This window comes from Siphateles boraxobius, unplaced genomic scaffold, assembly GCF_051911475.1.
Source record: "Siphateles boraxobius isolate OS27281-9 unplaced genomic scaffold, OSU_SipBor_1 13, whole genome shotgun sequence".
Classification (NCBI taxonomy): Eukaryota; Metazoa; Chordata; class Actinopteri; order Cypriniformes; family Leuciscidae; genus Siphateles; species Siphateles boraxobius.
The window spans coordinates 19,909,468-20,053,646 of NW_027508733.1; the positions used below are offsets into that span (position 1 = coordinate 19,909,468).

The following is a 144,179-nucleotide window of genomic DNA, read 5'->3' on the forward strand; positions in this document are numbered from 1 at the left end:
CTACATCTCCGAAATGATGACAATAATACTGTTAAAATTGCTGAACACCACAATATGGAACACATGCATGTATTCACAACGTAAATTCAAATGTAAAAAGTTAGGGGGGTTTGGGTGTTTTCCCCCGAGAACATTTGGATTTCTCTGACTTAGCCTATATGTGAAATTTAAGACTTTTGAAGACCAAAAAAAAAAAAGGATAAGAATTAGCTTTAAATCCATGTCAGTGGGCATTAGATTATTTGTCAATAGCCTACCTGCTCTCTCCTCCTCTCCATCTTTCTTTTTCTCTCAGTCTCCTTATCCTGCCATATTTCTTCCTCTCCTAAAGCTGATCTTTGACTGATAGTCTTTTCATTTTCATCTGTGTCAGTGAAGAAAGTAAACATAGGCTCAACTGACATTTATATGTTTTATGAATCATTTTCTAAGACAATTTAATTTACTCAAGGATATCAGGAAAGCTGTAGCCCAAGTCAGTAGCCTATTGCCAATAGTCATCCTACAAGTTTTTTTTCTTTTTTTAAATGTTAAAAGTAGGCTAATATTAGCCTAAATAATACAAATTACAGGCTAGGCCTACGTTTACCACAGTTGGTGGTATTGGCAGAGGTTGCCTATCATGCGCTGTGGGAATCTCAGGTAGGTCTACAAATATGCAGCATTAACGCACGTAGGTGATTTTGAATGAATATTTCATGTCGATATACAATGGTTAAATAATGTTGAAACTAATCCTGCTATTGATATCTTTGTAAGACTGCCGACCCTTATAGAACAGTATACTAGGGGTACAAATGTCCGGCGAATATCGAATCTAAACCTCAACCAGCTCAACCAGCGTGAGTCCGTTTCACACATTTCTAATCGCTGTCATTCAGCGGAGAGGAGAGGAAGGACTTCGTCTGCATGCGTGAACCGGCGTAGATGTCCTCTAATCAGACAGGAGAACTGACAGAGAACATAACGCCGGGAAGTGTGTTTGTGTGTGTGTTGTGTCTTTTTGTTGTTGTTTTTTTTTACAATACCCTACCTTCACGCTATTATTGATATTAATGAATCTATTTATTTATTTATTTATCTGAGGTACCGGCACATTTTAACCCCTGACCTTACTGTTATAAGATAGTATGATTCAATGGCTGCGTCCAACATGGCACTCTTTTTTTGAGTAGGCCTAGGCCTACTTATTTTGAGTAATTACTAAAATTAGTACAAAATACTAATGACTTAATGACCGCTAAAAAAGTAGGCCTATGCTGAGTGAGTAGTTTGAACGTAGGCTACTGTGAATTCGGACATACTTCTTGCGTCACATTCACATACTGTTTTTTTGCTTTTTAGTAGGGAAGTATGCGATTTCGGATGCAGCCAATGACAACATTTTACTTTAGAAGATAAACAATCCCAATTCAAAGGCTGCATCCTTTCAAGGCTGATTGCGTCACCTCGGCACAACAAAGGCTCCTTCAAATGCAGCCTCCAAATGTGTCCTTAAGTTTCCTGTGAAATGAAGCATACAACTGATGGATCCTTCACGGCCTTGCATTCCCCAGAATTCATTGCACGCTTGTGACGGATTTTTTTTAAAGAAATTGCCGAATTACACTTTTAAACGTAAGTATTGGGTTTCAACTTACTCAAACATCTGATACAAATTAAACAATAATAAAAAGAAACTTTAAAGCGGTTAAAATGTTGACATATCTTACTAAGACGCAATTATATGTAGTTAATACTCTTTATTATATACAGAAATGGACCAGGATGAACACAGACAGTTTGTGAACCCCATTTTCAGTCAATTTAATATAACCTTCAAAAAAGTCCACTACAAACGTTACTGCCACTCATTAACGGCAGCTGTCACAGTTGCTAGACAACAAGAACTTTCCTCTATAGGCTACGCTATACCATCCCATTTAACAAAGCTCAGTCCAACCTTTGCGGCCTTCGAAGGATGGAGACTTTGAATTGGGACACAGCCATGGTGAGAGTTGTTGTTGATTTTGCACTGCATTGTGGGATTCAAAAGAAAGGGCAACATTCCAGTACACTGGAAGAATTTTGCGATTGAGACAGCGCTTAAATTGTGTGACTTCCTGATCAGTGCCCTGACTACTGAACTAGGGAGCTGATTAAGACTCCCTAGGAGGGAACTCATAGTGATTTAGCCTTCTTGTTTTTCAACTATATAAATATAATTTGTAGGTTGATTTCACCCAAATCTGTAAAAAACACTTTCAAAACCTTGCAAAACTGTAACCACTTTTGAGCATCCCGGCCAACCTTGAATAGCAACATGATCTCAAACAATGTTGTGAGTGTTTGGGTAAGGGTTATTGGTTGCTCAGTGGAAATTGGGGGAATGTTCTAAGAACCTACTTTTAAAAAAAAGTTAGTATTGTTGCAGTTCCATTAGATTCATCTAGGGGAAATGTAGCACTTCACCTTTATACAGGTTGAGTAAGATTAACAGCAGAAAATTGTGGAGAAGACTTAGCAGAAGTACAGTAAGATCAATTTCAATACAATCTCCAACACTATTCATCCTTTGGGCTTAAATGGTTTGTTCCATTTATTTCAAAATACACAAATAAAATATAATATATAGCGAGTTACTAAAAAGGGTAAAACATACCCAAATGGTCTTTATTACAACTGGTAATATTTCTTTTGGAAATAATCCTGAGGAAGACCTCAGCACATCCGTTACAACAACAAAACCCACAAAAAGAAGCAATTCCGGTAACAAATCTTCAAAATAAATCCAAGACTAGTTATCTATAACAAGTCCATAAGAATTCCATCAATAAAAAAAACACACACACAAAAGTTTGGTTGTGTAAATGTACAGGTCCAGAATAAGACAAGAGTGGTCCATGTGCCTGTTTGTGATGTTAGTATAATCCATTTACATTACAGCTCTGTGGCAGGTCCCCATTCAATGTCATCAGCTTCATCAATAACAAAATCGTCATCATCTCTGGCGTTTTCATCGCTGTCACTGTCACTTCCTCGGATTTGTGTTCTCCGGATTTGCATGGCTTCGTGATGTGCCAATCTAAAAGAAAATATTTATTAATGCATTTAAAAATGAAAAATAAATTGATACAGAACTTTATCTTCCTCAAGGACAAGTTGACAGATCAAATAGAAATACTTACACTACAAATGAAGGGGAAGGTTTCCTTTCTGGTTCTGCCATACGGGCCTAAAACAAAAACACAAATTTATGAATAGCTCCATCGAGTATTTCTAGATACCTAATATTAAACGTAATCAAATACCTCAACATGACTTAATAAGGTAGGTCATGCTCCTGTATCAACATCTTTCAAGTTTAGGCTTACAACCAGGGTTAGGCTTCTACATAAGTAATGGGTAGAGATAGGTTTATGGGTAGGGATAGCGCTAAATATTCAGAGAGGAATGTTGTTCCAGGAACATGTCTTATTTGGCAAAATCTAATGACGTGCTACTCAAACTTAAGGTGGATTCATCAACTAATCAGGTTTTACAGTCAGAGTTACCTCTGGTATCAGTCGTATGAAGAACATTATCAACTTATTTCAGTCTGTTTTTAAAAGGTAGGTTATGGTAAGTTACCTACTAAGGATGCAGATATCCTATTTGACTAAAGTATGTTGTGCTACTCAAACTGTAATTCAGTGGATCAATCAACCAATCAGATTTTAGGTTCAAGGTTTGGGTCACCTCTTGAATCAGTGGCATGAAGAACATTAGAAAACCTATTATTTCCCTCTGCATTTAGAGGTAATGTATGGTTAGGCTAAGATTGGTCCTATCAAAGAACATGTCCAAAGTGAATAAATCATGTTGTCAATTGGTCAGTGGCATGAGTATCAGATATATATATGGTACCTGTTGTAGTTTCTCCTCTATGACTGACAGTGGTGGGGTCTCTGATTGGACTGCTTTGGGATCTGGTGCTCTGAAGTTGGGTGGCACATCGGAAGGTGCCGGTGGTGCGGCCATGTCACCCGTACTGAAGTCTGAATCCGTGAAGCTGCGCTGCGAGGGGACATCATCTTCTTGTTGGTGAAAGCCAGTGACAACGCGTGGAGAACGGGGCTCGGAAACGTGGAGGATAGGAGGTACTTCACCGGGAGGTAGGGTGTACTCGGACTCTTCCTCCAGGTATGGCTCTAGGTCGTAGGAAGGTTCAGGACTAGGATTCTGCCCAGTGGCGGGCTCTGAAGAGCGGGCTAGTGCACTGCTGCGGTGTCTGCCGATGCCTTGTGTTTGCTCTTCCAGGTCCTCATTGTCAGTGTAGGCTTCACCATCTGTGAAGGCCTCACCGTCAGTGTCCTCGTAGTCACTGGCACCACTAAGGTAGTCAGAGTTGTTTGCACGGCTCAATGCATCAAGCTCCTCGTCGGCGCCTCCCTCCAACTAGACATAGAACAAGTTCTCGTTAACTAATTCAAGTATGACATGTAGGTTCTCCACCAATACTGCATTTACATCTTGTCAGAATTATCGCAATTAAGAGATTTGTTTCAGAGCTGTTGGTTCATGATGTCCCAATGGTCAAGTTGGAGCTTTCATAAAGTTTTGAGTTTCCAAAGAGTTCAGCAAAGACAACTAAGGTTTTTAAAGTTGGAAAATCGTAATTACGTTAATTCGACAAAACCAGAGCGTATGATTATAAAACTCTAGGGCTCTTACCGCTACTTCAGAAACCCAGACGGGTTTAGACTGCTGCTGCCGAATCTTGTCTTTCAAAATGTCATACCACATATTTGTATTGGGCTCAAGATCAATGCGTGCTGTTAAGGAAACAGAAAAAACAGAGATTGCCTTTCAGAGTACATAAAAATCTACTGAAAGCATTTTCAGAAATGATTTAAGCAGAGAATTTAAACTTTGAAGACAGGGTTTGAAGGGTTTACCAGAAAAAAGATGGCTAAAGTGTTTCCTTAGCTTTAAGGCCTGAGCGTAGAGTCGACGAGAGCTCTTGTTGGAGTCTGGCATGTATTTTTGCCTCATGGCCTTCACGTCCTTCCGACTATGGGGATCCAAGAAGAGCACCATGGGATGGTACTGGATGTAATTCAATCTTTCTACTGCAGTTGGTGTAATATCTAGCAGGGGATGCTTTTCCTGCAAGTGAAAACAAGATACTTTGTTGGCTGAAAACTAGTTGGTGTTTGGTTGAGGTCCTGTTGGCTTATAATGACAGCATTAATTCTATATCATAAGAAAAGGTTACCAGCTCTGCTATCCGCCTAACTGTGTCCAGTTTTATGACACTGGATGAACTATCACTTCCACTCCTGGCAACCATTTCTACAAACCAATATAAGAAATATTCAATATTTGACCGTGAAGAAATATCAACTGAAAAATTCTCAAAACCTAAATCCAATTTTTCATACCTGCAACTTCAAATTCATCAGGCAACTCTCGGGCCAGCTTCTCATTTGCAATGTCGTTCAGAGGACCCAAAATGACAATTGGCCGTTTGAAATTGGCTGCATATGAGCAAACAAACGTATGTTACAACCATAAACTCCATTAGGAATAGTCCACTATCGCCGTTAAGGTACAAGACATTAAAAATCTCACAATTAAAAAAAAAACTAAACAAAACACTAACCCTCTCTCAGCAGGACCTTCTCATATGCTGGAAATTTGCCCTGAATCGTTAACTGTAGGAGGTCGTCCCTGGTTCTTCTGGTATTCTTTTTGGCCCCTCTTAAGCCCCGTAGCTTCCAGAATTCGGCTCTGGGGCCGGCGCCTTGGCGCTCGGCCGCACTTATTCTCTGTGCCTTTTCCAAATTGGCCAGAGTTTCAGCCCTAAAATAGAGAGAGCCAGTACATGTATGAACTATAATGTAACATACTTAACAAGCAAATAAACTAACCATATCCATGTATGGAAGACTTTAAAACTACCAATTTAACAAACCTGGTCTGGTTAGGAATGATGCCTTTGTCCAGTTCGTGTAGATCATTGCCCATGCGCACAGCTAGCCAGTTTCCCAGCTTCCCGTGATACATAGTGTCCACCACTCTGAACACCTCACCTCTGGTAAAGCTCAAGCCGAGACTGCTCTCAGCCACATGGTCAAAGTGTGTACGGATGTAGAAAGAGTCACCGAGGCTGGACTTTAAAATCTTCTTGTAGACTAAGAGGGCAAGAGCAGAAATTAATTTGGAAATGGCATTCGTAATCCATTTTACTTCCCTAATTTGACTTTTTTGTTAGGAATACTGCAAAGGATTGGTCACAATTGACATTCTAATGTCTGGACATGAAGGCACTCACTGTCCATTTTGTTCTGAGTTCGAATATCGATTTGCTTCCCAGCGTGGATGTTCATGAGGTACATAGCTGCCTCCTCTCTAGTGAAGTGGTTAAAGTCTACACCGTTTACCTACCAAAATACCAAAAAAGACTCTTGAAGAATGGATTATACATCTGAAAGGTTTGATCATTTATGTACACAGTTCTTTGGTCCTACCTCCAGTATCTGATCACCCTCTGTCATGCCTTGCTTCTGGGCTGGACTGTTGGGCTGGACACCACCAACAAAGATGCCAATATCATTTCCTCCCACCAGCCTCAACCCAACGTTGCCCTCCTTCACAAAGCTGATGTGGTTCCGGTCTGAGCTGTACCTGATATGAGAAAAAAACAAAACAAACAAACCACATTTTATTTAATTTAAATAAAAATAAAACATTATAAATTAAATTGAATGTATTTATACATTATGCTAATATTTTGTACTGTATTTAATTTATGCTTATTTAAATTAATTATGCATATTAAAAAGAAAATATAATAAATTAAATGTAATTTTTTATGTAATAAATACAAATAATTTTAAATGATTATTTTTTATAATTTATCATTAATGCTTATTCAAATTATATTAAAATATTATTAAAATAATAAAAGGAATGTAAATATGAATGTACATCATGTTTATCATTTTTTTATGTCTTTAAATTAATTATAAATATAAAACTGGTAAAATATTTTAAAGTATCTCTATACACCATGGTAATATTTATTGTAATTTTTAATTTATGCTTATTTTAAATTAATTATAAATAAAAAAAACAATGTAATAAAATATATAATACAATACATTTATATATAAAATATTTAATATAATACATATATTCAATTAAATATAAATAAAGTATTTATACACAATTGTAGTAATTGTTGTTTTGTCTTTCTGCTTATTTATGCTTTAACGTTGTTGTGAAGAAAAAAATCTGTTTGTAAAATATAAATAATTTTTTCCCAATTTAATTTTGGGGTGAAATATGACATGTCTTGTCTTTGATCTGCATAGAAAGAAACTACATTTCTCACCCCAGGTTTGGTGTTGGCACTGCATCTGGTGGAAGTGAATAAAGTGGCTCCTCTACAGGTTTCGCTGAGATAAAACAGTTACAATTTAGTAACCGACAGTCACTCAATTAGTTGTAATGCATTATGGGTGTGCTTTTGGACTAATGGTACTCACATTTCAACGTGGTGTGGTTGGGAATGGAAATGTTGGAACGGAGAGTTCCATTAGCATGTGGGAAACTAAAAGAAAGAGTCGAAATTGCATACAATGTCTTGAAGAATTGTTTGGTTGCTGACCTTCACTATGACATTATCTGCATAATCTTAAGTGTGGATTAGATAAATATAGATCATCTTCTATACGTTCTGAACCTTTGATCGCTGTTGTTGCTGGGACTGTCAGATCTCCTGAGCGGTGACGGGGCCCTTTCTGATTCAGAGGAATCTGGCAAATCAACCAAAACAACATTACAAAGGCCAAAGAAAGATGTACATTCATTCATATGGCAACATGAATGGCATCTTTCTCTAACGACCACTCAGACATGTAATAAGTGTATTATACATACATTCGGGTGGTGGTCTGGCAGGAGCGGATCTGAGTGGGGGATCTTGTCGGTTGTTAATGATTGGCACTTGCATTTCAGCCCTGAGACGAAACAATAATGAAAATAGTGGTCACCTTTATATGCAAAATAATAATCCAAAAAAATAAAACAGCATTAGTATATCTTACCCTTGTCTGATTCTCAAGTTTTTACTGACTGGAGACTGTGATCTCGGAGGAGTGTTGTAACTTGCATCCGACTCGGATTCTGAAGGAGCTGATTAAATATGCAAAGTAGAGACCATTATTGGTTGCTAATAACTCGAAGGGTGTGAATTGAAAGTGCAAAGGGTGTCATTTAAAATTGTAATAGCTAATGACATATTACTTCACAAAAATATTACTTCCCAAAAATACTTCATTTGACTTCTATGAAAAATTAATATGTGAATAGTTTGTAATGTGTATGAAAAATGATCAATGTCATTTCATTCACTGATATTGATTGGCCACTCAAAAATTCAAGATGACCACCATTGCTATTCAAAGCTTATTATTTCAATTATTCAAATAGTGATCGAGCATACAATTTGATACAAATACTCTAAAGAACATGTTAATGGAAAAAGATTAAAAAAATTCAAGATGGTCGCCATTTTTAAAGATGGCCAACTTTCCTGTCAAATATGAATTATTTCAATTGTTCAAATGGTGATGTAATCATAAAATTAGGCAGAAATACTCTTCAAGGAACACTCTTTTGGAAAAAGGTATGTGCCACTCAAAAATTCAGGATGGCGACCATTTTCAAGATGACCCCCATTTCTGTCAAATAGTCAATGTATGCTTCTTCTGCCTCCTCTCCTTTGACCTGTCAGGCTTAGTTAAACTTGCTAGGGATATAAAATCCCCGCCGGCATAGCTCTCAGGTTCATTGGAGTACACAAGCCTCTCCACCACGGTAAGGTGCAGTTCACAGAGAGGAAGGGCCACTGTTAGAAAAAGGAAGTGGCCAGTAAAAATTCAGGAAGGAAAACATTTTTGAAGATGGCTGCCCTCCTTTCCTATGTTCATTGCCACTGTTTCCAAAAATTAATGTAAGGATTGAAGAGAAATATCTTGAAAGAATGGCCGCCATGTTGAAATTTTGGGTGACCAACGCCTTTTTTCCAAAAAGTGACCCTTAGAGAGTATCTGTGCCAAATTTCATGCTTCTATACCAATTTGAACGATTCTCTTGAAATATGCCATTAATCTGCTGCACTACACATCAGTATTTAAATATTTACATTCATTTAAAAAATATCTTTCATACAAAAAAAGTCAAATTATTTTCATGCCATCAATATTTATTATTTATATTTTATGAAATGTATGCTTACATATTAATGTGAAATGTGTATAAACAATTACTGAATTTACACACTAATATTCAAACATAATTATGTACACATGGATATTTAAATATTTACGCATCAATATTTAAACTGAGGTACAAAAAAAAACTATTTTCATGCCATCAATTTCATACATTTAAGAACAATTATGTGCGAATATGTAATTAAAGAATTTACAGTAATTTTCACATTAATATTTAGATTTTTATATATATATATATATATAATATTTATTTAATTTACACTAAGTATTTAATTTAAATAATTTACTAAATATTTAAAAAAAAATTCACAGTTAAGACTGAGGTATGAAAATTATTTTCATGCTATCAATATTTATCATTTATATATCATATATCATGTAAAATGTACATACAATAATATTTAAATAATCATGTACACATGGATATTTACACATTTAAAATATACACATTAATATCTACAAATATTTTCATACTTAAGATTGAGGGACCAGGTAAAAAAACCTGACAGAAAAAATATTTTCATCTCATCACTATATAGTATTTATATATTACAGAAAATTAATTTGTAAATATGAATATGCAATTATAAAATTTACAGTAATTTACAGTTATATTTGGAAAATGTGTAATAGTGTACACTTCAAATGTTTAATTGAAATTCATATTTAAAAATATTTTTTGTAGTTAAAATATTTATGCCATCAATAATTATTTATATACTATGGAAAATGTATGTGTAAATAATTATGTGTAATTACAGAACTTGCAGCAATGTACACTTTAATATTTAGAAATGAATGTGTAATATTTAATTTAAATGACATTAATATTTTAAAATATTTTTCAAAGTATTAAGAAAAATTATTTTCATTGCATTCATTTTTAACATTTAACCTTGAATATTCCCTTCACGATTTGCTCGTACCTCTCTGTACAGGCGTTGAGGGTTTTGCCCATTTTGGGGGTTCCATTACAGGGACTGCCGTGACCTCTGGGGTCGCCCTGCAAGAGAAAGAGGGCAGATGGGAGGGTGAGAGAAAAAAAGGAGGATGAGGGGATACTAAATGATGCTTGTCCATGAAGAGAGTGGGAACTAATGTGAAATCATTGAGGGAGATATTCACCTCAGGCTTTCTGGGGGTCTCTCTCTCTCTCATTGAAAGGGGTGGCCTATCCGCTGCCATAACTGATTATAGGGTCAATTATAAGTCCCAAAAATAAATGATTCATATGGACAAGCAGAAAGTACTAAACTAAACGTATCAAAAATGATCATCAGATCCACATCTATGATACCTCTATCTCCATTACACCACTGGTTGTTGAGAATTAAATAATATTTAAAATCTTACATAATGTGTGTATAAATGCTGTTTATTGTATTATGTGGATAAAATTCAGATGTCGGATACAAGTTGCTATCTAGGTCTTAGGAGCAATATTTCCTTTTCAAGAGCCACAAATCAACATAGTACAGGAGAAAACTCAGGTTGATTCGGTGTCTTTTATTTTTAAAAGATCACACATATCACATTTTCAGATATCACAATGAAAGAAAAATACATGAATGCATACAAGCAACATAATGCAACAAAAAAGAAAAAAGAAAAAAAGAAGCAAATAAATGAAAAACAACAGAATAAACTTTTATCTCATGGTGTACAGGCAGATGACTGGCCCTACTGAAAGAGTCCGGTGCGAGTTGCGTTAAAAGTGGCAGTGAGGCGTCCCTCATGTGTACCTGTATCTATTGCGGGACTCCTGGCTGGCTGGAGTCCCCTGTCTGCGAGGTCCGTTACTATCGTCCGATTCGGACTCTGAAGCAGCTGTATGGAAAAGACATGCTCTTGAATGAGTCTGTTAAAATGGCATAAAGAACTGAAATTTAAGTGTCGTAGGGGGTGAAAAATCACCTCTGGGTGGAGGCCTGTAAGGGGAGGCCATGCGGCGGGGGTAATCCTGAGACATGCTAAGAGAGGAAGACTTCATTCCTGGAGGAGGGAGATCAGGAAGCACCCTGGGAGAAGAGAATAGGCAATGGATATCTCAATCACCCTTAATCCTAAATCCAATCTGTTCAACATATAAATTGATCATTTTTGAGTGAACTATCCCTTTAAGATGGTCTTTCAGACAATTCAACGACTTGTCCATACAGAAAATGTCCTCAAGATGTAACATTGTATTTGCATTTGGTGTTTGATGCTCATTATATGGACTCATACTTGTATCTGGAGTTATTGTCAGGTTTGGGACTCTCACGTCTGGGGGGCGGAGAGGCGCTCCGGTCTGAATCGGACTCAGAAACAGCTGGTAACACAAAACAAACAGTCGTTAAACTACAGAGATTCAATTGTCTACAAGGTTCGTACATATCATTTACTGAATCATTCAATGAAGTATTTGATTCCAGAGCTGGTTTATAAATAGTATGGTAAAATCGCATTTTGAGGCAGACCTCTGCGAGGTCGTGAGGCAGTGGAGGGGTTCCAGTTCTGGATGACGGGTGAGGCTCGAGGGTTTGGCAGTGTGGAGATCCCTGAGAGAACCCTGAAACAGACAAACATGTGACCCATGCATCTCACCCAAACAAACAGTAGCATGATAAAACAAGTGCAAAACAAAAACACACACTCACACAAAAAAAATTAACAATAACTAAATAAAATAAGCAAAACAGGGAAATAAATCCTGACAAAAACAACACAAAGATAAAATAAAATAAGTAACATGTAATCCATCCATGCATCCATATAACAAAAAACCCCAGCAAAACAGACAAAAAACTAACTAAAAAAAAAAAGACAGAGAAAAAACAAAGAATAAGATAAGCAAATTTCTGAAAAAAACAAGGTAGCACTTTATTTTACAGTCCTGTACCCCATGTACATACTATATACTTATATAGTAATTACAATAACTGGTTAATAACCATGTACTAACCCTGAACCTACACCTAATCTTAACCCATGTAGTTACCTTATATTACCCAGTAATCTTTTAGGCAAGTACACTGCGAGTACACAAAAGTGCACATGCTGTAAAATAAAGTGCAACCCAAAACAAATGAAACAAGACATTATATATAACTCTGGTTCTGCAGAGCTGAATACACATGAAGTCATGTTTACTTGTATCGGTCTCTGTTATCGAGAGTGTCGTGTCTTGACGGTGGAGGCGAGTTGCTGCGGTCCGATTCAGACTCAGAGGGAACTGCAAAAGGTCAAAGCATCAGTCAGCTGATTGCATAAACAACTATGGGCAAAGTATGGGTCAAAACCTCTTGGCCATGACAATGCCATATTGAATTCGTATCATAAATGAGACCCATTGAGTTTTTGCACTAAGGCTCACCTCTGCGAGGGGGTATCAACTGGGCGGGCGGTCTTGTGAGTGTAGAGCGCAGAGGGGGAGATTCGCGTGGTTTCGACACAGGATTGGCACGATTTCTGTGGATCAATGAGATCTGTTAGTACAAAGATCATTTAACTAAAAGAGTCAGAGAATCAGGTCAGAGTTGAGGTGTTCACCTGCGAGAACGTCGTTCTCTTGGACGGGATTTTCGATTTGTGGGGTTGTCAGAATCCAGGTCTGAGATTTCTTCAAGCAAAAATCGAAAAGTCAGTATCAACACTCCAAAAAACTGAGATCAGATGTAAAAACATCGACTCTCACCCTCCAGCTCGGAGCTACTGTCTTCCCTCTTCTCGTCCGCGCTGTTTTGAGGACTGTCCTCCACTTCAGGAATGCTGACCAGGAACTTTCTGTCGTCCCTCAACACCAGCATGGTCAGTTTACCTCTAGACTTCTCCACCAGGTGCTTGGTCTCCAGCAGGGACAAATTTTCTGTCGTCATGCCGTTAATCTATACAAGAAGTTTTAAATAGGTTACACAACATCAAACTGCGATGGAACAGTTCCTAAAGAACCTGCTCCTCACCTTTAAAACAAGATCTCCTTCCTGAAGGGTGCCCTCTTTGGCAGCCAGACCAGTGGGAGTCATGTGCTTGATGAAAATCTGGCTCCCCAGCTTCATTCCGTACTCTGCAGAGAGAAACATGTTGAAATCTTGGCAAGAACCACAAATGATTCCTCAATGCAAAGCAATGGGATTCTGACCATCTGTGGGTTTTTTCTTGATCAGGGTTGTTCTGATGGGTTTGTTCTGCACATCCTGATTGGGCAGCCTCTTGAACCCGGACATGATGGGGAGGTCATGACCGTTGCGGTCAGGTGTCACGCTTCGAGTTCGTCGGTTACGGCTGGTGTCAGTGCCACGCTGACCTCTGTCCCGAGGTCCGTCGTCATCTAGTATGTTGGATTGTGAGGAAGAACGAGTCGGCCTGTTGCTCGCAGGGATCTGAATTGTGCGTGGCCTCTTCACAGTCTACAAAATTAACAAAGCAATTGTTTTCAAACTGCAAAAATGTTACCTAGATATTTTTTCTGGCAATGTTTTTGGGAATGTTCTTACTTACAATGTTTGCCAATTTCCCACATTTCCTTAGATTTTGAATTGTGTAGAGTGAGGTGACATTGTCCATGGAAACACCATTCACCATGGCTATCTGATCTCGTGTACTGTGGACAATAAATCACGTGAGTCTCTATCACAAAGAATCATCTGCCAAATATGTTTTGAGTATGTTGGTTTTTCCATCTTGTACACAGCCTTGACAGGTCTGACAGGATTACACAGGATGTGTGGGAGGAAGTAGTGTGGATCTGAATGCAGGAGAAGTGGACGTGTACTCACTGAAGACGGCCCATGGCGGGGCCGCTGGGAAGCACATCAGAGACCACCACTGCTGTGTCCCCGTTTACTGGGTTGGGCTTGTCTAGCCCACCTGAGACCGCAAAACCGAAACCGACCTTGGGATCCTGAGAACGAAAGAATGAACAAACAAAAGACTCAACGATAGAGCAGAAAAGGGTCAAAGAACAAACAAAAATGACAGAACAAATAAGTGAAAAAAGAATGAAAAAAAAAGAATGAAAAATGTAAGAACAAAAGCCACTATAAAACCAAACCAATCTCTGTTACCTTAAATTATGTTTATCTCTGTAAAGCTGCTTTGAAACAATCTAAATTGTTAAAAGCGCTATATAAATCAGGATGACTTGACAAAAGAAAATAGGAAATGAACAAAAAAATAAGAAAAAGAAATAAGGAAGAAACAAAGAAGAAAAAACGGAACAGCAAAAGAAAAAAGAAGACAAAAAAGAAAGACAGAACGAAATAAAGAAAGAGCGAAGGAAAGAAAGAACAAAAGAGCAAAAGAAAGAAAGAGCGAAAGACAGAAAGAGCAAAAGAAAGAAAGAAAGAACGAAAGACAAAAAAACAACAGAAAAAAGGAGGAATAAATTATTGGAAAACAAATGAAAGAATGAACACAAAAATACCAACAAAAACACAAAATGAAAAAACATGAAAAAGAACAACCAAAATAACAAGAACAAAAAAATAGCAAAAGAACAAACAAAAACAAGGAAGAATGAACAAACGAAAAAAATATGATGAAAAATAAGAACAATCAAATGATAGAAACGCCACAAACAAAAAGATCAAATGAACAAAAAATTGACCAGCAAAAAACAAACAAAAAGAAAAAATAAATAAATAAATAACATGAAAAAAACATGAAAGTTTAACTTTAAAATCAATTAAATGAGACAAAAGAGCAAACGAAAAAAGAATGAAAAAATAAACAAAAAACCTTTAAAGAAGAGAGGCAATTTTATGTATACGATGAAATGCACCACATGACCCCAAACTTGACATTCCAAAATTCGGGTGGGTGCCAGTGACAGGTGGAAAAAACCCCTCATGGTTTCACAATTGCTTGCTTACAAAACTTTCAATCCGCCTCGACTTTCAATTGTTTGGAAAACTGTAAACCTGGTGTCAAGTTCTCAGACACACCTGTACACCGCAAGATAAGGTGTGGCTAAGGCTTTTCGAACTTACTTTCGATAACGTGACCGTGTGCTGCTCCCATATCGTCATCTCCTCCATGTCTGTTATCTGAAACGATAAAGAAGTTGTTACGTTTATTAGCGCAACATCAAGCAAACAACAAAAAGATATCAGAACGTTTACAAACCACCAAAGGAAAACGGTTGAGACGAAAAGCGCCAGTTTTTGATGGCCTCGCTAGGCTGTTGTTTGCCAGCTCTGACTCTAGCTGAACATGCTCGCACCTGCTGAATTCCTGCCATACAGGTACAAGGGGGCGGAGCCAGCGCGTGACAACACTGATACCCGACACTTCCTCACCAACGGCTCACCAATAAACAGTCTGACACAACCCGCGTCTCTCAGCACACATTTGTTGAGTGAAACCGAACATTGACTACTAGTCAAGCCATTACCAGTACAAGAGGGGTTTAAGGGGCACACCCGATTCCAGAGTTCATAATTAGCGCGGTTGATGCAAGTTAATATCTTTATTGTAAATAAAAAATAAAGGCTGAATCACTCACACTGAATTATTTTAACTTGATCACATTTGATTTGAAGCCAAACATCGCCTGCTGCAACAATCATCATGATGACATACTTTGAGAACAGTTTCTATTGGAGTAGAGAATTCCTGGAATGCTTCCCATGTTTTTATTGGCTGCATAGGTCAGAGAGAGTCTGTGTTCGCAAAGCTGATTGAGCTTAGCAAAACAGAACAAATGTATCACAGTTTCCACAAAATAGCTTAGTAATACTTTGAAATTGCGTAGATTTCTGATATGAAACATCATGAAACCATGACTGCTGTTGATGACAACAATGATGGTCAAAAAGGAAGTTGTTCATATACTGATGAAACCAGGGATGCAAATATCAGCACTACCCTTTTCTAGGGAACTCCCTTCATGGAATATGTTAGACTCTTACAGTCTGGCGTTCTTACACCTGTTCTAACATACTGCTGACTATGCTGTAGTTTATGATTATGAATACATCACTGCTCACCACCTCTCAAGCTCAAAAAAAGAAAAGCATAGGCTACAAGTTTGAAATGTAGGAGAGTAAATAAATGAAAAAAATGAAAATTATCGCATAATTTACCCTCCCTCATCCTGGATCTTCCAAGCTTTATAACTGGCCTTTATTACCCCCCCTGGAGCTGTATGGATTACTTTTATAATGGATGGATGTGCTTTTTTGGGCTTCAAAAAAACAAGGTACCATTCACTTCCATTATAAAGCTTGGAAGAGCCATGATGTTTTTTATTATAACTCTGATTGTGTTTGGGTGAAAGTAGAAAGTCATATAGACATACACTGTAAAAAAAAGAAAAAAAGTTGGTGACTTAACATCCAAGTTAATTGTGCTTAAATTTAAGTAATTTCCACTTAAACTGACAAATCAAAATAAGTTACTCAATTTTCTACTTTTTTCAACGAGTTAAAGCAATGTAAAAACATATGTTGCAGGGCCTGAATTTCATTTTTTAAACTGGGGGGGAATTCCCCCCTTACATGGGTCACATGGGGGGGGGGATCTAAAGATTATGAGGGGGAGAATAACTTTTGATGCATCGGTCTAATTAAATCATCTTCATTTGTTAATATCTACAGATTTGTATGCATGAATTGTGCATTTCCAGTTCTCAAAACAGTTAATAACAAAACAAACAAAAAAAACTTTACAAAATACACCATGATCTTCTTCAAATTGACATTAAGACCTCTGTTTAAACTAGGCCTAGTCTATATATTTATGTCTCTCTATTTCAGAGTCGTTCATGTGTTTCAGTTCAGTTCTTTGCCTTTTTTTATTATTATTTTTTTTTGCTTTTGGCTTCAGTTCAGCCATCGGTCCATATTTAAACTACACTAACCGAACAATTCGTTGTTTGTGGCCGTTTTTGTGCGCGCGGTAAATATGCTGCGCATAAAAATAGAAAACAAGGAGAAACGCACAGTCACATGCTCAAACAATCAACAACGTCGCTCTAGATGTGTAAAAACCATGGTAAACAAGTGGAAAGCGCGGGCGCGCCGCTGTCTCCTTTCCACACGCGCTTGCTCTCCCGTGGCGTCGGTCGTTGCTATGCAACCATGAACTGCGCTCTCCATGATGACAACGTAGTATCAGGAAAAGATTAATTGATTTATAGCCCTTACTTTAGCTTTACTACTAGATATATTTATGGAGATGAAAAATAATAAGGCGCCCTGTACAGCAATGATCAGCTGTTTGGCCGAGCATTGTTACGCTGTAAGCTGATCAGTTGGTTCGTTGCTGCCGCGCTCTATCACTCGCACGCGCACCATAAAGAGCAAAATGGTTTTTAATGTTTCAATTTCATGATTAAAATGACATAATTTGGAAGCGGATAATTTCTTCACAAACAGCTCATTATGACTCAAAACGTTAGAATGCTGCACCTACACTCGATAGTGTGAATAAGATCAGCGCAAGGCAGAGCACTGCATTGACAGCGTGAAACACATGATCTGTCTACAGCCAGGGCTCAGCGGAAGACAGAGATCCCGGTCCAGCGCTGATTGAGGAATTAAATTTGAAAATAAAAGACAGTTTCACATACTTTTTCTCTTATCTACGATTTTTTTTTAAACAATTTGCTCTGAGATGAAGAAAATATATTTGTGCGGGAATTTCTCGCACTATAAAAGCTAACCTTGCGGGAATGGTTTAAACTATGCGCAATCCCCGCATTCCCGCACCGAAATTCAAGCCCTGGTTGTACATAATAATAACTTATTGATCATATATTTTTTTACAGTGGCTTGAGGGTGAGTTATGGGATCATTTACATTTTTGTGCGATTAAAATAGCAGCAAGTAAAATAGCAGAAAATAAGCAACTAGAAAATGACTGAAATCACAACCATGCCCTTGAGCAAAGCACATGACATCTCCAATTATACACCATTTACCAAGTAAACCATTTACCAATTTATAGTACAAAATATGTATGTAATATAGGATATTTTACTTCACAGCAACAAAAGCAACACACTCAAGTCCAACAGGTGCAAGTCAGTATTTACAGTCCGTCTCTGTTGTCATTACAAGGCTCAGATGACACATTACGCTGTTTAGTAAACTTAAGACAGCTCATGTTAAGCACATTCAAAAACTACCATAAACAACTGGATACTTTATAGACTTACCGTCCCTTTAAATCTCACTTCCATTTTCAGGACAGAACTAAACACCTAGAATGGGAACGTAAACCAAGCAGGGTATCCAAAATATCTGTTTCAACATAATATCTCCATTTTTAAGGATGTACATGACGAACAGTTGTCCCCACAGGAATCAGCCTACTGAATGGTAATGAGGAAAAAAACAAAACTGTGTAGCCTACATTATAAATCCCCACCTGAGCCCATGGAAAGCTCCGCCCACTAGGTCTACAAATCCTTTGGTACTTACTGATATTCATTTTTCCTCAAGTTATTGAGGAGGAACTGGGATAGTCTCCATTCACTGAGGCGATGCCAACATGAAGACTAACGATGGATGGAAGATGTGTTTAACTTTAAATATACCATTCTTTGTCCAGGTTTTAAAAATGTCTTTCTCCCTAAGATGGACTCAATAATTATTGAGTCTGAGAAAACACAACAATAGCTTTTTTTTCTGAAGGATGTTGATTTGCACGGCACTTTGGTTAGACTGTTAATCATTACCTCAGTCTGTTAATGTTTAATATGCACACTGGCCTAGAGAATGTTTCTGCATATATTGGCCTTGAACATGAGACGAACGCTAAGTATTAAACTTCAGCATGTGGGTCAGTGACATACAGTATAGTATGTATACTACTATAGTATTTATTACTATTGAATTAGCTTTTATTTTTATATTTTCAATTTTCATTTTAGTTTTAGTAATTTTGTGATGTACTACTGTCATTTTATTAGGTTTTATTTAGCTTTGATATATTTTAACTTTAGTAATATTAGTCAAATAAAGTAGCCTAAGCTGGAGATGATAGTGCCTAACATATTGCTTAAAAGAGTCCCAAGCTTTAGTGAACCAATTTGAAGTGCCTCCTAAAGAATGTTTAACTTTTTTCAAACTTTAAAAAACTATTTGAATAGTTTTAGTATTAGTTAACAATAACAACACTGTTCACTATAAAGAAAAAACTATACAAACAAATTCTTTGAAATGTACTCTTTATATATTCATGTTGGTTTCGGAAAACTTTTATATCATTTTCAACAAGTGTCAATTTAAAAACTCTAAAAATATAATGTGGTACAACCATCAAGTACATTACATAATGAGGTACAAAGAACATATTTCTCTAAACCTTGAATACATGTGTAAATAAAAATTATTTAAATAAAAAAAAAAAAGGTAAAAAAGTATATATAAAAAAATCATATTAAATAATAATTACATTTTGAGATCACATCACATGTGATGTGACGTGGACTTTATAACTGGAGTGATCGGCAGACTATGTCATACCTGTATTGAACTTGACGTTACCGGAAGCTCGTGATTATTACAGTTTATAAAGTTGTAATTATGGATTTTAAGATGTTTTGAAATCACATCACATGATATTTTACAACCTAAACTAACTTTGCCTTAAAGTAAACATATTAAGATACTCCTTGACACACAGTTATGAGGGTCCTCTCTATGACATCATTTCCTGTTTTTGTTTTTTTGCATGTTAGTCACACCAGATTTTTGTTGATATGCCCCCCAAAATATTATATTTCATAATACATATACATGACTATTTCATAATACAAAAAAATACAAAAAAATAAAATAATAATAATAATAATATATATATATATATATATATAATATATATTATATATATATATATAAGTACTTTACTTTAGAAATTATAGACATCTATGCATTTAAAGGATTATTTGCGAATGGAATATATGTATTTTAGAATTATTAGATCCCGACCTAAAAACGAGCACTGACCCAAGTAATTTGCCCTGCAACACTTTCTTCCGTGCAACATAAAAGAAGATATTTTGAGAAATGTCTCAGGGTTTTTTCTTTCAATCTAATGGAAGTCAACGGAACGAAAACTGCTTGGTTCTTCAACATCTTCTTTTGTGTTACGCAGAAGGAAGAAAATCACACAGGTCTGGAACACCATGAGTGTCAGTAAAATGTTTAAGGTGTACCATCCCTTTAAGTCATTAAACATACTATTTATGGGCGAAAAATCACAGACTTGCATTGAAGGTGGGAGCTGAACCATATCTAGAGGCTACAGAACAAGATCACAAGAGAAACATCCCAGATCACCCTAGCAACCACATAGCAAAATGCTAAAACCAGTCTAACACCTTAGCAACAATAAAAACAAAGTTTAGAGGAATACAGCTGGAATTCCCACATAAAAGAGGTGGACTTCATCTCTGTGGTTACACCAAATATAAATTTAGGAAGTAACAAAATTACTGGAATCATTTCACACCCTCAGGCCAACACTCTTGACAGGAAATGTAGGAGGAATGCACAAATGTCAGATGATGTTGTGTTAAGGTGTGCCCCCTCAAACAGTAACGCCTTCACAATAGGAGAAAATGGGTTTCTGGTGGTCTAGCCCAGTTCTTCACAGCTGTTTACATTTGTTGTTCTGCTTCATAACAGAGAACATTACAAAACAAAGAACATGTCATTTGTTTCTACACATCCAGCTAACAGGGTGCACTCTTAGAACTATGGCTTTTATATTAATGACATTAATAGGACGTTCATTCAAAGTTATCTGATCTTTAATAACATTCCCGTAGCATTAGCAAAATGACAAATGTACTTAACGTTTTCTCTTATATTTGCATAACCAACTACAATTTGCTATCATTTTTAAAAAAATTAAGGAACTTAAAGTTTTGAACATCCATACTTAAAAGGAACATTAGCAAAACATGTTCAAAACATTTTTGTTAGCTTGGCAGTCTGGCCTAAACCTTAAGACATCAACACACCTCATAGTTTCGGAGCATAAAAACTCATAGGCTACAATGAAAAATAAATGATTGAATACAGTTTAAGGGAATTTATGGGCCTACTACAAACCACACAAAAACAGCCAAAAAGTGCTTTTCAAACCTAGTAGACTATCCTTGACTCACAGACTTGAGAATAACATCATTGAAGAGAAATGTGGATATATAGGAACGCTGTTTCTCGAAACCACAGCGAAACTACAAAGCACGTATTGACTGAGTGACAGAACCAGTTAAGCCAGATGAGGCTGAGAGTGCTGCAGCAATCTCACGAATCGGTTCTTTCGAACAGAAGAACCGCTTCATGTCAAACGCACTGGTATGATGTAAACTATAGCTATTCAACTTAGTTTTCGTCCATTAATTATATCCTTCGTTCACTTAAAAAAAATCTTACTCAGGTGAGGTCCCTCACTTATTCTTGGTTAATTAAGAGTCGAATAAAGACGGACGGTTCTCTTCTGTTTTGTTCAGTCAGCTGTTGACTCAAGAATCTTTATTGATTTAGTACGATTTTGCTACGCAATACGCATAAGAGTCGCTCCGAAATGTTTTGTGGCTCAATGGGTCAATTCATAAAAAGATCTGAAGATCCGATTCAAAAGAACGATTCGAACGAATCGGACATCACACATTTTCAGGATATAGAGATAAAGGTTCTCTAATGTTTATGAATAAACTTAATAACAATTAACAACGGTTCCCATATGAATGAGCAAATACAAGACAAAAGTGCATTCACACAATTCACATTCAGCTGTCAACAAGTTTGAATCTCCTTTTCTAAAAACAAAAAAGAAAATAGCAACAAATTGTAGAAACATGTTCAAAAGTGTCTGTTAGCAAAAACAATCAGGCAACACATTACGAAAACCAAATATATATTGGAGCACAACAGAAACATGAAGCCTCTAAAATATCAGTTATTATAAACTCAGAGTCGTGCATGATATGTCGCCAATTATTCACCGTTTCGACGTAACTTCCAGTTAAACAGCTTACATTTCAGCAAACCCTGAAACATGACTCAGGCCAACGCAAACAATCGATAAACACAACAAAGCAGAAAGAAAACGCTCGACTCACGTAGCCTACCTTATAATGTGTCCCCTTTAAAAACGAACACTAAAATTCTCAGTTAATTCCGTATTGGAGGCCTCACAAGGCCTGGCACCTGCAGTTTTTAAATAAGGTTTCGTTATATTCCCATGTATCTATACACCACCTGATCATGTACCTGTAGGCAGGGGGAGGAGCTTAATAGCTACATGTGGGCTGGGCAGTTTCGTCATGAAATACTACTGCTATTAGTAGGCTACTACACCCATAGATATCTATGACTACACCTACACCACACCACACACTGCATTGGCATATTGGTCTTATTTTCAATTTCCTCTCAATAATTGGTTGTCGAATGAATACAATAGAGTGCCCACAATATAATACATTGAGTCAAATTCCATGATGACGTTTTAAAATATGAGCTTCGATGGTATACTATAACACCTGATTTGCTAGGATTTTTTAATTTAGATTTTTTTCTTGCTTACATATGCTTCGCATGTATAGTGAGCTTAGAATTATGGTTCTATCTCCACTTTTGGTCGAAATTGAGTTTTTGACATAATCTTATCCATTAGGTGTTTATTAATGCCTGTGTGGTGTTATTTTTGTAAAAAAAAAAATATTTTGTTAGTAGTTATTAATAAAATAAACAGGTTCCATCTCACAAAACAGCAGGGATTTAAAAACTTTGATGCTCAATATCTCAGAACTACCCTAAACGGAGATAGAACTGTATAATTCTAAGCTCACGGTATGCCTATATGTCTGAGAAAATATTTGTTATGATTTAGTGAATTTTTTTTCTTCTATGCTATAGCGTCCCCGTTGGGGAACGCGCGGTATTAGAACGATCACACAACTGACTGAAATGCGTTAACTTCTTGTTATATTTTAAGTAAATTAACTCACAGGACTTTCCTTTGTAACTAAACACGATTGCAAAACCAAGAATAAGGTAAGATTCTTATTTTTTTAAAGGTGAGAAGGCTATATATATTAGGTAAAATAGCAGGCTACAATGAAATGCACTATTGTGACCACCGCATTTGCTTGCTGGCTTCTTCTTGACTTTCCAGAGTCTATGAGGAACTTTTTTTCTTATATTTTCTTTGGCAAGTTTCATTTGAAAATACTTTCTTTGGGCTGAATTGAACTTGGTCAGTGGTGGCAAGTGTGAGGGATGCCTATATTAATTTTAATTATGACATTCCATACACTTACAAATCATGTTAGGCTATAATGTGTATGGTGTTAACGTGTTTTTTGTTGGTGTTTTTTTACATTGGTACGATGGTAAAACCATGATACTGCAATATTAATACGATGGTATCCTTTGAAGTTTGAAATAGGCAACCTAGAATAATCTTAGAACATTTGTTCTTAACCAGTGGACAGGTGACCACTAGGGGGCCCCAGTAAACTTTCAAAGGGAAACAACTTTATATTAAAATAAATTACAATTAAAAAACTACAACCACTAAACGTCTAGATGTAATTCAACACGAATGTGGAAAAAAAATTTAATTAAAAAAATATGTAAATTGTTTTTTTCTTTAACAACTGTCAGCAGAACTAAAATGTTAATTTAGGCAAATATTTCAGTTCACAAAAATATAACAATAAAACCATTTTAAATAATTCACCAAAACACAAACTCAGGAATCTGAACATTTTATTTTTTTGCTTTGTTAATAAAGTTTGAACTGTAATATGTTCCTTTCTTTAGGTACATGTAGAAAACAATTTCTTTAAGAAACAGTCAAAAGGCACATTTTGTTTTTACAATATATACAATTGGATCTAAATTATAAATAGGCCTATAGAAAATGACAAAAGCATTACCAATAAGAACACATGAATAAAACGGTACAAGATACATACAGTCAGTAGCAAGTTTTTCTCATAGCAATAAATTACGTAAAAGTCATATTGATATAAAAGCGAAGCCAATAAATCGAGATGTTAACAGTATTGAACATTCCCATGAAAGACCGAGAGCAAAAAAAAATTGGCAGCACTGGATCACACACACAATACAGAAACTCATTTATGCTGTTTTAGTGCAAATCATACACAGAGAAAGTCAAATGGATTTCTAATTAGTAACAAAGGGTGAAATTTTACTTTGTCCCACTTTCATGGCCTCATCGTATAGTTATTTTGTTGCATGAGATGCTTTATTAGAATGCATAACAGACATTGAAGTCCCATGTTCATCTTTCTCATTGGCTGTTTTTGGGGAGGCACTGAGAAAACAGACTGTGGATTACTTGTAAGATTAACTATTAGATGCACTAAATATTATGCAACAATTAATCAAATGCTTGAATTTCATTAAATATAATGGGAATTACACGATGAGTGTTTAACAACTATTTGCATGAGAGAAACTACAAATAATTACACACAAAAAGTTTCAAGTGCAAATGTGGCTGAAAGAATTTCCCTTATTGAAAATAATAAAATAAGAAATTTGTGCAGAGCATAAGCAGTAAAGGATAAATAAATCATATTTGATCTGTGTCGCTGACAGTATTTTACATACAGGAATCTTTTCTTAACGCAGACATTTGAAAAATTTATAAAACATCTTTAACTAATTGGTTATGAATTTCATTCTGAGATAGGGAGTGGTTTTAACACCGTAGAGCTATGAAGTTAATATTTGGGTTTCAGTTCAATTTTGCAGTGAAAATATTTAAGAATGTATAATTTGTATAAAGAATGAAGATAAACTGAAAAATATTCAACCATCCAGTGCAGCAGTAAAGAACAGAGCAAAACTTTAACGAAACAGAATTTTGCTTTGAATTGTTTGCCATTTTGTTTGCCTGCCAGATTGTCTTTTGTCTGCACAGTTACAAATATCATAGTATCATTAAAACATAAAATAAAAACAATAATATAAAAAATGTCCCTTTAACGTTAAATACAAATAATCAAATAATTCTTATAGACGTTACAAAGATTTAAAACATTTTTTTTAAATTAATTAACTTATTTAAATAAAGGGCTTAAATTCAACTAGATCAAAGCTTTATTGCCCTTTCTTGAATTTACCCTGGATGCGTTTTACATCGGATTAAACTCTGAAGTCTGATCTTTTTGTTTCCACACTGGACTGTATATCTTAAGGTCACAGTGAAAAGATTGTACTATTACAGGGATTAAGTGTGACTAAAGCCCTTTTGGGATCAACCAATCAGTCAGCGAATAGATTGTTACCGTTTTGCGTTACATTGCGAGACGGGGGACAGCAGGACAGACTGTTCTATTTTAGAACAACAGAGAGACAGCTGCACAGGTAAGTGATCTGTAGGTAATCACACTCCTCCTACTAGCACACTGATTCAAGGCCTGATAAATAAAGGCAATAAATACATTACAAACATCTGCACATGACAGTACAGGAGTACGTGTTTACGTCTACATTCCACTGTATGTTCCAAAGGCACATTTCGACAGTAGCCTGTTCTCTTGCTCCTCAGGAAAAGTGTTTTGTCTAACAGAAATTCATCATGGAAATGTAAAGCTGATGATTGTCCAATGCAAAACAAAGCTTAAGCTCCTTGCCGAAGCAAACTTTGTGGTACGTCTTGCATATGTGAGGTTTGTACTTCAGCTTGGCCCACACGGAATCTTTGGCCACGAAAATGATACAAGAGAAGAAAAAAAAAGATACCAGTGGCACCAGTTCCTCACGTTGGAACATTGGCAGAACCCTTTGAAGAACCTCTAGGCACACTCTTAAATGAAGAGTCAAGAATGCTCCATGAGGAACATACAAACAGTTCCTTTAGTAACTCTGAAGACAGTTGACCCCTTTATAAAAGAACATCTTTGAGGCATTTAAAATATATATTGAAGATTTTTGAGGACATCTGAGGTTCTCCAGAGGGTTCATCCAGTGATGAACCAAAAGGGTACCTTAAATATCTTTTTATTCCCGCATAAGAAAAATCTTAAGGAACTTAAGCAAAATATCCCGTCTGATGTGGTACGATATAATTTATACAAACCTTAAGTAATTTTCTCACTTGAGCTTGAACAATTTTTGGTAAATCAATTCTCTTTAAAGTCCCAGGGTATAAAATTCAGGATGTTGAAACTGGGATGACCACCTCGATAACTATCCTGAAGTTCTGGCATGCAGTTTCAAGACAAACTGTGTAGGGATCATACTTGACTCAAGAACAGAGCAAACACTGAACTTCCCTCATCTTGTGAAGCAGAATCTCATGCTTGTGGTTTCGAGGCCAGTGGTGGAGCATGGCACCGACAGTGGTCAGACTACAGCCCTGAGTGTGTGCGTTTACAGGAGTCTTACTCCGTCTCACTCGGGTTGTTGGTACTGAATGACGGAATAGCGTGGTTCTGTTCCACGTTGCAGCATGCTGTTCAAAACTTCCCGTACGTTTATAATGGCTTCAGAGCTGCAGTGGCTGTTCGGTAACGGGAGCATTTGCTGGTCTGTAGGGGGGAGAGAGACTTGCGACAAAGAGGAAGAAGATGAGGACGGTGTGAGCGGCGTTGGAGTGAATTGGGACATTGAAGAAGAGAAGGAACTTGACAAGACCATGGGTACTGACAAAGGTGCATCTGAGGTGGAAGAGGCAGGGTCATTTTGGCTAGGGGTTGTCATAAATGAATTCAGTATCATGTCCAGCAGGTCAGTGTCCCGTGCTGTACTGCTTTCCTGTGTGGACTGGCTCTCCTGCCTTGGTTGTTGCTGCTGCTGCTCCTGAATAAATGCTTCAAGGTTAAAGTCTTCCACTAAAGGTGCGGGTGGCCCAGTGAGGTTGTCTACACTCAGTCCAGTTTGAGTGCTAACTTGGGAGGAGGGAGAGGTACTGTGAACTGTCAAGTCCAGGATTTCGTCCAATGGGGTTTTTAGGGAAGGAAAAGGGGTGAAGGAGATGTTAGGGGTGGGTGAGCTGGCCAGGCTGGGAGCTTCCAAAGACGGGGTGAAGTAATTTAACAAGAACTCTTGATGCTGACGCTGCACCATCAGTCTCTGCTGTTCCTCAGCCTGACGCTGCTCTTGCGCTTGCTGCTCCCTCTCTTGGCGTCGCTGCTTCACCTCGGCATCCATCCTCAGCAACTCCTGACGAACCTTTGACACGCAGGTCTCTGGGATTTTTATACCTAGGTGAAAGAAAGAACAATGATTACAAGATGCCAACTTCATTAGAACGATTGGAATGGTGTCCTAGCAGGGTCAGAACCTACAACCTTTTGGTTATCAATCCAGAGCATCACAATCTGCTAGTTAGGAAATCCTCAAGAAGAGGACAGGTTAACTCACCAACTTGTTTGTTGCTGTCTTTTGTCTTGAGGCGAACAATTTGTAGAATGCTGGTGCTGGTGACATCAGCGACCACATTAGACACACTCTTCCACACACGGAGTAGAGCACCGCACAACATGTGGTACTGACGCAACCGAGTGCCCATTAAGCACTCCTGACCCTCCTCTATCTTCTTGCATCTCCCGTTCCTGCATAAAACATGCATACACATTAGGTTCTCCGAGCTCAGTTTGGCTAGTACCAAGTTAGAAGCTGGGACAGTCTCTTTTCTCACCAGTTAGCATGGCTACATTTCCTGAAGGAGAAAGTGAACTGGTTTTCCCAGCTGTCCTGTGCCTCTTCTGGTGTGACCTGAAGCATGGGTAGAAAACATCACTCAGACAGTGTCGTAAACCCATAATGCTCGCTAGATGGCAGCAGAGAGGTTTTTCACAGCAGCTCTACAGGTGCCACGTTCAGGAAGGCCTCTTTTTCCTATCATTTTATTTAGAGAATATTACATGTATGGTGAAGAGGTTGAACACACCTTGCGGTATTTTTGTTGGAGTTTATCAAGGCTTTCCATTTGGGCCTGCTTGCCAATGTTTGGTTTGTAGATGATCATGTTGTGCTCCCGGCCCTGCACAGCTAGCAGCACGCATGGGTAGCTACCTCTTAACTGCAAAAGAGACAGGCACCAACATGTTCAATATCAGACAACTAAGGAAGAACTCTAATTACACACGAACCCTCATTCACCCTTAAACAGGAAGGTTCTTCTAAGCAACCATCTTTCCTGTGTTACTAAAAGGAAACTAAATGCAAATTTGGAAAGAAGAGGTTTTTTTTGCCTCAATGCCCAAATACTCACTTTATGGGATAAGTAGAAACCTTCATCCGGGTTGCTGAGATTTTGGACCTTCTGGAGAGCCTCCAACCATGGCATACCTCTATCTACACTTATCTGCGCAACAAAACAAACATTTCTGTCAGAGATAATGTTTGTTAAACTTGTTGTCCAACATGTTCTAGCTATGCTTGGATCTAAAATCTATGCAAAACAGAAAGTTCACAGAGTGTGGTTTATTCTCACTTAAGGAAGTACTTAACGGCTGGGAAACTAGTCCCCATTGCGTAAGCCGTCATAAATAAATGTTGCTCTTGGTGTGTCACGCATGAAACTCCTGTGCCTTAGGCATGTTTTTGGAGCTCTCAGCCGTTAAAGAGCTGGTTTGTATGAACCTCAACATTAAAGAATCAGTTCAACTTGGTGTGTCTTCAACTTTCATGCACACTTCTTTCAAAGACGGACCTTATACAGGATAACTTGACCATCTTGAGGATTTCCCGCAGTTAGAAACTTCTCCTGTGTCTCCTCATAGATCTGATCATTGCCTGGAGCCAGATCTGAGAGAAAGCAGATACTTTGTTGTCACCTAAGCATATCAATGCAACTTAAAGTACCACCCCACCAGAAGAAGTGCTGCTTACCCAGTATTCCCATATCATATTTGCCCTCTTTCTTGTCCTTTTCGATCAAGTAGTCGAAATTGTCAGTGAAATACTGAAAGAGGGAGTTCTGTTTGTGTACCTCCAGGCCCAGTATCCGGTTGAGGAACTTGGTGATATTGCAGTCTGAAACGAAGAGGAATCACATGGTCAGGACAAATACGTGGATGTGTGCCTGTTATGAAATGTACGATATAACTCTTGTGGAAACCTCACCTTTTTCAGTATTGATGCCCAACCGTGATTGACTGCAGAGCATGCCTACGTCCACCATACCATGCTTCATGTCTAAGATAAGGAGGCATTGGTGGCTTTTGTGAGATCAATGTTCTAGCTAATCCACATCTTAAGAGAGCAATGCAAAAATAGAGCCCATTTACCTCTGAAGAACATGGCGTCTCCACCAGGATAGTCCTTTGGAGGGGGTACTTTGCTTTCGATCTGACCAAGGATGGTTTTGGTAATCTTATCTAGAGCTTTGGTGCCATACTGTGAAGAAAAGACAAAATAGACCATGGGTTAGTACATGACTTTTTTGAGTATTTTCTTAACAGTGTTACTGTTCTATTTGAAACAGTTACTCACTTTATTTTCAAAGTTGTATTTGCTTAGGTCTCTAGACTCTGTGGCCCTCCTGTCACCATGAGTCAGAGCTCCCTGTGAAAAGCAAACACAAAGATTAGAAATGTCAGCACCAGAGGAGAGATTTGAATGTTTTAACATGTTACACAGAGAGTATGTGACCAGTACGGAATGGAAGTGTAACAAAAAACTTTTTTTTTTAAAGCCGGAACTAGGGATGTGCCCAAAGCCGATTACTATGTTTGTAAAAGAAATGACGCATTCTACAGAGCCCCTATAGACATAGTGATGGGAAAAAATACCAGATGGGTGGAACAGATATATTTCAATGCTTTTGAGTTCTCTCGAAATCAAATGGTGGGGTAATTATTTTTGTATATAATTTGCGGATGTCAGGGAGCTGCAATCAATATGTGTTGTACTGAAATCGTTTTTAAATTCATGCTCGCTCGAATTTGCAATCACACGTACTCTGTGTACAGGGAGTAGCAGTCATCTCTCCTTACTATCTTCACGTGATAAGTGAAATCTGATGTACTGTAATGTATGTTTGAATTTAAGCTTTGGGCACATCCCTAGTTGGAATATCTCTCATTCCATTATCACTCCATTATAACCATAAGACATGAATGGCCCATAATTCACCACATGTTAAACACAGTGTGTATGAACCATTTGCAGTCAGAAAAGAATAGGAGTTTGCATGTCAGGGACCCACCAGGCTTTCCAGCCTCTTTGCCACAATGGACGCAAATCGTCGCTCGCCCGCCAGTTCAGAGATAAGGAAGATATACTCTGGAGCTGTGACCTGGTTGGAACGATGAGTGCGACCTGAAGAACACAAAGGGTTGTCAGTGGTTGTGGTACGGTTGCATTCTTTATGTGAAGAGAGTTTTGATGACAAGGACAGAGGTAGACATGAGTTAATGCTACACACCAAACTGCTGGATAGCTCTGTCCGCACTCCAAGGCAGCTCCAGGGTCATGTGAACCCTTCGACGCTGGTTCTTCACCCTTCTGTCAGCCTGAAGAGAGATCCCTGAACTGGCCGCTTCTGATATTATGGCTACCACCTGAAGGGAGTAAGGTGAAACATTTTAATGAATGCACAAAAGAAATCAGAGTCTAAAAGGTAGCAGATTTCCTTGTTGAGACTTGCTCTCACCTTTTCTCCATTCATGAAGCGATCTTTCTCTTTGATGTTGATTTGGTCAATGGTGTGGCCCTGCTCAGCGCGGGACTCGTATTGGACAGTGCCGTCAGACAGACGCACCACTCGGCCTTTACGCCCCGTCATCTGAGCGTATACACAAAGCATGTTTAGGACTTTAACACAACCTAGTTTTTTTGTTTTTTAAGGTATAACAATACTTGGACCACTAGAACAAATAAATAAATAATAACCTCTGATACTTTTTCTGGACCTCCAAATTTATCGATAAGCTCATCCAGTGTGTTGAGTGGTAGTTCTTTTCCCAGCTCAGCGATCTTGTTGAGAAGCCCTTTTTTCATTTCCTCTAAACGTGCTAAGGAAGAAATAGATAAAAAAAAAACTATAGCATACACTTACATTAAAGGTGCATTAAAGAAGTGACTTCAGGATGGAAAAAAATCATCAGGATAAATGGAGATAAGTTGCACAATAAAATACCCATTCAACATACCCATTTGATAGCTAGTTTGATCGACAAAGATGACATCGTCACTGTTGTCTTGGACCGAGTCAGGTGAGGAGTTGGAGTCACTGTCCAAGGCGTCAGACTCGGTGCTGCTGTCATCGCTAATGTTGATAACTCCAACTACATCAGTGCCGTGTCGAGGTTGCTTTGGCTGTCGGCCCCGTGGCTTACCTGCAGGAGAGCGTTCAATCAAACCATGAGGCAGAAAGCAAAGACGGGACAACGTATGGACAACTTTACTAGTGTGCGACACAACTCACGTTTCCTCTTGTTCACCGCTCCTTTTTCTCTCCTCTGCTTCTCTGATGGAAAGTGTTTGTGGACTAGAGACTGAAACACACCCCTGAGAAACCACGTGTTAGGGCAGAAAAAGAGTTTTTGAGTAATTGCAATTGGCTTAAGGATGTGGTTCTTATCAAATAACACTTATACATAGGTTTCAGAATGATACATGGACTGCGAGATGACCACAGTAACACAAATATTGAGAAACCTTTCTATCATTATGAAACTGCAAGAGTCCTACTCTGGAAAGAAGTAGTCATAAGGTGGCTGTATATTTAAGAAAGGTTTCAATGATGCCCAAATTTCACTTACTCGGCAGCAGACACAAATCTGTCCAAGCGTCCGTCGTTTTCATCGAGGACTTCTCTGGTTCGAGCCTCACCTGTTGACTGCAGACCAATCACAATACACTAGAGAGAAGAAAGTAAGAGTGTAAAATGCCTATTGCAACAAATAATGTTTTATTAGGAAGAGTTCAGGCTCTCTAATGTGACTGACCTTTCCTGCTTTTAACTCCTTTTTGGCCAGTTCCACCAGGCACCGCACCTTGGCGGCAATGCAGAGGTATTTAAAGAAACGCTGGTGGGATGACCAAAACTGACCCCACAGAGACTTCCTGGAGCTCATGCAGAGCTCGTCAGCGGCCTGCATGAACACAACCAAAGCTTCCGCCCACTGCAGAGGAGATTGTGTCAGATATGTGTACACAGCATTATGTCCCATTTTACAGACCAGTTCAGGTACTTGATTTGCTGTACTACATTTAAAGGTAAGGGTTCACTCAAAAATGACAATTCAGTTATCATTTACTCTCACTCACCCATATATCCTGGCCAAGTGAATGGGGACGGGAGGTATCAAGCTCCAATATTGAAAAAAAATTACTTTTAAAATATGGTAAAAGTGGTTCATATTACAATTGCACTGTTTTCGATGTCATTTGATAGTTTTGTGTGATAAACAGACTGAAATTTAGCCATTGTTATTGAAAATCTTGCCCTCTGCTGTAGCTTGGTCATTTCAGGGGAAGATTATCAGCATTGGACACATTTTCAGTTTAATAATGGTTTTGTATGGCTTCAGAGGGTTTGGAATATATAACTTTTATGATAGCTTTATGGTAAAATCTTGTTGTTTTGGGGCTTAACAGCCCTAGTCCCTATTCACTTTCACTGTATGGAAAAGTGCAGCCAGGATAATTTTTATAACAAACCATTTCTATAGACATCAACTTTTTCAGTGGAGATTGTTATGTTGATCTAATGAATTAAAGAAGATGTTTTCAACCCATGCCCATAATCTAATAGTTATTTTCAACATGTACACTACCATTCACAAGTTTGGGTTCAGTATGTTTTTTAAAAATAAAAATTAATACTTTTATTTAGCAAGGATGCATTAAATTGATAAAAGTGAGTGTCAACACAATGTTACAAAAGATTTCCATTTCAAATAAATGCTATTCATTTAAACCAAAGAAATCTGTTCGCCAAAGATTCCTAAAAAAAAACTGCATAACGGATTCTCCTCTGAACTCACAAGTTTAGCAGCATTGTTGTACACAAGTTTGAAATCATCATCCAAGCTGATCTCTTCTATGTGGAATGCAACTCCTGAGAAGCTGAGTTGGCGTGCAATGTACATCCCGCTGACCTTCATATCCATTGCAACGATCTCCATGGCCCCCACGCCCCTATAAATGAAGAGTACGTTCAGATTTCATATTTAAAAAAAAAAGTTTTCATATTTGCCAGCAACAAGTTTGTGGTCCTATACAAACCTCTTCTCAATGGTGTGGAGGAAGTCGTCAAAGGTTCTGAAGGGGGTTCCCTCTCCCCAGATTCCCAGACGGCTCATGTAGATCATGTTCTTTGGCTCTGAGGCACCTGAGAAACACAATAGTCCTTCACTTTAAACCTCTGGCATAATATGGGTTGCTGCAAGTGTTCTGCAGTGCAGAGACTCACCTGTGGCACTGGCGTACACCACTCTGGCCAACGGCAACTGGTTCTGCAGATCCAGCACGGCCTTGCCCATCTTTGTGGATGATGCATTTTTGGCTTTGTGGCATTCATCAAATATAATCTATGGGTCACTTGTGGTCAAGGGTAAAGCCAACTTTATATTCACTTTAAAGGATTGTTCAAAGAAAATAAAAATAAAAATAAAAACTGGGGGTGAAAACAGACCGCCACAGAAGTCCACAGATAGCTTCTGAAGTTATAAGAAAAAACATTTATACAAAATGTATTTTAAGAGTAAGAAATAAAAATGGTTTAACACAATATATATATTATTGTAAACATATAAATAAACTATATGATAAATATACTATAAATAAACATAAAAACGATATATATTTGTTATAAATATATTTATTTTAAATAAATAAAATAATTAAATAAATAAAATCACAACTACTGCTGATTTAAAACAATATTACTGTAAAAAGTTATATACAAAGACAAATTTACTGAATTAAATTGATTGATATTGTATAAATTGTAAAATATGTATATTTTAATATTATATATATATATACACACACACACAGTACACACAATATATATACATATATATTTTCAGATAAAATTGTAATGAATATTTATATTTTAATAAGTATAATATTTTAGAGTGAAAATTTATAAAATTATTATTTAATTTTTAAAAATGCTTTAATTTTGCAAGGGGTAAAGGCAAAAAAAAGTTATAAAATCATTGCACACAAAATCTATGTTATGCACATATCTCTATAGAGGGTAAAGGATACAACTCCATCAAAACCCGGCTCACACCAGTCTAGGATCTGCTTTAGCCGTGTCCGGTGTTGGCCGCCTGCCTGACTCTCCCCAATCAGTGCAGAGTAGGTCGCAAATAGGACCCCTTCTGAGGTAGCTGTGTCTCCATACTTTATCTGTACGGAAAACAGTAACAGTTAGACACATCGAGCAGAGCTATGGGAAAATCTGTGAGAATGAGCTACACTGGAAACGTGATCTCCATCAACAGGGCTGCCATATTGAGCCGCGCAGTAATAGTGACCTTATTCAAGGCATGCACTTGTATATTGGGTGCATTGATGTCTTGGAGATCTCTCTCTGCGTCATATTTCAGGTCGTTGGAGACGCTGAACCTGGAGGAGAGATGAGAAGGATGAGGCAACAGATCCAGAGTCTGTGTTTGATGTGGGAGAGTCAATGGTGTGGGTTTTACAGGGCTTGATGATGCTGCAGATGGCTTACCATAGTGCTTTCTTTCTTCCCTTTAAGTAGTTTTCTAAAATGATGCCAGCCACTGTGCGGCCTTTGCCCACTCCGGCGCCGTCCCCGATGAGGAAGCCGGCCCGCTGGTTGTTCTGCAGAATCACTTCATGTTGCTGTAGTGTTAAAAAGAAGACTATATTAATGGCCTGTTTGTACCAAGTATTATGAGAAGGTAAAAAATATTTGCAGACAGAGTCTGAAGCTGATTTTACTATGGCTTTATGATGGAGAGTTTTGTGAGAAACAGAAAAGCCAATTCTAAACTGAATGATACTGTAGAACTTTTAAAGCATAGTATAAAATTCAAAGAATAAAAAGAAAATAATCAGTTTAATTAACTGTTTTAATTGAATTCATTCCAAATTATTAACATTTGATGATTATTAAATGCATTATATTTCACATTAAATCAAGTCTCAGGGGGTAGTTCATGGTAAATAATTTTTGTCATAAAATTTTTGAATGACAAATAAGGCTGGGAAATTGGGATTTGACTAGCTAAAAATTTGTTTGTCAATAGTTTCAAAATAAAACAAATGTAATTAAATAAAGCAAACAAACAAAAATAAATAATGCAGGATATAAACAATTTTACAATAGTTTGTAAATAGCCTCAAAATAAAACAATAAATTCAATTAAATGAAACAAACAATCAAATAGTGCAGGATCTAAACAATTTAAAATTGTTTGTAAATAGCCTCAAAATAATTAATGAATTTAGACATGAGATTTTTTGGACTCTATGTGAGAGTTCACATAGGAAGAGTTCAGTCCGTTATATTCTTTCATTTGTTGTTGTGCATGTTGTGGGCAAAGAAAGGCAAAGTTTGTTCAGGGTACCTGGCAGGCATAGATAATGGCCTCCAGCTGCAAAGCAGAGAGCAGACCGCCATTTATGGTGGTCTCTGGGATGGACAGGGTGTAGGTGATATCTGGAGGAGGTACGCTAGATAAAGTGTTGGTTTCGACCACTCGGTCTGGGTGGGATTTTCCTATCTTGGCTGTGGCAGCAAAACAGAGCAAAAACATTATGAATCTTCTAGCATGAAATTAATAGGCACGAAATGTGTGAAAAAAAAAGAAAAAAAACAGCGCTCACATTTTGAGGGCCTGTAGTCGGCATAGGTGTCAATATGACCCAGCTCTTCAGCCTCCTCCACCTCAACTTCCTCTTCCTCCTCTGGCTGTGTTGGGGGTCTCTGTGTAAACACATAATACGATTATAATAGAGAAGGAAAAACAGAAAGAGAAACAAAGACATAATTCGCTGTTTGACTGAACTGTTGAATTGAAGTGTTGATTGAGAGATACCTGATAACCTCCTATGGGTGGTGTATTGATGATAGCAGTGATGTCATCCAAAGAGTTTAAACCTTGAAACCTGTTAGAATTCACCTGCTAAGGAACAAAAGAAACAAAAGAAAGGAAGAAAAGTTAGTCAACAGAAAGATCACATGCTTTACTATAAGAGTGGGAACAAATGTTCAGTTTGTGGGTGTGTCCCTCACAGGTGTGGTTTCTGCTACTATGCTAATAATAGTAATTCAACAAAAATGCCAAAAAACACCGGTAAACCATCAGTTAAGTTTATCATCAGCATTTGCGTGTGTATTTAGCCTTACCTCTTGGACTGATGATGGTGTTTTGATGTCCCATATTGTGGGTACATTGGATGTCACATCAGTCCTGAGGATATCAGTATTGGTGTATACGGATAAGGAGTCGTTCGTAGGGGAGAAGATTGGTAGATCATCTAGACATGGGAGTTCCTGATAGAAAAGAAAACAAGAACAATTTACCAATGAGTTTAATTGCCAACATGGACCAAAGTAACACAAAAGATTTCATGAAAACTAAGGGTGTGGTCATATTAGTGAAATTTTGCACGCAAAAAAAGTCATAGAGTAAATAAATAGAGATGTATGAAGCACAACCAACTTGAGCGAAATCTGTGAATTTTTCGTCCTGATGTAAAACTCCAAAATTACATGGATTCCTATTGGAATGACTAGATTTCGCCTACAAAATCTCGCCGAGCAACGGTTAAATGTGAACACACCTTAGGAATGACTTCATAAAATATCTGTCTTTGAAACACGTTAATACTAGGTCTGAATGTGATGGAGATTGCGGAACATTCAAAACAAATGCTGGAGTTTAAAATGCACAAATTATCCGGATTCGACATAAAGAACCATATGCTTCAGATCAGGGTTAAAGATGGCTGGGAAATGTATTCACACTAAATAGACCTTAAACCACTGAACCCACAATCTAATTAACACAGTGTATTAAGCAGATGAAGTGCAGAGATGGTAGTCGGAGGCTACACTACAGCATTATAATCTGGATTTGGTTTAAAGGACAATGCACTCAGCTAATCAGAGGCTTTTGTAGTAAAATTGGTGTTGCAAGCTAGTGGAATGTGTGAGGGATCTGAAGGGGCCTGAGACGCTCTCCATACAGCCAAGATTTTCCAAGAACCCTTCACTGTTCGAGGAAAACCAGCGAATGGTAAACAACTAGGAACTGGAGGGTGGCCAGGAGCCGCGGAATTCAATCCATTTCAGTATTGGGAACATATTCTAAATGTCAAGAAGAAAAGTGAGTCAAACACCAAAATAAGCTGTTTATAATCTAAAATACGTTGAAATTCAGGATTGACCTGATGCAGTCTTACAGTATATCACAATGCTTTTTATTCACAATATTGTATTGATACTTTAGATACCCGTATTCTTTGTGTAAAATCACTGCTAGTGTGCATTTCAGAGATGCTGGGAAACGTGACTTTGGTGTAATATGGAAGGTGTGCATGTTGTATGTGATTTTAGTTGGGTCATGGCAGTTTCGTGAGAACATCTGAGCTTGATTGCATGCTCTTTCAGAAGTTCTGTCAGAAACCATGAATTCAAAGTCATTGTACTTCCTCTAAACTTGATTATGGAGATAATGAACCGATTAAAAGCATTGACATAAAACTGAGAATGGAAACCTCGACCATCACGCATTGCTTCTTTTTTTATCTATGATCTTATTTACTATTCATTCATTACTATTTAAAAAAAAAAATCAAAGAACAAAATTTACATTTACTGTAACAGTGTCAACCAGCTTTTAGTAAGTTCACATCATAAGTTGACTGTTTAAGCAACAGTGTTTCAGTCTCCAGGCAAAGTCGTCTTTCCGCATTCAAATGATGTTGCTCATTGATTTCATTGTGATGGGAAGGATGCTTGTGGAAGACAGAATGACTTGACAACGGACAAAAACACATTTATGCCCATATATAGAATTGCAACATTCCACCAGGGACCTGATCTAGACTATCTCTGCTCTACTTCCACTGAAAACCCAGGAAACGATCAATTCAGTAGTGACGGCACTTCAGAAAGCGCTAACAGAAACATCAGTGGGGGATTCTGAAACCTGAGGTCACAACCTACCCATTTAAACTGATCAAAAGGCTAGGGTCGTCATTTGCTATAAGAATCATGTTGTAACGTATTTTATGCTTCCTTTGATCTTTTGAGGACACGTTTTCATAGCACTGACAAATGGAACAAAGACATCCCAGAAGTGAACTTTTTTTCCCCAATGAGAGAACAAAAAAAACAAACAAATATAAAACTGTTCTCGTTTCTCTAAGCAAAATGACTTTTGATATTGCTAAGCAACTGGCAACAGCAGAATTTGACTTTGTACATTCTCGGGCAACCACAAGGAACAAGGCGAGACTTCCTGGAAGGACAGGCCACCTCCTCTCTCCACTCCCTTTCTCCACTGCTGAGCCAGCAAACAGGGATTCCCCTGCTTCAGGATGACAGAGTGGCATTGGATTGATGAATGCTGTGTTAATAGTTAAATTTGACTTCAAAAACAGTAACAGCTAAATTTAACAGCAAAAACTAAAATGCTGAAACTAATAAATGAGAAGGAAACCAAGAAATGAGAAACGTTTAACCGTTTAAAATACATATGACAAATGTAAAAGTAACGTTCACACAGAATATGTACTGTAGATGAAGGAATTCCTTCCACCCACCACTTACATCAGCTGAATAAGACTTTCTTTTGTTTCTGAGCGAGAGGATGGATCTTTGCCAGACTAAATCCAGTCCTTTCACATGATCACGAGGTAAAACAGCATGTACATAAACAGTAACAGTTCAACCCTTAAGGTTTGAAGGTCACTTTCATTGTCCCAGTGAAATCCATCATTGTTCTGTGGCTTCTTTGATCTTTCATTATACTTATGTAGAGCTGTAACAACTAATCGGTAGTTCAAATAATCAACAACAAATTTTAGCATGCTTAAGTCGAGTCTTTGTACATTAAACCTTGATCAGTGATGCCATGTAGTAAAACATTTCCATGAAGGAAAACACATACTGTTATATCCTTATGATGCCATTTGCATTATGCAAAACAGTGCGGTCTAACAGCCAGTGGCCAATTAAATGAGGCTTTTGTTGTTAAATACTTCATAGTCAATCAATCATAGGCTACGGTCACACAGCAATTTTTTGGGATTGACAACCGCATTTACTTACAGGTATGAAATGTTCCGTTCACACTGCAACTGTCTGAATGAATGTGCAACGGGAGTCAAGCCTGTATTCTCTTACCAGTAACCATATTAGCTACAGTGACCAAAGTAATATCAAAGATGTATTCACTTTTGACGAGTTCATCCGTCAAATCCACGCGTAGAAAACAAAACTGACGAGAGCCGCTCCGGTGGAGAACAGTGCCAAGATCTAAAACCTTCAGATAAGTTACCGAAACCACACATGGAAACTCGCAAAAGACGGTAGGCACGCGTAGAGCTGCTCTCTTGCACTATGTGACGTGATGGTTAACTAGTTGTCCAGTCCGGTTCCGTTCACACAGCAACGGTTTTCGTCCACAGGGCAGGCTAACCTGAACTCCGTAACTTGCAGTCAAGAAAAATCCTACAACGCTTCAACACTTTCCAGCCTTGTAAATGGATAATTTCAGTTCGGTTTGGTTTTTGGTTGTGGTGCTCTGTAAAACCATGGCTTCTTTGAAGCATGCTGAATTGTCTGTTTGGGTTGGGGCGAGCTGCGCAAAAATGGTAGAGTTTCCAAAAGCCTTTTTTCCATTCAGCAGGAACCACCATGCATTGTCAGCATAACATTTAACAACCAAAAGCTGGAAATGACACGAAAACGACAAAAAATAACCGGTCAGCCAGTGATTTACAGTAGAAGAGAAAAACATTTCTCTTCTGTTTGAAAAACATTACCAGGGGGGAAATGTAGACAAACCCGGTAGAGATGAGCTGGCAGTACTCGACTGTGGGGACCACCAGAAATGCATCATTTACTGTAAGCCTGCGCAAATGTTTCCTGTATGAAATATAAGGAAAAAGATGCACCTGCAAGACAAGCTGGTGGTCGCACTCGTGTGTAAGATGAGTAAAGCTGGTGTTTACAAGAGGGAGAAAATACACAGAAACATCTTCTGACACTCCCATACTGTAATAAAGCCTCATTATTACGACAATGTGTCAGGTTACACCACAGCATGACACTTACTGAACCTTTCCAACAAGCACTGACGGGAAAACTGCAAACGAGCCTAAAGCATCACTGCCAGATTATCACATCAAGCTTCCTGATGCGTTTTATGTCCTATTTATTTCATTTAGTTAGAAGGGAGATAAAGATCAAGGAAATAGATAAGAAAAAAAAGGACAGGAGAAAATTAAAGAAAGAAAGAAAGAAGACAAATGACCGCAAGAAAGAAAGCATGCAATTGGAAAGAAATACCAGGCAAACGGAAAGAAGAAAGGGCAAATGGCCTAAAAAAAGACAAGAGTGAACAAATAAAATGGCGAATTAAAGAATGAATTAACTACAAGAAAGAAGGAAAGGAAAGAGAAGGGGAGAGAGATAGAAAGAATGAAAGAAAGACAAACCAATAAATGAAAGAGCAGACAAACAACCAAAAGATTGGTCGAACAAACGAAAGAACTAACAAGCAATGGAAACGAACAAGAAAAGTAAGAAAGAACAGATGACCGAAAAAAAGAATGGACAAACAAAAGAACAAATGACCATATGCAAAACTAAAGAAAGCGAAAACAGACAAATTAAAAAAAGAACGTTCAAACAAAACAAACAAATAAAAGAACGGACAAGCTAAAGAACGGACAAAACAACTGAATGAAGTAAACCATAACAAAAAATAAGGTGCAAGAAAGAAGAGTGTACAAAAGGGAGATGTGGTTCATGTCATGCAGCGCTGCAGGTCGTCGGTTTGGGAAGCGAAGGCTCAATGTGCCTTAACAGCATTTTACATCACACTGTTCCCGTAAAACACGAGTGTCGCCCTGCCACAGGCCCAAAATAGAGCTCCAAACATCTTTGATAATCAGACGGTTCATGATGACCAGAATAAAGGGAAGTGCCCTCCAGTACAAATTCATGCAACACAGTACATTCTCATCTAAGATTCATTCCACAACTGAGGCATCCGTGTGCACTACAAAAAAAAGTGCAAAAATCATGTCAAATTTCAAAATCTTTTGCTGTGGTTCGTCCACTTCCTGAGATTGACGCAATCATTAATGCTTTTTAACAGCAATGAGATTTCAAAACTAGTGCAAAGACTAATGCAAACAAAAGAATAAGAAAAAAGAAAGAGCGATAATACAAATTTTAGCCAAATCCAAGAAATCACCTGCGTTCACCTCTTACTGGAAACCAGCAGTCGTGTTTGTCATGCGTAGTGTTACTATCATTGTAATCAGAATGATGATGCTCTAAACACAAAATTGAATGCAAAAGACCAATCTAGAAACTCTCATTATTATTTGTAAAATATATGAATTATACATAATTTAGATAAAAATACATAATATTATAAGGATAGAAAGTACATACTAAAATTAGTTAATGGTTATGTTTAAAATATATTTTATATTATTATTATTATTATTATGATGTAATATATATATATATATATAAAGATTAGGTTATACAAATGTAATTATACAATTAAAATAAAGAAAATCTCAAAATAAATCAATAAAAATATAATAATAAAAGTAAATAATAAAAGGTATGTTATTGAGAAAAATGCATTATATAGATAAATATATTGGCAAGGCTGGAAAACATAAATTGTTATTGTTTGTCATGCTGTCAAGATGACTGCAAACAAATGCAGGCAATAAGCACCCATCATTAAAAATGACAAAATGATGTTATAGTTTATAGTTTACAGCCCAGCGGCAGATCGATGTTCAGATGTTTACAAAAAAAAAGTGAGGAGGAAATAATTTTCTAATCCTTTCAAGGAAATAATCTGAAGGAAGAAAGTAGAGCACTAGCCAACGTCTTTCCTCAGGCAATAAAACCTGACTTTCTCACCCTGCAACATCATACATTTCTGATAAAAGTGATCAAAATGCTAACAAGGATCATACTGAACATATTTACGTGCTCTACCTTAGGCGGAGGACGTCCCAGCTGTGCGTAAAACTTAGTCCAAAACTGCATGAGTGACATGAGTCCAGTCACTATCATTCACCTCCTGGAAACAACAGATCCTTTCCATGTGCTGGAGAAAGAACCGGCACACTCACAGCTGCAACATTCCCAAAGTCAGATGGGCGGAAAGAATAACAACTCTCTTACTGGCACAACAGGTACGTTTCAAGGCTCTAGAGAGACCCCTGTGCCCTTCCTAGTAAAAGAGGAGTGACAGGTATGTGCATGGAGGTTTTACTCATATTGATTGTGGTTTAGTTCCTCAATGCTAAAGGTGGTTGAGAGGGGAGGGGAGCTGAGCGAGGGGGAGGGGAGGGGAGGAGCTTTCAGGAAATGATGCTTTTGTTGGTAAGTGACTAGAGTTACTGGCAGTCAGGCCCTCTTTACAGTACATGGTGTAACTCAACCGCATTCGTAGTGTAAACAGTGCAGCGCTACGGTTCTCCAGAGCGCTGTGGCGGCTGCACTGGATCTGTTTAACGCTGGCAGATCATTATTTAATGATTATTATGTTTAGTGGCTCCCAGCTGAGCGCATTTATTTCAGGCTGTGCCCTTTTGTGTTATGAATGGAAAACAATCAGGCCGATACGTTTCGCGTCGAAGCCGACCAGTTAACAAAGTCATATTTTTAGGACTGCTTTTAAATGCACCATAGATGCTAAATGAATTCATATCCAATTGGCTGGTTTACCAAAAAACGCATCAGACTGGAATAAACACCTGCTTTGGTTTCTTACGGGGAAAAAAACAAAACATCAGGCCATCTGAGCGGGCCTAATCAGTTTGGAGTCCCGCGATGGCTCGTAATAGAAATCGATGTCTTGTGGAAAGTAGCCAGTGATTGGTAGCCACGACGACAGAACGGCGCCTTGATGTGGTGTCATTATTGTGAATAGACACGGATGGGCTGTGAGTCCGTATTACGGAGATTTCAGTAAATATGACTCACTGATTATTAACTTTCAGTACAGTTAATATCCTTCCATTAAGGGGGAGGTATGAGAAAGATGTGCCATTATTTGACAGTATGAACTTATGTTAGAGCATTAGGTATTATGAACTTACAATTTATTGTGGTTAGAATGATGTTTCAAAAGCAAAATTTAACACAAAACTGTCACAAATAAGAAATATTTTGTTAAAATTAATAAAAAAAACGATTAAAATAACCCTCTGGTGCTGTCTGTCTGGTAGTCACAAATTACTTTTTTATTTCAATGAAATGAATGTATTTTATAGTATTTAATGTATTTAAAATATTTTAGTTTGATATTGTTTTTTATTTAATAATTTGTATTTTTAGGGGATTTTATGGTACTACATTATATTTATGCTGTAGTTATAATCCATTTATTCACTTTTTGAGCATAGACCTGACAATGAAATTTCCAACTTAAACTCTCATAAATCTTGAATGCTTTAGAGCACAGACTTTTGATCTCTTTTCAAAGACGATATGTGGCAAATTATTGCTGAAGTGAAAAAAGTTTAAAAAAGGGAACTTAAAAAAGTGAAAGAATTAACTTTTAATTCTATAAAGAAAACATTTAAGAAAATTAAAAATTGCATATGAAATATATATTTTCAAAAACATGTTTTACTCTAAAACGGTAAGAAAATAAAAGCCATAAATCTAAACAAGTTGTGTTCCAAATTTGACCTTGATATCTCAAAGAATGAGATTTCAGTAAGATTTTCGCGTACCAAACGTTTCCACTAAATTCAATTAATTTCCATTTTTGACCGCGAGGAGCACAAGTGTGAATATTTTTTTCATGACCATTTAACCTTTTCAAATCATGTTCAAGCTTTTTTTTTCTTGCCAAAAAACCTTTACCAAGTTTCATATCATTCCGATGAAGTTAAAAAAGAAAAGAAAAAAGTAATTTTTTTCTGTCAAAAATGACCGAACAGCACCAGAGGGTTAATGTATAAAATACATAAAAACTCTAGACAGAGTGTTAGCTGCTCAGTTGCTTACTCTCATGACACATGGCAACACAGCTAAAAGTTTCCTAATATATTTGACCATTTATTGAAAGTAGCCTACACTTACCTGTTGATGGCTTAACAAGCACTCGTAACACCTGTTGTGTTGTGTTGAGGGGCGTTTGCAAAATATGCTGTATTTTTGTAATTCCTCTAGTAAGGCACTAATGTGGCTGAAACTACATACTTCACTTTTAAACGCTACGGCGCATCAGCCGAGGACACACTAATCTAAATCAGAGACGGCAAATAAGAAACCATGGCACCATCAATTTAAATGTCTGCCAGAAGTGGTTTTTTTTAAGAATTAAAAATACATATAATATAATAAATATTAGTAGCTTATTATAAATAAAATATAAGTCAAAAATATCATTAGAATAAATATAAGTATAATAAAAATATAATTATTCTTTTAAAAAACAAGTTGAAATAATGCAAATTTATGACTTTAATAAATGCATAGACTATCGATTAACAACCTCAGATAGTTACAGGTCTGCTTTCAGTAGGTCTATCTTTAACAGTTTATAAGTTTTGGTAAAAAATAATATTCCTATGGAGAAAATAAAATACTATGAAAATAGTTTCAGTTATGACTTTTTTCCATTTTATTTAGTCTATCTGGTTTTGTATCAAATACAATGTGATTTTCGTTGATCGTGATCTGGCCGCACTAGCACTGCTTGGGCGAACGATCCGTGGGCAGCTTTACCAGCGCATGAAATCCCCCATATACCAGCAAACCAATGAGAACGTGAGACAGTGATGACGATACATAACAGAGAGAAGGCGCCAAAGCTGTTGTGGATCCGCTTACCCAGGACTATTAGTGAGTGACAGATATGAAGAAAATTACCGTCATTTGACTGAGAGTTACATACGTATTACTAACATTTTATCATGTAAGCTTTATGGTACACCTCAAATGGTACAGTGTTAATACTAATTAGCGAATCCACGAATGGCTTGGGTATGCAGAGCATTCGCAGCTCATATGGACCGCATGCTCATATATATTATTTATATGTTAAATATAAAACAAATTATTGAATTTAATTAAATGATAAAATTAAAAAAATATATAACATAGACACATATATTTAAAAAAAATACATAATGTATGTTAAAAAATATATTATTTGTATTTTGTAAAATGTATGCTTTTTTATACAGTGGCCAATGCAAGGCTGGGAAGTGTGTAAAATTGTGATTGACACTAAATGAAAGAGATGCAGTGAGGAAGATAACAAACAGATAAATCATCCTTCCTTGGAAGATGTATATAGGAAAAAGACTTACAGTTAAGTCTAAATGGTGTAGGCTAAATTAACGACTGTACATTTCCTCTAAAGTCCACTTATGGCAATAAGGTTTTGGCAACCTCCTCAAACATTTAAATGAATCTCTGTTCAAATGCTTTAAGTAGTTTGCGAGAAGAAAAGGCTTTCAAAAGACACTCCCAGAGATGACGACAAGGATGATGATGCATGCACTACAAAACGTGCCTGGGACAGGAGTACGCAAATGCATGTAGGTCTGTGAGCTTTGTGGTCGGCCTGTGGTTTCACATTCTCGTGTTCAGGTAAGATCTCTTTTCCATTAGCTTGTAAAACACTGTGACTTCTTACATGCCCATCAAAACTAAAAAAAAACAAAGAGGAATGCTTCCACTCAAGAAACAGGCACTTTAACCTTATTAGCCAGTTCGAAGCGAAATGCAGAGCTGTGCAAGAAAAAACAACAACTAACAGAAATAATAATCACTATTTTGCATTTGTAATGCACTTGGATTCATGACTAAATTTCTTATTATTTATAAATGCAGGTGCATGCATGAGCGTGCCATTTACAGAATCAGTGCACTTTGTAGTTTATCCACAGTCTCTTCATGATCTAGGCTGGGTTCAGGAGAACCCTGTGCTTTTGCACAGCTGCACACTTATCAACAAGCTCAGGGCAGGTGCATGACTACAGTACACGTGACAGGTGACGACCAACAGAAAGAAGAAGAAAAAAAGAAAGTGTTCATGGGAGATTGCTGCGTGATCATTCACATCCCCTACCTAATGTCAATGTGGTTTAAATATTAAAAATTACAAAGAAACATGGATAAGAGTAAATTAATGCCACCAAACCCATAACTTCAAATAGATAGACACATCCATTGTCCAGAATAACATGCAGCCTAAAATCTTTTTAGATTATAAATATCCAATATGTATAGCCTAAATATCATAATGTTGAAGAAAAAGACAACAAAACATGATGCAGCATATATGCAATTTATAAATTATAGAATTTATACATTGATAAATTAACAGACACACACACAGTATATATTATATATATATATATATATATATATATATAAAAGAGAAAGTGAGACAGAGAGAGAAAGTGAGAGAGAGAGAGAGAGAGAGAGAGAGAGAGAGAGAGAGAGAGAGAGAGAGAGAGAGAGAGAGAGAGAGAGAGAGAGAGAATTAAATAGATGGATAAACAAGTCAACCTCACTCCTCAGTTGTTGGAAAACTAGAACCCATCATCACCAAACCTGTGCATCTTAAATAGACCACAAATCTTCTAGCCTCCCACCCACAGCTGGTTGCTCTGACTTTATTTTGATTGTACGGTCGTACATCCTGTAAACAACAACTGGTATCTAAACAAAAAGAGGAAATCCTGAGAGAGCGTCACATGATGAGGAACTACATCCTGAACAAGCTTACAGCTTTTGAAAGTTTATTTACAGATGGAGCCTGCAGAACTAGATATGCACACACAATATGGGGATATTAGACAGCACTGTATTATCATGACCTCATGAGGTCTATTTTCCTAGTGTCAGTGTAATGGAGTCTTCCCTAGAAGACGTTGGGCACCATGACTGCGATCTCTTGAAGGATAGCATGGCACTAACCACAACAGAGGAGGTCTTACTCACCATACACCTTTCCTGAGTCTGAATCACTCAGACATGTTAAAAGGAACTGAACTAAACCGAAACCCTGACGTTAGCCAGAAGGTAGTTTTTGACACCAATAAAATGTGCTTTTTATTTTTATGACCTTAGCATCGCTGATTAAACTCACAAAATCATTAAATTCGGGTATTTGGATTTATTACTTGGATTTTTTTGTTTTAACTGTTTGTTACAATTTTCTTTTTATTTAAAGCCATTTACGCTATATATATATATATATATATATATATATATATATATATATATATATATATATATATATATGATTTAAAATTAATATTTAATATTGATATACTGTATGATATAAAAGTATATATATATATATATATATATATATATATATCAGGCATTCTCAACCCTGGTCTTTGAGGGCCACTGTCCTGCAGAGTTTAGGTCCAACCTTGATCAAACTCACCTGCCTGTAGCTTTCCAGTAATCCTGAAAGCCTTAATTAGCTGGCTCAGGTGTGTTTGATTTAGGGTTAGAGCTAAACTCTGCAGGTCAGTGGCCCTCGAGGACCAGGGTTAAGAATACCTGATATATATGATTAAAATATAGTCAAAATAATATAATAATAACTAATAAAAATGTACAATATATATTTTTTATTGATAAAATATTTCAAACAATATTTGTCAAGTTTAATATAATATTTAATAAATATAATTCAATGAATATTTTTGTTTTAGCTTTTTCATCAAGTCTGAATTCTTCACTTGAGTGTTTTTCTCTAAAACAGATGACGATATGCCTTAATATAGCTTTATTTTTGTCTCCACCCCCCATTGAACCCATTGAGCCTGAAATAGGTTCTATATTATTTAGTCGCTGAGGTAATGTTCCTGTTACAAACACTCAAGTAAACTTAGCTACGGCGAGGCGGGAACCTGAAACCCCTGCTTGAGCAATTCTGTTGCAGTGTCAAAGTGCGAGGCGATTACAGCGCTACAGTGCTGCCAGAACACTTGTCGAGGGGTGGATCCAGATTTAATTCCCATTATGTTCCACTCATAGGTGGCAGGACTCAGGTCCAAATGTCATGGGAATAAGGTGTCACAACATGAAATTAATCATGTGTTTTTTAACAGACTTATGGTCCTGTTTGGGAGGCACCTTTTTTATTTTAAAATTTTTTTGCTTCATAGAAATGAAAGTGAAAGAATGAAGCATGGCAATCGGGAAAAACCTGTTCAAAAACCTGTTTTATATTTAGAAAAATATTTACATGAAGAGCTCCTTTTTGCTGAAATGATTATTTGGGGTTAAAGTTTCTCATTCTACACTCTTACACTTTCAAAACATGGTTCTTTAGAGGTGATCCATTAAAAAAATATTGCAATCATTAAAAAACACAGGGATTTCATGCAACCTGTTCAAGAGACGGATGAATTTATGACAAAGTACCATAGAGTGCAACTCACTTATACGTTTATTTATTTTGTAAACTTGATAATATGGTTAGTTGCATTTTATATTGCATTTATCATATATTTTTCATCTGTCCAAATAACTATGCATTTCAAGGGGTCATGACATGAGAAATCAAATTTGCCTTGATCTTTTGACATATAATGGCTTGTTTCCACCGAGCTGTACGACACAGAACAGTACGCAATTATTTCCGTTTTGATAGTCAGAATTTGTGAATGGTACCAAAATACCAAACTGTACCGTACCACTTTTTTGGGAGCCTAGCACAGTAGTCCAGTACTAAAGGGTGGAGCTAGACTTAATGCAGAACGTTGATTGGTTGACAAAGAATCATCACTTGCGTGTGCTACAAGGGGAATGACAACACAAGAGGCGCCATTTTTAATATACAGTTGAAACACAATACCGTGAGAATGACGTCGATCACTTCTTTCCGGCACACACCACGCCTATCAAGTAAGGGTTCAGTTGGCAGTGGAAACGCAAGTCCCGCAAGTCCAAGTTTACTGTCCCGAATCGCACTGTACTGTACCGCTCGGTGGAAACGAGCCACAAGACTTCCTTGTATCATTAAAACATCCTGCCTGTTTCATTACTTAAAAAACTCACTATAAACAAAGCATTTAATGGCTCGTTTTGATATTGCGGAATCTGTGATGTCACATGGGCAAATACCAGGGGTGTGACGAGATTTCTTGTTGAGTGAAAAGTCGTTTTGCTGTTTTTATCAAAATAAAAACCATTGTAACCAACAAACTATTGTAAACATCTACTCTGCTCATCCAGCATGAGTTGCACACTGATCGTGTGACGATGGCAGAGGATTCGTTGCGCAAAAAAGTCTGATAAATGTCTTAGGGGCGGTTTACACAGAATGCGTTTTTCCATTCAAATGCGCTACTTTTCCATTGTCTTTCTATGTAAACACACGCTAGACGGATGGATATAACGTTGCACTCGCTTCTTACATCTTTTGCAGCGTCTCGCGCATGACAGCATTCTAAAAACGCGGTGCTCAAGTTAAAATCAGTTCAACTTGTCTCAAGACCTTGCGTTTTTTCCCCATTCAACTGGCAGCGTCTCGCGTTTTATAAAGCAAAAACGAGTTCTGTGTGAACGGCCCCTTATCTTGTAGAATACAGCCCCTCCACTATGGAGTAGGCGCAATCACAAATTTGAAAGTGAAAATAAAACTCGAGCTCCCTGATAAGCGCAAATTAGGCTGCAAACAATAGCATGTCTCCCAATATCATACCTATCTCTGGACTGTGTAGTTGTGGCTCTGGCCTATGTTTGCTCTCTGAATACTGAGAGAGTACTTTGATTATGGTTGCACGTGCACCATTGTTTGCACTTAATAAGACTAAGAAAATACTGTGTTATTTATTTATGTTATTAATACTTAATATTTTTAATTACATGTTCAATTTGTGGAAAAGAGTTAAATTAGGACCAGTCCAATAATCCAAAGAACTCTATTTCAAAAATAAGTAATATTTAAATATAAATATGATTTAATCATATAGAGCCTCAATCAGAAGTTCTGGAAGATCAAAATTCATGTACAGTAAGGTCTGAAAAGGTCAGTTGCTTAACGGCTGACATTTGCCTACACTGGATGTGAGCGTCGTATCAAAAGCAAATAGAACCCATTATAATAATAGACACTGTCTACACTTGATATAGTATACAGATGTGCGTTCAGTTTCTGACATACTCCACGCACTAGAATCTGTCGACAACAGGACAAATGGAAGAGTGAATGAATGTGGACTTCGTTGGGTCCTCAGCGGTTCGCCTGCCCCGCGAAATGGGATGTACAGGAGCAGGGTGTCGAAAAGCCATTAAAGAACTGGCAGGGGAGGCAGAGAGGGGCAGCTTTTGGCTGTGGCTAAGGAGGAAGCATAGGGGATGGGGGCCAAGTAACACCTAGGGCATCCGCAGGGGGTGGCAGGGAGTGATCCCTGCCATCGCTCCGCCACCAGGAGATGTACTGGGGTTAAAGGAGCGAAACATCCATGACTGGTGGTCCCCAGCTGATGACCCGTTTTATGCCCAAAGAGGTGGACCACACCTGCACAAAAGGCACGGGTGGAGGTGCATCAGGCAGCAATGCCCAGCAGGTCGACCATCAGCCTGTATTTCTATGTTTGTTTTGCGCAATTTTTTTGTAAACGAGGCAGAGTTCGCAAAGAAACATTTTGTTGAAAAATTAAGCAGGCAGCTGGATTGGATCTGACAGCAGCTGCATCACAACTGCAAGTAAACGATTTTATAATGCATTGTCTGTAAATGACGGTTTTATATGGATAACATTTTCAAAACATTTTCTCGCATGCAAAAGCGAGTGGGCGTTGATACTGTTTCCTATGCAATGATGTTGGATAATCATAACAGTGGCTGTTTCCTGACAAGCCTTAAAGGAGCCGCCAGAATGAGGATTGAAAATAATAGTTAGTTAATACATTAGTTTTTTTTGTGCAAAATATTTTATCAATGTTATAAATTAACCTCAAAGAACTTCTTAAAATAAAAAATTTCATTTCATGAAATCCATTTTCGCTTTAAAGGAAATCAACTGTTAAAAAGACAAGTTTTCTTTTTTATGTGAAATAATCGTGATCTCAATTTTGACCAAAATAGATATGCTTGCTTATGGTAATAATCATAATCATGATTGTTTTACAGAAGCTGAAAAACGTTATTTAGTAGCAAAAAATGTTTTTGCCAGTCTAATCCACTCAAACACAAAAAAGACAACAAAAAAGAAAAGATACTACAAATATTTAATTCTCAAATAGCCACGTAACAATATCCACTCATCAATAACGAGTCTTTGTGAGATGACAAACAGAGTCTTCATCCCGTCTAGACGCCATTTCATCAGTTGTGAACGCAACACAAGGAGGATCAAAGCCTTTGAGATACACCAACATCCCAACAACAGGGCCTTACCTGAGAGAGGTCTCCGTTCCGAGAGAGATCCAGGGTGGGGAAGTCGAAGTCGAAGTCGCTGATGCCGTTGGGAAACAAATCCGTGATCATGTCTGATGGGCCGTTGAAAAGGTGCTGCCTGAGAGAGACGAAATAAAGAGCAGCATTAGGACATAGTTTCGTGATGGATCACGAGCAGAGTAAACAAAAAAGGAAGAAGGAAATTCACAGTTTTTTGTGTCACGAAAACAAACAGTCACATCCTAGTGACAGCAATGTGACCAAAAATGTCAGGATGGGACATAAAAAAACATTTATACACATTATGAGTAATGACTAGTGCACATTATAAACAAGTCAAAAAATGACACATTAAAAGACCTATTTAAAGAGACTATAAATAAGTAGATGACGACTAATTTTCAATTTGGGTGAACAACGCATTTAAAGTTCACAAATGTGTATATTTGTATAGGCTTTAGATATCAGAGTGTTTAAGACCGTTAAAGCGTCTCCACTGATGGCCTCCCATCATGTGACATTCATTCATTAACTACCATATGAGTCATGTGTGTCATGTGACATTCACTTTCAGTTCTCTGTCTCTCACTTTTTCGGAAATCACCACATTACATTTCAGGAAGCATTAATGATATTAAATCATAAAAATATTAGCCCCCATTATATGAATAATATACATATACATTATCGTTCAAAGGTTTAGGGTCAGTTTTTTTTGTCAGTAAAGACTTTCATAATTTTACAAAAGATTTCTATAACAAATAAATGCTGTTTCATTTGAACTTTCTATAATTCAAAGAATCACGTTTTCACAAAAATATGAAGCAGCCCAACTGTTTTCAACATTGATAATAATAAGCATATTAGAATGATTTCTGAAGTATCATGTGACACTGATGCTGAAAATCATCTCAGGAATTAATTACATTAAAATAGAACATATTTTAAATAACAATGTTATGATTTTTACAGCATTTTTGATCAAATAAACACAGCCTTGGTGAGCATAAGAGACTTCTTTTGAAAACATTTAAAAAAATCTTACCAACCCCAAACTTTAAACTGTAGTGTATCATCATACTAAACCAAGAAAATCTGGCAAAATGTATCCAACTGAAATGGACGACAACTGATACTATTAGTGTAGTTTTGTTATGTCTTTTTGAATGAACACACAAAAGAATGTGGTTGGTGAATCTGAAATTAGTGTAATGGAATACTATGCAGTACCTAATGTGTGCAGGATTTGATTGCACATACTGACTGTGCTACATTAACAGATAAAAAGAAATAGTTTCAGGAGAAAGTTGTTGCATTTTGATAAAAGATTCTTAGGGTGTTCACACTTGGCATGTTTGGTTCGATTAAAATGAAACCTGGTGTGTTTGCTCTGTGCGGTTCATCTGAATAAGTGTGAACGCTGCCATCCGAACCGCTGAAAAGATGTGTCTCGGTTCGCTTACAAGCAAACTTTGGTGAGGTTTGACTGAAATACGAATGCTACAAGGACCAAAAGCATCTAAATGAACCAAAAACAGGACATGATGTAAGAAGATGAGACCCTAAAAAGGACAGAATGTTCAAGCATACCTGTTTTTTTCTCATCATATTCACAATTTTGCCCGTCACAGGAGTCAGAACCACGTCTCTTCACAGCATATCTTCATTAATGTGTGTGGCGGAGGGATTCCTTCCTGCTGCTGGTTTGACTCCTTTACACATCTTAAAAGCTCTTCACGAGTTCTCAGCTGGTCAAAATACCATCTTTTGTATGCTTTTTTTTTGGGTGAACGAACCAATTGAACCCGACTGCAAGTCTGAAGACACTCTTAAAAACTAATTTGGCACTACGTGACACTATAACACTATAAAGTAAATATTATAATTCATTTTAACAGAACCAGCGAATTTGCTGTTCAGCACATTTTTGTTCCTCAAATAAAATGGTCCATATTTAAATATCCTCAGTTATATGGAAATCCCCTTCTTCTGATATTGCACCGCAAACTTGGCACATCGATTCAGGCACATTCCATCAACACAATACAATTCACTCTACACTAACCTCTGGAACACTGAACCCATCCCATAATGCCCCGTCTCTGTCTTGTGTAATCATAACTGAGAAAAATCACTTGTATCTGCAGCAAATGGTGGAGGAAAATGGACTGTAAAATAAATGCTAATAAAGTATAGTCTTTTGGTCAGATTATTTTAATGCTTTCAGACAGAGTGTGGCGGTCAGGTAAACAACATTCAACATCCGAGTCTAGACACCTTCATAGACTGACTATTCACAACCACATACACATTATGATAAGTTGAACAGACTGTAAAACTATCCATCAATGCTTGTTATCATTGTGTTAAATTAAACATGGCACTGGCAGTATTATTTGAGACTGTAACAGATTCCTACTTGTCTGGGTGACCATCATCATTTTTAATTATTTATTTTTACCATTATTACTATTATTTGGTAGTTTTATTATTAATTAGTAATAATTAAAATGAATGTCAATAACAACATTGTTATTATTATTAATATTACCATCATCAGTATCATAAATAGTTTTTATATTCATAATTATCATTTTTTATTTGCCATTATTATTAATTATAATTATTATAAATAATACCACCAATGGAAAAATATTATTATTAGGCCTATTCATTATTTTTATAATAATAATAATGTAAAAAAAGTATTTACGAAACTATGATTCTAAATTACACCCCATATATATATATATATATATATATATATATATATATATATATATATATATATATATATATATATATATATATATATATGTGGAGTGTAACGGTTTACAAAATTCCCGGTTCGGTTCAAAATGACACAGTGGGGTCACGGTTTGGAACGTTTACAATACAGCAAAAAGAAAGAAATGCCAGAGAAATTTCCTTGATTTATAAATTATTATTTATTATTATTCTTAGCAGCATATACAGTATCTCACGAAAGTGAGTACACCCCTCAAATTTCAGCAAACATTTTAGTATATCTTCTCAAGGGACAATACTATAGAAATGAAACTTGGATCTATTTTAGAGTAGTCAATGAGAGAGAAACGCGCGAGTGAGTTCGGCTTGTGTGTTAGTGTACAGAGTGGTTCTTGCGTTCCGATTATAAGTTCAGAAACGGAGCCTCCCTTGTCATGTGCTTCAAGGGTTATAACAGTCCCTTGTCAGACGTTACAAAAGTATGAATGTTTGAAAAAAAAAATCCCTTCAAAACGTTTCAATCGTAAATTTCCAAGAAAAATTAGGAAGAAAATCTTATATTCACCAAAGGAAGCCTGGGGGCAAAAAAAGCATTATACTCACCAAAACTACTGATTATTTTATACACAAAATCCATCCTAATTTCTTTCCTCAAAAAGACTTAAAAGACTTAAACAGAGGTTGTACAGGTTATCTGTGCGTTTCAGTCCCTACGACCTTTTCTATCACCATCGAGGCTAATGCTGAAAGTCAAGTCTGTCCCGTCGTATTTCTGGCATAAGTTTTAATTGGCTTTAGGGCTGAGAGTGTCTGCTCGACAGAAGCAGTGGACACAGGGACAGTCACCAGAAAAAGCTGCCCCATGCCCCACCGGCAGTAAAATTGGTCCTACAAATCGTTTGGTTTGTAATGCGTACCGAACCGAAAGCCTCGTACTGAACGGTATCGTTACACCCCTATATATACATATATATATATATATATATATATATATATATATATATATATACAGGTCCTTCTCAAAAAATTAGCATATTGTGATAAAGTTCATTATTTTCCATAATGTAATGATAAAAATTAAACTTTCATATATTTTAGATTCATTTCACACCAACTGAAATATTTCAGGTGTTTTATTGTTTTAATACTGATGATTTTGGCATACAGCTCATGAAAACCCAAAATTCCTGTCTCAAAAAATTAGCATATTTCATCCGACCAATAAAAGAAGTGTTTTTAATACAAAAAAAAAGTCAACCTTCAAATAATTATGTTCAGTTATGCACTCAATAGTCAATACTTGGTCGGGAATCCTTTTGCAGAAATGACTGCTTCAATGCGGCGTGGCATGGAGGCAATCAGCCTGTGGCACTGCTGAGGTGTTATGGAGGCCCAGGATGCTTCGATAGCGGACTTAAGCTCATCCAGAGTGTCGGGTCTTGCGTCTCTCAACTTTCTCTTCACAATATCCCACAGATTCTCTATGGGGTTCAGGTCAGGAGAGTTGGCAGGCCAATTGAGCACAGTAATACCATGGTCCGTAAACCATTTACCAGTGGTTTTGGCACTTTGAGCAGGTGCCAGGTCGTGCTGAAAAATGAAATCTTCATCTCCATAAAGCTTTTCAGCAGATGGAAGCATGAAGTGCTCCAAAATCTCCTGATAGCTAGCGGCATTGACCCTGCCCTTGATAAAACACACTGGACCAACACCAGCAGTTGAAATGGCACCCCAGACCATCACTGACTGTGGGTACTTGACACTGGACTTCAGGCATTTTGGCATTTCCTTCTCCCCAGTCTTCCTCCAGACTCTGGCACCTTGATTTCCGAATGACATGCAAAACTGAGAAACAGTCCAGTGCTGCTTCTCTGTAGCCCAGGTCAGGCGCTTCTGCCGCTGTTTCTGGTTCAAAAGTGGCTTGACCTGGGGAATGCGTCACCTGTAGCCCATTTCCTGCACACGCCTGTGCACGGTGGCTCTGGATGTTTCTACTCCAGACTCAGTCCACTGCTTCCGCAGGTCCCCCAAGGTCTTGTTATCGGTCCTTCTCCACAAACTTCCTCAGGGTCCGGTCACCTCTTCTCGTTGTGCAGCGTTTTTTTGCCACACTTTTTCCTTCCCACAGACTTCCCACTGAGGTGCCTTGATACAGTACTCTGGGAACAGCCTATTTGTTCAGAAATTTCTTTCTGTCTTACCCTTTTGCTTGAGGGTGTCAATGATGGCCTTCTGGACAGCAGTCAGGTCGCCAGTCTTACCCATGATTGCAGTTTTGAGTAATGAAACAGGCTGGGAGTTTTTAAAAGCCTCAAGAATCTTTTGCAGGTGTTTAGAGTTAATTAGTTGATTCAGATGATTAGGTTAATAGCTTGTTTAGAGACCCTTTTCATGATATGCTAATTTTTTGAGACAGGAATTTTGGGTTTTCATGAGCTGTATGCCAAAATCATCAGTATTAAAACAATAAAAGACCTGAAATATTTCAGTTGGTGTGCAATGAATCTAAAATATATTAAAGTTGAATTTTTATCATTACATTATGGAAAATAATGAACTTTATCACAATATGCTAATTTTTGAGAAGGACCTGTATATATATATATATATATATATATATATATATATATATATATATATATTAGAGATGCGCAGATGGGCTATTATTTCATCCGCAACCGCATCACAAAACTCATCATCCGTCCACCATCCATCCGCACCAACGTTTTTGACCAATTTTCAAAACTGCACCCGCCCGCCATCCGCTGATACAAGGCGCTGCTGATGACAGCCGCGAGACTAGAAACTGCCCGCCACCTGCCCGAATTTAATTAAAATATTTTTTCCCGTCACGTCATCTGTCCAATCCGCGGTTTATCCGTGGCTATAACCGCCAACCGCGCATCTCTAATATATATATATATACACACACACACATATACACACACACACACACACACACACACACACACACACACACATATATACACTCACCTAAAAGATTATTAGGAACACCTGTTCAATTTCTCATTAATCCAATTAATGTATATATATATATATTAAACAAAGATAAACAATTAAACAAAGATGCACATTATATAGGCCTACACAGTGCTTTAATTTCAGGAAGGTCTACTAACAATACTGTTCAAGTATGGTCTAAAAAGAAATCTAATAAAGTAATCAAATGTAAAATAACACTGCATATTTTATCATAGATAATGCTTATTAAAGCTGAAGTTATTCATTCAAGAGCTGTGAATCCAAGCCGGTAATTTTTACATATTTTTTGTAATACATTTGATAGTTTAGACACACACATGAAACCCAAAGTATAAATTGCTTGTCTCGTTACGGTCTGTTTCGGAGTGCGCATCACATTGGGAACAGCATCTCTTGTGCAGACTTTTGTGCTTTTAATAGCTCTTTTTATTATTAAACGCGTCCCGCAATTTAGCAACAGTAGCTGGACTGCATTTTACAACAATCACTGACCTGAGTCTGTCGTTACGTTTGATTTTTAGGGAGAAATGACAGCGCACTGCTGCGAAGGGAAGGAAGCTGCGCAAGACCGAATGTGGCTGTAGTTTTTAATGGTTTTACCTCAATATTTTTTTTTATAATCTTTGGAAGCCGAAATCTAAAATAAAATCAGACTAATATCACAGACCTAAAGTATAATGTTGTGTTGTGCGCGCTGTGGATTTGCGTGAGAGATCACTCTATCTTTCTCTCTTGGACTGCGAATAGCAAAAATGGTGAAATATTATTATACAGAAAAGGCTCGCGAGATAAATTCTTTTTTTAAATAACGTCTTTATAGTAATAATATGTGTATTTTCTTAATTTCTCCAGTAAGTTACCTACATCAGAACCGATCACGTCCGAGCTGATGGATACAGCGGCCTTTCTGAAGTTTAATACCGGGTTTCGATACCCATCCCTATCGGGGAGAGTGTTGGGGGAACAGGCCTACTTTTCTTAAAGAAAAAACTCTATGGGTCTATTTCTTTTCATTGTTCGTCGTCTGTTTTCTTGGGTTTCTTTTGCTGATGCTGATTGCCGTAACTGATTCTCTAGTACCCAGGTCGCAATTTCAATCACACAGCACGGAGCAGTGTAGGCCTACCACAGCCAATCAGAGGCAAAGACCCGCCCTATCTCTGTCTCTGATTGGTTTAGACCACGATATGATCCAACCATGAGTGTGAGTTCCGACAAAGGAGAACAAGCGCTTCGTTCGCGGAGAGGCAGCGGACACGAGGAAAATTTTTAGTCGCACCCTTACAAATATATATATATATATGAACACACATACATAGACACACACACACACACACACACACAATATTAATATTATACAATACAATATTCAAATAAATTAAATGATTAAAATGCATCAAATTATTATTAGTATTAATAACAATAAAAGCAACAATAATTAATATGGCTGCAAGCTGCAATTGTAACGCAATGCAGAGCCAGAAGAGCAAAAAAAGCATAAATAGAATGTACATAAAGAACATATAGGTTCAGAAGTACAGATAGGATGAAATCAAAATGAACAGAAGTTCTGATGAGAACTAACACAGAATGTAGAAAAAACACACTTATTTCTAATCTCAGAGAAAGAAAGATTAGTACAGCTCTTATCCAGATAATAAAGGAATTGAAATGACAACTTTATACACAATTTTAAAGTTGTCCCACACAGGGCCCGAACCCACTATTTTTGGGTAAGATACCTGTCACTCATCCCATCGCACCACTGGAAAATTGTGCCAAGATGCCAAGATGCAGAAGGTCCATAGTTCAAGTGAGAAGCAACTCAAAATGAAGAATTTTATATAAATTTGCTGCATGTATTTATTGAGTTCATTCACATATATAGACACCATGTCTGGAACAGAAGCACCTTTTTCACCACTTAAGGCCACAATACCTCTTGCGGTCTGGGCATGTGCCAGACAGGATTCAAACCCACGACCGGAATGATTCAGGGCTCGTGGCATGAGTTTAGCAGCTTGCGCCACTCAGAGGACGCTGAGGCGGCTGCAGAGGAGAGGCTTCAGTGTAAGAATAAGCACACAAAAGCATGTTAACGAGATTAGCATGCTAAGCAAACTTAATGCTAATGTAGCTTATGGTTAGCCTGATAGCTGAAGAGCCACATTAGAAAAAATGGCATCTGGTTAGCATGCTAACCAATTAGCATGCTAAGCTAACTAGCATAAGGCTACAAATACAGGCAAGGTCGAATTTGAAGAAGAATATTTCGGGAACATTAGCGAATATCAAAACTCTGTTCAGTCAATTCTATGCGGCTTGATCCAAAGATCATCTGATCACATTTTGGGCTAAATTGAGCAAAATTTGAAGGAGGAGAAGCAAAAAAAAAAAAATTTTCATATGCTCCAATATGGTGGACAGTCACATTGTTGGAAAATGACAAATGTGATATCGTCGGAATCGTCATGAGCCAAGGACTATAATGACATAAAGAAATCAAAATTTGAACAATGTTTTCAAAAGTTAAAAGCGTTTTTGCAAAAAAACTTATATCTCTGGAACACTAGGTGGCTCTGTTCAACCTTCTCATGTACATTCAAGACATGTTGTTGATGATCCATACTAAACTTTGTGAAGATATGACAAATATTTTAAAAGTTATTGCAAATTATGACAAAATTCAAAATGGTAGACACGTGGTACATCCAATCCTGGCTATCGGTATCCACGGATTCGGCATGACACAAGGAATCCAAATATACCATGTTTATGCTTTTCTGACAAACTGTTCAAAAGTTATTGGCCAAAATAGCCATTTTTCATATCTCATGACCTGTTGGTGGCGCTGTTCCCAACTTTGGCATGGACCCTTAGATCATGCTTCTGATAAAGCGTACCAATTTCAGTTTCGATTGATCAAACTTTGGCTGAGATACAGCCTCTGAACCAATTTTGGGTCGACCTCGTTAAGTTTGCGACACCATAACTTTTGAACAAAGATTAATAAAAAAATTCTGTTCAGTCATTTCTGTGCGGGTCAGTCCAAAGATCATCTGAGCCAATTTTCATAAGAATTGGACCAAATTTGAAGGAGTAGCGAAAAAACGGAATACTGTACTTTTCAAAATGGCCACTACTGTAATGGGTGGAGTCTTAATGTCGTAATGATGAGAGGAATCAGGTGTACTAAGTTTCATTTTTCTAGATGAAAGGGTTCAAAAGTTATAACCATTTCAATGTTGAAACTTTGAACTGGTGGTGGCGCTATAGAGTTGATCCTAGAGACTCGAAAATTGGTCCAACTACTTTTCATGACCATCTCTACAAGTGTGCCAAATTTCATCATTTTCCTACTTACGGTTCATAGAGCTGCCATTGACTCCCATTCGGGAAAAATAATAACAAAACTAACAATTACAATAGGGGCTACGCCCTTTCAGGGCTTGGCCCCTAATAATAATAATAATAATAATAATAATGTATTTGCTTCAATTTGAAAATATAATATAATAACAATGTTGTCTGAACTACAAACACCAAGAGATTTGAAACATCTGATTGACTATGACTCATTAAATTGGGAAAACAGGTATCTGGTGTCTTGCTCTGGAAGAATGTAATATGAAGCATAAACTATTAATAACCATGAAGTTTGGTATTTTCCTATTCTGTCTACAAAAGCTGGAAAAAAGCCCCCAAAAAAAGAAAGCCAAAGCACCATTAAAGGTTCTCACATTGTTAGCGATCAAATTCTGTAAATGCATCAAGTTGTTTTTCCACCAAGGAGTGGGTGGACAGGATGTAGCACTGACGCTAGCATCAACCACAAACTTATTCTTTCTAAAACCGAGACCCTTATTTTGACGTTTTCAAACACACTGACCTTTGCACACATATATCTCGTCTGTCTCTTTTCCCTGTGCCATATTTCTTCAATAAATCGCTACTGTGTGCTATAAATACAGAGAGAGGACTTCCCACAACCTCTGTAAACAAAACACCCCTCCGTTCACGTGACCGCTGATGGCACTTGATCACATGAAATGATCAGCCATAGCAACAATTCCTGAATGATGACAAGTCATTAGAGAAGTATGTGTGGCAAATTGCATACATTCTTTAAGCTGTTTGTCAGACATTTAGATAGTAGCAAAAAAAAAAAATTTTCAGAATGTTTAAAGATTTTTTGTACATACAATTAAAGTCAACGGGGTCCAAAAACAACTCCATTGACTTTCATTGTAAAAAAAAAGAGAGAAAAAAGAAACATTTTTAAAAACAGCAGATTTTTAGGATAAGTCATTATGGAGTGCCAAGGGCTTCCCACCTCGACTAAAGTTACAGACCAAGCCAGGTGATAAAGTTCCTATCATGTGTCATGTCAAGTTCAGGGATGTTTTCGCTTGCGTCTTATCGGGTCATGTAGATGTGAATGGACATGTTGTGACATTTTGTATCAAGCTTACGAATACAATACAGTTCTTTATCAAAATAAGTCCAAAAAACCCTGTGTCAACTTGCAAAAGGTCTTCCCCTGTGGAAATGGCAGATATACAGTAATACAATGGCGACACGCTTTTCTTAAAGTCAACACCAAATGTCATTAGCAACACACTTTACTTTCATAATCAGATGCATGTCAGAGTGAAACAAAATACAAATGTAGGTTGGTATGATATGTGAGGGATTGATTGGATAGTAAAAATAATTGGCATTAAAAACCAAAAGTCATTTTATTCGATGGAAGATTGCGAAGACAAAAAAGTTTGTTTTTTTCTGGAATATTGTGAACAATAACACCAGGAGCACGTGTAAAGAAAGTCAAGTTTTGGTTTCATGTTCACTTTTAGGTTTCCTCCAGGTTTGGAAAACACTCCAAGTCAAACATCCTTATCAGGCATCATGATTAGACAGACTTCTGGGTACTTACTGGTTTTCAGATTGCACAGGACAGGGCAAGCTGTAGGTCTGATGGGGGAAGCTCCAAGGGTTGTTTGCAAACACGTGACTCTGAAATAGAGGAAGTGAAAGGTTTAGAGGCGAAAGTTTAGGTGTTAGGTAGGAATGCACTAGTATTAGTTCTAGCCTTTACGCTAACCTAAAAAAAAAAGTAGATACAACTATGATGTTATGGCTGATAAATAAATGGCTAATATGAAAATGTTATACTAAAATTCTAATAAAAAAATACGAAAATGATGGCACATGGATTTTTACATGTAAATACTAAAGCTATTTTTAAAGGAAATTTACTAGAAAAACTACACATAAAACTAAAACTAACAATCACCTAGTGAAAACTAAACTAAGGAACACACTGAAAATAAAACAGAAACTAAAATGAAAATGTAAAAAATCATAACCATTAAACCATTGAGAAGAGCCAAATGTAATTCTGTTTAAATCCACTTTTAGGATTCATTTTAAAATTCTGCTATTTGTATTTAAATCTCTACATGGGTTAGCCTTATCTTATATTGCTGATCTAATACAGGAACAAAAGTCAATGAGATCGCTACGATCACAATTTAAAAAACGTCTTGCTGTTCCTCGGTCAAAGATGAAGACTAGAGGGGATCGCGCATTTGCGGTCGCAGCCCCTAAACTATGGAACAGTTTACCTTTATATATTAGGGACCTTCCTACACTCAGTCAGTTTAAAATCCATCTGAAAACATATTTTTTTATGATAGCGTTCGATTAAGATAAGTGTGAAGGGTGCTAGTGTCATTTTTTTATAAATATATGTTGTTGAATGTTTTTATTAAGTTTATACTACCTATTTAGATATATGGATATATATATATCTTTTATTTGTCTTTTCTCTGCTCACTGTTTTACTGCTTGTACAGCACTATGGTCAACTGTGTTGTTTTATTCAGTGCTTTATAAATAAATTTGAATTTGAATTTGAATTTAAATCCAAAATGTGAGTCCACAGGAAACTCCCTTCGAATGCACAAATAATATTTACACTCGTGATGACATCACTGTACTCCAACACTGCCCAAATATTTATCTTACAGTTCCTTTTTCGACTTTAAAACCATCTATTTCTTCGATTTTTAATGAGTATTGTCACAATACAAGATTCATGATAACAGTATTCGAATGAAACAGCAAGAAAAAAAAATCACTTTATCAGAAATTGTGTCTACCAACTGTTAAAATGACTCTGCGACCACAAAGACGTCATTCTGAGTGTCACCCACATTCTTGTCACACAAATTCTTGAGGTTTTGCCAGATATCAGAATGAATGACCTGAGTTTTTGAAAAAGGAAACTAGTGATGAACATTATGATTATGAGTATTTTCTAGGTACAGTAGCTTAGCATTTTGTCTTACCACAAAAATGTGCTGATCCTATACCAAGAGGGTGGTGTAGTGTTGTGGTTAACGATCTAAGCTGGTAACCATAAGGTTGCAGGTTCGAACCTAGGTCATGTTTTTTATTGGTGCGACCACTTTCACACACTAAGACATGATGCTAAATGAAAGAAAGCTAATCTGAGTTACCATAGGGGGTGGCAGGACGAACCCCCCGGCATCCAGCTGAGGTCCATCCGAATGTGAGAAGCTGTGCCCGTCCATAGCAGGCGGAATTGAGAGCGATGGCATCAGACTGCAGTCTTGTACATGTCGGCCGAAGGCCACACTTTATAAACCTGAGTGATCCGTTCAATGCCTTCACTCCATGACCTGAGCACACAAACAAAGGAGACACGGCACGTCCATAATGGTGGAAAATCAAGTGGGAGAGCATAAGGATGAGCATTATGCTTTAAAAGCTCTGTGAGAAATAACCTCAAGCAGGAAGAAAGACTCAAATGACACAAATAGTCACCTGGAACAACACACACAATTGTTATTAATAGGTGAAATACACCTTAAAATAATCCATTCCTGCTCTCCAAACAGTGAATAGATCTATTATCATCAACTAAATGAGCATAAAAGTTCACACGAAAACCTTTGTGAAGGCTTTCATTGATGAAGGCTTTCATTGACTATGCGACCTGAGACTTGTGTGGCTGCTCTTATGTTCAAAAGGATAATATTTGAATAGAATTCATTGTGAAGATACAAAATTGAGACATAGACAGTTCAAATTAAGAAAACAAACATCTTGGTAACACATGAAGGGACAACAACTGAAATGCAAAGGAAATTCTCAGAAGCCTGAAGCACAAAACAACTTGTGTTTCTCGTAAGGAAGTAGATAATATGCCAGTGAACAGTTATTTGCATGTTATGGCTGATATATTATTACATATTATATATACTAATATTACAATTCTGTACTATTTTGTGTAAATAACCCAAACACTAAAAACTACAAGTGAATTAAGGCATCACAACATGCAGTCAAGAAAAAGGATATTCATTTTGAGTATCATTACTATTATTAATATTTAACAGTGTTAGAAAATTATTAATGTTTTTAAAGATTACGATTATGTCAGCTGAAAAGAAAAGTTGCAAAATGTCTAAGATTATGATATAATTTGTTTTTCTCTACAATAACGTGCACTTAATTCATGCACAATAAGACCAGGGACATCTATTAAGTAAACAAGATTATTTTGATTTCATGTTGTCTATAAAAACACTCCACAAACTCAGAGGTTGCATCCATATTTTATCCCCCCGTCAAATGCCTGGGCAGTCAATGCATCCCAGTAAGAGGAGGTGTCCATCTATCTACCCCCCTGCCACAAAGGACAATCAATACTGATTACTATTGAGTTGATGTCCTCTTCCAGTAAAACACCATTATCTTTACTGGAAGACAAGGGGAAAAAAAGATGAGAAAGCACCAAGGATAGTACACTGGTTTTATTTGATATAACATTCCAGAAAACAAATAAGAAACACATAAAAGGTCTATTGAAGGAAACAAACTGGGAAGTTCTATTGAAAGAGAAGGAAGCCTAAACTCCAATTGAAACCCGACATTATGTATCTTGATGCATGCTATGGGGCCACTATTTTCAAAAACGATAATTTGTAATTTGCTTCAAATGTATAAAACAAAGCGTTAAAGAAAGAAACGAGAAGTTAGTATTAAATGTAAGTTAGTGAAAAAGTAATCTTAAAGAACCTTTTTAAAAATAGGATAGGTTTAATGAAAAAGACATTATTGGAGAAGAATTGCTGCGTTGCGACTGATAATGTCGCACACCTGACATGTGGCATTCTAAATGCTTTGTATTTCAATAAAAAGATTCATTACTCAGGAGTAAACACTAAAAATAGGATGAAAATCAGCAATGGCGGTGACAAGGAGGGGGAATTCCTTCAAACAAGAAAGAAACCCTTCGGTTTGGCATTCAAAACCAACCGAGCTAAGAGAACTAAGGTTTCAGATCTGGACTAAAAGTGCACGTCTGATAATCACGGCTTGCAGATGGTGTGAATTGCGAAAGCTAAGGAGATTATTCCGTGACCTCAGCGCATGAGACTGTTGCCACAGAGGGTGCCTGCGGCGCCAGACCTGATGGATGCCTCACGCAGGTCCACTAATCTTCTCTGATCTCTCGCAATCGCATCTCTTCTCTTTCAGGGAATGGGAAGAAAAGGAAACAAACATGCATAATGTAATGGGAAAAAAAGTCCTCAAGCTTGCGGCATGGCATGGATCACCATCAGGGGTTTCCCATGTTTCCCTCAAAAGTAAGTTAAGGCCACCGCTCACATTCTGATGTGTCACGGTGAGCGGGAGCATGTGGAAGTCATCCAGGAACGTGTGACTCCGGTAATCTGCTCTGTCGCTCATCCTTGTGAGCTTTCACACTTTTATCAGGGTTCCCGATGTTCTTGGATCAATTGACCTCTTATGTTCTGATGAGTGAAATTATCTAAAAGGGAGGAACTCATTCTGTAACAGTTTATGCATAAAATCAAGTAAGGAGAGATTGCGATTTAACACTGATTTAGAGAAGGTCAGGCACAGTTTTCATCTTCTGTTTGCTTTATGTGGTCCGGTGCCAAAACCGAGTTGTATCGCTGTGTACTCGTTTGCTCTCTGTCTATCTCAGTCCTTTATCTCTGGGTAAAGGTCTTGTCAGGCGACTACGCTAGGAAGAGCCAAACGAGTGTGTTATCTGGCCACAGAGACTTCAACGGGTCTCGCATGACAGGCTGGGAAAGCCGAGCTTGCGAGGGCAGACGATCCCGGGAGATAGAGGGAAATCATGCTGACACTTGTTTGGAAACAGTCGAAGCTAATGCAATTAGAGAAACAAACTAAGCATGCTAAGTGCGTCCAAACGTGTTTGCAATGGCAAAGCCAGACACATTGATTAAGAGATTAAATATTCAAGAGGGGAAAAAGTTACTCTGCTAGTGTCGTCACACGCAAAACATAGCACTGACATACACTACCGTTTAAAAGTCTGGGGTCAACTTTAAAATTAATATTGTTTTTCAGGAAAGGATGCATTCATTTGTTCATAAGTCACAGTGGCTATAAGTTACAGATTGTTCCAGCTGGAGGCAAATGTCAACCATGGCAGACATAATACTCAAAATGACTCATTCAAAAGAAAACTACACTACTTAGGGTGTAACAAGCCTTCCAAGCTTATATCTTTGTATAATCACGATTACAGGCAATATTGTCTAGCTGGGTGGGACATTTAGTATCAAGCATCAGCAGGATGAATTTAATGAAGTCATTGTGAGTCATACCGGGCTTTCATTTCATTGAAGGAAAGAGCCATCTCAGAGGTTTACCGATGTCATTCAGAACCTACGATCAATGGAGGCTATTCAAAGCTAAACCGCGTTAAAAGGGATATGCGTAGCTGGTGGCTTTATGAAGTCTTTTTCCAAAAGACTCAATGATTCATTTTGTTCAGCATATAGGCAACATTAAGCTAAATAATATATGATTGAAAATAAGAAGAAATGTGGGGTTGAAAATGAGAGCAAATTGGAGCCACGGTCTAGTAGTAAATCTTCCAATATTCGTGAAGCTAAAACTAAAAAAGGTCCCTCTGTTTAGTTTAGAAGTTCTCAGGCTGTTAAATGTTTTTGGGGTGTTTAGATGTTTATGGCATCATGCGCCATTAAAAATGGTCATGGAAACTCGAGCCACAAACTGTTTTTATGATTTGAATTAATATAAACATGAAAACAAATCAAGATTCCTTGGGGAAGGTTTGAAGGATATCTGCATTAAAAAAAGTACTTAGAAAGTACTTGGCATAACCGAGAAAAACACTTTGATAAAACATAAAAAAACACGCAGCTTGTTCCTGGGGAACATTTGGCGAACATTTCCATAACAAAAGAAAACAACAAAAAAAACATTCTTAAAACATTAAAAGATGGCTGCACAATAGAATGGTGCGGCACAATTTAAAAGAGCTTCTAACTTGTTGAAGAAAAATCAACCAGCCATCAAAACTAAGTGTAATTTACAATATTAAATATTAGTTATATTTATTAGTGACCAAACCGACCAGTTATGAAAACCAAGACAAGGTAATACATATTCAGAAGCTGATCAACAACAATGGGACCTTAGCACCTCTCATGGATGTAACAAATGGCATGTTCAACAGATATGCATTTGGACATGCTTAAAATAAAACTATGGCGGGGACGGGGGGTACACACACAAACGTATGCTGCCTTAGTGCTTTTTCTTTCTCTCACTGGTCTACCCGCTGTCTTACTGGAACTTCAGTTGCCGCCCTCTTCCAGCACAACTCTGACCCAGATGCAGAGGGTGATGCCTTTTCAATTCCCTCCAAACCAGAGCAACTCCGGTCAACCGAAGGCCTTCATTTCTGCCCGGGGTCACGAAACCAACACTGAACCGCACTTCTGCTGATCCGACGAAATGACAGAGCGAAGGCTGCGCCCAGCAAAACAAGCCACACGCACGTTCCTGGGGTGCCGTCAAAACCAAGAACAGCCCTAATTTCCTAAAAAAGGAAAAAAGCTTTACATAACATTACATAAACTGTAAAAAGAGACCCAAGGAAACCTAATTAAGATGTTTAATTCAGGGACGGATAGTTAAAAATAACACTGACTTCATCCTTGTACTATTTGTTCAAGAAGAAAACGCAATTGCATTGGTAAAGTGTCAATGATCTATACAGGAAAACAAGGGTTTCTTAACAGAGAAACTGATTGAGTGGAGCTAGTTATGGGAAAACTGGGGGTGGACAAACCATTACAAGATTTTGAAGCTAGTCTTTCTGACCACAGAACAATTCTCAACCTCTCTCAATAAAAATCCCTTCCACTTACAAACAATAACATCAACCATATTATCTACGTTTAAATGTTATGGGCACTTTTTGTTTCAATCAGAATGAAATAATTCTTATTGATGAATCTTACATGTCCTGATTACATGGATTACAAAAGGTTTAAACCACCCCTTACAATTCGAATGAAATTTCAATCGAATTTGGCTAATTCCTTCTGATTGACGTGGTGGACTTATACCGACTGTGCTACTAATTCGATTTCAAATGGATTCAGATGTGTGGATCCGTGTAAACGCAGCTTCTTCTTTTTACTCTTGAAATGTCTTTAACATTCGCATTTGGACAGGTTTCCCCGTGACACAGCGCTCCTTCTGAAGATATTCTGCCAGGACTGACTACGCTGGAACTCGATGGATTGGTAATCAGCAGATGTTACGATTGAAGACCATGAAGACTTCACATCTAGTTCTGACGTGGTGAATGTGCTCTTTTCACTATCAGAGTGAAACATTCCTTGAATGCACATTCCATACGCACAATCAGCGTTCAGTAGAGGAACCGCCACCAGCGCTTCAATTGCAGATTTTGAAACCAACCAGGATGCAGTTTTCGTCTGGAAACAAACTTTTTTGCATTATTTTCCTGTTATCTATGTAAAGCTGCTTTGAAACAGTCTGCATTGTAAAAAGCGCTATATAAATAAATGTGACTTGACTATAGCATTTGTCCCGCTCATTTACCGGGTCAGCTTCATTGGAATTATCCGCACTCACACATTCGATTTGGCACAAGTTTTATAATGGATGCCCTTCCTGGCGCAACCCAGCACTCACACACACACTCCTACAGCCAATTATTTGGCATATCCAATCCACCTAACCTGCATGTCTTTGGACTGTGTGGGGGAAACCGGAGCACCTCTGGCTCTTTGAATTACATGGACAACTTTGAGCCAAAACTAACAAAGGAACAGATAATAAATGCCGGTATCATGAACTAAAGTGCATTAAACTGTCACATTTTGATGGATATGTTATTTATGGTTGAAAAAAATGATGTCTAATTATTTAATTATTAAACATTTATTTTTTGCCTTCATGTTTACATTTACATTCACTGTTTATATTTAGATGCGACTGTCAGGAAGAGAGAAACTTTTTTAAATAAAATTAAAAAATGTATTTATTGGGTAATAATTCATCGGTCATGCTGGATGACATGCATTTTCCTTTTTTTTTATAAATAAAATAATATTAATAATTTCAGTTTCATGTGACAATCATCTTATCTTGAAGAAACAATTTAGGTTAAAAAAATAACCAAGCAATAAAAACAAAGAACTAAAGTGAAAAATCTCAACAAATAGTTCCATATAAGTAAATTGAATGTTATTTTTAGTTGTTTTTTTTTAGTTTAGTTGGCAACATATTTTTAATTTAATACATTTTAATTTTTACTTACATTTGTACAACTTTACAAAAAGTTTAAACATATAGGCTACATAAGACACTGAAATGACAAAAAAAAAACAAATCTTTAGTATATTTAAATTCCTTATTTGTCACTGATCCAGGAGTTTAAACGACATTAAAATGCCCATAATATACAAAAACATCGAAATGATCCAAAAAGGCTTCAGTTTCAGTTTCCAGATATGTCTTATCTTTTATGATACTCTGTCTTCCCAAAACAAAACATGGCCATAAATGCTTTTGTTTTTCCTTCCTGTAACCGTCTAGACCAAGTGATGTCAGTTTGCGTCATTTGTTGGAGAACAAGAGACTTCTAATTGAGCTTCTCTACACTCTGCTGGCAAAGAAAGAGGAGGAAGGTTTGCGTGACTTCAGTTACACAATCCACTGTGTACACCATTGTCATATCCGACCAACAAGGCTAATATCACCAGAATAAAGAAAGACATAACTACCATAACTCACTTCTCCAAAAGGTTTTACTGAGAACGGATGACAGGCACCGTGGTCCACCAAAACTAAAACTGTTCCATGGAAAGGTTAGTTTGCATCAGAGCAATTCTGTGGAAATATTATAAATAGCCAGTAATGACTGGCTAATAATCAGGGAAGTAAAAGAGTTACAATAACTGGGACAATTATGAAACACTACAATATACCAATGATTTATTAGTGGCCTGGGAAAAATCACTTGGATACCAAACTAAACAACAGGTTGATATATTTACAGTATAATAGTTCAGACAAGCCCAGCTCTAGCCCGAGGGGTTTACAACTCTTAGTTTCAATATCACTCATCCCTTATTAATAAACCCATTTCATCCATTAACTTAGAACTGTCACATCTATTATGTAGTGAATTAAGAGACCCATTCAACATACTGACAACATTCAACTTTAAGCAAAGACAGAGAAGTAACTTACTGACATGAAAACAGAAAGTTCCAACTCCTCTAACAGAAACTTGACCGTTAAGAGTCGAAACTAGCAGTCAACAATCAACATAAAACAAACTAATAACAGTTTGTTATTAGTTATTATTAACAGTTCACTCGTTCAAAACCTGTCTATTAGAGGTATTTACCCTTTTTTACACTAACGTTACGCAACAACTAAAACTCAGAAAACTTTTCTCGACCCAGTGACTCATTATAACTGCACTTCCGACATTTAAACTAAACAACTATTCGAACTAATACCATTATTTAACCACAAATACACAAAATAGCACAACACAGAAAAGTTATAACGTTAGTCATTAAACATGAAATAATTTGACGTTTTCTTAACTGACAATCTGACTGCGTTCCCCACACACACTGCGCGTGCGCCAGACAATTTGGTCACCGGCACAAAAACAACTCTGTAACTCTGACAGGAACAGGACTTAAGACTTGCTTACTTGAATAAAAGCAGCTCTTGAATATATTTCCCAGGTCTTTTCCCTCGTTTGACGCCTTGGGAGTGGTGTAAAAGAGAATAGCCCTGATTTTGTGATGGTTTTTTTCTCAGCTCGTCACACATGAAGCCATGTTGAACTGAAAGCCGATACTTCCGCGGCTGCTGATCTTTCTGACACGTCTGACTGGACGCAAGTCAACCCAACTAGTGTATGGAACGCGACGCGTCTGAAGCGAACGTTAACGCCCAACCCAATGACCAATCAAAGACGACGTGCTCGTTGACGCGTAAAATGATTTTGTGGAATATGAAGCGAGCATTCTACTGTACCGTTTGCGTCGCGTCTTTCGCAGAGGTATCATTAACAAATTATGTAAAAAATAACAAAATAACCGTGTTTTGTAGGTAGAAGAAACATTCTATATAATTCCATGTTGTTTAAAAAATGTTTGAGAGTGTGTTTTACTTTGTTAGGTCTCATCCTTTTACAGTAGTCTGGTCTCATCTCTTCATTTGTTGCGTACCCTGGTGGATACATAGCTATATTATATTTTTGTGTTATATAGGCCTACATATTTTTTGGTCTCATATTATCATATTATATTATATCCACTTTAAGACAGACTCAGGGTCAAAATAGAAAAAGAAAAAATCAAGACAATCATAAAATTAACAACATACAAAAAACAAAAACAACAAAAAGTAGACTGGCGAAGAATATTACATGATAGATATAACGATACGACAGTGTCTCCAAAAGCACATTTGTTTGACAATGTGTAAACTGTCATAAAAACAGCAGTTTATTTTTTGCCTATAACACGGAGGACCAGGAAATAAAAAGATCAAGGATCATCTTACTCTTATTAATGCTGCTATTTGGATTCAAGTACGAGCAAAAATAAGCTGGCAGCAGTTCACTTAACGGCCACCGGGCAAACAGCAAAGGCAAAGCCCTTGAAGTGGGGACTTTGGAGTGAGTAGGGCCCTTGTGTGCCATTATGTAGCCGTTTGGAACGCACTTGGTGAAGGGAGAAACACCGAAAGACAACGTAATTTCCTAATTATTTTCACCTGGGATGTTCATGACAAACGCAGCACAGTGTCCATCAGCTGAATATATGTTATTACCAGAAATATCTTATTATAGCTGTTAACATAACTGTAGCAAATAAATATAGATTTTATAAAAAAAAATTTTTTAAAAAAATATGCGTTATATAGCCTATCTGTGTGTGAGTGTCTCAACTTTAAAACTTGCCATCTCATCTTCGGACCCTGCATTACCTAACATTTCTTATGAAACTTATTTAAACATAACATGACAACATTTGTACAATGTAACTGTTGTAGACTATAGATTAACATATTTCCCTCATGTTCTTTTCTTTATCTTTTTTCTTTATTTCTTTATTTATTAATTTATTTATTTTAGTTTTCAGCTCATTGTTCTTTTCTCATTAGTATTATTCTGATGACATTGAACATTTGTTAATACATTTTGTATACCAAGTTGTATGTCATAAACATGTCATCTCTGTATGTTTTGCAAATAATAATAAAATAAAATAAAATAGACTTTTAGCTGTAAGCACGTCCCAGCCGGTTTTGTCACTTATTGGGGTCACCTGGAAAGTGTCCTTTGTGGTCTGTGCTATTTGCCGCGCGTTTCTGTATTTGGTTGTGTTGTGACCTTTTGTAGCGCATTTATGTAATTGGTTGTGTTGTGAACTTTTGAAGCGCGTTTCTGTTTTTGGTTATGTTGTGAGTATTTGGAGCACACATGTTTTCTTAATTTGCGTGTGTTATTCTATTCGCATGCGTTTTCTTCAGTTGCAGCGGCTTGAGCTCTTTCGGCCAACGTATTTATTATTTTCTATCTTCAAGCGGAGCTGCAAGCATAACACCAGAGTTAAAAAAAATATCTAGTAAAATTCAGGTAAATTGGCACACTCTGTCATAACGTGATACAATTTTCATAGACAAAGAGAACTGTTCTACTGTCCATAATGCTAAATAATAACTGAAGATATTTTGTGTTGTCAGTTGCATCTTGCTGTGATTGCCCCCACCCCAGCCTCATTTACACAATAGGTTACCTGAAAAGGAAGTATTGGAATGTAGCCTACTCAGAAAACGTAATGCTTATTCTGGTAGTTAGTGCAAAAGAAAATGTTTGGCTGCAAATAATGTTTTTATAAAGTATTAAAACTAATTCCGTCAGGACCACTATCATCAAATAGGCTACGATTGACAATTAGCATACATTTTGGATTGGCAGTATGGTTCCGTTCTGGGCGAGAACTCCCTGCACATCCATGCCCAACATGAATGCATGCAGTATCGTTAATTCAAGATTTAAAGTACAACAATTCGATAATTTATTCTGATTCAAGGGGAAAACAAAATCCTGACTGACGAGAGGAGGACCTGGGGATGGAGGAGGGAAATTAGCTCCTGAGAAACGCGATAGCTGCTGAAGGAGCTTATATATGTATACGGTGATAGGCGTTCTATTCCTATAGGTAGACGTGGATCAGCTGAGAGTCAGCTGATGCAAGCTTGACTAAGGTGACCTGCCAGAACTAACGCGATGCTTGATACTTATTATCTCTCTTGATGTGTCTAAGCAAACAGAAACATTATGCACTTCTAAGAGATCAGGCCAAACTACCAGACAAACCCGACATGAAGGGCAATTGTCAAAAAAACCCCAACCAGACAGAGAGAGATTAACAAGAAAGTTATTTTCTGAAATCAGAATGCGGATGGTTATTTAGGATAGATTGCAATACATAAACTCTCTTTATACGAGTTGTGTGTAACTTCACTTGTACTCAGTTGTAGGGTGACCACCTGCTAATAAGCCCAAGGTGGGACAAGGGGTATGTTTCTGAGGGACAATGTGGGACACTGCCTGGCGCGGCGGTGCCCCCACCCCACGGACTCACTGATAGTGGTTTACCCATTTCTAGCACATACCACCTTACATGGTATATTAATAATGCCCTATTCCCCTAAACATGTGTAATTGCTGATGTATGCTCATGAATAGGCCAACCAATGTGTATTTTTTTCTAAATAAAGATTCATAATATTTTGAACATTCAATGAATTGACAGATGCACTTCCACTTACGATTTACTTTAGCTATTTAATTTTATTTATTTTTCATTACAATTTATTCACCTTAAATAAATAATAATATAAAATTATAGGATTAACAGGAATAGCTTGTTTTCACATGACGTCACGTCACTGCGTTGCCATAGCGATACATACAGATGGAGGGCAGGAAGTGATTTTCTATATTTAGGACTCACTATAACAAACTCAAAATGCCTATGTTTTGCGTCGTTTATGGTTGCTCAAATCGATCAAACCTCGAGGAGTTTTTATCGTGTGCCAAAATTTGTTGTTCATAAGGGGGGGAAAATACAAGAAATTGACAGAAAAACATCGGAAAAATTGCCGGTCGGGAGGAGCCGAATGGGAAAATGCCTGTGTGTGTCAGTGATCACTTCGTCAAAGCTGGGTTAATACAGCTTATGTGTCTTTTTGTGTAACGTACCAGTTTTTGAACTTTGTAAAGTCAAAGTATGTCTGTGAGACGAGGTAGTTGCTGATATCTACCGCCTCAATGGCAGGCAAATCTTTCAATTCAGTTGAAAATCGGTCCTCTTCATAACGTATGGATCACGTCCAACATATGTTTAGATTTTTTGTTTATATATTTCTCTTGTAATAGCGTCTAAAGTAGTACAGTACGGACTTTCCTCCATCACGTCCATTGCGTTCTTCACTTCCTGCCCTCCATCTGAATTTCGCGCGTAAACACAGCCACGTGACTGCAAACAACCTATTGTAGTTGCTCAACACCACAGGAACAGTTTAAAAAAAATTCTTAACTCACAACTCCAGAGGTTCACGGAACGAGAAGTCACTGCGCTGTCATGACAACATTGAAAAAGTTGACAACAACCTAGTCAGCAATTCAACTGAGGTCACGTGGGTGTGGCAACAGTAGCGTGCTGAACTGTCAAGTAATGTTCGTTTGGGTGCCTGGGGCTCGAGGATATAGAGCAACCGACTTTTTTTTTGAGCAATCATTGATTATGCGTGACACGGTCTCAATTTGCGGGACGCATGAATTGGGCTTCAAACGCTGTGCGCGCACGCGCTACGCGGGACGGGTGGTCACCCTACTCAGTTGTGATGTTTAGATTGGATCATTTTACTGACTTGAGCTTTCAAAATTGTGTAGCCTGTGTGTGCCGGGTTGTGATTAGGATCCTTCAGTTTACTTTCGTTCTCTTACACTCTTTTATTTTCATTATTTTCACGCTTCAATCACGTCACTAATTGGGGGTGGAGTGGGCATTTGGTAAGCCACCTAACGCGATGAAGGCATGCTTATATATATGGCGCTTTTCCACTACACAGTACCAGCTCGACTCGAGTCGAGCTGGTACTCGACTCGACTCGACTCGCTTTTGTTTGGTTTTCCACTGTGTAAAAGTTGTACCTGTACCTGCTTTCGGGTACTTTTTTTCGTGTCACCTCCGGCGAGGTTCTGAGCGAGCTCCGCCAAAAAAGGCCTTTTGTATGCCCCTGTAGTCAATGTCGGGTGTACTGAAGTGTGGCTTTCCCCCCGTCGTGCCGTTGAGACTTTGCAAGCAGTGATGACGACCTCTGCTGGAACCAAACCTGTTGCTGTTGAGCCCTCATGGGAAGAGTGTTGCGCTTATGTCTCCACCCAGGAGGCAATCACTTGCCCTAGTGTCCCTGAATCTGTTCTCCCTGACTTTCAGGGGCAAACTCCACAGCATGTTTTCCATGCCAAGGTCCTCTTTGCCCGGTATGAAAACATCTTCTAAAAGGGTGATTGCTGATTGCTCATGAGAATCCGTTAGTTGATGATGCCCCAGTCCGTCAGCCCTACCGACGAATCCCGCCCTCTCAGTATGAGACTGTGAAGGTGCACATCCAACAGCTCCTAGATAGCCAAGTTATAAGAGAAAGCAGCTGCCCGTACTCTTCCCCCATTGTCCTTGTAACAAAGAAAGATGGGAGTCTTTGTCTTTGTGTAGATTACCGGCAGTTGAACTCAAAGACCTGGCGTGATGCTTATCCTCTCCCCAGGATAAAAGAGTCTTTCGATGCCCTGTCTGGAGCAAGATGGTTTTCCACCATTGATCTTGCGAGCAGTATAACCAAGTCCCAGTGGCAGACAAAGATAAGTTGAAGACTGCCTTTAGTTTAATAGGATGCCATTCGGACTCGGATGCCAATGTTCCAGGCACCTTCCAGCACCTTATGGTACGCATATTTGGAGATTGCCGTTATCAATCAGTTCTCCTGTACCTCGATGATGTGATTGTATTCTCCACTACGGTGGAACAACATCTTGAGCGGCTAGGGGAAGTGTTCTCTCGCCTTCAAAATCAGAACCTGAAATTCAAGTTGCCCAAGTGTCAGTTCTTCCAGCACCAAGTGAGTTATTTGGGGCATGTGGTCTCCGCTGAGGGGGTGGCTACTGACCCTGCAAAGATCGAAGTGGTTAAGGAGTGGCAGCGCCTGGGCCACCTGGCCGAATTGAGATATTTTCTTGGCTTTGCAAGCTATTATCGGCAGTTCGTGGAAGGCTTCTCTAAGCTTCTCTAAGCACAGCGGTGGGCCTCTCAACTAGCATCATTTAACTTTATTATCAAGTACCGCCCAGGGAAGAACAACCAAAATTCTGATGCATTATCCCGGCAATACCTGGACTGTTTTGCTGTTGGGACAGACGTCCCATTGCTGGGAGCCCTGGTTGGTATGGGCCAGTCGCCCGCCGCCGAGTGTCACTGTGGAGAAGTGATGTTTCTGGTGTGAGTGAATTTTGAATTTTGGGCTGAATTTCCAATAGAGTCCCATTCCTCTGTTAGAGTCTAGCTTTATAAATAAGAGTTTGTTTGAGTCCCACATCTTTTTTCTTTCCTGTTCATTAAGTATGGCTCTAGTGCACAGCAGTGTTCTACTTCAGGTGTTGTCATGAAGGCTTACACCGACTTGGAAAAGCCAAAGGGTAATGAACTCACAAGGTTCCTACTCCAACCCTCAACGCCACTGAAAATTCTCAACACAGGTTCATGCAAGGAACTATTTGTGAATATGGACAAATTCTTTGATCCAAAGTTTTTATTATGATTGCACAGATGTAAAAGATGACACTAATCCACCCTTTGCGGTGGAAACGCATTGCTTTGAAAGTCCTGGATAAGTATCCCGATAGCAATGCCTGGTTGGCTACGGATGGATGGAGGAGTGAGTCTGTGGAGGCTGAGTGGCCTGTGTCCTTTCATGGAACTGACATGTTTAGAGCTAAATCCATCATTGAATCCAATTACAAAGTAGGCGATAGAGATCGGTACGGAAGAGGGATTTATTTCACCTACGATATCAACAAGGCTGCTAAATACAGCAAGATATTTACATGTAAAGAAACCGGGAAGAGATACAAAGTCTTGTTGCAGAACAGAATCAATCCGAAAATTATGAAAGAATGCAGAAGGCAGCAGGACTGACTATTGGCTGACTGAGATTCCTCATGGCACTAATCGAGAAGATGACAAAGCGATTGTAGAGAACACGAATCGGCCTTATGGAATTCTGCTGAAAGAGGTGTGTGAGAGAGATTCTGACAATCATCTCATCAACCTTGAGGGGTTACATGTAAACATTTACTGCTTGTGGGATCATGATTATTAAAAATGTCATTCTGGTTATTTCACTTAATTATGTTCTTCAAAAATTATGTGAGACATTCTTTTTCTTGTATGTTTTTAGTTTGTGTCAGGAACTGAAATTCAAGGTGAGGATTTAACATTTAATAAAATTACAATCTGTTAAAATGTTGCTGCTTGAACATAAATGGGAAGTTTAAAAATACAACCTATAATATTCAACAGGCAATTTTCGGTCCATTTTATTTCGCTTTGCAAATTCGCTTCTACAAATTCAGTGGTTCAAATTCGACAGTAAATTCAACATTGACGTCCAGGAACTGCAGGAAAAGCAGAAGATTGCCGAGCATACTCTGCATCTGCTGTTAGTCGACCTCACCAGCAGGGGGTGCAGGTGCTTGTTGTTTACGGAGACCAGCAAAATTAGAGCAAGTCATTCATTCATAAAACTCATTTACAGCAATGTAAGTTTATTTGTGATTATTATGACGGCTGTTTTTGTTAAATTCGGTGCCTTCACGGTTACTTTGCCTGTGTAGCCTACATGCATATTTCTCTACCGTGAACGAGATCATAATGTTATTCCCCGATACGGATATACAGATCCAATGTTACATTTTTGAGGTTGACATATATTTCTCTTGGTTGTTTAGTTGCCTTAACTTTATATTGTGGCGATGTGCTGCATGCAGGCTATTAGGGTTTCCCTCAATACTTCAGGATTTCTTTTCCTGTGTCTTATTCTTCTGCAATCCAGAATGGCAGCATACCTGAAAGATTTGTTTGAGCTGCACCTTCAACTGTACAGATGTGAATATACTAGTTGATATTTCTTGATTTTCCCTCTAGATAAATAAAAATCTGTCTAGAATATAGCCTATATCCTACATATCCTATACATTAATGAACAATACTAACCCTTGTTTCGTAACCCAGGCTGAAGGAAATTCAAATTCACATCTGTACAGTTGAAGGTGCAGCTCAAACAAATCTTTCAGGTATGCTGCCATTCTGGATTGCAGAAGAATAAGACACAGGAAAAGAAAGGTCGTTGAAAAAACTAAACACAAATTACATTTTAGGATATTTAAAAAAAAAATCATGTATTTAAAATGTATTATGAAGAACAAATCAATGCATGAAACAGTAACAATAATAGTTGACACAAACATGTGAACTTAATGAGTTAAATAAAATATGGAAGTAAAATAATGTCAAATGTTTTTGAAATAAAAAGCCTGTTGAAATGCACTACTTGACAAAAAATAGGCATTGCATTAACCATGCTTGCATTTTAATGCATTGTATTTTTAGGGCTTGCAGTTTTAATGGGCTGAAATTCAACATGGTTGAATATTTAAGCTGTGAATATTTCAATTAAAAACATTTCAAACACATTTTCATTATTAAAAATTCAAAAATCCATATTCACCCTTCATATTTCATTTCCAAAATATTCAAACTGTTTAAAATTACAACCTATAATATTCAACAGGCAATTTTCGGTCCATTTTATTTCGCTTTGCAAATTCGCTTCCACAAATTCAGTGGTTCAAATTCGACAGTAAATTCAACATTGACGTCCAGGAACTGCAGGAAAAGCAGTAGATTGCCGAGCAAACTCTCCATCTGCTGTTAGTCGACCTCACCAGCAGGGTGTGCAAGCGCTTGTTGTTGACGAAGACATTCATTCATAAAATGGAAATGATTATCTGTGACAGTATATGCGGAAAAGATGATAAACACACAAAAGCTGTGTTTATGTTTCATTCAATAACTTCATTGTTACTTTCCCTGTGTATTCTACATGTCATCAGCTTTCTCTACCATGAACAGGATTATAATCGGTTTCCCTCAATACCTCATACTCAAGGATTCCCTTTCCGTTGGGACAAAACGCTTAACACATACAGTGATATGAAAGACCAATCTTGCACCTTATTGGGGATGTAGGCTGTAGGCTACTATATAGGCTACAGGCAAGAAGATGGACTCAGATTGTAAACTTTACGCGCAAAGTTTCATGCTGAGTCCTAAAGTCCTAAAATGCCTACGTGTATTGCATTAGCTTGAACTGGGATCATAGCACTTGCATATTGTTGTTCTCCTATTGTTAGTTTAACTGTAAATCGCTTTGGATAAAAGCGTCTGCTAAATGACAATGTAAAATTTGCTTGACATTGGACATTCGCACATTTAGGGACCGTCTCTAAAGTTGCATACAACATTGGCATGTACGTTTCTAACTTCAATAGCAAACTTAAATTTATTTGAATAAATATCCAAAAATCCAAAGGGTGCACATTATGCCTGACACTACATGAACACTTTACAGTTGGTTTTATGACTGTAAGTCGTTCTATTCAAATGCTATTGAAGTTAGAAACGTGTATACCAAAGTCGTATAAACTTCAGAGACGGTCCCTAAATGTGCGAATGTCCAACATCAAGCCATCTTTATGCCAGTCTATCACTGGGAAACGCTCAGCTGTGCGCGTTATTCTGAGTCCATCTGCTTGCCTGTGAGTTTGGACTTTTACATCACTAGTCCATTAAGCTACGTTAAGCGTTGTACAGGTCCAGCAGGGGAATCCTGAAGTATTGAGGGAAACCCTAATAGCCCGCATGCAGCACATCGCCACAATATAAAGTTAAGGCAACTAAACAACCAAGAGAAATATATGTCAACCTCAAAAATGTAACATTGGATCTGTATATCCGTATCGGGGAATAACATTATGATCTCGTTCACGGTAGAGAAATATGCATGTAGGCTACACAGGCAAAGTAACCGTGAAGGCACCGAATTTAACAAAAACAGCCGTCATAATAATCACAAATAAACTTACATTGCTGTAAATGAGTTTTATGAATGAATGACTTGCTCTAATTTTGCTGGTCTCCGTAAACAACAAGCGCTTGCACACCCTGCTGGTGAGGTCGACTAACAGCAGATGGAGAGTTTGCTCGGCAATCTTCTGCTTTTCCTGCAGTTCCTGGACATCAATGTTGAATTTACTGTCGAATTTGAACCACTGAATTTGTTGAAGCGAATTTGCAAAGCGAAATAAAATGGACCGAAAATTGCCTGTTGAATATTATAGGTTGTATTTTTAAACAGTTAGAATATTTTGGAAGTGAATTATGAAGGGTGAATATGGATTATTGAATTTTTAATAATGAAAATGTGTTTGAAATGTTTTTAATTGAAATATTCACAGCTTAAATATTCAACCATGTTGAATTTCAGCCCATAAAAATGCAAGCCCTAAAAATACAATGCATTAAAATGCAAGCATGGTTAATGCAATGCCTATTTTTTTTTCCAAGTAGTGCAATTCAACAGGCTTTTTATTTCAAAAACATTTGACATTATTTTACTTCCATAATAAAATCACAGCAAAACATGTGTGACAACTTGCCCCACCATGACATTTGTAAAAACACCCTTGTCCTGAGACAGTTCAATGATTCAGTTAAAATCAAAATCATTCAAAATTGGACTCATTTTTACTTAAAACCTCATGATTACTGCAACAAAAAATCCTTGTGGTAGCCTTTGCTTAAATAATGTCTACTCTAGCCTGGAAATCTAAAAAAAGTGTCTCATGCACTATGTGCAGAGATACTGTATATTGTCAATTTAATGCGTTTGGCAACTCTTTAGTTACAGTGCACCCTGGTGGATATATGGAATATCGAAGGAACGGTGATAACTTGTATCCACAGTTTTGTTTTGCAATATAAAGGTAATTTCAGTGGATTACAGTATAATATATTGCCATACTGAATTTGCATACACTCACCAATCACTATATCAGGTACACCTAGCTAGTAGCCTACTGGGTTGGACCCCTTTTTAGTGTGCCAAGAAAATATCATCAAACCACCAGCAACAGACTAGTTCAGGTTGATACAAGACAGACCAGACCAGAATTGAGACTCATCAGACCAGGCAACCTTTTCCAATTTTCTATTGTCCAATTTTGGTGAGCGTGTGTGAATTGTAGCCTCAGTTCCCTGTTCTTATCTGACAGGAGTAACACCATGTGTCTTCTGCTGCTGTTGCTCTGCTTCAAGATTCGACCTGTTGAGTGTTCAGAGATGCCCTTCTGCAAACCTCTGTTGTAACAAGTGGTTATTTGAGTTACTGTTGTCTATATCAGCTCGAGACCTGGCAATTCTCTTCTGACCTCTGACATCAACAAGGCATTTTCGCCCACAGAACTGCCGCTCACTGGATATTTTCTCTTTTTCTTCGGACCGTTCTCTGTTAACGTTTGTGTGTGAAAATCCCAGTAGATCAGCATTTTCTGAAATACTCAGACCAGCCCGTCTAGCACTAACAATCACGCCACGCCACAAGTCACTTAAATCACCTTTCTTCCCCATTCTGATGCTCAGTTTAAACTTCAGCAGTCTTGACCATGCATGCATGCCTAAATGCATTGAGTTTCTGCCATGTGATCTTAACAAGCAGTTAACATTGGCCGGTGAGTACAAGGCTATATTGTACTACATTAATGTCAACTCCACAAATTCTTCTTTTAAGAATAATTATAGGTCCCATAATAATTTAGTATATCCAAAAAAATGCTTTTATCTATCAAATAATTTTAGAAATCTCATTAGTCTAGTTCACAAGTACATTCTTTAGCTTACAGAACGACAAAAGCCTCTTTGGCTGCCACAGCTTTGGCAGAGCTTTCCTTTTTTGGCACAAAGGCATTTGACAAATTAGACCAAAAGTAAACACGATTATGTAAATGTATGACAAAATCAAATTACTTTTCCAAAAGCGCCTTTGTTTGGCTCGATTATTCTCCTACAATTCCCACACAGGGCCATTGTAAATTGGGTTCTGCACAATTTCTGGAGAGGTGTGCTTGGTAAGTAGATGTTTATTTTAAAACTGTAACACAAGAGACCTGCACAATATTTATTGACTTGCAAAGTCCCCGTAGACTTTCAAGTGTAGTTTCTGATGTAACAGACATAGAATTGAATGCTAATATTTTTAACATGTCTGACTCTAACAACTTGTCGATCCTCAGGTGTGGACCCTTGGACTGAATAACTGATTATAACTGCATAACGGATTTCAAAGCAGACGTCATGGCACAGGAGATATACGTTTTTCTGTTTTCCCTGACGGCTCTTGGTGTCCTTTACACTATGAACAATGTTCCAGCATTTCAAGAGTGAGTATTGTAATATGCAAGGTTAACAGAATCATATATTATACATTCTTATCAAAGGTTGCGTTTGAAATGTACATAGTGCGAATAATTGTAGTAACAACTTTGGTCACATTAAATGCATTTTGCCAAATTACATATTTTTATACATCATATTTAGATGTTTTACTATGGAGATCATAGATTATACTATAAGAATAATTTGTAGACTGGTGACATTTATTTAGCATTCTCATTGAAGATAATTACTCAAATGTGTATTTTTTGTCTTTCTTTCTTCCACTTGAGGGCAGTGAAAGGATATGTAATAGTAACTGATTTGTTCTAGACTCAAGCTACTGCCTTAATGATATAAAAAAAACAATAGCTTTATTATAGCCTCATAATAATAGTTTTTATTGCATAAATTATATCCTGACTGAAAAAGAATATTAAAATCACAACTTTACAACCATTTAAATGATCTAGGAGTTTCAAAAGCAGTACAGGCCAAGAAAATGATATGGTTGGCAAACGAAGACATTTTGTGTGCACATCTCTCTCCAGGCTGGTCTTAAAACATCACAAAAAGAAGCCTATTTAAATTTTAAACTAAAGTATGACTGCCTAAGATTGGAATTACAATTCGCAACATTTTCATTTGAAGTTTCTGCTATTCTTATATTCTACTGAAGGTCATCAAAACGATTCCGATATGCTGAATCATTCTTTTGAGTCAGCTGAACTGATTCAGTTGAACGGTTTAGGGTAGGCCTAATCAAATTATCCAACGATAAAAAACTGTAAAGGTCATGTAAATTCACTGCTATTTCACTGTATGCCATTTCTATACCGTTCATTAACAATGATAAATAACAACCACAGTCTCTGTTAGACTATTGTATTGACTCTCATATGTGGACAATAAGACGTGTTCTATGTCTGAATAGCTCCTCGTAGTACAGTAGCCTAAGTGTCTCAGTAAAGGCTGGACAGGGCGACTATCACATGCTCTCCCATCTCATTTAGTGCTCTGGGTGTTGGAGTAATTACAGTTCTTGCAGCCAAACCATTCATCTCTGCTCACTTGCTGAAGACAGGAAAGAGAATGGTCGAATACGTTAATTGGGGACAAGACATTGTGCAAAATTAATCAGAAGTACATTTTTTAAAGAATGCAAAGGTGGTTTCCTTGAAGATATAATACTTGATTAAACATTCAATACTTTTTTTATTAATATTATAATGATAATATAGTTAAAATAATATAAATATTCCAAATTCTAATAATAGAATTAAAGGGACTTTGGCTTTAACCAGGAGTCACGCACGCTCTCACTTTCCATATTCTCACGCAATGAAAAAAAACACATCGCGGAATAATGAGGACACGGACAATACACTGACAGACAATACAGAACAGGTTACTTTCTATATGATACAAAGTCTCAGCCTTCACATTTTGTAAGTATTATTACCTAATTCAAACAATAAAAATACCGTTTTTTGGCGCTCTTAATGTGGCGTGAGAGTTCACTGTAGCGCAGGCAGTTCAAGCTAAATGCGAGCGCCCTTCATTCGATCATCTCTCTACACTAGTAACAAAAAATAGCCTAAACATGAATTAACTTCAGAGGGTATGTTGAGGGTAAGGTATCATATCTTGTGTAATTACTCAATCAGGGTTGATAAAATAACCTTTAAACAATGTGTCATGGAGCTTTACCGTTTAGAAAACATATTATCATAACTGTCATGACAACGCTCAGAGAGATTGGCATGGCAATGGAAATGGCAATGTTAATGTATGTGGTCTTGGTGGAATAGATCTGCTACGCTGCTGCTACTGAGACTTGCTACTGCGAAAACATTCACAGACATTGCTGTGAGCATAAGACATGCTGCTGCTGCTGCTGCACATGTAACATACATGAACTAACCCCCATATCAGATCTATACAGGTGGAGCTGGGGAAGGTGGAGGGTTTCTAAAAGCGTGCTGCAAACTGCTACCAGCAACACTACCGGTATTTGAACGTTAAGCCGCAGCACATTGGCCGCTGATGCAACAGCAAGCAATCAGCTGTGTTATGTAGATAAGGACGTGATCTCTACAAAATTAGTTTAAGATATAGTTCACTCAAAAATGAAAATTCTGTCATCATTTACTCACCTTCAAGTTCTTCCAAACCTGTATGAGTTTTGTATTTTGTATTTTAACCTGTATTTTGAAGAATATGGGTAACCAAACAGTTGTGGGGCACGGTGGGCACCATTGACTTTCATAGTATGGAGAATAGTAATCACATGGAAGTCAATGGTGAAGTCAGTCATATTATAATACCTTTAATAGGTAATATTATAATTAACTTATAGTAATTATGTACCAACTGACAGGGTGTGTCCTTGTGTACAACATTAGATTTTTTCCCTTGAGAAAAATGAACATGTACTATATTAATGTACATCCAAACGAATAGATTAATTGAATCAACATCGAAACTGAATCGCAATTTCAATGCATCGAATTGTGATTTTTGTGTCAATTTCCCACTCTAAGTTGAACTCAAAAGTTGGCAGCCCTGGCTTTACCGATGTTCTCTTTCTCACCTTGCTTCTTTTTGATCCTGTCACTTTTTTGTCTCTTAATTTTCCTCTGACTTGCTATTTTTTCCTCTGTATTCCTTTTTAAAACACTTGTCTGTGTACGCCAATTTTACAGATGAGAAATCGCTAACATTTCGCCTCCTGAGAACTCATGTAAACTACTTCTTTATGTTCATTTTCACGCTCTCAACTTCCTCTGTCCATATATGACCGCGTTTACATTTTATTTGACTATTTACAGAGACTGTCAGTCACAGAAAGTCAATTTTGATTTCATTTTAACTCGTGTTTGTAATGTTTTGCATTTGCAGGCCAGTGGTTATTCTGGAAATCGGGGTGGCTGTTCTTGTGGCAGTGTTCTTCATGGTCTACCTTGCTACTCGCCACAATCCTCCTAAAGATCTTTTGTTCTATGGTATGCGCTCTGATTTGATCTGTTGACTCTTGAAATATGCCAAATGTACTCATTCCATATTTTATTTTGACCCTCAAAACAATAAACACATGTTGTTTGTTTATTTGATGATCAAAAAATACGATCATGACACCTTCCTGTTTCTGTAGTAGCAAGGTCATATAAATCCATACATACTTGTTTTGTTACTACATTGAAGGCAAGAGCAATTTAAACTCACCGTAGTAAATTTAGCCACGAATAACGTTTTTTCAAAAGGAGACACCTGAGTTAAATATCACATAAAAAAAAAAAAAAAGATTACCCGGCCACTCAAACTAAGAATGAAAATATTATTTAATTGTGTGTATATACACAATACATTTATAGTTTAATTTGTAAAAAAAAAACCAAATGAATAAACACAAACTCTGTTGTGCATTGCCAGTCTCCCTCTCATGGACACAATAGAAAAATGTCCGATTTTGCAATGTAATGCACAAAAGATAGCGGTGTTATCATGGATTAGTGACTGAGAGGTGACAATGTCTTCTGGCACATGTCATTCCACCTCTGTCGTGATGAAAGAGAAGATAATTCCACTATCGCACCTGTAATGCAAGTAAACTAAACCAAGACCCCTATGGATTTAAAGAGCTTGGGGGAGAAAAAGGAAAGCGAGAAAGACGGAGAGACACTCAATATCAGACTGTGAATCTGAGCTCGGCAGACAGCAATGCAACGCTTCTCTTCGAGCAGTCATATCTACGAAGCTGTCAGTCAGATACTCGTGAACGCTAGAAGAATGGAAGTGGACAATATCTAGTCTGGCAATCCAACCATGAAATTGGATACAAGAAAAGTATTTGTGTTACAATAACACACCTGTCTTTATTTTTACACCCTCGGTTTCCTTCACAATAAAGCAACAAATTCCATATTTCTGAGAGCTTCGCTCGGAAAAGAAGATTATTAAAGGAATAGTTAACTTAAACATGAAAATGCTTTGTTATTTAACCACATAATGTGCTTTTTGTCATTTTGCCTTTTTCTTATTTTATGAAAAAGAGCAATATGAACATTCCACTAAGCTTCTATTGTGTTCCACGGAAAATAAAAGTCATTCCTGCTAACAGGGAACATTCTCTGAACTTTCTGGCAAGATTCTTTCAAACAAATGTTCTACCCGTAACGTTAATAAGATGTTTGTTCAAAGTGATCTGAAGTTCTCAAAACAAAAACTTTATTTATTCATCGTTCATGAAACATATTTCCGTTTAACTTTTTTAAAATAGCTGCGTTCACGCCATGTCGTAATTACCGTAAATAAAGCTCTGTATGCTTTCGAATTGCTCTCACGGTATTTTGATGTCACACACCGATAGGTCTGCGCAGCGCCGCTTCAAGTCGAAAACACCTTAAATCTGCAGTGGTCAGGTGGTACAGCCGCCACGTGGTACCAAATTTTAAGCAATATAATCTGACTACTTTTTGATTACTTTTAACTTAACTCATTTATCACATTGGTTTGAATAGGATAATCTTGTACCATATTGATATAAAAATACAAAGAGAAAGAAATATATTCCATTTTTTGTTATCAACAACATGAAGTGCATTAAATATTACATTACGTCAGAGTTTCCCATACTGGGGTTCATGATGGAACTGCATGGGTTCGTGCGGTTAATGAAAAGCTAATAATAAAAAAAAAATCATAAAAATGTTAAAATAATAAAAAATAACTAGTCTGATTACGAGTATTTTAAAACGCAATATAATTGGAATCTAATTATGTAATTCAGGGTACTTGTAATCAGTTTGGTAGCTCTCAGAAAGTTTACACGTTGTAATTACAAGTTCTACAAGAACTCTTTTTACAGTTCAGAATCGTTACGGTAATTTATGACATATGCACCTAGAGTTACTACTTGCTTCAGAACGTTCAGAGAACATTAAAAAGTAACTTTCTTATATGTTTGCAAAATGGAATGTTCCCTTAACATTTATGCGACCAAGAAGATTTTAAAACATTTAAAAAAAACTGGATGTTTCGAACATTCAGTGAACATTCAAAAATAACGTTTTCATAACTTAATGGGGACGTAAGCAAAATATTCATAAGGCCCGTTCACATCAAGAACGATAACTATATTGATAACTATATTAGCGTCCACCCCATCGTTTATTCAAAGCATGCGCTGCAGTTTTGTCATCTGTCGAGCTCTTTAAAGCAGGATTCTGGATTCAGGATTCTGATTGGCTGTCATTGTTTTTACAGTATTGCTCAGTGCCGTTATCATTATAACTGTGGTGTGGATTGTGCTTTAGAATATATTTTTGTTTGGTGGGATATGGATTTGGAAGAACATGAGGTTGGGAACAACATGAGGTTGAAGTAAATGATGACAGAATTTTCATGTCTAGATGAAATATTCCTTTAAATCCAGTGTCTGAGATTTCAGTGGTGACATTTACAGTCATTATTTTTGCCTCTATGCTTGGGATTTTCTTTCTTCATGTCCCTTGCCACTCATTATTTGTCACCCAGATGCTTAGGAAATGCCACATGGGGTATTCTCTGTCTCCGCAAAGTTGCCCTTTTGGCACAGCTGCACTTTAAACCTGAAAAACCCCCAACAAATGATTCCAAAAATAAATTTCTTGTTCACACCTCGACTAGTAGATATCATTATCCTCTTCCATCTTGCCAGAAATCAATAGTCAGTAAGAGTGAAATCTTTTTAATAAAGAGAGCGAGAATAAAGGTAGGCTAGTTAACTCCTGATAGGGCAGTTAAGCGTTGCAACATCTTATTAGAGAGTTTCCCCCCCCAAAGCACATCACAGAAGGCTTAGAGTTAAGGACAAAAACATTTCAATTCAGCGATTCGAAAGTGCCAATGAAGCCGAGCTCAATCCCACTGGGGGAGATGCATTTTTTCTTATAAAGCCTGCCATTCAAATGTAAAAAAAGTGATTGAAAATTATCTTTGTTATAGTTAAGATCAGTTTGTTACTTTCTGAGAAAGAAAAGGTTCTATTATTACTTTTAAAATAAATATAAGCAGGTGATGGAAAAATGCTGAATGTCATGATTGACCAATCAGAATAGAGTATTCCAGAGAGCCGTAGTATTTACGGGTAGCCAAAGTTATAATTTCGTTGAGGACGGTAGACAAGTTCTACTTCCAGCTCTACACGTACATAGACTAAAATGTTGCAAGCAACCAAAAACCAATACATTTCTATACGTAACGTAAAGAACAGACGAGTATTTGTGTATACATAATGACTTTTTTGTTCAGTTTTTGCAGAGTTTTCCTTCACGTGTGTCATTGACCTCACGAGCGCTCTAGAATACGATGGCTTCGCCTCAGGATTCATGGAGTTCTACCAGAAAACGGTCAGTAGGCTATTGTGAGGAGAAAGCCAAGTTGATATCTAAACCTACCTGTCTGACAATGGTTTTGCTGGTTTTCCAGGGGGAGCCGTATCTTGGTACACCCTATGCTATCATGATGTGCTATTGGGATGGTGTAGTGCACTTCATCATCTACCTGATACTGGTACACCGCATGTCAAACAGGTTTGACATTTAATTCTTTAGAAATAAGGTGGTGACACTGGCAAGAACAAACATGACATGAAAGTAGGCCTACATGCAGTGATGTTTAAAAGGAGGTTGATATGTAAGCAATATTGGTACTCGAGGCTAGTGGCTTTTCGTGAATAAGTCACGGCTGAAAGGGGTGCAATGCAAGCACTCCACTTCGCGTTGTGCCTAACAACGCCCTTCAGCCGTGACTTATTCACGATACAGCACTAGCCTCGAGTACCTTATTGGTTTTATAAAACGGTTACCACACAATATTAAAGTCAAAAATATGCATTAGTGCAACTTTCATGAAGTGAAATCACTAAAAGCCTTCCTTCAGCTGGAAAAAATAGTCCCCGACCATAAACAGAAGCAGAAGTTACATTATTTCACCATTAGATGGGGGAAAAGACTTTATGAGTGAGTCAGTCAGGAGAGAAGAGTTTTATATTGAAAGGACAAACTTGTTGTGAACACAGAAAAGCATGACGCAACTGACAAATGACTAGTGTGTCAGGGCACGGGAAAACCCCTTAAAGGGGCATTCGGCAACTATTTATAAACTTAATAAAACCGCTTAGAAATCATTTGGATGGTTTAATAACCTTTTCTGGTGAGAATGGTGACTTTCCCCGCTCCCCCAAACGTTCCTAGGCGGAAAACCAACCTTGCAACATGGGGACTAACGTCCCGGTAAGTTCGAAATAGGAAGTCTTGTGAGAAGCAAGAACGAGCGAGAAACACAAACTGCTTTACGGCAATTCGACATAAACACACACGCCGCCCTCAATGTGTATGTTGACCCACCTCGGTAGACATAGCTCCACATGATAAAGTTGGCCGGCTCCGATAATATCAAATGCAGATGAGCAGCGGTGGAAAGGGGGAGGAGGGTGCCGCAAGTGAGTTTTTTTACGACATTGTTGTGAAATATACGCCTCACAGCTGTAGGGGGAGCTCGTTGAGAAAACATGCGACAACAAAAGTGAAAATCAGCGAAGAAATAGCTAGAGTTGCCGAGTGTCCCTTTAACTGTTAAAACGATGTAATGACGTTCAGGTTCAGTATTGTGAGGATGGAAGAAGACAAGGGTCGGTGTGATTGGGTCTTGTACACTTTATTTAGAAAAAGACAAAAAGGAAAGAAAGTTGCGCGGGGCGCCTTCACCATAGGTAAACTATAGCACTCTTCAGGGAAAATAAGCAGTCCTTTGGCAGGAATCAAAACTCAGTCCGTGTGTGTACAAGATCCAAGTCCTTCTCTCTCCTCGAACTCCTGTACCGCCCGGCTTTTATCTGGTCTCCCCACGCCAATCACTGCATTCAGAAACAGGTGTTCGTCATTTTGCACTTTACCTACTTTCTTACCGCTCAGCTCTGCCCCCGTTCTCCTGCTGCAGACCTCGCTGAACCACGACCCCCTCACTACAAACCCCCACCGCCCGATTCAGGCCGGGGAGCCATCCGGACTGCAACATCCCCCCCCTCCTCCTGGAAAGAAAGTCGGCCACAGCCATCTGTACACCCGGCCTGTGGACCACCTGAAATTTAAACGGTTGTAACGCTAGATACCAACGGGTGATCGGCGCGTTGGTATCCTTCATGCGTGGAGCCATTGCAGGGGAGCATGGTTCGAACAGAGGGTGAACTCCCGCCCCAAGAGATAGTAGCGGAGGGTGAGAACGGCCCACCTGATGGCCAGGCATTCCTTTTCAATGGTGCTGTACTGAGTCTCTCTCTTCGAAAGCTTACGACTAATGTACAGCACCGGCCGCTCCCCCCCCCCTCCATCACCTGGGACAGGACTGCGCCCAACCCCCTGTCCGATGCTTCAGTCTGCACAATAAAAGGGAGAGAAAAGTTAGGAGCCTGTAAAAGCGGCCCGCCACACAGAGCAGCCTTTATCTGGGTAAAGGCCTGCTGACACTGCTTCGTCCACTGGACGGTATCTGGTGCATCCTTTTTAGTTAGATCAGTCAGCGGGCTAGCGAGGTCCGAATAATTAGGCACAAACCTTCTATAATATCCCGCCAGCCCCAGGAACTGTCTAACCTCCTTTTTGGTCTTAGGTCTTGGGCAGGTCGCAACTGCTGCTGTCTTATCAATTTGGGGACACACCTGCCCATGACCCAAGTGGAAACCCAGATACCTGACTTCCACACGCCCAACTGCACACTTCTTTGGGTTGACCGTGAGCCCAGCCCCCCGCAGCGCTCCGAGGACAGCCCGCAAATGCTGCATATTACGCTGCCAGTCGTTACTATGATATCATCCAAGTAGGCAGCGGCATATGCAGCATGCGGCCGGAGAATTCTGTCCATCAGGGGCTGGAAGGTCGTCGGAGCCCAGAACAACCCAAAAGGAAGCGTGACAAATTGGTGCAATCCAAACGGCGTGGTGAAAGCTGTTTTTTCTTTGGACATTGGAGTTGAGGGGATCTGCCAATATCCATTCGTTAAATCCAGTGTTGAATAAAATCAAGCAGTACCCAGCCGGTCAAGTAGCTCATCAACCCAAGGCATTGGATTACGCGTCGAATTTCGACACGGCATTCACTTTGCGATAATCCACACAGAAGCGGATCGAGCCGTCAGTTTTAGGCACTAAAACTATCGGGCTCGCCCACTCACTATTGGATTCTTCTATTACCCCCATGTCCAGCATAGCCTCTAATTCCTCCTGAACCTCTTTCTTTTATGTTCAGGCAACCTGTATGGCCGGCTACGCACTACTACGCCCGGATCTATCTCAATGTGGTGCTGAATGAGATTCGTTCGACCAGGCAGAGGCGAAAACACGTCAGCAAATTCTGCTTGTAACTTATGAATATCAGTAATCTGGACCGGCGAGAGGTGGTCTCCTCCAAGTGCCAGAGCGAGAGATTGTGATTTTGAGCTCGTCTCTGGACCGAGATCCTCCTCCCCAATCATCACCGATGCCAGCATTACTGATTCCACCTCATTCCACTTTTTTAGAAGATTGAGGTGATAAATTTGACATGCCCCGTTCCTATCTGTTCGAATGACCTCATAATTGAGATATCCCACTCGCCGTGTAACCTCAAAGGGTCCTTGCCACTTTGCGAGTAATTTGGAACTGGACGTGGGAAGCAATACAAGTACTTTATCTCCCTGTGCAAATTCTCGTAACCTAGTCCCCCTGTTGTACAACCGACTTTGCGTGTCCTGGGCCTGTAACAAATTTTCCATAGAAAGCCGCCCCAAAGTGTGGAGTTTTGTTCTCAGGTCCATGACATATAGAATTTCGTTTTTGCTATTCGAAGGTCCGTCCTCCCAAGTTTCTCTAAGCACATCCAGCACCCCCGCGGGGCTGACGCCCATAGAGAAGCTCAAAGGGGGAAAACCCCGTGGAGGCTTGGGGGACCTCGCATACAGCGAACAAGAGGGGTTCTAGCCACTTATCCCAATTTTTGCCGTCTTCGTGAACGAACTTCCGAATCATGGATTTTAACGTGCTATTGAACCGTTCCACCAGTCCGTCCGTTTGTGGGTGATAGACGCTGGTGCGAATCGGTTTAATGCCCAATAATTCGTAAAGCTTGTGAATCGTACGTGACAGAAACGCCGTGCCTTGATCGGTGAGAATCTCTTTTGGGATTCCCACCCGGGAGATTAAATGAAACAGTTGTACTCGCCACGCTCTTCGCGGAAATAGTGCGAAGTGGCACTGCTTCTGGGTAACGCGTTGCATAATCCACTAGGACTAATGCAAAGCGATGCCCCCGTGCAGATCGCTCTAATGGCCCGATGAGGTCCATACCAATTCTCTCGAAGGGGACCTCCATCAAAGGAAGAGGGCACAAAGGTGCTTTTGGGTTGGCCGGCGGATTCACCAGTTGACATTCACGACAAGACGCCAAAGCCTGATACGTACCCCCATTTATGCTCACCGGAATTTGGTACTGTCCGCCTTAACCGGGGGCAGCCTGCGGTGTGTCGGGACCCTGACCAGCGTCCCCACCTCCATCACTGGACACGGGTAAATCAAATGACCAAGGTCCCCGCAACGCCTACAGGCCGGCCCAGACCTCCCCGCCGCTCCAGTGGCAGGAAGCGGGTCAAGTGGTTGGCGTGGGGAGAGCGCAAACGCCGGCGTTGGAACGCCGCTGGTCCGGGAGATAAACTTCCGCGGAGGCGCCCTCGGACCCTCACTGTGCTCTGTAGCGCTCCCAGACCTCCACCTCGGCACTGGTCGGGGTGTAGCACAGGTGGCCACCAGCTGGTCCTCCGCCAATTGGATGGCCTGGTCCAGCGACGTCGGGCAGTGGCACTGGACCCACTGCGCAGTCTTCTTGGGCAGCCTCGCCACGAACTGCTCCAGTACCACCTGATCGATCACTCCCTCGACGTCGCGACCTCCAGCCATCAGCCACTTGCGGCACTCGTCCCGGAGCTGTTGCGCGAAAACGAAGGGTCGGCCAGACTCCCCGAGTTCTAACGACCGGAATCGCTGTCTGCTTTCCTCAGGGGTCCGACCGACCCGCTGGAGGATGGCGCGCCTCAGGTCCTGATAGACCAGGAGGTTTTGGACTGGCAGTTGTTGTGCGGCGATCTGCGCCTCCCCGGACAACAGGGGAATCAGCCGCACTGGCCAGTCCGACAGGGGCCAGCCCCCAGCCTCGGCCGTCTTCTCGAACAAGTCAAGGAATGCCTCCGGGTCGTCATGAGGCCCCATTTTGTGTAGCGGTATGGAAATGGCCGAGGCAGCAGCTGGTGTTGAGGGGGCGGCCCGAGCCTCCCGGTCTATCCAGCTCCGGAACAGCTCGCGGTCCTCTCGTTGGGCCCTGAGGAGCATCTCGAACCTCCGTTCTTGCTCCTCTTTGACATCCAACAGGGCCCGATGTTGTTCCTGGTGGAGTCCCGCGAGCGCGTGGACGATGTCCTCAAGTGGCGACGGAGATGATCTGGCGGCGGCTCCTTCTTCCATCCCGGGTTTCGGCACCAGTGTAATGACGTTCAGGTTCAGTATTGTGAGGATGGAAGAAGACAAGGGTCGGTGTGACTGGGTCTTGTACACTTTATTTAGAAAAGGACAAAAAGGAAAGAAAGTTGCGCGGGGCGCCTTGACCATAGGTAAACTATAGCATTCTTCAGGGAAAATAAACAGTCCTTTAGCAGGAATCAGAACTCAGTCCGTGTGTGTACAAGATCCCAGTCCTTCTCTCTCCTCGAATTCCCGTACCGCCCCGGCTTCTATCCGGGTATCCCCGCGCCAATCACTGCAATCAGAAACAGGTGTTCATCATTTTGCACTTGACCTACTTTCTTACCGCTCGGCACCACCAACGTTCTCCTGCTGCAGACCTTGCTGAACCACGCCCCCCTCACTACAAAGGACAATACATTGCAGCGGACATTCAAACAGATTTTTTATTACGAATATAGGACTGACCTGAAGGAAAATGCTATCTACTGTAAATGCAGGTACATCTTATGAGTCTAAGGGCCTCCGTTGTCCTATAGGCATCAAAGCTCATTCCACGAGGGGCATGGCCTCGTCGGGGTAATGGTCAAGTGGAATACCAATTGAAGATATTTGTGCGGCGGCAGGCTGGATCTTACCATCCACATTTATGAGGTTTTGTAATATAGAAGTGCCCTCTTTGCAAGCGAGGGTTCTTTCTGTATGAATAAAGTGTTAAGCATATTTCACAATTATAAGGCCTGACGTCTGTCTGGTCCTGGATAAACATGAACTGCGGGTCTATATACCATATAAGAAGGAGAATGGCCCCTTATAAGGCCCATCCCTATTCTTTTGATATATAAGGCTCATTACTGATCTGGCCATATTAACTTTACTCTTCTATGAGCCTTGGGTGCTTGGCCCTAGGCTATAGTATGGGGCGAAGTTTTTAAGCATGCACAGCGTTTTGAAAGGGGTTCCCATAGCGTAAGCTAACTTGCGCAATACGAGAGACCCCTGAAAGGGAACGTCTCGGTTACTAACGTAACCTCGGTTCCCTGAGAAGCGTCCTGATTGGTTCGCACATCCTAGCCGACTCGCCATAGGTTCGTGCAGTTGCCGCAGCACAGCCTGTGAGCAAGCTAAGGCGCTCAGCTGTTTGTCTGCTGTACAGCTGCCCTGCGTTTAAAAAAAATTGCTTTAATATTCTCGAGAAAATGAGTTTTCCCATAGCGTAAGCTATCTTACGCAATACTCGTTCCCTACTCTCAGGGAAATGAGATTACGTTAGTAACCAAGAAGTTTTATTGTCTTAGGCATTGGTTTGTGAAATTGATTCAATAAAGGCAAAAAAGCGTGAAAAGAGGTTAGTATTCGATTATTTAAAATGATTCCTACTCGCAACACGTTCAAACTAAACAAACCATCCTTAACATGACATCATCATAATCATTACAGAAAACCTATCTTTGCTGTTACTGTGTTGTCGCAGTCCTTCGGTGGGAATGTAAATAAATTCTGTACCCAGCCATTGGTGAAATGTCCGTGGGCTTCAAGAGATTTATAGTTTTTAAATTGTTCACTGGTATATGCGCTTATACCATAAACAAGATACAGTAGTTGACAATGTCCAAGTAATGAGGATGGAGAAAGCAGTATGGGGTCAGCACTCCTAATTACTGCAGTCAGCTCATATATGGATCTATGTTCTGAATGGATGACAATTTCTCCAAATAACGGTACCTGACATCTTTATTGAGTTTATTGCGGTACGGTATTTTCTCAGTTTTTTTTGTGCTTCTCCAGTTTTGCTCTCTCTTCAATGCTCACAGTCAGCAGCGATACCGCAAAAATGGTGCCGCGGTGACGTCACACACAACAAACCCACGTGTCTGACAAAGACCGATGAGAACAAACATATGTTTACGTTGCTAAAAGTGGTTGCTAGCGGACACACACACACACACACACACACACACACACACACACACACACACACACACACACACACACACACACACACACACACACACACACACACACACACACACACACACACACACACACACGGTGTTGTGTAGTGATACATAGAACTGTAGGGTGAAGCGGTCATAGCCATGTTTTATCGTGAATAAAACACAGCTATTGACTAATCAGAATCAAGGACTGGAACTAACCGTTTTATAAACCTAAATGAATGTGTCCTATTGCCCCAGACAACAATATCGCACTTTGGGGCTTTTTTGGGCTGGATCACTGTGCGGCAACATGATTGTGTTTGTACCTGGAATCGTAGTTGGTGAGTCAAAATAAATAAAAGATCAAATATTCATGCTAAGCATTATATAAGATGGTTCTCAAGTACATTTTATATGCAGGTAAATATGGCTCAGAGATCCGCCCTGCCTTCTGGCTCAACATTCCTTTTCTGTTGGTGCCCATATGGGGAGCAGTGTCCCTGTTCTCCAGGCCAAGGGATATGCCTCTTGTGGGTGCATCCAAGGTGAAGAACCAGACACCGCGGACCTTGGTCAATAGTTAATATTTTCCTCACAGAATCTGTATCATTTGAACAATAGTGCTTGTATCTCTCAGGCTGAACGTGAGCAGAAAAAAGCCTTAATATGGCGCCCCCTGGACCTGCTCTTTGTGGTTTATCTAGTGGCTGCCATGGGATTCACTGTCTTTAGAGGACTGGTAAGTTGATGGTAATCATACGCTCTGTATGTTCTATAATTCAGTCAAAATCTGTTGGGACAAAGAAACTCCTATCTCTATCCATACAGGCAGTTCTTGATTGCCCATTGGAAATCCTCAACAGATATGTCACAGAATATGAACCTTATCTGAAGGATCCTGTGGGCTTCCCCAAAGTTATGGTGAGCACATATTCACATATTCTGAAAGAAATCACATTCAAGCAGATCTGCTTAAGGCAACCCTGAAGCATACTTTGCTTCGTAATACCCTAAGCTTTATAGCATTAAGCAAATAACTGTACGGTACCTTCTAGAAAGGTATTACTCATCATTAGAACTCAGTAAGGTGGGTGGCTTATTGTCACCTTAGGTAGTCCAAGAATATCCCTCCTGCCTCAACCAACCACATAGGTATCGTGGATATGTTTTTGTTTAGATTGGGGTTTTAGCTCGGTCAGTAGGTTATCAAAAGTCCTTGTTCTAGCTGGAGCCGAAGCACAATGGTGGCCCATCGATCAGGCAGGAGATGTGCTGTGAGAACTTGATAAGCTAATCCCACCCATGAGTCCTGGCTGAGCCCCTCCATCAACTCAAACAAGGAGACGTGTCGGAGAGAGTGTGACATGCGTAGTAATGTGTTTGATAAGGAAGGAAGGGACACCAACACGCATGTTTGTTCAGGGGACAGAGACCTGCTTCGATCGCATAATACCTGTGCTCTCAGGGATGGAAGAGTGTTGGTGAGAATATTTATATATATTGGGCATGGTAAATTCCTCTTACTGTTATTTCCACTCAAATTGATCCAACTCATAAAGGAAGACAATTTAATTAAAATGCTTACTTTATTATATAAAATAATAATATATATTATTTTTGGTAATATATTATTACTATTATTATTATTAATAATAACAATAAAACAATATATATATATATATATATATATATATATATATATATATATATACAAGTTATGTTCCAAATTTTAACTTGATATCTCAAAAAATAAGATTTTGTTTGGGTATTAAAAATTTCCATTAATTTCTAAATAAATTCTTACTTTATATTTATTTTAAGTTATAGATAAATCATTATTTTAATTACATATATTTATTTTATTAGCTTACATTAAAAATATAAATATAAAGTAAGCACTACAAATAAAACTATATGTACATATTTTATATTTATTATTATATTTTATTTTCTTAATATAATGTATTATAAATTAATATCTAAACTATAAATATAGCAACTTAATATAATCAAGCAATTTGTTGTTTATTTATATACAGAAAATAAAGTGCTTATTTTATGTTTATATATATATATATTTTTATATATATATACAACTTAAATGCCTTAAAAAGTTTATTCATAACTTAATGTAAATAAAAAATTAGCACCTTTTATTTATATATTTGTTATAAATAAGCATGTTTGAGAAAACATTTTTGGTCCAAGTCCCTATTTAAAATCAAGCAATAAAAATAAATTCTATATGTATCTAGATTCCATGACTTTCACAGCTTGTTGTAACTCCAATGAAAGTCACCACTTGCTATGCAACACAAACAGGCTTTGTTTAGGGTCTAATCGTGGGTAATGCTTCCATGTTTGTGTTTTTAAGCCTCAATAAGTATGAATGATGGTGTGAACTCAATGCAGTCGGGCTGATCTGTATTCAGCGAGAGTGCATTGCTGCGGCAGCGCTGGTGCCCTTGGGAATTGAGCTGGACCGCATTAATTTGCCATCAAAGCACTGGCGTGTAGAGGCAAGGCATGTAGTGTTGACACTCAGACTAAAATAATACTTGTTGCATGTCTTTTCTGTTCCAGATGTTGCTGCTCCTATTCCATGCGCTCCCTATGCTAGGTTCATTTGCATACGGGCTGTGCACACCTGGCTGCACTTGGATGCTCGATTGGACGGTATATTTAGCAGGTGCCATTTTACAGGTAAGATTAGGAAAACGTCACCAATATTGGGCCAAATCTGTAAGGAGAAAGCAAGAAAACATCTGCAAGAAATTGTAGTTTATCTAACATCTGAGGTATACTTCCTCCATAGTTACTGGCTGAATCTAGAGATTTTCATCTACTGTATGCTGATGTTATAGAAAGGGACTATCAAACAGAACCACGATCAAAGGCCTGGTCTGAACAAGCTCATCCAGCACCCCTTTAACCCCAGTATGAGGTCTGAGCAGTGAGCATTCCTAATCAAAGACCTCCATAGAACAGGACTCTAGGAGTTTCACTGTAGATCTCCAGCTCTACATACTAATGAACGCCTCCTCAGAGCTGAGAGGATGTCATTGCCGTCTATTCATCTACTTACCCATAGGCAGAAGCTTCTAAAAAATACATGGCAAGGTCCTGGATGAGTTCCTATCATTACACTTTACAAAAGTGCAATACAAAAATAGATTCTAGCATTTCTAGTTTGTATGGATTTGTGTTGCTATACAGTTGCTAAGGTGTTCACAAAAAACTTCTTCAAAAGTTTCTTAAAATAATTCTAAGTTTGTAAGAATGTTCCCAGTTTTTTCTTAAATATAAATTCTGTTCTTTAACTTTAAAAGTTTTTTTTTACGATTGTTTTTAAGAAAATCTTTTTCAGGAACTCAAATTCTTCTCAAGTTTTCTCTTTAAAACAATCTTAAGAAAAAAATCTAAGAATACTTTTAAGAAATGCTTTTGGGAATACTTTTAATAAAATAGCAGACAAATTTCATTCTTAAGATTGCTCTGTGAATCCGACCCCTGGGGTGTGTTTCCCTAAAGCATCAATAGTCAACTATTGTCACAAATTTCCTCATTACTAGCATGGTTAAATGATTCAGCATTTCCTGAAACCATAGTTCCATCGAAAATTCGCAAACAGCTTTGCAAACTTTACGTGGTTGGAACTACAGCTAGAAAATAGATTATTGTTAGTATGACGTGGACTTCCATAGTATTATTCAATAGCACCTAGGAAGGTGAACTGAATAAAGTGGACGGTGAGTGTCTATATATATATATATATATATATATATATATATATATATATACACACTCACCGTCCACTTTATTCAGTTCACCTTCCTAGTATAAGGTTGGACCACTTTTGCCTTCAGAACTGGCGCTTAATTCTTCATGACATAGATTCAACAAGGTGCTGAAAACATTCCTTATGCAAATGTCCCATTCCATACATCACAAAAATACGTTATTGTTTTGAGATGTGGTGACTGTGGAGGCCATTTGAGTGTTATCCTATTGATGTAGCCATCAGAAGATGATATCCCACTGGAAGTAACCATCAGAAGATGATACACTGACTGTGGTCATAAAGGGATGGAGATTGTAAGTAACAATACTCAAAGTGTGCCAAGAAAATATCTTTACACCACCAGCAGCAGCCTGAATCGTTGATAAATGATGGGATGGATTCATCCTTTCATGTTGTTTACACCAAATTCTGACTCTACCATGATACCATCTGAGTGTCGCAGCAGAAATTGAGACTCATCAGACCAGGCAACCTTTTTCCAATCTTCTATTGTCCAATTTAGGTGAATTGTTGCCTCAGTTTTCTGTTCTTATCTGTCAGGAGTGTCACTAGTGGGGTCTTCTGCGACCTGTTGAGTGTTCAGAGATGCTCTTCTGCAAACCTTGGTTGTAACGAGTGGTAATTTGAGTTACTGTTGTTTTTCTGTCAGCTCGAACCAGTGTGGCCATTCTCCCTCTCACCTTTGACATCAACAAGCCATTTTCACACACAGAACTACTGCTCACTGGATATTTTCTCTATTTCGGGCCATTCTCTGTAAACCCTAGAGATGGTTATGTTGACCATGTCTACATGCCTAAATGCATTGAGTTGCTGCCATGTGATTGGCTCATTAGATATTTGTTAACGAGCGTTCTCAAACTATTTCGGTCATTCCCCACTTTGGACAAGGGGGAATTTTCAAGCCCCACCTGCCCCCATCGCCACAACAAAAATGCTAATGAAATACGCAACAAGCTTAAAATGTTCCAATTTATTGAAGTAACAAGTAGTATCAGTATAGTAACAAGTTGTATATAAATACAAACTAACTATCTACATCAAATAACAGCAAGTTCAAAAATAAAGAAAATAAAAGTGCAGTTGTGTCAAAATTTGTATCAAGTTCAAAAATAGAAAAGAAATAAAAGTGCCACTCATCATACCATCAGCACCCCCTGGTTGGGGGCTGTGGACTGACATAATATTGTTAAAAACGTGAAATAAAAAATATTACACATGTATATTACACATATTAAAATAAAGTTTTTTTCTAGTCGACTAGTAGTTGTTCATTTAAGCCATTATTGGACAAATCGCCCCTTTATATTGATTTAATTACTTAAATAGGCTATACAGGATAATGAGCGTTATATTGGCGCACTCAAGCGCACGCATAAAGCTTGCCACAAAGAACCGGCAAAAGTAATGATTATGAATGTGTAAAAAATAGCAAGAAGACATTTAATTGTTTATTAATAAACTGGTGTTTTCTGTGGCACTGCAGAGATGAAGTTGACGATGCGGACTCGCCATCAATGAATAAAGATATAAAGGCATAAAAAGGAAAATTTCCTCCCGTTTGGCGCACCCCACCTGTCCCGTCTCTATTCCCCACCAGTGGGGCGCGCCCCACACTTTGAGAACCGCTGACTTAGAGTATGATATAAAATGAGATCCGCAATGAATCGAACATCAAATAAAGCAAAATGAAGGAAACAAAAATAATTAATATGGTTTTGGGAAACAGTTGTGAGTAGTTAATTAATTTATCCAAAGATGCATAATACTTTGGTGGTTTGGCAACGAGTATGTCTTCCGAGAAATGCACCACTGGGTCAGAGGCCAAGTTTCTATAATATACAAGCTCAGGTCCATCCTTCAATTTAATGGATTTTTTCACCTATTTGTTCATCTACCAGGTGAGAATTGTTTTTATCCCTAACCCATAAAAAATAACATCTTGTGTTTCTGTTCACCGCAGTGCCAGTGGTCTCATATCGGAGCATCTCTGCACCCACGCACTGCAGAAATGTACAGGATTCCCACCACGGCCCTGGTGCCAGTCCTCCTCCTCAACCTGCTGTATGCAGTCGGTCCTGTTCTGCTCGCCCTGCGCTGCAAACGCGAGCCGGACTACTTCCTTTCCATCACACCCTCGGGCCAAACTAACAATGAGAAGAAGTCAAGTTAAACCCACTGAGAAAACATCAACTTTAAAGGGATAGGTCACACAAATATTGAAGTTCTGTCATCATTTACTCACATAGTTGAACTATTACTTTAAAAAACGTACACGTCAAAACAGATTATTCTCTTCTCTGTTATAAAAATCTGATGTTTTTCTTTATCCCAGTGGATTTTCCCAGTTCTGTCTTTCTGTTCCACTTCCACACAAATATAATTACTTCTTTCTTGAATAATTGGCTGGTCTCTGTAATAAACAATTATCCTACAAACCATCCTTCATCTGGATACGTTGTATGTACATGATTATGTCAACAGGGTTGAGTTCTACAACTACTAACCTTAAAAGCAACCCTTGCTCAGCAGCTTTTTCATGCTGATAAGGAGCAATGCACAACATTTCTGCTTGCACACACAAACAGCACTGAGATCCAATCAGTTCCAGTGGAATTAGAACAGAAGTCTGTCAAGCTACACAAGAGAGACTAACCTAGCCGATCATTTCAATGTTGACATAGTGGAGGTCTTAATGTAATGTATAACATACAGTATTCTAGTATATTTTGGGGAGACTCCAGTGAATATTTCTAAAGTTTGGGTCATTTTTGAAAGTCAATTTCTGTGTAGACATATACATTAAACTCTTGGCTATAAAAATGAATAAACACTTTTAGCCTACTATTGCCCAGGAAAACAAGATACAGTTCATTGAAAATATATATGCAAGTCATACTGGAACCTGCCACAGTAAAACACTGTCAAATATATAACATACAAAAACAGCCCCCCTAAATACCTGTCATTGCTTCAAATATAATCACCCATAATAATGACGTTTAAATAAAGAAGTTGAGCTATCAGTGGCATCACTAGCATGTTACACATAGCCTAATACTGTAGCCTAGTCTGTAACGTAATCAATTAGGCCTACAATTTTTAAAAAAATTAAATAGACACATATAAATAGTGCATTACTTCAGTTCTGCAATATGGACCCTGCAGACGGTTACCGAGTGCTAAAATAAACATTATCATTTTAACTTTTCGAACAGGGAAAAAAAACCTTGGAGAATGCGGGCATCGATCCCGCTACCTCTCGCATGCTAAGCGAGCGCTCTACCATCTGAGCTAATTCCCCTTCCGGTTTCATTTGATGTTGTTCAAAGTACTTACCATCTCATAACATCTCTCAAACCTATACACTTGTCTAAAACGAAAATTAGTAACGTTAGCTTACTTCAATTCATTCATTATTGTCAAGAATAAGATACATTATTTTAACAAATGTTCACAATACACTATGCTCCATTTACCAGATATCCAAACTCAAAACATACTCGCAAAGCGAGCTCACATAGGCTATTGCATGGAAAAGGTCCGAAGTGTTTAAAAAAATAAGTTTAGCTTGTCGTGGGATTTGAGATTAAATATTCACGACTAAATTACGATATAAATTTGTCGAATAAAGTTCCAAGCACCGAGTTTGCGAATAAATAAAGTAGGTCTGCAACGTACGCAACAGAGAAAACTATACAAATACAACTTTATAGTACACCGTGAGATAAAAAGAGGTAACTCTTTATCATCACACTATTACATCAGCACTAAGCTAAGCTTTTCTTCATGCGTAGCCTACTGTAAATGAGTCTTCTACTGCTGATACCGTCAGCAGTACGTGATGAGACGCGACATTCATCTGCAGTGATTCCGAGTCAGTCAGGATCGGGACAGCTGCACTATCGCGTCTCAGTCAACTGGAGCAATAATAACTTCACCCCATCTCAACATAAAACACGTCTTCCCACGATGATGGTGAGTTCAGATCGCCTGTGTGTGGGTTTTACTTTTGTCACCTTGATAATGCGCAGTGCATTGCGGTAGGGGATGCTCAAAGATGCTGTAAGGGGAGTTGAGGATGATAATGTTGTGCGATTCCGCTGTGTCGTGTATGATGTGTTTGGCCTGGTGTTAGTGCTGCTGCAGCAGCAGTAGTAGTAGTAGTGTGTGGTTTGGATCATGTTACTTAAATTAATACGTAATAAGGCCCCTATTTGTAAACAACACTCCTTGGCTTTGTAAAGATCAGAACAAAAATCAGATATCAGACATAACAGAATTTTTTTGTAGTCCACGTGCACATACAAACCTTATGTATCAGACATTGACTACACCTTTTGAACATGCAGATTGTTTCGTCAAAATATCAGTGTAAACAATCTTACAGATTTGAAAACCAAACTAGTTTGTGCACAATATGAATAAAGCCTAGTTGTTCCCTCTCTGTGTTTTTTTTTCTTTGAAAAAAGATCTTGTGCCTGGAAACCACTACCTGCGCACTGTTGTTCCTTTCACCCTTTGTGACCACCTACCCAGCCGACATTGAGAAAGGACGGAGGAGAGTGGTTCATGTAATGGGTAAGTGTTTTCTGTGCCACTTTGGTGTCAGATCCCAATGTAAGTAATGCAAACATGTGAATGCAATGTAATCAGAACAAGGTTATACCTACTGACAACCGCCTACTTGCATTCTGCTGCCACCATGTTAAACATGCAACCAACAAATAAATACCATTATTGTGTAAGCGCTTTGATATGTAGAGCAATTCATGTCAATTTTGACCTAGAGACCACTCCACCCACAAGAGTCATCTTATGTATATAATCTCACTTCTAAAATTCAGTAGCTGACCACCAGATGTATTAAAAGAAAATTTCTTACAGACCCAGTTGTAGTGGTTACGAGGCTCAAGTAGGGTAAATACAAGTAATATGCAACATCTGATACTCTTTGCATATTTATATTATAGGGATGACGCCGCTAAAGCAAGTAAACATACTGCATAATAAGTTTCAGGTCCACTAGGTCTCTTTTCTTCATTTGGTATTCATTTTTATATAAGCAAGGAAAAACTGTCTTTAATTGCCAATAGCTGTTGCAGCTGTCCTCTCACAGCATGGCCTCATCATTTACTTGGCAGCTGCAAATTACTTTCAAATAGTCTTATATAGTGGTTACAGTGATATTGCTTTGAGTTTAGAACCCTTTTCTTCAGATGAAATACTTGTTCTTTAGCTGTCTCTGGCTGAATTAATGATTGGACATGTTTGGCAACCCTGCTTTCAAAAGAAAAGGTGTTTTGGTGACAAACATTTCAGATTGCCAGGTATCCAGCTGACAGTTTAAATGAGCAGATCTTGGATAGTTATCAGAAAAGGTGTTGTTTCACACTTTTAAGACTTGGTGGCTTGGAGGAGCACTCGTCACTTTCAAATCCAACTATGCTTCAAGTGCCTTTGAACAGCCTTCAGACAAAAACAAGGGATTCTGTGGGAAATAAAAGAAAATGTTAAGGATTAAAGCATTTTCAGTGTTGTTTTCACTCTTTCACTCTTAAAAAATAATAATGCACAATGCAAATTTTAGGCTGATTTGACACGTCAGTTGAGTTCTCTGAATCGAAAGGGACACAACATAAAAATTCTGACAGATGCGGTTATATCTGAAAAGAAAATTACCCTATTTGCACATGAACTGCATTACAGTCCCAAGTTACACAATCAGGTGTATTTTCACCCAAATCTTTGACAAAGTCTGGAAACCTTTCAGAAAAATTCAGATGAAATCAGGTAAATTCGGCCACTTTTTGACGTTGTCAAAGCGTGACCCAATTTACCTGAATTCACCTGTAATATATATTTACAAATATGATGCAGAATCTAGTTCGGTTAGAATGTGGCCTTCCTGGTTTCTGAAGTTGCTGCTAGGAACTCTAAAGTCAAGGGGTTGATTCCCAGAAACACTCCGATACCCAGGTCCGTAGGGGGGGTTCTTTTTTTCAAAAAGTGGACCTTCTTGCAGTTTTTCTCCTCATTTTGTATTTAATTATGAGGTTCAAATACTTCATTTTCTTGAGCTTTTATGCAGTAATTTGTGCTGGATTAGCTTGTCTGCTGGTTAACGAGCACGCTTTTTGATGCACCTAAAATATTTACTGCATTCTTGTCAGGGGCGGAGTGGGACCAAAACATCTACCGGGAAATTTCGCAGACCACAGGCTGGTATTTTTTGGGGGAAAAAAAATAAAATTTGCAAGAACCCTTGCAAAAATATTTTCAATAGACTAAGAAAGCCACCACTACTGGTCACATCTTTGGTTAGATTGATTTGTTTAGATCCAGTGAAGTGTCCCACCACTTTTTCTCAGGATCGATATTAATTAATATACTAAATTATATTAAATATATTAATATACTATACTATATTAAATAGGAAATCTAGCGCTAAAATGTGTTGTTTTTGAACTCGAGCTGAGCGCTCGTTGCCGCGGCGATCGGTTGCATGGGTACAGTGTTCTCTTGTATGAGGTCTTCACTCGGACGCACCCTTCAATCTATCGCCGTAGCGGGGACTCTCTATTCATTCCGGTGAAATCACAAAATAAAATGCACACAAACGTGTCCCTGCTTAATATAGACTGTCTATAACCACTGATGAACATATTCAGTTTTAATGAAAGGAAAAAAAACTATACAAGTGTGGATTAGAACCTGTAACCTCTGACACGCTTGGCAAAAGATCTACCACTAGACCATTTAAGAACTCAAAAAATAGGTGGATCAATTAATTTATTTACACGTTGAGCAGAGAGGCTGCACAATTTGAAAAGCGGGTAGCGGCCGCACACCAGGCCGCCGGATGGTGTTGCTCAGAACCTGCAATGTATAACTATTATCAGACCGGCCATCGTGGCCTCGAAAAACACTACCGGCCCACCGGGAAAAGTCCCGACTCTCCCGAATGCCACTCCGCCCCTGGCGAGAACTCTCTCTGAACTGCACGCGCGGCACCCACACACACGTCCAACTACAATAGGCCTAATGATACTAATTTGAAACAGCAACTCAGAATATTTGTCACATGCATTGATTAAAACGATGACAATAATCACATGACAATAAAAAACAACGACTTAAATTCTGGACCTCTGACAGTGGGGAGGGGGGGGGGGGGTGGGGTGGGGGGTGGGGGTTCGAACCACCCGAACCCCCCCTGCCTACGGGTTTGCCAATACCTTGAATGCATGCAGTTCATGTAGTGATTCCTTTACTTCTCTCTCTTTTTCCTTAGAGGATGATACTGGGGCAGTGATAGTACAAACTGCTCCCGGTAAGGTGGTCACCCATCGCGGTGGGACTATCACCCTTCCCTGCCGTTACCACCATGAACCAGAGAACGCCGACCCTTACCGCATTCGCATCAAATGGACGAAGATTTCTGATTCTTTCCAGTTTGAAGACGTGTTTGTTGCACTGGGGCGACAACAGAAGGTATTTGGTTCTTACCGTGGCCGTGTGTCTCTTGAGAGGGCAGGACCAGGAGACGCTTCAGTTATAATTCACAACATCACCTTGCAAGACTATGGCCGCTATGAGTGCGAGGTCACCAATGACATGGAGGATGACACAGGATTTGTCAATCTAGACCTTGAAGGTCAGGGAGCTGGCCAGGTGTTTTTATTGTAGCAACTGAGATTGAATAAAGTGTCATATTTCTATGAACTTCTTTTCAAAGGTGTGGTGTTCCCATACTATCCTCCATCCGGACGCTACAAGCTGAACTACCACCAGGCTGAGGATGTGTGCCGACAGCAAGATGCTATTCTGGCCTCCCATGCACAACTACACAAGGCTTGGCTTGAGGGCTTGGACTGGTGTAATGCCGGCTGGTTAGAAGATGGCTCGGTCCAGTACCCCATCTCCCATCCTCGAGACCAATGTGGCCGTAAGGACAGCCCTCCCGGTGTCCGCAACTACGGCTACAGGCACAAAGATGACGAACTCTTTGATGCTTTTTGCTTTACTTCGAACCTCAACGGTGAGTGTTTGCCTTCTCAGCAATCTCTTCCAGCCTAAGGCTGTTGGACCAGGTTTCTGTTGAGAAGGTCCTCCTGCTTCTCCTTTTACTGCCTTCTGTTTGATACATGTCCAACAAATGGTGCCAGTGATATAAATGAAGGAGTGTTAACTGAGCAATGCATCAGTTCCTGGAAAATTGGCCAAATCAGATCAAATTTCAGGGAAACTATGATTAAGTACAGCTTCTGGGGTGCAAAGTCACTTTGTGACCATGTGGGAATAATAGGCGTTTGCACAGTTGAAAGTTGAATTGATTTTGTCTCCAGGAAGAAAACTAAATTTTTTGGCCCAGGTTCAAACCATTTGTTACTAAGTGCTGTATGATCCAGTGGGTACACAAGACATGCCTAGTTCTTCAAACCCACTTGCAGTCAAGTCATTGAGAGCCATAGGCTTTTCTTTTCATCCCCAAGTGGGCTATTAGAGAGGACAGTATGTCCTGAAATCTTTATAGCTAGGGCAATTTTCAATAATACCCCTACACTGACCAGGTGCTGGAAATTTACCGAATGGCCCAGTGGGAAATATAAGACGATGTGCTGCCCTAACAGTCTGCAGTCACATAAACAAACAGAAAATCAATGAATGACTCCTGAAAAACAGGTGGCATTCTGAAATCTTTCTTTCTTTCTTTCTTTCTTTCTTTCTTTATCCTCTTTCCTCACTTTCTTACCCAGCCAGGCCTGAACAAAAAGGCATTTTTATTTCATCATAATAAAGGCAGATGTAGCCTATAGTAATCTGAAGTAAAATGAATTTTTATGAGCATTTTTGTCAGAACTTTTGCAGTCATTTATGGTGAGCTACTCAAAACTTCTCACAGCTTCTGTTGTCTTTCATAAAATTGTGTTTCTGTTGCAGGACGTGTTTACTTTCTCAAACGTTTTAAGAAGGTAAACTACCTTGAGGCGGTAAAGGCATGTCAACGTGATGAAGCAGTGATAGCCAAAGTCGGACAACTGTATGCCGCTTGGAAGATCCAGCTCTTGGACCGTTGTGAGGCAGGATGGGTGGAAGATGGCAGCATTCGTTACCCCATAGTCAATCCTCGGACCCGCTGCGGTGGCCCAGAACCCGGTGTCCGAAACCTGGGTTTCCCTGATAAGAAGTTCCGCCTCTACGGAGCCTATTGCTTCCGCAAGAACCCTGATGTCCAGTCAACACAGGCTCCGAAAGAAACCACATCCAAACCAGCTAACAGCACCAGAAGTATCTGAAAGTGCAAAATACTAGTTACTAGCATCATGGCTTCCATGCTTGACAGACAAGGCTTTTTTTTGCACACCTGCTAGGCTACTAGGCAACTAGGCTAGCGCTGAATTCGGGGCATATTCAAGTTTATATAATTTTACTCACTTGAAATGAGGTGTCAATCATCTCTAAATTGTGAAAGTTAGCAACCTTTTTCCTCAGAGACATCACTAGGGAAAAATATGGAACAATGTTTTTCACAAACAACACAAATGTTTCAAAGTATACCCTGCATGCAGAGAAAACAGAACTTAGCCTTGAGGTTTTCAATTTGTTTTATTCTCTGCTGTTTCCCAGAGAAGACAAAAAGCAACTTTAATGAGCACTAAGAAAGCAGGAAAGTTAATTTAGCCTTATAATGAGTGTAGCACATTAGCAATATTCTGGAAGCTTGTTTCCACCTCTGAATTGTGAGTTTATATCTTGCAATTCTGAATTTATTTCTCGCAATTGTGAGTTTAAACCGCACAATTCTGACATCCTCGCAATTGCGAGGTTTCAGTTTATGTCTCACAATTCTGACTATTTCTTACAATTCACAAGTTTATATCTCGGAATTCTGACTTTCTCGCAATTGCGAGTTTATATCTCATAACTGTGAGAAAAAAGTCAGAAATGTGAGATGAAATGTAATTATATATATATAAAAAATATATTCTTTTGCGGAAACAAGCTTCCATACGATAGCCTTTACTGACCTGATGATGAGAAAGTGATAATGGACAAAACTCGTATCAGATGCTGGTATGAACTGGCTAGTTTGGCTGGGCTTAGCTTGCTTATTATAAATGTTTCCACCTACGCAAGTAGCAAAACTGATTAGCTTTGCCAATTACTATGCACATACCACTAATTTTTGATGAAATTTGAATGACCTTGCAAGCAATAATAGAATTAAGCATGACATTTTAAGATGTTTGTTACACAGATAAAGCTAAAATATTGTGAACGACAGACTTATATAAGCAGCTTTACTACCTCTTAGTAGTTGACAATTCCACTGTTTGTTTGGTTTTGCACAATATTGTCAATGATGAAGCATTTGAGATTAAAGTTATTTATCTGTTTTTGTTGCCTCTCAATTCTCTAAATACTGTGGATACTGGGGACAGAATTGCTTGGGAACACAAAAGCTTGACCTCTGACACAAAAAGGGAAGAAAAACCTAATGTCGCTGGTAACCATGACGATGGCTGAATATGGCTCTAGCAAATTGCACATTGCTATTTTGGTTTGTCTTGGGCACAAGCACCCAGTGATGCCACTCTTTGTGTCTACAGTCTGCAAAACACTTGAGAAAATGTTTGTTGCTTTGCCAGAATAACATAAGTGACCCTTACATTTCCATAGTAACAGCTATAATGAGGCCTCAAGGAATAAAAAAAAAAACTACAGTAAATATTTTTGCTGAAATTAGGCCGTTTACTCTGATAGCATCCATTATATGCTTAGCATTTCTGGTTGCATTTGGCGTCCTGTAGCATGTTCGAATGCATGAGTTTAAACATTTTAAACAATATAGAAACAGTTAATTCTTAATGTAAAAAATGTATTTATGATTTGTTATCAAAAAATGTACAAATCAACTTCGATAACTAATTCGAATTAACTAGCTCTAATTCGAACTGGTTCAGATAACATAATATCTTGAGTTTCTGTTGATTAGACCAATCTCCATTGTATTAACTCACATTTTTTATTTCAATGAACCCATATTTTTAAGGCAACCAGGTTATTTACTTATTTTTAAGTTAAACCAACAATATTTTTTACAGTGCACCAATATGTAAGGAGCTGTACTATTTCTTAGAAACACACAAAAATGTATAACATTTTTTAGTAAATTTATTTCTAAAAAGCTGTTAGAAAATTGGCATCATCATCTCATATGTTGTGTTACTCTCTTAACAGGAACATGTATAAAAAGACAATTTAATGTATGTCTATTCAAATAGTTGCATGACTTGTCATCGAATCCTTTTAATCTTCCCTCAACATGAAGAAGTCAAAATGAATTGACCATTAACAACTGAGCACGTCCTCTTGGGCAAACAGAACTGAATCAGAATCTCATTTCTTACCTGCTGAAAGGATAAAACAAAGTGAAAATTGAGCACTCGAACATCATGTCTGGCAGAAGTGTTTGTAACACTGATTAGCTCATTTCGGCGGGTAATGAGTCAGTGCATACAAAGGCTCTGCTTTGTTGAATAAGCCTCCAGCAGTGAACAGTGAGCGTTCACTGTTTGTTTAGATCCTTTAGTAGCATGCTGCTTTTTCTCGCCGGTTTGTTTTGAGAGAACTCAAACTGAAGTGGAAAAGAAGGGGCAGAAGGTTAATGCAACTGTTGGGAGCATTTATTCACAGTGTGCTCTTGAATATGATCTTAAACATGACCCAAGGAGGAAAGGAAGTTACATGATTTTTAAAAACTGGAAAGTATGCACAAAAAATAGTGTAAGCAAAAATTGCAGCTACCAGTTTTTAACTTAAAAGTTACGACATAAAAATGTACAAGTAATGAATTTAGATGTGATATCAAATTGCAATTTATTAGGTTTTCCATTATGCATACCGTGGTATGAACGACACAATGTAAACCCTAATGCCTAAAATAATTCATTGAATTGAGTAGGGTAAACTTAAATTAAAAAAAAAATTATTAACAAAGTGTTACCAATTAGCAAGTTACCATTTACTGAATTAAAGCTAGCCAAGTTTCCACTACGAAAAAATTTAAGTTGAGATTACATCATAATTTTAAGTTAAATGCATGGATTAGCGTATTCAAATATTTTAAGTCAAGAGTAATTAAAAAGTATGAGTACAAAATAAAAATATACTTCGTACACATTGAATTTCTTGAACTTGAAAATGTTGATGTAAATGATTACCTTAATTTTTGTTTGTTCTGCCAACTTATTTAGGTTTACAGTGCAAAGTCCTTGAACAAAATTCATATCAACCAAACAGATTTTAGGTTTAGGCTTGTTTGTTTTAGAGCTAAAACAAGCCTTAACATTGTTAAAAATGCATCTGGTTTTAAGGGGAAGTTAATGGTTAATTCAAGCAGAGCCGGCTTCAGACTGCGCTCAGCAGGGGGGCATTTATTTTCAATGGGTGGGCACTAGGTATGGGGACTTTTTATCGGATATCAGATATCCTATATTTATTATTGCTACTGCCTTTTCTGTTAGCTATTACCATGAAGTGATGCAACCCATACAATAAACACATAAACCATTACACATTGTTGCAAGACGTGCAACTCTTAAGAAATTTGATTAAATAAGGGTTAAATAGGCCTATACAAAAACATTGCAAGACCGACTCTGACCACAGCTTTATTATAAACTAAGCTAACGAACATGCACACAGTCTCTCACTGACAGGATAGTAGTTTAACTGCTATCTCACTGGCGGAAGAGAGAAAAAAAGCTACACATCTTTATTCTGCTTTGCTCTAACATAAGCGTTTACAGTAGCCTACTATTAAAAAAGCATAATGTAGTTACCTTTATCAAAAAAGTTTATCAGTTTTCATCTGTTTGCTTTGTTTTGAATGCAGTCAGGAATCTCGCGCCAACTGAAAGTCATTTCATTCATGTATTAACGTGCAAGTGATTGGGGGGCGGCAGGTGGGTTTTCTCACAGCGCCACACTGTGGTTTTAGGTCGGCTTTATTATAATTTCAGCTAATGAGCAGTTTGTAGATATACATTTTTATTATTTCTCACTGAAATGTGAATTAAATTAAACTGATATTATTTTGTAAATTATATCATAATTCAATTGGGGAGGGCATAAAAGACATTTGGGGGGGCATTGCCCCCTAATGCCCCCCCATCCCGCCGGCACTGAATTCAAGAACTAACAAAAGATCCAAGAACATGTTGTATTTTGATAAATCACCATCTTGTCTTGCACATGTTTCCATCACCAACATTGATTAAGAGTGCAAATTGGAACGCAACTGGACTGTATCAATCTGGGATGAGTCAGGAGTTGGACGCAACAGCCAAAGCAATAAAACCAATAACCTGTTTTATAAAACTCTGAGAGGTGGCCCTTCCAAGCCATGAAGGTTGAGCTCTTTCCTGGAGCACGTGGTGCTTCCCAATTGGAGTGAGACCAGGAGTAAGAGGACTCTGATAGACTATCCCCTAAGTCACCAATGTGTTAAAATCCTGTTATACTGAAGATGCGCTAAGCTGCTTAATGAAGGAACGTTTCTGGATTGTCAACCGTAGACCCACAACAAATGTACACTGGGCATGTGCATCTAGCCCTAGCGGCCCATATGGACTCGAGCAGAAGGATGTTTTTTTATTTAGTTTGCGACTCGTTTTTTTGGCCCGCTTTGCATCCTGCAGTACTTTAAAAAGCTATTAGCAGCTAAGGACTCAGCAACCATCTGCACAAACATCATTATCCTTTTAAATGCGACTCTTGCAAAGACTTAGCAGACCTTCTGTGTTCATCAGTTTACCTACTGAAATGATAAATGGACTTAAGAATAGGTATTAACCTTAGCACTGACTCACGATGCTAATGTGGCAACTGTATAAACGCATTTCCCAAATGAGAAGCACGCCGGGGGAGTGTGAAGATAGTTGACTGTCACAATTTTTCAAAATGCTTTAGGTTTACTACGAGGAACGCATGCAGAAAGTAAATCCGTGAGAATCTGAATTCACATGCTATTAGCACAGTTAGCTTCAGTCAGCAAAAAAGTTCTTGGATGAGATGCTATTTATTGAGAAAAAAAAAAAAGGCTTACACTCCTTCAAATTCATATCCCTCCCAGAATAGTAACTGGTTCAAAAGATAGCAGCACAGTAAATCAGGAATGTGTTTTTGCAGTTGGAAAAATGCCTAGGTCATCTTAAGAGCAACACTAACTAGATTCCACAGCTTGACGTCTAACGAGGACAGCTTGCCCTTGGAACACTGGGAGAGTCTAGCACATGCAGATCAGTCGGGCAGAGAGATCTCCCTCTACAGCTGCCAAATTAAACTAGATTGGAATTTATTCAAACCAGAGTTGCTTATGGACTCTCAACAGTTAAATGTCGATTTTTTTTTTTGTCGAAGGGGCAATTCACCCAAAAATGAATATTCTGTCATCTATTCCCCCTCATGTCATTCAAAACGCACATGCTGTTGTTTTTACAACATGGCTTTCTGTGAGATCAGTCTGTTTTTTCTTGGCATTCTTAGTGTATAACGGCTTAAAAATGAAAATTATGTCATAAATTACTCATGCCATTCCAAGCCCATTTGTCAATCTTTGAAACACAAATTAAGATTTTTTTTAATGCGGCACTATGCAGGATTTCTGTTTTTGTCAAACAGCGATCCCTAGAGTCGCTGTAGAGTACTTGTATTTAACGTTACTGTCGTAAATACAACTCACGCAGAGCGTCTCTGCACTCACGGCCTCTGCACTTCATAATAATAAAGTAGCCTACCGCGTTAGGTTTACCTGAGCCTAAATGCCAGATGACACCAATAAAGTGTATCATGTACGTCACATTATTTCGTAACAATGTTGGTTATGATGTTGTTAGACATGATTATTGCAATTTATCATAATAATTTGCAAATTGCACTCATTTACACTATTTTCAACGTGTAGGCTTATTTATGTCCTGATACTGTAATTATGTGAGATATTGACAACTGTTCTCATGATAATCGCAGGGATCAACTTTAACAGTGAAAGTCTGAGCGAGTGGTACTCTTGTCCGGTTCCTCGTGCTGTCAGATTCTTGTTACCTTTTTCTAGACTCTTCCGACCGCGCTTTCTTCGAAAGTCTTTTTTCGCCATTCTGAAAACGCAGGTCTGATGTTTACTCGTTACTCGTTTCTGACTCCTCGATCGGTCAGTCTGCCGTTTCCTCTTTCTCTGTTCCTCCGACAATGCTTTTCTAGCTTTCTCTTATATGCCGGCTTTGCCATGGGACGATAGTTGTTCTTATAGCAAGCCGGATCCTGGATGGGGGCGTGTATAATTGTAATGTGTGCAGTGCACGTTACTGAAGTGCGGTTTTTCCACTCACAGGCACCAGAGGGGGGCGAGACGACCACCATTCAACCATTCAACGAAAAGAGTCATATATCCATGACAATAACTCCGAAGCTGTTCAGTTAAGCTAAAAAAACCGCATAGTGCTGCTTTAATGAAACCTGAAAGATTCAGTCAATGACACTTGCTTGAGGCGTGAAAATAAACTCATTGGTTCTTGTGCACCAAGCAACCACACGTGAGCTTCTGTTTTCAATATTTAATGTGCTCTATGTATGTGATCATTATTTATATGTGAATAAATGTTTTTCATAGGAGTGATCGTGTTTCTTCAGCAGATTTGCATTAATCTGCTGGATTCATTTGGATTTCTTTTACACTCTCTTTATTAAATTTTTGAAGCATCAGCGTATTTGTGGAATGGATAGAAATTAGGTTTCATTAAAATATATCTTCATTTGTGGTTTGAAGATGAACAAAAGTCTTATGGGTATGGAACGAAATGAGGGTGAGTAAATGATGGCAGAATTTTCATTTTTGTATGAACTATCCCTTTAAATGTCATGCTGTTCCTCACAAAATTATGGTATGACTCCAGATGACTTGCAATATGGTGCATTAGTCATATGTACCAAATGTTTGTTTTTGGAGTTATGAACTGTACTGAAATTTTTTAGTGAACCAACCCTTATAATTTCTTCTTGTTCCTCATACAAAACTATCGTATGGACCACATTTTTGTGTTTTTGAAACTATGAACTGTCCTTTTATGAAAAGAAAGTGAGTAAGTACTTACAGAATTTACCTTTTTGGCTGAACTGTGGCTTTAAGAGCTGTATTTACAAAAATATTTGACCTATTTGAGGTGAAACTTGATCTCAACAGGGTGCTTTTTCATTATGCAAAATTTATTTTTTAAATTATATATGTCTGGATGAATAGAACGTGATATTGCATGTCTAAAACCTTGTTTTGTTGCGTTTCTGTGCACTTCTGAGTCTTGATCTCGCCTGATTATTAAACGTGAGAATCATAGCTCCGTACAGGAGCAGATACAGGAATATTTACAATGTCATGCATCTCAGCGTGTGGATGGAACATCAAAGACCTTGAATCTGACACGAAGAGATAAAGCAGAGGTAGTCAGAGATACACGCCATGTATGAATTATTCACCACATACTTCTTGAGAGCCAACGGCTTGATAAGAAGAACTTGCGTCCAGTGATGGAAAGAAAAAAACAAACATTTGTAGTGGCAAAATAAGATATAGCGATGGTAAAAAAATATCCTGGCCAAACCAAACAACTTAATTTTTTTTATAAATGTGCATAAAATTACCTGTAACTTTGCTTTTTTTTTTCAGAGGCCCTTGAGTTTTAATGATTACATATAAGTTTGTTAAAACGGGATAATTCATCTATAAAGGAAATCTTAGCATCATTTACTTACCCTCATGTCGTTCCAAACCTGTATGGCTTTCTTGGTCACTATATGCTTACATTGTATGGAAAAGAGCAGCGTGAGCGTTCTTCAAAATTTCTCCCTTTGTGTTCTATGAGGCGAAAGAAATTCATACAGGTTTGAAATAACATTTTTGGGGTGAACTATCAATGAGTAGTTTGCAACAAAAACAACAGCAAAAGATATAAGCAATTAAATAATATTACCAATCCCATCCAATGTTTTTAATTGAACACATGTTTGGTAAAGAATATGATACAATGACAGAACTAGAATTCATAAAAACACCAATAAATATTGAATAACACACATGGACAGCATTCACACAGCCTAACTCGCACATCCCGCTGAAGAAAACGTTTTAAGAAACAACAGTAACTTAATGTAGAAGACGGTGTTTAATGTTTGATGCAGCAGCAGTAGTGTTTTCTGCCTTGGGTTGGAGAACAGATGGAGAATTAGCCTGTGTGACTAAGGTCCGGGGACTCAAACACATCCAGTTTTTCATTTTAAAAAAGTGAAAAATAAATAAATACATACATACATAAAAAATGAAGGAAAACATCAAGAATTGAAAACAAGGTCTGTACATCACAGAGCTGAGGAGTGGTGCCAAAAGGTTGTTTTGCTACTGCTGAAGGAATGAATTTACTGCTTTTAACAGTAGGGAATGCTGGGTCATTAATAACTAATAATAAATATACAGAAAAAACAGCTTTAACCGTAAATATACATGAAAAATTCATAGGCTTGGTTCTTTAGAGGAAAAGTTAGCAGTAAAATAAAAAAATTCACAAAAAGGTATAAATGTGACTGGATGATCTCATAATAAGTTCACCTCACAGTTCAACTGGATATAATGTAAAGCTAAAGACCCAACCATATCGAGATAAATGTGGCATTTACCTGGGCAAAACTCAGTAGAATGATGAATGGTATTTAACACATTGCTATCATTGTTGCCAAGTTGTTTTGGTTGGTTATTTTCTAGTCCAAGTCGAAAGCACGCAACTTACAGTCTCTATGCTATTATGGCTTGGGTCTCTCCTTCAATGTGAGTTTACGTGATTTTTTAAGTAATAGCACACCTCTCCTCAATATGTCTCATGATCTGAGGTGTAATTCGTATACATAGGAGCATGGAAACCGAAAAAAAGCCTTACAGTATCTTAATCTGTATCATAGAGTCTTCTTTAAGGTCCTCTCAGACAGTGCTAACATCCCAAAGTTGGGTTTAATGATATGACAACCAGCCGGGATGGAATTTACAGATAGGATTATGTGCCTATAGAGTTTTTTATGAGGTAAAGGGCAGACTATGTAAGCATGGTTTAGGTGAACAGGGAACGGCGGAGGTTCGGGTTAAGTATACGAAGCAGCTGCGATTTCCAGAACAATCCGCACTGCCACCGGCAGATGAACTGGCTTCTTTGTCATGGTAATTCCCTGTCTGACACCATCCAATCAAAGACATTTCCAGCAGACGAAGATAACACACTAAAAATTCAGATGTGCTACTCTTGCTGCGAAAGTCTAGAAGGGGATGATGGATGTGGCGCGTTACCTGCAGTCCTGATTAAACAGAGGACGTCGTGCTCCTGTCTCACCTCCACAGCTTCCTCTTTACCTCCAACAATCATGTAAATACGAAAAGGACAAGGTTAAACTCTCGTCACAACGTGCACATTGTATCAAAACGGAGTGAATGGAAAAACACCAGTCGGCTGCAGTGGGTGATAGCAAACAAAGTGTTGCCAGCTATTGTGAGATGCGCAAGAGTATTTTGCATATTTTGCTTGTGAGGAACTCGACAAATCTGGCTGAATGAGTCATTCAAACAAGCCTAAATGAGACTATGTTTCACAAATGTAACTACAAAGGGGAGGTGCAACTAGCATAACAACCTCTGGGATAGCAATTGCTCTTTGGCAATTAGTCAGAAAACTTGCCACAAGAAAATCCCGCAGCTGCCTCTTACGGTTCTCCAGAATGCCTGCCAAAAGACAGCTGTGATCATTCTTTGTTTAGAGGTTCATTTTTATAATCAAGGCTCGCAATTAAGTTGCCACATTGTTAGCCATCTGCCTTCCTTCGCTAGCCTGAGCTGAGGGCTGTAAAGAGCTATTAGTGTGATATAGAGGTACATTAGCAGCTAATATGGATTATTAGGATACTGGGTATCAGAACGAGACTCCAATTTTGACAGACAAATTGCATAACACTGGTACACCTCCTGTTCAATGCAAATCATGCACAGGCATTCGAATGAATCACCAGAAACACATTCAGAATAAGTCCAGGTCTTTTTTCAGCCCAAAATCAAAAGAACTTGATTTAAGTCATTCAACTTAAATTGCATTAAACTGACTTACAAAATGAGTTAAATCTTGTATAATTTATTAAAATAAGTTAAGCAATTTTCAACTTTTGTATGAGTTAAAGCAATGTTAAAAAACGTGTTGTTATAACCTATTGATAATATATATATATATATATATATATATATATATATATATATTTAAAGGGTAATTTGCTTTAGGGATGAGAATTTGTTTTTGCATTGTGACATATTTTTGATATTTTCAAGAAAATTAAATATATATATCCTCTCAAATTCCCATTAATGAAATGCAACAAATCATAAAGTAACAATTATAACAATATTTTTGGTACACTGTAAAAAAGTCGCTGCCTTAATTTTTTAAGTACAATCAACTTGGATGTTTAAATCATTTAAACTAAAATTACATTAAACTGACTCAAAAAGTTGAACATTGCTTAACTTAATTTGACGAGTTGTAATGTAAAAACATAAGTTGTCATAACTTTTTACAGTGTTGGATTTGTACTAAAATGTTACTACATTTTTTGATCAATTTCATTAAATTGGGGTGAAATGTGACCTAGATAGAAATTTACCCATTAATACACGTTCTTCTGCTTTTGGCTAAACTTTGTTTAAAAAATGTTTTTTTCAAAATTAAAATCATCCTTTTCTAGAAGTCGATTGCTAAAAATCTATTTATCTAAAAAAAAGGGGGCAATAACCCCAACATTAATTAAGCTTGCTTGGAAAAAAAAAAGATTAATTGTTCAGATATTCAGACAGACAATTGGCTTTTCACAGTCTCTGAATTTTGGCCAATTTCATTAAAAAAGGTGGATAAAGGGAAGAGAAGGAAAGTGGGCTACGTTCGCAATCTCATGCGGAAATTGAGAGAGGAACAGCGAGAGATAAGCACAAACCCCGGCATTAGAAAAAATGCTATGTAAAATAAAGACTCTGCCCTTTTTTAAGGTAAAGACGATGGTTGAGAGGGCAGAGAAAAAGGTGCAAGTCCTCATTTTTGAGTCAGCTGTCGCAGTGCTATTTGAAAAACAGGACACGCACCTGGTAGGACAGAAAAAAAAAAGTGTGCGTTTCAAACCCACAGTGAGCCCAGACCACATCTTTCGCTCTGAGGAGAACAGAAGGCCAAATGCTGCATCTCAACTGGCTTTCTTCTGCATGACCGCTTGATCTTCAGTGCTGGAGGTATCCCTGTCTCTGAAATTTACCCATGAGCACTCTTAACATCTAACCTGTATGTGATATCGCACCATCTGGATTCTTTGTTTTCGTTCTCGTCCCACCCATGGGAATCCATCCTTGTTTTATTTCTTCCCCAACTGTGCTACATTGAGAAGCTAATTACGGGTGTAGCGTTCTTCCCTCGAGGCTGTTAAAAGTACCTTGTCACTGGCTCAGTTTGATGTGGCGTAGATGTAGCCGAATGCAATTAAGAAGAGTCGAACCTCTCTTTCTGTCTCTCTAATTCTCGCCCTTTTTCTCGCCGACAGGCTCTGACAGGACAATTTCTCCTCTGTGGGGGAAAAAGTAGGAGATCATGACACAGACTATCAATTACAGATGGAGGGACCACTAGTAGGGGGATTTTACAGTGGCATATTTTATCTAATTCTTGTCAAGTCAATACCTGTGAAAGATAGGAAATCTTCAGTCAAGGGTTGAAATTCATCTGCGTTAAGGGCTGCTTAAGGACTTAGCGTAATATTTCAACCCCAAAAATGAGAAGTCTGTCATCATTTCTTCACCCTCATGTCTTTCTAAAACCTCTTTTTTTTGTCCGTGAAGCACAAAAGAATGAACTTTGTAGAGTGTCAAAGCTGCTCTTTTCCATACAATACAATGTAAAAAAGATGCTGCCTTAAATTTTTAAGTAGTCAACTTAGATGTTTAAGTAATTTCAACCTAAATCACATTAAACTGCCTTCAAAAAGAGTTGAATCTTGTATAACTTTTTTTTTTGGAAAATCGCTTTATTTTTTTGACGAGTTAAAGTAGTTTAGTATTAATTAGTTTTAATGTAAAAACATATGTTGTCATAACTTATTGATCATATAATTTTGTACTGTGTAAAAATCAATGTAGACAGCTTCTAAAATTATGAAAAGCACAGTAAAATGATCATTAAAGTATATTCTATGTTCTTATCAAGGTAAACCCCACATTTAAATGATTATTCGCAGAGAACTCCACAGATATGGGTCTGAAATCTTGTTTGTCATCAAGCTGCCAGATTCTACATCGAACATCACAAAGCTACCACTGAGTGAAGATTAACAATAACAGCTTTTGATTATAAAAAAACTTTGTTTCTCGCATAAATCTTCAGAAAACAACGCACAATTACTTTTATGCTGCTTTTTTAATGTTTTTAAATGTCGCCATTCACTCATCCCTTCACACTTCAACGGAGGAAATAAAGTTTTACGGGTTTAGAACAACATGAGGGGGATTTTTACTTTTGAGTTAATTGCACAGTTTACGCTCTGAAAATCAGAATGAGCACCACTCCTCGCAAACCAAAACACATCAATACTCAGAAATACTGTATAAATTAAGTCAATGTCTTACAAAGAGCAAACCAATGGCAAAACGGCCAATAAATACTGCACGAGCAAACGGATACCAAGCATTTCCTGGCCGTTTTGATTTGATCCTGCGTTTTGAAAAGAAATACAATATTTACATGTAGTACCAACTCTCCTGCTCAATTAATGCTTATGTAAAAATACATAAACAGTTACCTAGAGTGTTTCCTACATTGAAGGTACGAAAGAACTTTCCTCATGGTGAATTCACTAAAATGAGATGGAACATTAATGGATAAAGAGATGGAAAAAGTAAAATTGTTATAGTCCTTGTGAGGTCCAGCAGAGCCCCCTCTGATCATAATGGGGGTAAACTGACCCAGGCGAGAAGGGTGGAAAGGTGAAAGGCCGTTGAATATCAAAGAGGCGAAAGGCTGGGGGAAAGGAGGGGATTATTTGGTTAGAAATGGCCGTGACCCTCATGTTGACCTCGATGACCTCCTGACCCGTGCCTCTTGTGCTTTCTGCGCTCGTGGTGGGACTTGTGGTGATGGCGTCTGTAGCGGTGAGATCTCCGTGCTGAGAATACAAAAAAAGTATCAAGTGTGAATGAATTTGGTGATTCGGTTCTTTATATTGACTTCTAGCTAATAAAATCTGGACACTCACACTTTGTACAGATGATCTTGGGTCGGTCCCATTTGCCGTTGGCACGACACTTGGTAGTGGGGATGTGGCGCTGGAGGAAACCGTCACCACACTGGTAACGCACCACAGAGTGTATGTCGTAGTGCGAACGCTTCCGACCAATCAAGAAAGCGTTGTCCACGGTGGGCGGAGCTCCACATAGGACTGCAAAAAAGACAATAATGTAAGATTACGAAAACATAAATGAACCTTGAATCAACATCAAATGAATCAACATTCTTTCTTAATATATGTTTGTGGAAATGTTTACAATGATGTCAGATATTATATTATTTTCATGGTACGGTAATAAATGGTGGCTATATTATTTTGTTCAAATAAAATTAAAATAAAACACTAAAGGCAACCGTATGAAAATGAAAATTTATTTGATTAATTTCCTTAAGATTACATTTAACAGTATTACTAAATTGGTGTTTTTAAAGCTTAACTTTTAATGATCATTAGATGGAGGCAAAGCTAAAAAAGTAAAAATAAATACATAAAAAAAATTAAATAAACAATTTTATTATAAAATGAGAAAGAATAAAACAAATTAAACATGAATTATAAATAAATAATTTTACACTAACAACTAACTTATTATTATAACTAAATTATAAATAACTATAGATAATAAATACAAAATAATTGTAATATAAAAATATAAATCGTAATAAAAAATTATTTGTGCTGGAGATATCATTACAACACAATATTACAATGTACAGTATGAAAATTAATTTTATTTTGCGATTTGCTAAAGATTAAATTTAACAGTGTTATTAAATTAGTGTTTTTAAAGCTTAACTTTTAATGCTTGTTAGATGAAGGTAAAGCTAAAAATAAAAATAAATACGTCAAAAAATTATAAGAACACTTTTATTATAAAATTAGAATAAAAACTAATTAAACATATTAGTTATAAATGAAGAACTATTTTTTCAGGGGCGTCATGCAAGCCAAAATTCGGAGACGTTGCAATTGTTTTTTGACGGGTGATATGGATCATGTTAGGAGGGGCCAGGGGTTTCTCCCCCTGAACATTTTTAAATTCTGGCTGCTAAACATACCATTTCAATGCAGTTTGGGAGGGACAGAAATACCTTAACAGAGCTAGCAACAACCCTCCTCTATCTGAGGACTAAGTTAAAGTATCTATTTTGTAAGTTTATGTAAAAGACAGGTTGATTAAAGAACTGTAAGCTCAAATTCAAAAGCTCTTGAAGTCTACTTCATTAAAGCATGTTTACACACACACTTTCTGTACACTTAGGCCTATTACACATGATTTTAAAAACAGTACCATTGCAGTTTTTATGTTATGATTTTAAATTGGTATGTGACCTAAGAACGATCTTACATTAAAGGTACATAAAGGTGCTGAGGTCTGACTTTGTGGTGCTCTAAAATTAAGTTATTTTAATATTAATATGTGATGAAGGACTTTGAAAGAAGTTTGACAGATTTCAGTGCTGAATAAGGTTAACACTACCCCGTTTATTTGAAAATGGTTAATATTTGACAGAAATGTAAAAAAGTAATCAAATCAAATGTAATAATAACATTACTTTAGTAAAATCATTGAAATACTGTAGTTACACTGCTACCTTTTAATATCATCCGATAACTAATTCAATGCCGATTTGTTGCTTTGCCCACTTACCACTTCAAGACCATCTGTAAAACATTGTCAGCTCAACGTGCGAGACGCGCATAGCGCTCTAGATTTGATATACACAGACACCATATTAGCAAAAAGGGGCGGGGTGATGCTGACCGATTTATTACACATCCAGAAGAATACATTTGAATCGTTATAGGCACTGGTAATTATGGAGCATAATAGGAATAAAGTTGTGACAAAAAATTTAGCAGGGAGGAAAAATGTGAGGGGGCACGTGAATGGGCATGACGCCACTGTATTTTTTTATAATAACTAATTATATATAATAAAAAAATGATATATAAATAATATATAAAATTGTGAATATATAAAAAATATAATAACAAATTTACTACTACTACTATTACTACTACTACTACTAATAATTTTGTTTTCCCCCAGTCACCAGTCACATAGATCCCACTTTTAAAGATATAATCAATTCCTGGTGGATAAAATAAAAAAGTCCCACCTAACATTTTTTATTGAATACTCATTGAAGATTTATATCTTGACAAATCAGGAGTGGAATATAAAAAATATAAAAAAAAATATTACAGACCCTAAAGCACCATAGCCCAGTGACATAAGAATCTACAGCAGTGTCTCACGGTGACATTTGACTAATTAAACAGGGTTAAAGAGCTTGTTTCACTGCAGTTCCTTTTACTTTCATTAGGTGGAGCCCTCGGAGTTGAACCTCAGTGTATTGCTTGACTGAAGATGGAAGCTGCTGCAAGTCGGCCTGTTATTTTGTTGCAGTGGGCCAGTAAACACCACAGGGAACCAATCAGGGCACATGCAACAGTTAGCTTGTGGTTAACAGCTCCTCATATTCACACTCCTAACAGCCAAGCTATAATCTAAGACTTGCCACTATAATCACCTCAGTATGTTCATTTGGAGGGAAACATCTTAAAGCTGACCTGTGATTTGAGTATTTAATGTCTTCACTCCGGCAGACTTTATGGCCTTGGCACTTTTCACTTTAGTTTTTCCCTTTTACGTAAGATTTCCTTTATCAAATGCTCCAGAGAAAGTCGTGGCATTAACCTCCGTGAATCAAATCAATTCTGGCAAGGAACTGCAGGTTATCTGTAGCTCAGTACGAGCAGGAATCGCCAGCTAATCAGTGACGCTATGAGCTGGAATTGATCTGGGAAGTCAGCAGCTGGTTGTGAGCTTGATGAGTTTTGTTGTATGCCTTTTCAGGTGGGGGGGCTTCTTTGTCTGGAGAGAAAGCAATGTGACCTTCTAGCTTGAGGACAGCAGGCAAATGTCACACTTAAAAACCTCAATCCTCGATCCACACAAGCCCAACTCCGATTCAGCAATATATCATAAATAAATAATAGACCATAAAATCAATCAATACTCAATTCTGGACACACTATACACTCAGATACAGCGGACTCAAAAAGTATTTGGACAACTAAGCCATGCTTAAAAATGTATGAATGTCATTGAATTATATATTTTCACTGAGAAAACAAAGATATAAACAATTTGAACAAATATTGTGATAGTTTAATCAAACTTGTAGGGTCATTAAAAACTAATTTCTAATATGTATATATATATATATATATATATATATATATATATATATAGATATTTAGATATTTTACTGAGTTCGATTAAACTATCAAAATGTAAGGAAAATATATATATATTATATATATTATTTAAATAATTTAAATATGATGGAAGACCAAAGCACTGAACTTGGTTAAGGTATTTATCTGACTATATATATATATATTCTTTTTTTATGCAAATTTTTTTTTAATGAAAAACAAAAAGCTCACAGGATAAACTTAATTGGTTCTATCCTTTTTTTATATGACACCAGCCTGGCCAAAAATAATTTCACCACAATCTGGCATGTTTCATTGCATTATCACAAATAAAACAATTGACTCCAAACACAACTAGGCAATATGCTTAAAAATCTGTAATACATTTTTAATAATATTTGAATAAATGGTGAAGATGGACCTTATATATCATCTAATGCAATTGCATCCACACATTAAATAAATAAATTAACATACACGTAAAGTAATAAACACATTTTAACTAATACATTTTAAATTTGCCTTACTTTTAAATTATGTTATATGCGGCAGTCATTTGAAGCGATTAACAATCTCACTTTTGTGTTCAACTGCAAGTAAAAGCATTTTTACAGTGGAAAAAGGAAAGTGGTTTATCGCAGCGCTACCATATCGACCAGCCAGAGCAGAATGCCCAAGGATGCATCACACCTCATTCATCCAAATATCAAAACTGGCAGGGAAAAGTCAAGGTGATTCAATAACAGAGACATAGATAGGGGTTATTGGACTGAGTCAGCATCACCCTGAGACTTGTGCTGAACACTTTGGACTCAGGCATCTTTACCTCCAGCAAAATCTGTAGCTCAGCATACAAACTATTACAACAAGAGAGAATCATACTGGCAGTAGGTCTGTTTAAAGCACATATCTCATGAGATAATACCATGTATTGCTCCTCTATGCTCTTGAGGGATTCTATTATTGTATTAAGGCTTCACTGGAGGGATTGCATGATCAATAGCGGATTGACAGATTGAATGATAGAATAACTGGGGGAGGGCTGATGGACAAAAAGGGACAGCGAGGCAGGTGGTGGGGGTGGCTGAAAATGTTTCCCAGGTGGTCTTGCAAATGACAGCTGGCTGAGCTGTGTATCCGTGCCAGCCTTGTGTTTGCTTAAAATTGAACAAGCACACCATCGATTAAAATCAGTGGATTTAGAGTAACCCCTGTGCACACCATTACAATAACCATTGTAATGTGTATTTTTGAGCCAAGACTTGTTTCATTTAAACATGTATATTAAATGTAAAATTTATTAGAGGATGGATTTCAATTAAATATTATTTAAAGGGTCACTGTGTAATTTTTAGCGGCATCTAGTGGTGAGGTTGCGAATTGCAATCAACAGAAGTTACGGAGGCCGACAGGAAAAGATGTCGTCGTCGCAAATGAACCATAATGATGTGAAGACAGGTGACACAGATGATGATAACGAGGAACAGGCTGGTAAGTGAGGGAGTGAGTTCAGGTGTGGAGACAAGGAGGATTCTGGGTAGTGTAGTGCAGACAAGGACAGACAGGTGCAGACGAGGACTGTGACATTACTCCCCCCTCCCGGTAGGCGTGACCTCACGCCTTAGAACAGGGGTGGGAGGGTGGGCATCCTGGAGTCCGTGACGGGAAGGCGGACCGGGTGCATGAGGATGGACTCCAGGATGGACCAGGCGGCCATGGCGGAGCAGGACGTGGGCGTGGCCATGGCGGAGCAGGACGTGGGCGTGGCCAGGGGGGAGCAGGACGTGGGCGTGGCCAGGGGGGAGCAGGACGTGGGCGTGGCCAGGGCGGAGCAGGACGTGGCCAGGGCTGAGCAGACGAACCCTCGGGCGTCCAGGGTGGAACCGTCGGACCCTCGGGCATCCAGGGCGGTGGAGACCCTTCGGGCGGCCATGGTGGCGAGGACCCTTCGGGCGGCCATGGCGGCGAGGACCCTTCGGGCGGCCATGGCGGCGAGGACCCTTCGGGCGGCCATGGCGGCGAGGACCCTTCGGGCGGCCATGGCGGAGAAGCCCCTTCGGGTGGCCGTGGCTCCTTGGGCGCCCACGGCGAGGGCCTATGGCCCCCCCCAAAAGAATTAATGGGGAGAGTGACAGAGTCATTACAAGTCTCTGGGCTGGACGGAACCGGCGGTGAAGGCCCGGCTATGCTGGACGGAACCAGTGGTGAAGGCTCAGAAGGGCTGGACGGGACCAGCGGTGAAGGCTCAGAAGGGCTGGACGGGACCAGCGGTGAAGGCTCAGAAGGGCTGGACGGGACCAGCGGTGAAGGCTCAGAAGGGCTGGACGGGACCAGCGGTGAAGGCTCAGAAGGGCTGGACGGGACCAGCGGTGAAGGCTCAGAAGGGCTGGACGGGACTAGCGGTGAAGGCTCAGAAGGGCTGGACGGGACCAGCGGTGAAGGCTCTGTGCTGGACGGGACCAGCGGTGAAGGCTCTGTGCTGGACGGGACCAGCGGTGAAGGCTCTGTGCTGGACGGGACCAGCGGTGAAGGCTCTGTGCTGGACGGGACCAGCGGTGAAGGCTCTGTGCTGGACGGGACCAGCGGTGAAGGCTCTGTGCTGGACGGGACCAGCGGGGAAGGCTCTGTGCTGGACGGGACCAGCGGTGAAGGCTCTGTGCTGGACGGGACCAGCGGTGAAGGCTCTGTGCTGGACGGGACCAGCGGTGAAGGCTCTGTGCTGGACGGGACCAGCGGTGAAGGCTCTGTGCTGGACGGGACCAGCGGTGAAGGCTCTGTGCTGGACGGGACCAGCGGTGAAGAGGGCTTCGAGCTAGGTTCATGGGCTGTGACGAATGTGTGTGCTGCCCACACACACAAAACAGCCATGGATCTCACAAGGAGCACTGCCTCCTCCAGAGCTGGCTGGACGGTCTCTGGCTGGACGGTCTCTGGCTGGACGGTCTCTGGCTGGACGGTCTCTGGCTGGACGGTCTCTGGCTGGACGGTCTCTGGCTGGACGGTCTCTGGCTGGACGGTCTCTGGCTGGACGGTCTCTGGCTGAAGAAGCTCAGGAAGGTCGTCAAAAAGCTCAGACTCAGGCTCGGCAGAACATGACTCAGGGCCCACAGTGAGGGAGGATCCACAAACCCACAGAGCTCTGTCCATAAATTCAGCAAAAGAAAGATTTAAGTCTTCTAGCAGCAGTATCTGGGTTAGTGGATCATCCAGTCCTCTCCAGAACCGCTGCTTTAAGAACTCCTCCTCCCAGTAAACGTCCTGATGCAGATGCAGGTAAACTGCAACAAATTCCTCCAGAGAACTCCCATTCTGATTAAATAGCAAAGCCTCCATAGCGTCCTCCATATTTTGGTCGGTTCTTCTGTCACGGGTGGTGTATGGCAGGAAGCACGAAGAGACGAGGAATTCAAATAAACAATAAACTTTACTATAAATCAAAACAACAAACAGGTACAGGCAGACAGAGCGGATGCAAACACCAGTTAACATAGACGAGAACCGACAAAGACAGACTGAACAGAAGAAACTAAATACAGAGACAAATGAACCATAATGATGTGAAGACAGGTGACACAGATGATGATAACGAGGAACAGGCTGGTAAGTGAGGGAGTGAGTTCAGGTGTGGAGACAAGGAGGATTCTGGGTAGTGTAGTGCAGACAAGGACAGACAGGTGCAGACGAGGACTGTGACAGATAAATTAGGTTTACTTAATTATTCAGTAAAATAATATGTTATTGCGAATATTATTGTTACTTGTTCATAATTGTATAAGTGTTTTATCCGCTGACTAGCTAGGTTCTTTGCACGAAGAACAACATAGTGACGAAACGCATTTATCCGTTTAGGGCTACTGTAGAAACATTTCGATGTAAGGGACCCGAGGTGTATGTATATAGAAATGGCTCATTCTAAGGTAATAAAATCATAACGGTTGTTAGGTCTTTATACACCACTGAAAACATAGTAATGATATTACATTTCTGTCAACAGATCCTTCTAAACATTACACAATGCACATTTAACTATTTACAGTAGATATTTAAGTTAAACATGTAATTTGACATCTGATTGAAATTCTTATACCCAATATAGTGTTGTTTTTGAAGATTTTTCTGTAGCAAGTTATCATGTGCCAATTAAGCCTACCACATACGCTCAAACACATTTTTAATAATGACTTGAGTGTAAGTTATGGAATGGAGGTCAGAATTTCAATTGGAATTGAGAAACGTGATTTTTATTGGCTCTCCAGAGCAGGTCCATCATGGTCTGGACCTCTTGAGAGGGATTCTCTGATGAACCTGTTCTCCGGTTGGCCCTCGTGAACCAGAGGTGCCTCTTTAAATCTAGCTAGGGCAGACAGACCCGATGGATTCCATACCCTCAGTCTGCTTCGTATGTAAATGACCAGATAAAACAAGTCTAATGAGTCCATAGTGGTGTGGGTGAAGCAGACTGCGTCAGACCTAGACAGCTAAAAGTGGCTGAAGAAAAACAGTCATGTCCGTCATGTCATGATCGAGGCTTTGAACACGCAGCCCTCCTGAGGACCAACCATCACATCCTCAGAACAAAATGAGTGACAGTTATTGCTGAGGTCCTTGTCTGATTGCAAAAGACGTGAGAGGAATTGGTGAAGGTAGAACTGCTGAAAATGAAGCCGTACAAACTGACATAAAAAGAAAAAATGGAAGGGAATGTATTTGGAATATGGGACTTTGTTACAGAAATAGTTCCCCCAAAAATGAAAATCCTGCCATCATTTATTTACCCTCATGTCGTTGCAAACCAGTAGGAGTGCGGAACACCCAAAAAACAAAAAAATATATTTTGAAGAATGATGGTAACCAGACCATCGACTTTTCCCATTGACTTCAATTGTATTTTTTGACATATAATAAAGTCAGAAACAGTTCGGTCACCAGCATTCTCTAAAATCTCCTTTTATTTTCCACAGAACAAAGAAAGTCATGCATGTTTGGAACGACATGAGGGCAAGTAAATGATGACAGAATTTTTTTTTTTGGGAGAGCGACTTAAGCTTTTAAGCCTAAAAAAGGACACAAAAAGATGTAAAAGTATCATAAAAGTGGTTGATATGACTCATGAACTATATTTTGAGTCTTCTGAAGACGTGATAAAAGCTTTGTGTGAGAACAAATCGTTCTTTTGAGTCGAATCTTTTCAATTAACCGTAGATCCGTTTCACAAAACCAGTCTGAATGATTTGTACATAAATCATATACTGATCAGGTTCTTTAGTTCAACTCACTGATTCTATGTAATTGCATAAGTGTAACCAGTTCATTATTCAAAATGAATCCTTTTGTGTTCCACAAAAGAAATAAAGTCAAATGTCTCTGAATGGCATGATAGAACTATCCCTTTGAAGAAGCAGGATGTATTTAAATCTAAGGAAGGGATATAAATGAAAGAGGATATGAGGAGCATCTCATGAAGAACATGAAGATGTGTGAATTAAGTTAACAAAAGGAGGTCAGCAATGGAAGAAAACAGTACAGTGAGGTATAAAGCAAGGTGGTACAGTATTTGTCCTCTTTTCCAAAGCCTCCTCTCTCTCTCTCTCTCTCTCTCTCTCTCTCTCTCTCTCTCTCTCTCTCTCTCTCTCTCTCTCTCTCTCTCTCTCTCTCTCTCTCTCTCTCTCTCTCTCACCTGTGCCTTTCTTGCAGATGTAGGGCAGGTTGTAGTTGCAGGGCACATCGTTCCATTTGCCGTTCTCATGGGCGATCATCACAACACAGTCCTCTCCGCCCGCAAAGAAATTATCCGGCTGGTTCTCCCTCCAGTTCTCATATTGCTGGAGGAGGAATGGGGATATTTCAGGGCTACATCCAAATCCCATGGCTTTACTAGGTATTTAGTGTACCGTCTTATATATCTGTTGCATTACAAATGGGTTTTCAGATACATCTAATCAGTCTGACATATTATATTATATAAAATTGCTTGCTACCTAAATGGCTTAAAGAGAGACTTGTGCATCCATTTGCATAATCTATCTGATTATACTGCCTGTATTATGATACTGTGATTAGACTAAGTGATTAATTGTACTATATGTTCTGATACTTGTATTCTGATTCAATTTGTATATATATATATATATTAGAGATTAACCTATATTAAAATTTATAATATTTTATAAAATTAAAATATTTTCCTTTTTAAAATGATCATATTTCATATTTCAAGCAATTCAAAACCATCATGGTGAACAGTAAGCATATGAAGTGTCTCAGCTGAATGAAATAATCCATTATTTATCGGCTTTAATATATCGGGCAAATTTTCTTATCGGACCGATAATGATAACATCAAAAATGAACACATATCTGCCAATACCGATATGGTGGCCGATATATCGAGCTAAACATCCAATTTAAATATATACAATTAGTCTATTTTAAATATATGAATAAACATATAGAGCACATTTTATTTCTTTAATATATTTTGTGCCAGTCTCACCAGATCCATGTTATCGGTCCACTGAAAGTCGTCTTCCACCATCCTGTCATTCAGACCAATCCATGTGTTCTCATGGCTCATTACTGTTTTAAAAGCACAAAACATTTCAAATTATTATACACATTTTTTTTTATTAAAAACCTCCTATATTTTAAATAATGGGACAGAGGTCAGGATTTCAATTGAAAGTAAGAAAGTGGAAGTTCCCTTTCGTTGTCACTCCGAGTTACGTCGGATGACGACGAATGGGGTTTTTTCTTAGAACACCTATCGACTTCGAGTATTACAAAACGAGCCAATGGCAAAGAAATGCCATGGGTCTGCGGAATTTGCATGACGTAACTCCGCCCCACCTCGTGGGTATAAAAGGAGGACGCCGGCAACAGGCAGATATGTTTTCGCTTCGGAGCCAAGAGTATTTCTTCACTCCACAGTCATCTCTGACTTCGCTCTACGAGACGAGCTTCTCTCTCCGGTGTTGGTGTGACGGCGATCTGCAGCGAGCTCACAGTGCCTGCTGATCTGTGCAGTAATCTGCCAGTGTGTGTGTCTCCCTGTGCGCTTCAACATCGCGGAGTTTTATCTCTCCTCTCATAAAAGAGCTCGCACGCGGCACGTCTTTTTAAAGACGGCTCGCCCGTGCATTTCTGGTTGCAGCGGACTGGTATCGGACTCTGATGGGCACGAGCGCTGTCTAGTGTGTTTGATCATGCTTGAACAGCGCTCGTGGGTGACTCATGTTCTCGCAAGGGAACGTGATCATCGCGTCATATATAGGTCGAGACTCGGTGAACTCGCAAGAGTGAGAGTCCCCTTATCCACCCCCCGATCTTCGGCTGGTGGCCAGGGTGACCTGAGGGTTACGGTCTGGAACAGGCACCGGCTATGTGTCCGTGAACCCAGCCCCCCTCTTCAATGACGGTGCCCGCTAGTGAACTGCTGATTCCCGCGAGTCTACCCTCTGGTGGCCCGCGTGTTTCAGTTGAAGCTACAGAGGAAGAGGCCATGTCTGTTGCAGCATCACTAGGTGGGCTTGAGTCTTCTGGAAGTGAGGGCTCGTCACAGCTGCCACCTTCCGGTGTGCATACGGCTGTGCCTGAGTCTGATCCGGAGATGACGGCCATGCTTTCCTGGGATGATTGGTTTTGGGTAAGGCCGCCGACCCTCGTCCGTGGCAAACCCCAATACCTCTCTTTCCGGACGTGCATGATGAGATCTCGATGTCCTAGAAGACCCCCTTGTCTTCTCAGGACCGCTCGCTGATCTCATCCGCCTTTCCTCCCCTCGATGGGGCCGCTGCCCTTGGGTACACTGGGGTTCCCCCGGCTGAACGCTCTGTTGCGATGCTATGTGTCCTCAGAGTGCTTCTTCTCGGCGCAATCCTAAGCACCCGCCCGTGGCCTGTAGTTTTTCGTCTACGCTTGTGGCGAGATCCTATAGTGCCACGGGACTGGCAGCCGCCTCACTGCATGCCATGGTCATTCTGCTGGTCCACCTGACCCAGATGCTCATGGACCTGCACGAGGGCGGGACTGACCCAGGGCTCTTCACTGAGCTGCGCGCCGTCACTGACCTTGCTCTCCGAGCGACGAAAGTGGCCGTACGCTCCCTGGGTCAGGTGATGCTCACCATTCTGTGGCTGAACCTGTCTGATGTGCTGGATGTCGCGCGGACCCGTCTGTCCGACATTCCCATATCCCAGGTCGGCCTCTCCGGCGGTGCGGTTGAGGGCTTGTCCAACAGCTCTCAGCCGCTCATGAGCAGACTGACGTTGATTCTGTACCGACGGCCCCGCCGTCCGCCCAGTTCCCTCGGTCTGCCCACCGCCGAAGGCGCCCACCCACGGCTCCTACCCCGCCCGCTCACCCGGGCGGACGCCACAGCCCCTCTCCAGCCCCGCCCCCCGCTACACGCCGGGTTAAGCGGCGCTCCTGAGACGGGCTCCTCGGGGATGGAGCAGACTGAGGTTGACTCTGTCCCGACGGCCCCGCCGTCCGCTCAGGTCCCTCGGTCTGCCCACCGCCATGGGCGCCCCCCCGCGGCTCCCACCCCGCCCGCTCAGCCGGGCCGGCTCTGGAGGCCACGGTCGGACGCCTAAACAGTCCTCTCCAGCCCCGCCCCCCGCTACACGCCGGGTTAAGCGGCGCTCTTGGGATGGGCTCCTCAGAGATGGGACTCAGTTCTTTCCAGGAGCTGGTAGCAGGACCACTCCTTTCCCCGGGTGAGGGCCGGGGAAGAATCCTTATTCTCCAAAGAACTGACTCTCCCGTCTCTGAGCACAGAGAGTTCGGACGTCACAGAGCGCCGCCCACATGCCGTGCTCTCCTCGTCCCCCTCTGTCCCGGAGGTGGTTGACACGGCGTGCCGTCCACGACCGCTTCGCCCCTGTCCCCCTCTGTCGCCAGACCCTTGACAGAGCAGGCCCCCGTGGAACGCTGGTCCTTCCCTGGCCTCCTCTGTCAGGGTGCGGTTTTGACCTTGCCCCCACTCCGGGCCGCTATGCCGTCCACGTCTGGGCCGGTAATTCCGCTTCGCTGCACCACCGGGGGACGTCTGTGGTTCTCGACGCCGCTGGCACAGTTGGGAGCCTGCCTAGAGCTTCCCTATCTGTTCCGCTGGGTCGCGCGAACCATCGGCTCGGCTATGCGATTCAGTTCGCACGGTCTCCTCCCCACTTCAGGGGAGTCCGCTCCACTTTGGTCGATGGCTATGCCCTATCATGAGAGCGGAGGTTGCTACCCTACTGGCGAAGGGTGCGATTGAGACTTTTCCTCCAGCCGAAAGGAGGTCCGGGTCTACAGCCCCTACCTCATTGTCCCGGAGCAGTCTGGTGGGTTACGGCCAATCCTGGTCTGAACCGCTCCCTTCACAGGCTGCCGTTCAAGATGCTCCTGGCCAAACGCATTTCTGGATGTGTGCGGCCACAGGATTGGTTTGCAGCGATCGACCTGAAGGACGCCTACTTTTATGTCTCCGTTCTCCCTCGACTCAGAACATACCTACGGTTTGCTGTCAGGGCGCGCGCATATCAGTACGCTGTTTTCCCATTCGGGCTAGCCCTGTCTCTTCGCGCCTTCACAAGGTTGTTGAGGCTGCCTTTGTCCCTCCATGGGAACACGGGGTTCGCATCCTGAAACTATCTCGGTGACTGGCTGTCTTAAGCTCACTCCTGAGACCAGGTTTGCGAATACAGGGACCCAGTGCTCCGGCACCTAGCTCGTCTGGGCCTTCGGGTCAACCGGGGAAGGAGTAAACTTTGCCCCGTGCAGAGGAGCTCTTTTCTCGGTATGGACTCGGTCGCCTTCTCCACTCAGCCATTGCTGACTTGCCTGAGACTATCAAGCGCAAGAGTGCGGTTCCACTGAAGTTTCTTCAGAGGCTCCTGGGGCATATGGCATCTGCAGCCGCGGTTCGCCGCTCAGATTGCTTCATATGAGACCGCTTCAGCTTGGGCTCCGCGACCGAGTCCCGAGGTGGGCATGGCAACACGGCACCCTCCGAGTACCAGTTACTCCGACCTGCCGTCAGTTCTTCTCCCCGTGGTCGAACCTCAGTTTTCTACGGGCCGGAGTGCCCCTGGAACGAGCTTCGCGGCATGTTGTTGTAACGACAGATGCCTCCTCCACGGGCTAGGGTGCCATGTGCAATGGACGTGCTGCCGCGGGCTCCTGGACAGGACCCCGACGCCTCTGGCACGTCAATGCCTCGAGTTGCTGGCCGTACGTCTTGCTTTGGGCCGCTTCCGGGCCGTGCTCAAGAACCAACACGTACTAGTCCGTTCAGACAATACCGCCACTGTAGCGTACATCAACCATCAAGGTGGTCTACGCTCCCGCCGTATGTCGCAACTCGCCCGCCACCTCCTCATGTGGAGTCAGAAGCATCTGAGGTCGCTTCATGCCATTTATATCCCCGGAGCCCTGAACTGTGCAGCCGACGAGCTCTCACGGCTTCAGCCCCTCCCGGGAGATTGGCGACTCCATCCCCAGTCGGTTCAGCTGATTTGGGACCGGTTCGGGGACGCACAGTTAGATCTGTTTGCCTCTCACGACTCGACCCATTGCGACCTGTATTATTCCCTGACCGAGGGCACGCTCGGCACGGATGCACTGGCGCACAGCTGGCCGCGGGGCCGCAAATATGCGTTTCCCCCAGTGAGCCTTCTTGCGCAGACCCTGTGCAAGGTCAGGGAGGACGAGGAGCAGGTCATTCTGGTCGCGCCATACTGGCCCGCCCGGACCTGGTTCTCCGAACTAGTACTCCTCGCGACAGCACCTCCTTGGCCGATTCCCCTGAGGAAGGACCCTATGGCACCCTCGTCCCGATCTCTGGAACCTCCACGTGTGGCTCCTGGACGGGACGAGGCAGGTCTGAGTACCCTACCACCAGCGGTGGCGGCTACCATCACTTCCGCTAGAGCTAGAACCTCTTCGTCAACTGGTGCTCTTCTCACCGAGAAGACCCCCGGAGATGTTCGATTAGTGTCGTGCTTTCCTTCCTTCAAGATAGGCTGGAGCGAGGGCTGTCTCCCTCCACCCTGAAAGTCTATGTTGCCGCTATTGCCGCACACCATGACCCGGTCGAAGGTAAGTCTGTTGGAAGGCACGACCTGATCATCAGGTTCCTGAGAGGAGCGAGGAGACTGAATCCTCCTCGCCCTCCTCTCGTTCCCTCTTGGGACCTCTCAGTGGTCCTAACTGCCCTGCGGAGTGCTCCCTTTGAGCCGTTGCAATCAGTGGAGCTTAAGTTCCTGTCTATGAAGACAGTGCTCCTGGTTGCATTGGCCTCCATCAAGAGGGTGGGGGACCTGCACGCATTCTCCGTTGACGAAGCGTGCCTGGAATTTGGGCCGGCTTACTCTCATGTGATCCTGAGACCCCGGCCTGGATATGTGCCCAAGGTTCCTACCACTCCCTTCCGGGACCAGGTGGTGAACCTGCAAGCGCTGCCCCCGGAGGAGGCAGACCCAGCCCTTGGCACTGCTCTGTCCAGTACGCGCCCTCCGCGCCTATGTAGACAGGACGCAGTGTTTCAGGACCTCAGTCCAGCTCTTTGTCTGTTATGGTCAAGGGGGTAATCCATCAGCCGGAAGTTGAAGCTGCCTCCGGGGGCCGCCATTGTAGCTGGCTATCACCTGCTGTTAGCATCCCATTGACTCCCATTCATTTTGGCGTCACTTTGACAGCGAATAACTTTACATCTGAGGCGTCCAAAGACTCCATTTGTCCATTATTTATTTCTAAAGAAACACGACAATGTATAAAAGGCTCCATTACTTTGTATCTTACGTTATGGCCCCGTAGAAGCCATTCTTGTAAAAATAGGCTAAAAATTGCGTCATAACCACGCGACTTTATGTCGCACAATAGAGACATTACCGTATAGACAGGAGGAGAAGCTCGCAGGCAATCTTTTACTGTCTAAAGTCAGCCCATGGCATAGATAGAGTCCATAAAAGCAACGCGACAAAATATTTCAACAACGTTTTTGATGAATTTGAAATAATTTGAAATAATTTGATATGTGGCAAGTGAATACATATGAGGTAACATTTATCCACGAACTTTAAATTATTTATCTACTTCACCTATATATATTAACGGGGGATGGGGAAATTATCAGGAAATTATACATGCAATGGAAGAAGAATTGCGGTTAACGTTGTTCCTTTATTTATTTATAGATCTACGCTTGAAGATGAATGTGATCCCGTTCGGAAGCCATGTACAAATGTCCTAGCCTACATAACGTGAAATAAAGAAAAACGTTTTTGTTCAAGTGTTTTTGATCATGATTTATTAGCCAAAACTACATGATTTATATTTTGGAATATTATATGGTCACATTGAATATACGAAAATGACGCGAGGGGATAGTATTTTATAGTATGGTTCCTGGGCTTATATACTAATAAGTCTTTTTTGGATGGGTTATTATTCTGTTTGATGTAGAAGGAAACGAAAAAGAACAATTGTAAATGTGTGCGTTTATGTATGTATGTGCCTATTTGAATCACTTTTAATAATTTTGGAAGATTGTGCTGAGATGTACATGTACTTATTTATCTGTTATTTTTGATTGTATTATATATATATGTGTGTGTGTGTGTGTGTGTGTGTGTATATATATATATATATATATATAAAAACATGTTCAAAATAAGCTAAATAAACTAACTAACTAAAATTACTAGAACTGCAGGCTACTCAAACGATTACAATCCAAAAGTAGGCTATTTTAAAGTCGATTTTAGCCACTTCTTTTGCCAGGCCCATAATGTTTTAATGTAAGATGTCATATTGTAATTATATAGCGTAAGTAGTTATATTAATATTATTGTAATATATTAATAAACATTGTATTATATTATTACTATACGATTTGATTTCCAAAACACACACACACACACACACACACACACACACACACACACACACACACACACACACACACACACACACACACACACATCAATGTGAGTTTACTCTGATGCGTCATTGACCGTTCGAGATTAGCTTGATTGCGCTTTATGACAACACCTGCTAGTCAAAGCCCTTATTTTCTGGAGAGCCGTGATACTTCGACCTTGGAAACTTCTGATCATCATTCAAGACAAGTATTGTGTTATAGGTGGTATTTTGTTAATTCAGTGTGATAACTGTTTGTTGACTTTTTTTTTCGTGATTTCATCTTCCCTTTTACTTCAATTTACTACGGGTGATTAAGATTTGTCTTGGCACAGCTACTAGAAGATTTACAACTCCCAGTCAGGTTGCTCACGTGACATCTACGTCATCAAGCTCAGTTTGAGCCTGCGCAGAACGCTTGGCTATCAGGAAGTGAGTACCCATGTTTGGCTTCAACTCTCTCCGTTGAAATCAACGGGGTCGCTCTGTCCATTTCTTTTACTGTCTATGGTTATGGTGGGAAGCTGAAGGGAAAGGCTCTCTCCAAGCAAAGGTTGTCTCACTGGATAGTGGACGCCATTGCTTTGGCATACCAGCAGCAAGGTCGACCATGCCCCCTTGGTGTGACTGCCCACTCCACCCGGAGTGTGGCATCCTCTTGGGCTCTAGCGCATGGCGCCTCGCTAACAGACATCTGCAGAGCTGCAGGCTGGGCGACACCTAACACATTCGCCAGATTCTACAATCTCCGAGTGGAGCCAGTGTCCTCTCATGTACTCGCTTCAACCGGCTAGTACTGGACCCGCTCAGGTGTCTTCACTTGCTCGCCATTCCACTACACGGACTGGATACGTGCGATATTCTCCTCAGGTGAGCTTCCCCGAAAGCCCTGAGTTCCTCCAGCACTCCTGACGTTGGCGCCAGTGTCTATTGCCTGTGCGTCGGCTAGGTGCCTCCCGTGTGCATGGTCCCTCCCCTTAGCGACCCCCACATGTGTATTTCCACTGTAAGCCTCTTGAGCATGTGTCTTTCCCTTGGCAAGCCACCTTGCCACCCCTGGGGTTGAAATATTCCACCTGCAGCTGGACACCCCAGTGTTCTCCATGTCTCCTTCAGGTCACATGTGTATTCTCTAAGTCCCCCCCTCTGGGTTGGCAGTAATTGCATATTTCCCCTGAACTTGGGATATGCTCCCCAGTGTACCTTGGTATTCCTGTGCTAAATAGGAGTCCTTCGTCCGTGCCAGTCTCACGACAGGGATCTCAGATTTACGCAGGGCACTGGAAGACAGCTGAGAAGGTGGCGTGATTAGACTGGTAACCCCATTCGTCGTCATCCGACGTAACTCGGAGTGACAACGAAAGGGAACGTCTCGGTTACGTATGTAACCCTCGTTCCCTGAGTAGGGAACGGAGACGTTACGTCTGCCTGCCACTTTCCGCTGTACCGCGGGGATCGCCTGAGCTCAGTCTTGGCTCCTCAGCGAAGAAACATATCTGCCTGTTGCCGGCGTCCTCCTTTTATACCCACGAGGTGGGGCGGAGTTACGTCATGCAAATTCCGCAGACCCATGGCATTTCTTTGCCATTGGCTCGTTTTGTAATACTCGAAGACGATAGGTGTTCTAAGCAAAACCCCATTCGTCGTCATCCGACGTAACGTCTCCATTCCCTACTCAGGGACGAGGGTTACATACGTAGCCGAGACGTTTTTTATTGGCTCTCCAGAGCAGGTCCATCATAGTCTGGACCTCTTGAGAGGGATTCTCGGATGAACCTGTTCTCCGGTTGGCCCTCGTGAACCAGAGGTGCCTTTTTAAATCTAGCTAAGGCAGACAGTCCGATGGATTCCATACCCTCAGTCTGCTTCATATTGTCTTAGATTTTTTCCCTACGCACCTGACTTGTTGAACTGTTGAACATTCCAAGCAGTTCTCAGAGAATCTCTCCCAAGAAGAAGCAAGGCCGGAGGATCTCAGACAAATTCCATTGAGAATCCCACCAGTAAACACGAATACAACAGTTTTTATAGAATAGGGTTATGGCAAAATTACATGATACATTACATAATTTCCCAGCAATTTGATTGGTTCTACATATGCAAACTCTCCTGTAGGAGCACATTCTGTTTTTGTTGATTACTAATAACAAGGTTTCAAGTTTAGACATCTGTCTAGTTTCATTTCCCATATTTATTATTTTTACACTCACACAACCAAAGTCATGAGTTTTCAACTAAAGAGGAAACGTACTTTTCAAATTCAAAAGCATATGAATGTTGTTCCTGCAAGAAAAAAAAATGTTAGTTGATTAATTAAGAAATCCATCACAGTATGTAAATTACCAGATCAAACAAGTCTAATGTTTTAAAAGCATGAAACAATTCAATGTTTTCCGATTAAAAATCAAAAACATTTACTCTGTGGGACATCCAGCACATATTTTAAACACTGTGTTTGCCATATATTTGATGGGAAGACTTAATTAATATCATGTATAACCAACAAACTGGAAGACCACTGAAAAAAAGGTTAATACAAGGTGTAAATAGGGTCTTAGTGTCATAAAATGCAATGGTAATGCTTCCCCTTTAGGTTTTATGTCTCCAACAGGGCCACTGGGAGCCGAGCGATGGTGTTATCACAATCACAATTCAAGCTCAAGCCAGAAGCCATCAGATTGTCCCCAAGATGCATTTGAGAGGATTTTTTTTGGTCAGGGTGTAATGGAATTTCAATCATGGTGTTACTGATTAACATCATTACAGGGCCCATTAATCTTCCTAATGGCTGTGCCCCCTTTATTGCAGGGGTGGAGATGTCCATTTTCAAGGCGATTAAACACACTTTTTGGTGAGCGCTGTGGCTCTGTGAGAAGACAGCATGCTGTGAGAGGCCACACCGAGAGTCATTACGCTGGATTTAGGCTCAACCTGGGACGGTAGACATAATGCAATCTGTGGCGTGCAGGAGGTCAGCAGTCCTGTCTCTTATCTAAGTTATGTAGCTTGCTATTAATGAATCTAGGCTATGCAAAGAGTTTTTAGTCAAAGCTAATTGGGTGAAACAAACTCATTTTAGCCAGAGTTATCGGCTGTTTTATAACCCATAGAAAACAGGGTTCCACGAAATACAGAATTAAATAATTGGTTTCCTTTCAAATTATGAGTGTGAATTTTAATTGGTCACACCCCACAGGAAGAATTTAAATGACGGGAAGTGAGGATTCAAAAAATTAAACTTTACTGAGAGCCCGCCCACTTTTTCAGTTACCAAGTTTTCTGAAGTATTTTTCTCATAGAGATGTTTTAAAAAGTCTTTAAAATAAGAGTTATAAGACGAACCAGCTACGAAGTGAACCACAACATTATGAATTTTGATTTGAAAAAAGAATTTGAAAATTGTGCAAAACCATGTACTTAGAGCAACATATTTTCAATATATTACAAAATATGCATATATTTAAGGGATTTGAGAGTAGGGATACTCTATCACATCATTTGCAGTACTTCATCAAAGTGGGCTTTAATAAGTTATTGTTAAAAAACAATTCCCCTATGGAATTTTTACTTCTGGAACCTGACTGTTGCACTCTATTAATAAAAATTCAATAGATAATGTAATTCTGAGAAATTTAAGTGTTCTTTCACCTATTTGTACTTCCTGTTAAAACAGCAAGTTTGGGCTAGTCATTTGCAATTGATTTTAGAAAGATTTAGTCATGAAACTTGAAAGCATTTGATTGGACAAAAATGTGTAGTCCAGGGTGAGTCATCAAAATGTTGGTACATTTTCCTGTAAGAATAACTGTAAACTTTAGATTCATAAACACAACCGTTCAATGTTTTGGGGTTTGGTAAGATGTTTTTTTTAAAGAAATTAAAACTTTTATTAATCAAGGATGCATTAAATTAATCAAAAGTAACAGTAAAGACAGTTATAATGTTACAAAAAAGATTTATATTTCAAATAAATGCTGTTCTTCTGAACTTTCTATTTATCAAAGAAACCTGTGGGGGGGGGGATTCAGTAATCAGTAGCAAATCAGAATAATAGAATGATTTCTGAAGGATCATGTAGCACTGAAGACTGAAGTAATGGCTGCTTAAAATCCTCACTGGAATAAATTAATGAATTATTATCAGTTATTTTAAATTAAATTGAATAATATTTTACAAAATTACAGTTTTTACTGTATTTTTTATTAAATCAATTAATTCTTGGTAAGTCTTCTTTTGAACATTAGTGTAAAAGTTTATTTTTAGAAGTACACAAGCATACAGAACATTATTTGTGCATTTGTTTAAATTGAGTTGATACTGACCATTAATGAAGTCCTGCTCTTGCGTGGAGTGGATACTGGCCAGGTGACCGCTGTGCTCTCTGCAGTCCTTCTCAGCATCCTCCCATGTGTGTCTACGGGTGAAGTACCTGTAGCAGTGGCCGTGAAACTTCCTCCAGTTGTGCTCGCAACCCTCAGTATCTGCGTTGAGAGAGAAAGAGAGCGTGAGTTATAGAAAAGAGTTTGAGACATTAGCGAAAATGCCACTAGTTAGCATTTAGCATTGTAATTAGCATAATAGTTGAGTATAAGTTTAACTGAATTAAAGATTAGCATGAATTTCTTAGAATTTGTTTTTTTCATGGTGTTAAAAAAAGACCATTCAGCAATAAGCTCACACATAGCTACAAGCTAGCCTACTTAAGCACTCAACTTTAGCTCCTCTGAAGTGACACATCCATGCGTTTTATTCGCCTCTCTTTGTTGTGTCACTCTAATCCAAGGCTGTGAGCATAAGCAGTTTAGCATTAGCAAA

The 144,179-nt window shown here is 39.1% G+C and overlaps 5 protein-coding genes and 1 non-coding gene across 13 annotated transcripts in view; 2 read left to right on the forward strand and 4 right to left on the reverse strand.

The window, feature by feature from the left end:
* Positions 1-2,553: 2,553 nt before the first annotated feature.
* Positions 2,554-22,496, reverse strand: tjp3 (tight junction protein 3). Of its 4 annotated transcripts, none has more exons than XM_077226410.1 (31): positions 22,333-22,496; positions 15,233-15,289; positions 14,021-14,145; positions 13,743-13,845; positions 13,384-13,651; positions 13,205-13,308; positions 12,940-13,129; positions 12,795-12,864; positions 12,619-12,713; positions 12,396-12,477; positions 11,723-11,814; positions 11,490-11,574; positions 11,178-11,281; positions 11,006-11,090; positions 10,190-10,266; positions 8,073-8,160; positions 7,906-7,985; positions 7,709-7,781; positions 7,512-7,576; positions 7,358-7,421; positions 6,492-6,648; positions 6,296-6,404; positions 5,936-6,155; positions 5,624-5,823; positions 5,403-5,498; positions 5,237-5,313; positions 4,917-5,127; positions 4,693-4,793; positions 3,886-4,416; positions 3,168-3,214; positions 2,554-3,064 (listed from the first exon to the last, which is right to left on the reverse strand). In XM_077226410.1, exons 2-31 carry the CDS (start codon positions 15,278-15,280, stop codon positions 2,920-2,922), a joined length of 3,792 nt encoding a protein of 1,263 aa, XP_077082525.1. In that variant the 5' UTR covers positions 15,281-15,289; positions 22,333-22,496; the 3' UTR covers positions 2,554-2,919. The 4 variants fall into 4 exon arrangements, with proteins under 4 accessions (XP_077082525.1, XP_077082526.1, XP_077082523.1 ...); XM_077226411.1 differs by lacking the exon at positions 22,333-22,496 and adding an exon at positions 18,668-18,732; XM_077226408.1 differs by lacking the exon at positions 22,333-22,496 and adding an exon at positions 18,403-18,558.
* A 1,464-nt stretch (positions 22,497-23,960) lies between these two features.
* sbno2b (strawberry notch homolog 2b) lies at positions 23,961-71,880 on the reverse strand. 3 transcript variants are annotated; one of them, XM_077226405.1, is made up of 32 exons: positions 71,653-71,880; positions 64,067-64,249; positions 62,479-62,558; positions 51,792-51,909; positions 36,534-36,680; positions 36,223-36,309; positions 36,011-36,110; positions 35,752-35,912; positions 34,890-35,023; positions 34,690-34,780; positions 34,418-34,561; positions 33,615-33,732; positions 33,428-33,533; positions 33,187-33,340; positions 32,146-32,322; positions 31,960-32,057; positions 31,623-31,705; positions 31,348-31,533; positions 31,088-31,209; positions 30,849-30,980; positions 30,621-30,756; positions 30,402-30,514; positions 29,687-29,758; positions 29,482-29,590; positions 29,318-29,389; positions 29,084-29,227; positions 28,905-28,999; positions 28,464-28,556; positions 28,140-28,271; positions 27,888-27,964; positions 27,611-27,801; positions 23,961-27,450 (listed from the first exon to the last, which is right to left on the reverse strand). In XM_077226405.1, the coding sequence occupies exons 2-32, from the start codon at positions 64,166-64,168 to the stop codon at positions 26,639-26,641; spliced, it is 4,386 nt and encodes a 1,461-aa protein (XP_077082520.1). In that variant the 5' UTR covers positions 64,169-64,249; positions 71,653-71,880; the 3' UTR covers positions 23,961-26,638. The 3 variants fall into 3 exon arrangements, with proteins under 3 accessions (XP_077082520.1, XP_077082521.1, XP_077082522.1); XM_077226406.1 differs by having other exon boundaries at positions 36,223-36,306; positions 71,653-71,862; XM_077226407.1 differs by lacking the exons at positions 51,792-51,909; positions 62,479-62,558; positions 64,067-64,249; positions 71,653-71,880 and adding an exon at positions 42,390-42,685.
* Positions 71,881-83,211: 11,331 nt separating this feature from the next.
* tm6sf2b (transmembrane 6 superfamily member 2b) lies at positions 83,212-103,234 on the forward strand. 3 transcript variants are annotated; one of them, XM_077226537.1, is made up of 11 exons: positions 83,212-83,265; positions 83,431-83,577; positions 86,471-86,574; positions 89,861-89,958; positions 90,038-90,141; positions 97,292-97,374; positions 97,454-97,578; positions 97,671-97,772; positions 97,862-97,954; positions 99,617-99,736; positions 102,799-103,234. In XM_077226537.1, exons 2-11 carry the CDS (start codon positions 83,492-83,494, stop codon positions 103,006-103,008), a joined length of 1,125 nt encoding a protein of 374 aa, XP_077082652.1. In that variant the 5' UTR covers positions 83,212-83,265; positions 83,431-83,491; the 3' UTR covers positions 103,009-103,234. The 3 variants fall into 3 exon arrangements, with proteins under 3 accessions (XP_077082652.1, XP_077082654.1, XP_077082655.1); XM_077226539.1 differs by lacking the exons at positions 83,212-83,265; positions 83,431-83,577 and adding an exon at positions 84,937-85,017; XM_077226540.1 differs by lacking the exons at positions 83,212-83,265; positions 83,431-83,577 and adding an exon at positions 85,465-85,579.
* An 832-nt stretch (positions 103,235-104,066) lies between these two features.
* Positions 104,067-104,139, reverse strand: trnaa-agc (transfer RNA alanine (anticodon AGC)). Its single transcript has one exon. It is a non-coding gene; the product is annotated as a tRNA-Ala (tRNA).
* A 423-nt stretch (positions 104,140-104,562) lies between these two features.
* On the forward strand, positions 104,563-111,235 carry hapln4 (hyaluronan and proteoglycan link protein 4). Its single transcript, XM_077226536.1, has 5 exons — positions 104,563-104,813; positions 105,308-105,416; positions 108,130-108,492; positions 108,574-108,876; positions 109,779-111,235. The coding sequence occupies exons 1-5, from the start codon at positions 104,643-104,645 to the stop codon at positions 110,132-110,134; spliced, it is 1,302 nt and encodes a 433-aa protein (XP_077082651.1). The 5' UTR covers positions 104,563-104,642; the 3' UTR covers positions 110,135-111,235.
* A 10,723-nt stretch (positions 111,236-121,958) lies between these two features.
* The window catches only part of ncanb (neurocan b), a 148,854-nt gene continuing 126,633 nt past the window's right edge, over positions 121,959-144,179 (reverse strand). Inside the window, exons 11-15 of the mRNA XM_077226413.1 lie at positions 143,687-143,845; positions 132,958-133,040; positions 132,142-132,286; positions 123,204-123,386; positions 121,959-123,113 (exon numbers count right to left, since the gene is read on the reverse strand). Of these exons, the coding sequence (XP_077082528.1) occupies positions 122,995-123,113; positions 123,204-123,386; positions 132,142-132,286; positions 132,958-133,040; positions 143,687-143,845 (689 nt within the window). The 3' untranslated portion in view covers positions 121,959-122,994. The remainder of the gene's footprint in view (positions 123,114-123,203; positions 123,387-132,141; positions 132,287-132,957; positions 133,041-143,686; positions 143,846-144,179) is intronic.

Bases quoted from the DNA above. Each gene is read 5' to 3' on its own strand.
- hapln4 (XM_077226536.1), top strand. From the start codon at position 104,643: ATGAGTCTTCTACTGCTGATACCGTCAGCAGTACGTGATGAGACGCGA. The intron at 104,814-105,307 runs GTGAGTTCAGAT...CTTTGAAAAAAG, and splicing joins CACGTCTTCCCACGATGATG to ATCTTGTGCCTGGAAACCAC. The intron at 108,493-108,573 runs GTCAGGGAGCTG...TTCTTTTCAAAG, and splicing joins TGTCAATCTAGACCTTGAAG to GTGTGGTGTTCCCATACTAT.
- tjp3 (XM_077226408.1), bottom strand. From the start codon at position 18,426: ATGGAAGTGAGATTTAAAGGGACG. The intron at 15,290-18,402 runs GTAAGTCTATAA...TTATCGTTTCAG, and splicing joins AAGTGAGATTTAAAGGGACG to ATAACAGACATGGAGGAGAT. The intron at 11,815-12,395 runs GTAAACATGACT...TGTCTGTTTCAG, and splicing joins GATAACAGAGACCGATACAA to GGTTCTCTCAGGGATCTCCA.
- sbno2b (XM_077226405.1), bottom strand. From the start codon at position 64,168: ATGCCATCGCTCTCAATTCCGCCTGCTATGGACGGGCACAGCTTCTCA. The intron at 29,390-29,481 runs GTAAATGGGCTC...TCCTTATCTTAG, and splicing joins AGACGCCATGTTCTTCAGAG to ACATGAAGCATGGTATGGTG. The intron at 29,000-29,083 runs GTAAGCAGCACT...GCTTTCTCTCAG, and splicing joins ATATGATATGGGAATACTGG to ATCTGGCTCCAGGCAATGAT.
- tm6sf2b (XM_077226537.1), top strand. From the start codon at position 83,492: ATGGCACAGGAGATATACGTTTTTCTGTTTTCCCTGACGGCTCTTGGT. The intron at 86,575-89,860 runs GTATGCGCTCTG...TTTTTTGTTCAG, and splicing joins TAAAGATCTTTTGTTCTATG to TTTTTGCAGAGTTTTCCTTC. The intron at 89,959-90,037 runs GTCAGTAGGCTA...CTGGTTTTCCAG, and splicing joins TGGAGTTCTACCAGAAAACG to GGGGAGCCGTATCTTGGTAC.